The 102350-nt window shown below is 38.0% G+C and overlaps 6 protein-coding genes, 5 long non-coding RNA genes and 1 pseudogene across 14 annotated transcripts; 6 read left to right on the top strand and 6 right to left on the bottom strand.

The window, feature by feature from the left end:
* Positions 1–642: 642 nt before the first annotated feature.
* Positions 643–14761, bottom strand: LOC136238668 (heat shock cognate 71 kDa protein-like). The gene is made up of 2 exons (XM_066029241.1): positions 14600–14761; positions 643–2804 (listed from the first exon to the last, which is right to left on the bottom strand). Exon 2 carries the CDS (start codon positions 2801–2803, stop codon positions 881–883), a length of 1923 nt encoding a protein of 640 aa, XP_065885313.1. The 5' UTR covers position 2804; positions 14600–14761; the 3' UTR covers positions 643–880.
* LOC136238675 (uncharacterized) lies at positions 9124–10924 on the top strand. 2 transcript variants are annotated; one of them, XR_010693147.1, is made up of 5 exons: positions 9124–10063; positions 10278–10364; positions 10415–10581; positions 10635–10693; positions 10753–10924. It is a non-coding gene; the product is annotated as an uncharacterized lncRNA (long non-coding RNA). The 2 variants fall into 2 exon arrangements; XR_010693146.1 differs by lacking the exons at positions 9124–10063; positions 10278–10364 and having other exon boundaries at positions 10387–10581.
* A 706-nt stretch (positions 14762–15467) lies between the features above and the next one.
* Positions 15468–15835, bottom strand: LOC136238682 (uncharacterized). The gene is made up of 3 exons (XR_010693156.1): positions 15774–15835; positions 15610–15708; positions 15468–15561 (listed from the first exon to the last, which is right to left on the bottom strand). It is a non-coding gene; the product is annotated as an uncharacterized lncRNA (long non-coding RNA).
* A 12311-nt stretch (positions 15836–28146) lies between these two features.
* LOC136238683 (uncharacterized) lies at positions 28147–29224 on the top strand. The gene is made up of 2 exons (XR_010693157.1): positions 28147–28273; positions 28474–29224. It is a non-coding gene; the product is annotated as an uncharacterized lncRNA (long non-coding RNA).
* A 3703-nt stretch (positions 29225–32927) lies between these two features.
* LOC136238680 (uncharacterized) lies at positions 32928–33628 on the top strand. Its single transcript, XR_010693155.1, has 2 exons — positions 32928–33095; positions 33264–33628. It is a non-coding gene; the product is annotated as an uncharacterized lncRNA (long non-coding RNA).
* Positions 33629–36489: 2861 nt separating this feature from the next.
* On the bottom strand, positions 36490–51741 carry LOC136237749 (general vesicular transport factor p115-like). The gene is made up of 6 exons (XM_066027960.1): positions 50763–51741; positions 38682–38804; positions 38574–38617; positions 37625–37909; positions 37165–37496; positions 36490–36562 (listed from the first exon to the last, which is right to left on the bottom strand). Exons 1-6 carry the CDS (start codon positions 50770–50772, stop codon positions 36490–36492), a joined length of 867 nt encoding a protein of 288 aa, XP_065884032.1. The 5' UTR covers positions 50773–51741.
* An 844-nt stretch (positions 51742–52585) lies between these two features.
* Positions 52586–60054, top strand: LOC136238670 (SWI/SNF-related matrix-associated actin-dependent regulator of chromatin subfamily D member 1-like). 2 transcript variants are annotated; one of them, XM_066029244.1, is made up of 15 exons: positions 52586–52694; positions 52751–52899; positions 52995–53034; positions 53084–53206; positions 53262–53384; positions 53439–53549; positions 53602–53802; positions 54644–54706; positions 54758–54855; positions 55210–55264; positions 55320–55400; positions 58976–59053; positions 59104–59148; positions 59211–59312; positions 59938–60054. In XM_066029244.1, exons 1-15 carry the CDS (start codon positions 52644–52646, stop codon positions 59989–59991), a joined length of 1374 nt encoding a protein of 457 aa, XP_065885316.1. In that variant the 5' UTR covers positions 52586–52643; the 3' UTR covers positions 59992–60054. The 2 variants fall into 2 exon arrangements, with proteins under 2 accessions (XP_065885316.1, XP_065885315.1); XM_066029243.1 differs by having other exon boundaries at positions 53262–53549.
* A 2487-nt stretch (positions 60055–62541) lies between these two features.
* On the bottom strand, positions 62542–65171 carry LOC136238666 (tripartite motif-containing protein 2-like). The gene is made up of 2 exons (XM_066029239.1): positions 65024–65171; positions 62542–64921 (listed from the first exon to the last, which is right to left on the bottom strand). Exon 2 carries the CDS (start codon positions 64892–64894, stop codon positions 62681–62683), a length of 2214 nt encoding a protein of 737 aa, XP_065885311.1. The 5' UTR covers positions 64895–64921; positions 65024–65171; the 3' UTR covers positions 62542–62680.
* A 20-nt stretch (positions 65172–65191) lies between these two features.
* On the top strand, positions 65192–75720 carry LOC136237748 (SWI/SNF-related matrix-associated actin-dependent regulator of chromatin subfamily D member 3-like; annotated as a pseudogene).
* A 947-nt stretch (positions 75721–76667) lies between these two features.
* LOC136238669 (tripartite motif-containing protein 2-like) lies at positions 76668–79221 on the bottom strand. Its single transcript, XM_066029242.1, has 2 exons — positions 79089–79221; positions 76668–78968 (listed from the first exon to the last, which is right to left on the bottom strand). Exon 2 carries the CDS (start codon positions 78570–78572, stop codon positions 76770–76772), a length of 1803 nt encoding a protein of 600 aa, XP_065885314.1. The 5' UTR covers positions 78573–78968; positions 79089–79221; the 3' UTR covers positions 76668–76769.
* Positions 79222–79404: 183 nt separating this feature from the next.
* LOC136238677 (uncharacterized) lies at positions 79405–92061 on the top strand. 2 transcript variants are annotated; one of them, XR_010693152.1, is made up of 5 exons: positions 79405–79863; positions 91435–91512; positions 91567–91608; positions 91662–91763; positions 91920–92061. It is a non-coding gene; the product is annotated as an uncharacterized lncRNA (long non-coding RNA). The 2 variants fall into 2 exon arrangements; XR_010693151.1 differs by having other exon boundaries at positions 91435–91608.
* Positions 92062–93055: 994 nt separating this feature from the next.
* LOC136238667 (tripartite motif-containing protein 2-like) lies at positions 93056–95522 on the bottom strand. Its single transcript, XM_066029240.1, has 2 exons — positions 95428–95522; positions 93056–95356 (listed from the first exon to the last, which is right to left on the bottom strand). The coding sequence occupies exon 2, from the start codon at positions 95331–95333 to the stop codon at positions 93147–93149; it is 2187 nt and encodes a 728-aa protein (XP_065885312.1). The 5' UTR covers positions 95334–95356; positions 95428–95522; the 3' UTR covers positions 93056–93146.
* Between the last annotated feature and the right edge of the window lie 6828 nt (positions 95523–102350).

The following is a 102350-nucleotide window of genomic DNA, read 5'->3' as shown; positions in this document are numbered from 1 at the left end:
GGGTTTTTGCGTGGGCGCTGGCTACCCCTTGTGTATTAGAGTATCTCGATCTTTTTATACAAATTCGAGTAGATGAAAAGTGGTCCAACCAATGCCAGACCTGTGGGCTCCGGCCCTGCTTAGTACTACAGCCATAGATTCTATTAAGTGTGGTACAGTTATGTTGTTTTGTAATGTTTGAGTAGAAAATTCAGGGTGCCAAAACTCGGGCCTGCTCAGCCTGAACTGTTGAGCATTTTTAGCTACCTCGGTTGCCTCAATGGTAGCTACGCCACTGACATTATGTTCAGCTTTTAAATTATCAGATTTTAAAAAGGTGTGACCACAAAATACATTTTACAACAGTGGTACAAGCATTGGTCCCAAAGTCATACTTACAGATGACAGTGCAGCAAAACAAGCTGCTTTGCAGTCAGTATCATCCCTACTTCATTTTAAAATTAATAATAAACTGTCGCTGACTATTGTACATAATCAATTTTTTGAGTTTTGATTTATGACTTTATAATTATGTAGACTGTGTTGCTACATCCACAATACATAGCTGAAGCTGCATGGGTAAAGTTGACAGATCCACCTGCATTTTTTCACGTTCAGTGCACGGTGTCTGTTACTGTAGCAACAGCTATACAACCAGTTTCCACAATGCATGTTTGCTAAACAAGGAAAACATGTGTATACTTTATCCGTGTAACTAAAGTGACAATGCATACATAACTAGTGCTCAACTACACTAATGACTACATAAAATAAAATATTAACATATGGTTGTATCAGTGACAGAACAGTACAGACACAAAAAACAACAGCAATGAACAGAATGAAGAGTAGTTGTAATAGACACTCTACATATGTATAGTGGTAATTACAGTGTAAAACATTACAGAACTTCATCCTGCAATTGTTGGACAACAGATTTGCACAGATTTTCTAAACTTCTTTTTTGACCATCAATCTCATTCTGATCAGCTGTTTGGTTTTCATCAAGCCAGTCAATGACTACTTTGCATTTACTACAGGCTTCTTCTAGAATATTCTTCATCTTACAGGCATAACTCTCGCAAGTGTTCCTGGAAGCAATACGCTGCCTCTGTTTGTCATCTTCATCCTCATACTTCCTTGCTTCACTTATCATTCGCCACATCTCTGCTGCTGAAAAGCGACCCATGTCATTTGTGATTTCTATCGACTTCTTATCTGCTGTTGATACATTAATGGTCTTATTTGCATTGGTTTCCCCACTATACCAAGTCCTCTCAACTGGAGCAATTGAAACTACATGCACATCTCTACTCTCTTTAGTTTTGATGTTTTTATCATTATCCTTGCTTTGAGCACGTACATGAATGACTCCCATGGCATCAATGTCTAGTGTGATGTCAATTTTAGGAACACCTTTAGAGGCTAGTGCAATTCCAGTAACATCAAATTTTCCAAGAAGTGTGTTGTCTTTGGTCATTGCACGCTCTCCCTCATACACCTGAATCAACATATCTGTCTGATTATCAGAGTAAGTGGTGAAGACTTGAGAGTGCTTTGTGGGGATAGTGGTGTTACATTTGATGAGTGATGTCATGACACCTCCGGTGGTTTCTATACCGAGGGAGAATGGAGTAACATCAAGCAACAGCAGATCTTGTACTTCTTCACTCTTATCTCCACTGAGGATAGCTGCAAGTACAGCTGCTCCATAAGCCATTGCTTCATTAGGGTTGATGGATTTGTATAGTTCCTTACCACCAAAGAAGTCTTGAAGGAGCTCCTGAATTTTAGGGATATGAGTAGAGCCACCTACAAGGACTACATCATGAATCTGACTCTTGGCAACTTTGGCATCATGTAAACATTTTTCAACAACTTCCATGGTGGACCTAAAAAGATCCATGTTCATTTCCTCAAATTGAGCTCTAGTAACGGTAGTGTAAAAGTCAATGCCCTCAAACAGGGAATCAATTTCAAGGCTAGCATGTGCTTGTAATGAAAGTGTGCGTTTTGCTCTTTCGCAAGCTGTTTTCAACCGACATAGTGACTTTCTGTTCTGGGAGATATCACTCAGGTACCGTCGCTTAAATTCTTTCACAAAGTAGATGACCATTCGGTTATCGAAATCTTCTCCCCCAATATGCATATCACCACTTGTTGCTTTCACCTCAAGTATACCATCTTCAATGGTTGTTACTGACACACTAAGGGATCCCCCACCCAAATCAAATACTAGCACATTCCTCTCCTCTTCTCTCAAACAACGAAGACCATAAGCAACAGTAGCAGCAACAGGTTCACTTAAAGTACGGAGGACATTGAGACCTGCAATGGTGGCAGCATCTTTGGTAGCCTGACGTTGAGAATCGTTAAAATAAGCAGGAACACAGACTACAGCATTGGTAACAGTTTTTCCCAAATAAGCTTCAGCAGTTTCTTTCATCTTAGCAAGTACTATGGAGGAAATCTCTTCAGCAAAGAATACCTTTGTGTCACCTTTATATTGCACCTTGATTTTAGGCTTTCCTCGTTCATTCATTACATCAAAGGGCCAGTGTCTTTTGTTAATTTGGACTATACTGTCATCCCATTTTCTACCAATCATTCTCTTCACATTGCAGACTGTGTTAGTTGGATTCATGGCAATGCGGCTTTTGGCAGCATCTCCAATGAGCCTTCCTGTGTCACTGAAACCAACGCAACTTGCAGTAGTTCTTTTACCTTGGTCATTAGCAATTATCTCTACTTTGCCATGTTGGAAAACACTGACACAAGAGTAGTTTGTACCAAGATCAATGCCAATAGCAGGAACACTAGTCATTCTGTAATCAAACATATACAGGTAATTATCTTACATTACACAGAGTCATTTTTTATACATGTCACCATGTAGTAAGCAGAAGCTTTGTACACTAGCTACTTGTACTAGGCTTGAGCCAATTATGTTTTTAAAACTTCCCATTAAATTTATACTCAGAAGATCAATAAAATGTCAAATTTTATGTATGTATTTTAATGTATTCTCATCATGCAAGTACAACAATGCCAGTGAGACCATGCACTTCATGTTACAATGTTAAACTTTATTAATACTGGCATTGTGCATGATGCTTTTGCATGCTCAAAATTATGATAATATATAAGCCTATACTAACTACATACAAAACCGCCATTGACCTCAAAACATAGCCACCTGTGGTTTTTTTTGTCTAACTTTCCCAGCAATGAGAAAGCTACATTGCTGAGTGTGGTTATAGAGTATCTTGAATGATTTCAAATGCAAATTGTGCAAAGTTGCTGCTCCTGAGTGTCCAATTTACCAAAAACTGTACCTATCATTCTGATATTATGCTCAATAGTTTTACTAGCCTACCATGTCTTAAGTTAGAAGAACTATAGACAATGGGAATATTAACTATAAAACAGCAAGGCACTTGACCTTACAACAGTACATGGTGGATAGCTACTGTGGAAGCATGTTCCCATGAGACACTTAACTATAGGAGTGTCTAACCATTATTGGACTAGAATACTGAACCAACATTTTTTCGTTTTATGGGTGGCACTTTGTGACAACATTTTAGCACTAAGTGGAGAATATGGCCTAAAGATACAAAGAAAAGTGAGGGCATAGTGTACTACTGATACACTCTAAGCTATGTATATACCCTGTATCAAAGCATTCCTTCATACATATATGGATGCAGCTTGTTAAGATAACCAGGTATTATAAACATCTTCACTGTGATTTTGCCCTAATTGCATTTACAATTACTTATGCAATAAATCAAATGAGTTTCCATGCATTCATAGTGTGACAGTATCTATAGTCTGCTTTATAGCATATAGCATTGGTACCTGCCATACGTGCAGTACCATCTCTGCAATAACTAATTTTTAAAAAAATGGGAACCAAGTTGGCAATATGCAGTGCTAATTTCATGTACAGTGTATGTATAGCATATGCATGTGTTACTTTGCTACATTTAAAGTAGATGTATTCTAGTGTACTGAAATGACGCACGTGAGTGTACATATACCTTGAACAAATGTAATCTAAGGCAATTGTACATGTGTGTAATAATTTATTGTACATACAGGTTCAAACTAAGTGGTGCCCTGTCCCGGCTATCAATAACTTATAGTGACAAAAACATGCATTAAGTTGTATGTATGACTAATATATTAAAAATTAGAAATTTAAAAATGAAGTGGGGATCCAAGCGATAAAAAGTAGTGAAACAAGAATGGTAGTTATTACAGCATAGCTCAGTGGGAAATCCCTACTTTGACATGGTATATTTTTTGTTATACCATGCCTAAGTAGGGATTTCCCACTGAGCTATGCTGTAATAACTACCATTGTTCATCTCTTGTTTCACTACTTTTTATTGCTTGGATCCGTACTTCATTTTTAAATTCATAATTTCTAATATACTAGTTTGTTTAGTTTTTTGTTAAAGCATACAGCTAGCTATAAACGTGTGACTGTTCTATTAGGATGACTGCTGTATTAGAGTATCTTGAGTCAGCCTGCAAAAGATGTGTGCTTGCCCAAAATGGGTGTGTTCATCGTGGTTTCGATCGATTATTAGACTAGAGTATCTCGAATCAGCCTACCAACTTGAAGGTGTGTGGTCACAAATACAGCTAGCGTAAAAGGGGCGTGGTCTCGATCGATAGACGTAGAATAAAGAATGGGCGTGATTTTGTGACATATCGGTACCTCCGTACAGTAGTGCACTCTAAGCACCTTATATAATTTTGTGGCGTCTATTATGCTGCTTAAAGAAAGTGTTGATATGGAAAATTAACGCCTTGATATGGTTTCGTTGGATGAAGAAGAAGACAAGCAACCTGATTGAAGATAAAAGAAAAGATAAGGCACATCCCACCGGTGAGTTTGTTGTTGTAGCGTAAAATGGTGACCATGCGCTGCTTCGTTTGGGCTCTAGGTTTGCGACTGTGGTCAGTGAGTGAGGCAGTGATACTAAAATTGGAGTTTTTGACGATTTTTAAAAATTTTATATCCGGCCACCCGTAAGTGTTTTGTTGTATTTAATGCTGTTTTATGTATTACATGGACTAGTACTATTCCGTAAAGGTGGTTTTCGCCACATACAATGTCTGTAGGATGATTTTTAAAAGCAGAATTTTGGGTGGCGCGTGAAACATTCACCACGATCCCTACTTAAACGGTACGATTGGACCGTTTGATAAGGATTTAACGTTTATTCAAAATGGGGCTATATTGACATATCTTATACATGTATGACTTTATTGCTCTAGACAGTAGCTATACTTTTTAACATGAGACTTTGTAATGAAAAGTTTGGTAGCTATTTGTACCATCCAAATGAATCAATATTGCAATGGACACAGCTATACTGACAGTAACATTAAGCTTACAGACACTGAAAACTGAAAAAAGGTACAGTCATGCAAAATAAGATGGAAAGGTGACATGAAATCTACACAGTGAAAGAAGACAAAACCGGTTGTACTAAGCTGAAAATTATTGCAAGTACATACCAAAACACTAAAATGTAGTGGTGTTTATGGTGTTTGCCCTAGTCAGTGAGCATGTTACACATTCAAGTAGGATGATAGAATGTCACCTGTGCATGTCCAGCTTTATTGCCCATATAGTTACACTATTTTAGTATACTAAGCACTAGACATACTAAAAAGCATGTATACAGCACTGAACCATGTAATGCACTAAAGGAATACTTACAATTCCCTATGCCCTACAACTGTGTAATATTTTCCAACATTCACCTGTATGTTACCACTTATAAAAGCACTTGGTGGAAATGTTGATAGTCACATGTAATATGAAAAAGTACACATAACAATGTTGCTTCAAAGGAAAAGAAGACATCAAAAGTAAAAAGTTGTAGCCAAAAAAGCAAAAAAAAAAGTTGTAGCTAAAAAAGTTGCCCAAGCAAAAAAAAAGTTGCTCCATCTGGGACTTGAACCCACTACCTGACGGTTATGAAGCATACACCCTATACCCATTTAACCAAACAACACCTGCGGTAGGGTGATGAGTAAAACCTGGTTCTAAAGGCATGCATAAGTTGATTGGCTTAGTTGTTTACTTGCGGTTCACCATGTGGTTTGTACAAAAATTCCAGTGAGTTTTGCTCTACAGCCCTGCATTCAATGCTCTGTAGACGGCAAACGGAAGCAGTTAGAAACATCTTTTAACAAACTTGGTGAAGCTAGATGAGCACTTCATGAAGCAAACAAACTGCTTCGATATGTGCAGTGGTTAGCGAGATAGCTGACTGACCCGAATGGAATGTAGACAGATGGACGGACAGCTTTTCAGCTTTATATATAGATACTGAAGTGTATAGGTATATCACTGTGTAATAACTTTCTATAATGTAAAAACTATATAATTATTATTTACTGTGGGACTGCAAAACAGGGAATATGAGCACATGAAATTTGCCTACTTTTTCAAAGTCGTATGATCCACATTTTTATACTATATCACTGTACAGTTTTCTCCTCAGTATTATTAAACAGTTAAATGGCTTTGTAATACAAGTTACAGAATGCAGATATTCCATTCTAGCAATGAGTGAGGTATAACATGTTATGTGATGGGTTGTAGTTTGTGCCCTCACCTGGTTTTCACAGGCACATATTACAGCAACCCTAAGAGCTCTATCATGCTATCAGAATCAGTCCCAACATTTTAGATAGAGCAACAAAAATAGACTTGTCTAAAGAAAAAAATGCATGTGTTACTTGCAAAATCAGTTTTACAAGAAGTATAATTCAGTCCAGTAGTCCCGTTCAGTGTTCCAATCCAGTGATAAGACACTACCCTTAATCACTAGTAACAAAGAAGCTGAAGTGACAGTATACATCATGCACACTAACTGTAAGGAAACTCCTTCATTAAGGAACTTAAATCGGTGGTCTAATCTACAAACAATCGGTCACAAGTTTCTTACTTGAACAATGGGTGAAACATCTGATTTACGCTTGGCCTTACGTGTAATTTCCTAGAGCCTAACTGGAAGGATTGATTGAGTGTGTGGATTACAACCTTATGTTGAAGCAAGCCCGTCATTGACAATGGCCAAAATCTGTACTATCAACTTTTAAGTTATCAGTCTGGTTAAGCACAAATCCCCCCCCAAAACACCTTTGCTGTAAAAAAAGGCGCGTCCAAGAAACTACAAGTATCTATAACCCCATGTAAAAACAGATAAGTTGTAGAAAATACTCCATGAAATTAATGGGTAACTGAAAGAGCTGATATCTAGAGCGGCCAAGAATCAATAATGTTACTACAACTGACTATGACCACCAAAGAACACCTTGGCTGTAAAACAGGCAAATAAAAGTAACTGGCAACCAAAACAGCTGATATCTGAAGCGGCCAAGAATAAAAGTTAAGTTGATACAACTAACTACAATTATTAACTTGCAACATTGAATCTTAATCATTCAATTGTGTTCTATACATTCACCCTTGCTACATCCTAAATTAATTCTTTGTAACTCTAATTGGCTGGTAATTTGGCCACCTTTTTTAATAGTCAGAGTAAAGGGAAAAAAAAGGTGGCCAAATTACCAGCCAATTAGAGTTACAAAGAATTAATTTAGGATGTAGCAAGGGTGAATGTATAGAACACAATTGAATGATTAAGATTCAATGTTGCAAGTTAATAATTGTAGTTAGTTGTATCAACTTAACTTTTATTCTTGGCCGCTTCAGATATCAGCTGTTTTGGTTGCCAGTTACTTTTATTTACCTGTTCTACAGCCAAGGTATTCTTTGGTAATCATAGTAAGTTGTAGTAACATCATTGATTCTTGGCCACTCTAGATATCAGCTCTTTCAGTTACCCATTAATTTCATGGAGTGTTTTCTACAGCTTATCTGTTTTTACATGGGGTTATAGATACTTGTAGTTTCTTGGACGTGCCTTTTTTTACAGCAAAGGTGTTTTGGGGGGGGATATCACTAATTTTTGTCCGTTATATAATTTACAGACCCAATGTTCAATCTATGGGGGGTGTATGATGAATTCTGCCTTGTAGAGATGTTACAACCAAACACAAATCTGCTGATAGGTGGTGAGCATATAACATACAATCCTATAGTAGTGATTAATTTTTATTAAGACAAGGGCCAGTGGAATTTACTGCAATTTACTGGTCAGGCCAGTAATGGCTACAGTCAGGGTTACCAAAGATGTGTGTAAAGCACTTATTTGCAAAGCATGCTCTTCTAGGTGATCTTAGGGAATGCCACCATCTTGAAATAGCAACTCTGAGATTACATCTGGGATTTTTGGGAGTGTTTTCAGACAGAAATGTAAATATTCAGCTATATTGTTCAATGACTGTTCTATTAAAGTATTTTATTGCCTGACTTCTATTGGAGTATATCAATCATTCTGTACTTATCAATGAATGAAACCTGCTATGGCCACACTGCCATAGTGGCCGTAGTGTCCTGAGGGCAACTTATCAACTTGGTTTGCCACTCGTAGAGCAAGATGCTTTGCTGAGGGTTATGAAGGAGATCACAAACATCATGCTATTATTTTTATTTCACTACATACAAACACACGCTTACAAGCACAAGACACACACAAAATGTGCAAACACTATACATGCATGTTCACACACACACACCACATATTGGTTGTTCTTGATGTAAACAAGTTAATATCACATCTCTTGTGAAATGCTCTTGTAGGTGAGCTGGTAGTGCCCTTACTTGGTGTTTGCGGGAAAGAAAATTGTGTTGTACATCCCATTAATTACACATGTCACTCCATAGTTAAGCCATGAGGATATCCAAGCAAGTGTCTTTGGTGTTGCGACAGGTTAATTGCATGTGTGTTTAATTTAAGGTTGAGTTCAGTGCCTGCTTGTTCTTTTACAGGTCTCACTTAATCTTGTGTCATCATGCAGACATCCCGGCATGAAATTTGAATACTGTGCAAGCTGTGTGGAACAACCCCAACTCATATACACAGTCACCAGCAAACCACAAACCACATTCAAGCAATCTGTTACAAAAGTTGAAAGCCACAACACAAGCTCATACAGTCACCAGCAAACAACAAACCACATTCCAGCAATCTGTTACGCAAACTTTGTTGCACCATGGTACGTATGTGCATAATGATTGATTAATGAAAGCCACAACACAAGCTCCATGGTGCATTAATGGAAATAAATAAGTTCCGCCTGACTGACAATTATCATGTGACCTACTTAGGGGATATCTCTTGGAAAGTCCCTGAACAGTAACACCTCAAGTGAAAAGTGAACACACGTGATATGCGATTTATATTATTATTGAAGGCAGTCCATGTCTTGAGAGGGAAGTATGAATAATAATTAAACACTAAAATACATAAAGTACGCGTACCGCATTGTAGAGCCATAACTAAACAAGTTCCACCCGACTGACAATGCTCACATCACCTATTTAGGGGAAATTTCTTGGAAAGTCCCTGTAACACCTCAAGTGAACACACGTGATACACGGTTTATATTAATTGTTGATGGCAGTCCATGTCTTGAGAGGGAAATACGAATGATAAACATTTGTCATATTGTAACTGGAGTGGTGAAACGTACTTTAACTGATTTGAAACTAAAATACGTACACCGCTTGAAGAAGTCGAATGGATATTGAAGAGTCGAGAATACCACGATCTATGCCAGAATACTGATGTACTCAGCTCTTCGTGGAGGTTCAGTAATGAAACGAGGAGTGGAGATTCAGTGACGAAAGGAGGAGTGAAGAAAGATGAGGCTTGTGTATAAAGTGCTACATCGGCTCACACTGATGAACCGTGTGCTGGTATGCGATTGGTTTTGACTGTCAGACGTCTGCACTGACTAGTGCACATTCACTGAGACCAAGCTGAAAGCTTCTGTGATGGTACCAACTTGAGTAGCAGCAAATACCAGTATTATCCGGCTCATGGATGGATTGTCAACAAGGTGTACTCGTACAGACTAAACAGCTTTCAGTATTGTCACTCTAGTCAGTGCCAATTTAGAAGTCCTGGAACTGTAGGTGGAAGAAGTAAGGTAATGTACATGATGCTTGCGTGTACAAAAAAATACTCATTCACATTGCATACTAGTCTAAATAACTAAATTTATGTACAGTGAAACCTGTGCACTGTATAGTAAGGTCACTGCCGGGCCAACTTGTGAATCCTCAAACGTGTTATTTGTGTAAAAAGTGACATATTTTGGGTGTGTTGTATTTAATGCCTATCTGTTGGTTTTTACAGGTAATCTGGTCATAGTATGCAGTAGCAGTTGGATGCCGTCATGGCACATGCATAACTTGGGGCCAGGTAGGAAGTCATGAATTTCAAGTAAGTTTACATACAGAGGAATTGTATTATCTTGTGTGTTCCTTTTATAGCTCTCAATTGTCAACTGTACATGGATTGACTATAGTGACATCAAGGGTGTAGTGAATTTCCAGGTCCGTCTATGTACGTACTAAGGAACATAGTTGTTTATTATTTCTGGATCAGGGGTACTGTTATGGTGGCACCCCCCATGTCGTGCTTATAAAGATATTTTCCAGTATGCAGATTTTAGGCATATTGTATTTAATGTCCACTTGTTGATTTTTGTAGGTTGATTGTGTTGTCAGATATCCAAGCAAGTGTCTTTGGTGTTGCGACCGATGTTCCAGGTTAGTTACATGTGTGTTTAATTTAAGGTTAAGTTCAGTGCCTGCTTGTTCTTTTACAGGTGTCACTTAATCTTGTGTCATCATGCAGACATCCAAGAAATTGTCACTTGTGTTAAACTATTTTTTAGTAATGCCTTGATGTTGATTAAAGTTGTGTTACATGTTGTAATAGCATTGTTGTATGTTTACCATAAGGCAAGAAATTTTCATGGATTTTGTGGCTATCTTATCCATGAAATTTGAATTGTGCAGGTTATGTGGAACAACCCCAACTCATATACACAGTCACCAGCAAACAACAAACCACATTCTAGTAATCCGTTACACAACTTGAAAGCCACAACAGAAGCTCATGCACATGCAGTCACTGGCAAACCACATTCCGTCACAGTGCCATGGTATGTGTATGAAATCTACATCACAAGCTTGATGGTGCACACTACATAGAGGTGGTAACCCTATAGGCTTGTTGCCTTTTGTATTTACCTTACCCTTGTAGATAATCTATTAAAAATTAAATAGAAGATTCTTAAAACACCTTTCCTAGTGACTTTGTTCTTCATACCTTGTTTATGAGACATCTGGCAAATATAAAAGCTCTCATTGGGCATGGCACTAAATGGAATCTAAAAGATTTCTGTTTAAAATGCCATCCCTAGGGAACTTATGCTTCTGCATGCTTTCACTACTTGTCTATCAGACATTGGGGCTTGTGTCCACATCGTGTCTTTAAAAGTTATTGTAGGAATTAGAGGTTTGATTGAAGAAAATACGCGTATGGGCAAACCAGAATTAGATAGTGTAAGTAGTAGATAGACTGCACAAACACGGGTATGTTGACAGGTATAACGTGATGGTAGGTGTAACATAAGGTAGAGAAGTAGAGTGAAATATGTGTAAATACTTGTATTCATATTTTAGCGAGGTCGCAAGACGATGATGATGACGACTCCTAAAGATTTTTTTATCACGTAACGCCATACAAATCTATTGAGAGATGTTGCATAATCCAGGACTAATATTGTGAAACCAACCCTACACGTAAATAACTTACAGTAGTGGCCACGCGTCTTTTATATGAGCGTGCGCTTTGTAGTTTCTTGGCCGCACGACTCACTACCGTGAGTTTTGATATAGTAACATATATTGTTGACACATAGGTAATTGATGTTCTGCAATTTTGTGGTCAACAGCCAAGTTTCAAAATTAGGGCAAAAGCCACAACTAAACTTGTTGTGAAGTCACATATTAGACACTTCGAAAGACTGAAATTTCATGTTAAGGTGAGCTTGTCTGGTCAGGACTTACAGATCCATGTGCAGTGCATGCCTACATGACACACCTTTAGGAACTGAAGAGATGTCCCAAAAAGAAAACTGATACCGTATGATACAAAATTTTGGGGAGATAAAATTTTGGCGATTTAACTTGAGATAGTATTTGGCAGATAATCTTTTGGTGAATGTTTGTGTCATACTGCATTCTGTCTATTTAGTTGGCTAAAAATTGGACAAGAATATTTTAGTGCATTGAAGTCATTTCGCCAATTCGCCAAAATTTTCTCCCGCCAAAATTTTGTATCGTACGGTATATAAAATGGTATGCACAAACCTTGCAAAGCACTAATGGCACAGCAAACTATGCTGTAGAGTCAACTACATATGTGTACAGTATAGTTACTGATCTAATTCCATAGTTAATGCCAGTCAGTGATCTCATCTGCATAGCCACCATGTGTCTCGATCAGTTCTGAAGGGTGTTGATTGCTTCTACCGGAAGCCTGATAGTAATATCAGTCACACTATACTGAGAATGATATACCATCAACCTCCTCACAGCTAATGCTCTACCTAGAAACTTCCCTCAAGTCCTATAGTACTTCTACTTGGCTGCATGCATCATAGATTATTAATCCCACACATGTATGGGGTTAATGTTACCACCTTGGCTATTTATATTGAGTGCAGACTTAAGAATGAATTCGGATATGTCGCACATCACTGACATGTAAAAGTTACTAGCTAGTAGATCAGTCAGATGAGTCATAGACGAGCCCCAGGTACCTGGGTTAGTATATCTAGGGCTACATATTTGGGGAGAGTATTCCACAGTCTGATCAGTGTAGCTAGCTAGATATCATGGAGGGACAGTCTGATGATAGAGGGAAAGAAGTCTGGTAAATAGGAGTACATTTGACCTTTCTGATACATGAGTTTCAAGTTTTAGTATGAAATGTAGAAGACTAAGTCACGACGCAAAATTAACAAAGAGTTTGATATCTAGCCAGCTAGCTACACTGATCATAGGCACAAATATTTGTTGCAGTCACAGGTCAAATGCACATGTAAAGGTGCCCTGGCAGAGTTCATTTTTTCATCCCAGTTTGCGACTTTCAGTGTGGTCCACAAATATCCTATGTTACACCCCACTGAGGTACAGCACAAGGTATTAATGACAAGGGTTACACAGAAAGCTGGGCCTGCAAAAGTGCTCTCCACAAGTACATTATTATTATTATTATTATTTATTACAGGTAATTTATAAGGCTAAACAGCCTGTTACACCTGATCAACAGGTAAAAAAAGTACAAGTAGACTAATTACATACATTTATACATAGTGTTAGATGAATATTGGTCAATCAATTTCTTAAAATCATCAACTGATGCTGCACATGCTACTTCTTGGGGTAAATTATTCCATGGTTCAACAACTCTTCTTGTAAAAAAATATTTCCTGGCATCTGTTCTTGAAAAATATTTAAATAGCTTAAATGTATGACCTCTGGTATGGGTAATGGGTGAAAAAGTAAAAAAATCAGAATGGTCTATATCATACTTATCATGTAGCATATTGTAGAGAGCAATCATGTCACCTCTATAACGTCTATAATGTAATGATGGCAAGTTAAGTACTTTCAATCGTTCCTCGTAGTCAAGATTTCTTATAGATTTGATCATTCTAGTTGCTTTCCGTTGGATTTTTTCTAATTTTTGGATGTCTGTTTTATAGTAAGGTCCCCAAACCAAGTTACCATATTCTAAAATAGGACGTACTATTGATTTGTATAAACATGCAAATGAATCTACAGAAATATCCGAAAAGGTCTGTTTAATAAGGCCAAGAAGTCTATTAGCCTTATTAACCACTGCCGAACACTGACTATGAAACTTGAGATTGCCATCAATCAACACCCCCAAATCCTTTTCCTCATTTACCTTAACAATGTCCATCCCATCCATCTTATAACAATATCTTGGATTAAACTGACCTATATGTAGTATTTTACATTTAGAAATGTTGAAAGGCAACTGCCACATTACTGACCATTCAATGCAAGCTTTAATATCATCTTGCAGGGAGGATATTGGGTTAGCACGACTAATGCTGGAATATACATACAAACAACAGAACAAAAGATACAAGGACAACACACTAATACTAAAGCAATACAAGTAAACAGAAAAAGATATTAATACACTAACACAAAACACCACAAAAGAAATACAAAACATCAGTTAAAAAGAAATTATTCGAGGGCAGCATGGAATGGATTGATATTGGTTATCTGTAAGATAGGTGCTGGTAGGTATGTTGTTCCACTGTGAATTAATGAAAAAAGAGTAACGATAAGGATTGATGGTCAATGTTGAGATGTTTAGGGCTGCTGGATTTGATGGATGTCTGTTTATTGTAGAGAAATATTGTGAAAACGAAATTGCTGATTGATGGTTCAAGTTGACAGATAGTAAGGTGCCCCAAAGAAATGGTATATGAAGTCAATGCACTTTAAGAATGCACGTAATACGAGTAAGCAAAACATCATTCATAATTATATACAACAAACCAACCTACTGGATTCTGGATTCATGCAATATACGAGACGTCACCAATTCAGTTAGCTGACCTGTTTGCCTTGCAGTCGCCAGTGGAGTGAGACGTTGCTTGCTTCACTGAAAATCTGATTGAAACCTTACACTGAGCGAGCCTTACAGTAGAATAGCCACGACAAACTATCACCCACTGACTGCTTCGAGGCTCGTACTGGTTACACGGCAACTTCCTAAAGAAAATTTAAACTTGAAGCGCTTGATCAATAAGCGCCACACGAACCTCCAACTGTGCTATGGTAGTTTACTATGCACCTATCAATGTATTCCCAGTCACAAGCTATCCCAACCTAGTGCATAAGTGGGGTAAGTTCACAGTGGGGGATTCAACTGCCAGCTGCTAGCTATACTGAGCTCTTCAAGCACTATAATACAGCCCCCAGCAACATAGCTACATGTAAGAAGTTAATTCCCAATCACCGCCAGGTGAGCTAGGCCGGATTTGAGTCATTTGACAGAAATGATAAAATATAATTATGTGTACTGTGCAGCAGCGGCGGAGGAAGTAGTTGATATGAGGGGGGGCTCCGCTGAGCTGACCCAGACTTGTTTCTATAGTTTGGTAACTAAGGTGAGACCCAAAAAAAAAAAAAAAGGTCACAACCAACTGACAAGAGCTTTCCACCTCACCAGCTACCATTTCTAGCTGATAAACTACATAAAAATCCTTACATAGCTCGCTACACACTGACTACTTTATTAGAGTGACTGCTCTATTAGAGTATCTCGATCTTTATCATGGTTTTCAGCCCCACTCCAAGAAAGATAATTTCGGTGTGATATCATTCTGAGGGGGGGCTAAGCCCCTCCTCAGCAGACCGAGGGGGGGCTTTAGCCCCCTAATACTAGATCCGGCACCAGCAACAAATTGATCATCCCTCATCATTTAAATAACGTATCTAGACATTCTTATTTCCATAGATTACCAACTCTCTGGAATGCTATGCCTATCCTTAACTTGGATCTAACGTTTCCTCTGCTAAAATCAAAACTAAAAACTTTTCTCTGGGATCATTTTATAACTAACTTTGAAGATAACAACAATTGCTCATTGCACTATCTCTGTCCTTGCTCAAGATGCCACCAGTCACGTCCACCCACCTCAAACCTGAACTACTTGTAGAATCTGTATGTATGTGTGTACATAAGTAAGTAAGTAAGTAGGTAAATAAGTAATGTAATGTAATGTACTTTCGCGGCTGTTGGTACATGTTACCAACAGACCTTTGGTGTGTTTACACCATAAAGCAATAAATAATAATAATAATAATAGCCCCCCCCTTTCCGCCGCCTATGCTGTGCAGGCTCAGGTGTTGGTAGCTAAGAAGTCATGATGTTGGTAGCTATGTGGGTAAAGGTTTGCTTGAGGCATAAAATTGCACCTAAGTTATAGAAATCATAGTGGTTGCTGAATGGTGCGCACATCATCATTGTAGCTATTGTGGTGTTAAAAAAGAAACACGTGCACATCCAACATTAGCGTGCACAAGGATATAGCATGTAGCAGTAAAATTACGTACTATAGTTTCGCCATTGTAATAAACCCCATGCACCAACTCTGATTACAATGCTGTTGCTGATAGGTACATGATTTACTAACAAGATTAATCAAGACTCTATGGAAGTCAAAGTAACCCACGTCCACAAGAAAGCTGGATCAACGACTGTGCACGTGGTTAATCCAGTTGCTTATATTATAACATGCTTCTTGTACCATCAAGCTGTCATGTGAGCATATACTTTAGTAGTATGCATGTAGTTACTCAGCTTGAAGTATTGAACAATGGAGTGATGTCCTGTAAACAGAAAGCCTGTGTCAAATTATACTGTATGCTATGACAGAATGGCTGAGTCAGTTTTGTAACTACAGATGCATCATCATTTTTCATCATCATCATTGTCAGTTTTGTAAATGTATTACATGAAAATGTATTACAAGTATCTACATCAACACTTCACACTTCATTTTTCAGCTGACAATCCTTGTACGTATCATTTTTGTTGCAGATGTAGTAATTGTTATAACGTAGGTTTATCTAGCAATTTCTCGGTACTTTAGTTTTGTAATTAAGTAAATTAAGTTTTAACTTTTTCGGGCTGCCAACACGGGTTGTTGGTTGACCCTCAATACGTTTACTGTATTGTAAAGTATTAATAATAATAATAATAATATTACATTTTACATTACAAAATAATGTACTCCATTGTTATAGCTATAATACTCCCAAGTTACAAAAAACACATGCATGGCTTTAAGCAATACAATTTTGTTGACATTAATGGAGTTTTTACATTCTTTTCCTAAACACAAGACTTTATTAAGGTTTCCATTAACCAGCTAGTCAGAGGTCTGAGACAATCTCATGGATATGCTGAAATACATGTATATAGAAACTCCCATATATACATGCATTAGATGTTACATGTGACAATATTATTGATGCATATAATTATGTGTCATCCGTTGATCAAAGAAGCTAGCTTTAATCACAACTTTAATTCTTCATGTATATTTTGTTTTGTGGCTTGCATGTGAAGTAGTGCATGATACATACAACAGTTAACTGGCATCACTCACTCACTTACGTAACTTTATTTTTGTTTCTCTATTCTCAAATTGTGCAGATGCTATATACATATATATCTAACTTTGAAGTCTTCATTAGAGAGAACATGTATTCAATATGTCAAGTTTCTTTCATGACTCATATGGTAGCTGTTCATGGGATTTTGCCAAATACGTCACTATATAGATGAGAGTCATGAGACTTTCATTATAATTATGCTGTACTATACATAGCAAAATTCAAAATTAACTGTGCTAATATGCAGCAAACTTGAAAATTCGACTATCTCTAATTCTTATTTGCCCTCTGCAGTGGCCATTACCATCTCTTAACCTAGTCCCTGTGCTGACAGCAGACAGCCTACACTGATAACATTGCTCTAGTCTGACTCTTTACCACACACATTTACGTATAACCATCAAAAACACTAGCTGTGTTTTCTACTGAAACAAAGTTATAGTTCGGTACTATCCTTAGTATCACTGTACACAGCAGAAATGCTTAAGATCAATGTCAAATGCGATTTCAACGGTTTTGGGTACTCCTTTAGTACCTGGAGAAATTCCATACAGCCCAATTTCAGCAAGAAACTTGTTATCTTTACCCATTACATGTTCTCCTTCATATAATATGCTAGATTGATTGTTAGCAAATCTGTAGTAAAGATTGGGACTAGTATTGTAGCAGTATTTCTATATGCCTGAGTCAAATATGCTCAAAATTTTGCCCAAAATGCTTTCAGGAATTTTCCAAAATTTTCACCTATTATGCTCTTTATAGTGTTCCCATTATGCTTGCATTAAGTTCCTAATTTAGCAACTTTTCTTACGGAATATTTTAATCTGTGAATGTTCTATTAGAGTATTTCACTACAAAGTGACTGTTCTATTAGTATCAATCTAAGGAGCTATGTAAATGCATTTGAGTACTCTATTGAGTTTGCAGTTTCCACTGACTGCTCTGTTAGGGAGTCATAGGAAGTATTGATCTATTTTTCATGGAATTAAGCTCCATAGTTTGAAACATCCACCTAATATGCTAGCATTATACTGGCATAGCACAGTACTCCAGCCTATTACGCTTTTTTATGCTGACTCAGGTCTAGGTATTACATTTGATACGTGAAGTTATTACACCTCCAGTAGTCTCAATCCCTAAGGACGATGAAGTAACATCCAGCCAACATACTTTAAGATTTTCACCTTTGTCTCCATTAAGAATATGCATTTGCTAGCTACTCCATATATATTGGTTTAGGTTGTCATTTACCCAGAAATTCTTTAGATCAAAGTAGATGTATTTGTGGAGTAATTTGCCATTCAAGTACATATGAAGCAAGCAAAACAGTTTAAAAACAGCAATTAAGCACAGTAGCACTTGTTTATTATTTTAGTAGCAATAATGTATGTATACAGTTTGTATTGTATTGTATTTTATGTCCCTTATGTCACATGTTTTTGACTTTTTGTTCCTTTGTACATGTATATATCACTGTGACACATTTGTGTTTATGTTATGTGCTTACTGGCAGGGAAGAGTGGCTTTGGGGTGTAACTAATCACTGGACTGGACTACTCGACTGACATATTTTTTGGTTTTTACACATTCTGAGGTTGGTTTTATGAGTCTTGCTAATCAAGGGCCTTCAGAAAACTCGCAGCCTGCTACTAAAATGATGAGTGTGAAGCAAAAACTGACTTCTCACTACTTGTTATGCTCTACAGCATTTATACACTTCTTAGTATTGTGTTTTGGAGATTGTAATATCCAATAGCTAACCAAAAATCATTTTGCTATATTTGCGCTACCTATGATACACTGTATCCTTGAACTAAATAGCTCAGACCCCTGAGACACAACCTATTCTTCCTAAGATAATCTATTGTAGCTAAATTTGTTCCTACATGCAATATACAAACTCATTGTACAACTGTAGAGTTTTTCTGTTATCATGAGTAGTTCTTACATGTGCTGGTTGGCATACTATAATATGTGACCATATTTATTAGCATCGTACAAGCTTGCTACTATCTCCAAGACGTTATCGTTGGTTAACCATAACTAGCACACTCCCTGCAGCATACTAATAAGGAGTATATATATGTACTGTAGAAGAACATAATAAATAGAGGTGAAATCACTAGAAGGGTCATTCCATGCCAAATCAACAAAAAAAATCCCGACCCCTTTGGATATTCATGAAATTTGGCATAGACATGGACTCTACTAAGAAACTTTCTCACACCAAAATTTGGCCCATTCTATTGATCTCCCTTTAAGATATGACCACTCCAAGTTTATTACAAAATACTACACTGATTTAATAAAATGGCCATAACTTTGTCAGTGATTATCACAAAACCTTTCTGTTTAGATTTTTGGAGTGCTTATTAAATTCTCTTTCAAGTAATATATAATTCAATATAATTACTCAAAGGAAAAAGTCAAACTACAAAAATGTGACTTTTTCTTTTGATCTAACTTTTTTCAAAAAAGGATATTTCAATTACTTCCATTTTTTGTCCAAATATTCTTCTAATACCCTTCTTTTGTGATAGTAAGTTTGAAGTTGGGATGGCAAGTAGATCATGAGTTGTGGCTACATACGTAATTTTACATGCTACCAAGAATATAAGTATGAACACTACTATAACAATACAAACTTTTAAATTAAATTATAGTATGGAATCTCATCAGAACGTGGCCAAGTTGCAATACATAATATACAGTTGGAGGCATAGTATATAAGTATCATAAGGTGATTAAACAGAAGTATCAATACTCACCATTTCTGAAGCCATACCAATATCCCCTATTGTTATGCATATCCATGCAGTTATGATAACAACATGATTTTGGTGCAAACACCATCAGGAGTCCATAATAGAGATTTTATGAACTCCTGATGCCATAGAGTGGGAGGGTTTACTAGCAAATTATCTTATGAAAGGTTTGACGAACTTCACATTAACATTATGAAGTTGGAGGGTAAATCATTCCTTATTCACCAAATTTGCAAATTCTTCAGCTAAACTTTTCTGTTATTCTGTAGGACATCTGTACGCATGTCAGCAGACGCTACATAATAACAGAAAAGTTTGGTGGAGGAAATATTTGGTGGAGAATTTGGTGAATAAGGAATGATTTACATTGGAACCTATCTAAGCCGGTCAAAACTTTGGGCCGGTCACCTTCAGGCAAGTGGCTGCTTTTGACAGGTGGAATTAGTGTATAGGTATCTCATTTGGAGAATTTATAGTTGGCCCTTATATAGTGGCCTTTCTATACAGTCACTGTACCAAATCAAAACCCTCTAATTTCATAATTTTAATAGAAGCCTATTGTGAAGTTTCCACAATTCTGTCTAACCTTTCTCATACAAAACTTACAGTACCATAAGATAATTTGCTACTAAACCCTCCCACTATATGGCATCAGGAGTTCATAAAATCTCTATTATGGACTCCTGATGGTGTTTGTACCAAAGTCATGTTGTTATCATAACTGCATCGATATAGAGAGTAATAGGGGATAATGGTGTCGCTTCAGAAATGGCGAGTATTGATACTTCTGTTTAATCACCTTATGATACTTATATACTATGCCTCCAACTGCATGTGTATTGCAACTTGGCCACGTTCTGATGAGATTCCATACTATAATTTAATTTAAAAGTTTGTATTGTTATAGTAGTGTTCATATTTATACTGCTGGTAGCATGTAAAATTACATACATAGCCACAACTCATGATCTACTTGCCATCCCAACTTCAAACTTACTGTCACGAAAGAAGGGGTATTAGAAGAATATTGAACAAAAAATGAAAGTAATTGAAATATCCTTTTTGAAAAAAGTTAGATCAAAAGAAAAAGTCACATTTCTGTGGTTTGACCCTTTACTTTGAGTAATTATAATCTAATCCAAAACAGCCAGCTGTAAAAAAAGTGTGCGGCCCTCAAAAAGGCTATGGTGAAAAAAGATGTGAAATCCAAGGTGGCGGCCAAGAAATGGCTGTGATGGTAGGTTAATGGTAAAAATTTTAATAACAACAATTCAGGTGAATTTTTGTGCCGCTTGGTCTTGGCAAAAAATTTATCTAAATTGCCGTTATTAAAATTTTTACCATTAACCTACCATCACAGCCATTTCTTGGCCGCCACCTTGGATTTCACATCTTTTTTCACCATAGCCTTTTTGAGGGCCGCACACTTTTTTTACAGCTGGCTGTTTTGGATTAGATTTCACTTCTTTTTGTATTTGTATACCCCAAAGCCGGCCTATCCGGCCATAGGCCGGCTTTGGGACTTTTTTAACCTGTCTTTTTTTCTTTTCCACAGGGAGAAGAAAAGATGAAGCAGATGTACTTTAAATATTTCTGATTTTATCAGTAAATGTACAAATTATATATATATAATACATATATTTATTACAGAACTCTCCATGGCGGTTTCTTTGTAACTGAACACTCTACAAAGTGACTTCTTCTTGCTGCTCTCTCTATAGGGTGAATTGTTTGTAGCTGAACAATATACAAGTAACTTCTTCTAGCTGATCTCTCTACAGGGTGGTTTGTTTGTAGCTGAATTCTGTGCAGGTGATTTGTTTGCAGCTGAGCTCTTTACAGAATGGTTTCTTTGTAGCTGAACTCTCTACAAGGTAACTTCTTCTAACTGATCTTTCTACAGGGCAATTTGTTTGTGGCTGAATTTTCTACAGGGTGATTTCTTTGCAGCTGAACTCTCTACATGGTGGTTTCTTTGTAACTGAACTCTCTACAAGGTAATTTATTCTAGCTGATCTCTCTACAGGGAGATTTGTTTGTAGCTGAACTATCTACAAGGAAACTTCTTCTAGCTGATCTCTCTACAGGGAGATTTGTTTGTAGCTGAACTCTCTACAGATGATTTGTTTGCAGCTGAACTCTCTACATGATGGTTTCTTTGTAGCTGAACTCTCCACAAGGTAACTTCTTCTAGCTGATCTTTCTACAGGGTGATTTGTTGTAGCTGAACTCTCTACAAGGAAACTTCTTCTAGCTGATCTCTCTACAGGGAGATTTGTTTGTAGCTGAATTCTATACAGGTGATTTGTTTGAAGCTGAATTCTCTACATGATGGTTCTTTGTAGCTGAACTCTCTACAAGGTGACTTCTTCTAGCTGACCTTTCTACAGGGAGATTTGTTTGTAGCTGAACTCTCTACAGGTGATTTGTTTGCAGCTGAACTCTTTACATGATGGTTTCTTTGTAGCTGAATTCTCTACAAGGTAACTTCTTAATTCTAGCTGATCTCTCTACAGAGAGATTTGTTTGTAGCTGAACTCTCTACAGGTAATTTGTTTGCACCTTAACTCTCTACATGATGGTTTCTTTGTAGCTGAACTTTCCACAAGGTAACTTCTTCTAGCTGATCTCTCTACAGGGAGATTTGTTTGTAGCTGAACTCTATACAGGTGATTTGTTTGCAGCTGAACTCTTTACATGATGGTTTCTTTGTAGCTGAACTCTCTACAAGGTAACTTCTTCTAGCTGATCTCTCTACAGAGAGATTTGTTTGTAGCTGAACTCTCTACAGGTGATTTGTTTGCAGCTGAACTCTCTACATGATGGTTTCTTTGTAGCTGAACTCTCCACAAGGTAACTTCTTCTAGCTGATCTTTCTACAGGGTGATTTGTTTGTAGCTGAACTCTCTACAAGGAAACTTCTTCTAGCTGATCTCTCTACAGGGAGATTTGTTTGTAGCTGAACTCTATGCAGGTGATTTTTTTGCAGTTGAACTCTCTACATGATGGTTCTTTGTAGCTGAACTCTCTACAAGGTGACTTCTTCTAGCTGACCTTTCTACAGGGAGATTTGTTTGTAGCTGAACTCTCTACAGGTGATTTGTTTGCAGCTGAACTCTCTACAAGGTAACTTCTTCTAGCTGATCTCTATACAGAGAGATTTGTTTGTAGCTGAACTCTCTACAGGTGATTTGTTTGCACCTTAACTCTCTACATGATGGTTTCTTTGTAGCTGAACTCTCTACAAGGTAACTTCTTCTAGCTGATCTCTCTACAGGGAGATTTGTTTGTAGCTGAACTCTCTACAGGTGATTTGTTTGCAGCTGAACTCTTTACATGATGGTTTCTTTGTAGCTGAACTCTCTACAAGGTACCTTCTTCTAGCTGATCTCTCTACAGGGAGATTTGTTTGTAGCTGAACTCTATACAGGTGATTTGTTTGAAGCTGAACTCTCTACATGATGGTTCTTTGTAGCTGAACTCTCTACAAGGTGACTTCTTCTAGCTGACCTTTCTACAGGGAGATTTGTTTGTAGCTGAACTCTATACAGGTGATTTGTTTGCAGCTGAACTCTCTACATGATGGTTCTTTGTAGCTGAACTCTCTACAAGGTGACTTCTTCTAGCTGACCTTTCTACAGGGTGATTTGTTTGTAGCTGAACTCTCTACAGGTGATTTGTTTGCAGCTGAACTCTCTACATGATGGTTTCTTTGTAGCTGAACTCTCTACAAGGTAATTTCTCCTAGTTGATCTCTCTACAGAGAGATTTGTTTGTAGCTGAACTCTCTACAGGTGATTTGTTTGAAGCTGAACTCTCTACATGATGGTTTCTTTGTAGCTGAACTCTCCACAAGGTAACATCTTCTAGCTGATCTTTCTACAGGGAGATTTGTTTGTAGCTGAACTCTATACAGGTGATTTGTTTGCAGCTGAACTCTCTACATGATGGTTCTTTGTAGCTGAACTCTCTACAAGGTGACTTCTTCTAGCTGACCTTTCTACAGGGTGATTTGTTTGTAGCTGAACTCTCTACAGGTGATTTGTTTGCAGCTGAACTCTCTACATGATGGTTTCTTTGTAGCTGAACTCTCTACAAGGTAATTTCTCCTAGTTGATCTCTCTACAGAGAGATTTGTTTGTAGCTGAACTCTCTACAGGTAATTTGTTTGCACCTTAACTCTCTACATGATGGTTTCTTTGTAGGTGAACTCTCCACAAGGTAACATCTTCTAGCTGATCTCTCTACAGGGAGATTTGTTTGTAGCTGAACTCTCTACAGGTGATTTGTTTGCAGCTGAACTCTCTACATGATGGTTCTTTGTAGCTGAATTCTCTACAAGGTGACTTCTAGCTGACCTTTCTACAGGGAGATTTGTTTGTAGCTGAACTCTATACAGGTGATTTGTTTGTAGCTGAACTCTCTGCATGATGGTTTCTTTGTAGCTGAACTCTCTACAAGGTAACTTCTTCTAGCTGATCTCTATACAGGGAGATTTGTTTGTACGTAGCTGACCTCTCTACAGGGTGATTTTTTTTTGTAGCTGAACTTTCTACATACAAAGTGACTTGTTCTAGCTGGTCTCTCTACAGGATGACTTGTTTCTAGCTGATCTCTCTGCAGGGTGACTTGTTTCTAGCTGAACTCTACCGGGTGATCTGTTCGTAGCTAAAATCTCTACAATTCGATTTGTTTGCAGCTGAACTCTCTACATGGTGGTTTCTTTGTAGCTGAACTCTCTACAAGGTAGCTTCTTCTAGCTGATCTCTCTACAGGATGACTTGTTTCTAGCTGAACTCTCTACAGGGCGATCCTTTCGTAGCTGAACTCTTTACAGGGTGATTTGTTTGCAGCTGAAGTCTCTACATGATGGTTTGTTTGCAGTTGAACTCTCTACAAGGTAACTTCTTCTAGTTGATTTCTCTACAGGGTGACTTGTTTCTAGCTGATCTCTCTACAGGATGACTTGTTTCTAGCTGAACTCTCGACAGGATGATCTGTTCATAGCTGAATTCTCTACATGGTAGTTTTTTTGTAGCTAAACTCTTTACAAGGTGACTTCTTCTAGCTGATCTCTCTATAGGGTGATTTGTTTGTAGCTGAACTATCTGCAGGGTGATTTGAACTCTCTACAAGGTGATGTTTTCTAGTTGATCTCTCTACTCAGTCTGGATGACTTGTTTCTAGCTGAACTCTCTACAGTGTGATCTGTTAAGTTTCTACCTGATCTCTCTATAGAGTTATATCTTGTTTGTATAGCTGAACTCTTTTACATGGTGGTTTATTGATTGGTTGCTGAACTCTCACTCCACGGTGACTTGTTTGTACTACAGAGTGACTTGTTTGTAGCTGAACTCTCTACAGAGTGACTTACTTGTAGCTGAACATTGCATAAAGTAACTTGTTTGTAGCTGATATAGATGAACTCTCTACTAGGTAGCTTTTTTTGTAGCTGAACCCTTTATGCAGTGACTTGTTTGTAGCTGAATTCTCTACAGAGTGACTTGTTGTAGCTGAACTCTCTACAAGGTGACTTGTTTATAGTTGAATTCTCTTCAGTGTGACTTATAATGTTCTGAATCTCTACAGCAACATATTGTAGCTGAACTCTCTACAGGATGACTTGCTTGTAGCTGAATTGTCTATAAGATTAACTGTTTGTAGCTGAACTCCCTACAGAATAACTTGCAATGCCAAAGAAATTCTATAATGGAGTAAGTTATAAACGTAGCTGAATGCTTTATTAGGGTGACTGTTCTATTAGAGTATCTCGATCTCGCATATGCTACACGTAGTTGGCTTTGGAATCATAACTCAGTGGTTTGTAATCCGATTCTTCTGTACTACTGCAAGGACTTTCTATGATAATTATTCCAGCTACACACCGATTTTCAGCTCACTACTCTAAGCGGTTTGCCTGGTAGGCGTGAAAACTATTAGTTTTTTTATTCATAAAAGTCGATCGCGTAATTGTGACATAGGTTGGGTTTTGTGTCATATCTCGATGGCCTTTAACTGGATTCCTTTCAAACCACAAAAAGGCACTCCTACGATAGTTACTCCATCTACATAGCAATTTTCAGCTCATTCCTTCAAGCGGTTTACCCTGTGGGCGTGACAGACCTTCGACCTTATTTTACGCAGATAATCTGTCATAACTCCGTGAATGTTCATCGGATTCCTACCAAACTTGGTACTGAGATTCGCCTTAATGAGCCCTTTAAGTGTGCCAAATTTCAGCCCGATTGGAGCACGCATTCGTGTTTTATTGCGGATTTTGCAAAGTGTGCGAAAAGAAGAAGAAAAAAACGAAGAAAAAAAAACCAAACTTTGGCCGCTCGTATCTCGGAAATGGCTGGAGCGATTTTCTTCAAATTTGGTAAGTGGACTCCCTTACCTCGCCGGCATTTCTGTAGCAACTTTGGTTTTAATAGGATAAGGAATCACGGAGCTACAAAGGTGTGAAAATCGCGTTTACTTTCTTCCTGTAAATATACTCACGGTGTGGCGCGCCGGCTACTTGGGCCGCACGACACACTACCGTGTGTCTTGATGAATTATATATCACTTGAAAGAAACTTTAGTAAGCATTCCAAAAATCTAAACAGAAAGGAACCTTTTGTGATAATCACTGACAAAGTTATGGCCATTTTATTAAACCAGTGTAGTATTTTGTAATAAACTTGGAGTGGTCATATCTTAAAGGGAGATCAATAGCATGGGTCAAATTTTGGTGTGAGAAAGTTTCTTAGTAGAGTCCATGTCTATGCCAAATTTCATGAATATCCAAAGGGGTCAGGATTTTTTTTTGTTGATTTGGTATGGAATGACCCAGAAGTCAGTTTTTGCTTATTCCACTCCTCACACTCATCATTTTAGTAGCAGACTGCAAATTTTCTGAAGGTCCTTGGCTAGTAGGACTCAATAAAACCAACGTCAGAATGTGAAAAACCAAAAATATGTCAGTCCAGTAGTCCAGCTCAGTGATTAGTTACACCTGTGGCTTTGTCTGAATGTCCAGAGGTTTTAAGAAATCAATCGATCAATCGCAATCAACTATAATCACCAACTCAGCTACTATCTGTATTCTGTTTTGCAGAAATTCCAAGGGCATAACCTAGGATTTCCAAAGCGTCTTTATAACTTGACAGCTCTCATGCAGACACTGACAAACTTTAAGCATGAAAAATTTAGTAGATTCAATCCTCCATAATTCTATGATGACAATCTAAGTGATAGTGAGACTAAAGGAACATCACATTTGTACATCTATGATATAGATAAAATGCAGCTAGCTTAAACGATTACTAGCACAGTGTATAATTATGCTGTATGCATGCATGCATACAGTTTCACTATAGGCACAATAAGTACTTCACTCCCTTAATCTTGAGCTGTGCACATGGTTTGAGTGGTCACAAGGTTTATGTGTAGTCATCACTATTGCATTAATTATAGTATATACGTATGCATCAACATGTGTTGAGCTGGATCCTCGAAAACATTGAATAACTCATGAATACAAATCCACACAATCTTGAGATTTGACTCATTTGTAGTACTACTTGACCCGCTATAAAAAAATTTCAAAATCTTTTCATTCAAATGTCTGACATAATATTTATGGCCGATCAAAATTTTCGCCATACATTTTCTATGGGGAAACCATGTTTATTGCTGAACTTTTAATGGAGCTAAACTGTGCATGTCTGTTGTCAATACCTTTGCTGTTACCATTAATCATCTGGTTGCTTTTAATTTAAAGCTGTTTTTCAGGATCTCCAGCTCAACTTGTACATATAAATGTGCAAATAATGAGTAGTGACTTCTGTTCCAAGCAAGGTACATATTTATCTTCACATAAACATTCAGTGTACGTAACAGTAAGTTTGTTGAGCCACAGAAAGCACTACATACTTAAAGTATTACACAATTACAAGTGTGCATGAGTAAACAACAAGATATTTTTAAATAGCTTTGCTAGTTACTTCCAACAAACAAGTGTCTGGTCTACACCCTTAAAGTGAGGTAATAAGAGTTGATCATATACTGTACACCAACATCACTATTAAAGTTCACTAACTCCATTACATACCAGGGTATTGCTGTTTGCATTAAAGGCCACAACAAAGAACTGGTAAAATTCAAAGTGATGATCACAGCAACAACACTTTTATACATGTTTTCTTGTAAAATCTCACAGTACACAGTAAACAAGTACATATCACAGTTCTATTCTACTGTGTTTTATAAATACATATCAGTGTATGAGATGTTGGAGAAAGTTTTACTTGTGTTTGTGGGAACTTGTTATCTGTTGCCTGTAGAAGCTGATAAGAAGGTAAGTAGTAATATGTATAAGATGCATGACTGCATGAAAATGTGTAGTGCAGTAGATATATTTGCCAGCTTGATATTATGACATGCCATCATGTGTACATCCATACATTTATATTAACATAGCATAGGTGATATTTCAAACTATATACATGCATACACATTGTGGCAAGCATATTTAGCTGTATATTGTTTTCTGCCCAGCTTCAAGAGGTATACACTATCCTACCATACCATCAACTGATGACCCCAAAATGGATACATGAACATGCTACTATCAATGGACCACATGCCCTCTACCCTCAATATTTTGAGATCCTTCCTACTACTGGACAAGGATATCAACTTGCCCTACGAGTAAAACTAATGTCCTAAAATCAAATGACTGTGTAACTATATCATTAACCATTGCCATGGACACCATACTGGCTGATAATGGTGATCATGATCTTACAGTTGGAGTGAGTGATGGATTGACTTTTGTTGGCTTCCTTGCACACGATCAAGCCAATTATCCAAAATACTCACCATGTATGCATATTGAAGGTAATGATGGTGACAACCAACTGTTAAGTGTACATCGTGTTAACCCTACTCCATTTGTAACTTCACGACATTATTCAAGTGAGATTAAGATACAGATCAGAACATGTGAGAAATGGGGAGCCTGTCACACAGAACATGATGAAGGATATACTAACATTGCTAACTATCAACGTGACCTCAGCCTCTCCAAAGGAGTGTACCTTGAGTTATACCGTGGTGATAGTGGTGAAAAATATCATATCAAGTATGCAAAAGTTGACATTGAGTACTGATACTACAGTAGTGTAGAGGACAGTGTGTGGTGTGAAAACTTTTAGCAGTATCATAATTATAATAGTAGAGTAGCACTTAGTTGCTTTATTGTATTAGCTGTACAAATTTATGTGCACACATTTTATACAACAAAAGTTCAGGCATGCCAGAAAATTATCAGAATTAATCTTAGGACAATTACATACGTAGGGTTGATACTCAGGCTTGTATAAAACAGCACATTTCACAGTAAATAAGTGTTATAGTCTATATCCTACTAAGTAGTGTTAGAACCAGTATGACCAGCATAAAATGATGTTGATGACAATTCTCCTTGGGTGCAACTTGTTTGCTTCTGTGTCTATGCCAGGGAGCAGATAATAGAGTCCATCATATGTATGTGCTAGTAGGGATTGCAATGAAAAAATTCATTATTGCAATGGAAAAATTCATTACAACAAGGAATTCGCTTGCACCTGAATTCACAACAGCTCAAATTTATATGCATCATTATTATTTATCATTATACCATGTGTAACGGAAGCATATACTATCACTTCCCAAATTTTCCTGTAATTTGCACAGAATTTCAAGTGCAGATTAAAGTGACAAGTCTGGTGGTAGTGTATAAAGGCACCTGCTATCTCCAATCAGTAACTTGCTGGTTGTAAATAAATTGAAATTGTAGATTTAGCTTATTAAAACTTTTATATTATACTTCCTGAGGGCATCAGCTTGTTAAGTGACTTTGTAAGAAACTAACTAAACAGACACTTGTTAGCATAAATCAGTGAATATCAACTTGCTCCACGAATATTACGAGTTGAGGCTGATATTCTGAGACCTTCTAAACCATGACAATTAGTGTGGATACCATACAGACTGACAAAGGTGATTATGATTTTACAGTGGATATCTTCTATTGGCTTTCTGGCACATGATCAACATAATTTTGTCGATTGGTCGCCATGTATCCACGCTGAAGGCAATACTACTAACCAACACCTTCAAAATACACATTACATCAACCCTCTTCCATTTGTAAGTTTACAGCCCTTCCCCAGTGAGTGTAAGGTACAAATCAGGAGCGAGGAATGAGGAACCTGGCACCAATTTAACATCAACCTCTCTTAAGGATTGTACCTTGAGATGTATACCATAAAAGTAGTAATGAGAAGTACCATATGAAGCAAAGGTTGACATTGAGTACTGACACTGTTATATTATGCATAGTATAGATCATTTAGTATATAGTAGCAATAGGTAGTTAGCAGTAGTAACATTGACAACACTGATTGAGATGTATCCTGCATGCTATAAAAGTTTCCATGCCAACCGTACAACTGCATTTAGACACAAATCATTGTTGTGATAACTTTCCTCTTGCAGTAAAGGAAGCATTAATACTGGAAGATGCAGGTTTGATAAGGCTTCTGCCAATGGCATGACTCTTAAGTACACCACACCCACTTTCACATCACATACAAAGCATTAATTTGTCAACATTGTGCAAAGCATATAGCTAATATTCTTTACATAGTTTCAATTCAACCAAATAGTGCAAATCATTTTAGATGGATTTTTAAGTGACTCACATGTAGGCTATTCCATCAGGTGTACCCCGGCCAGGGGACAATTCTTGGACCCTCTATTGTTTTTAAAAAGTTTTGCAAATGAGATTCCTGAAATTGTCTTCAGTACAGTATACCCATATGCTGATGAGGTCTTGTTGCATAGTCATTAATGCTGCAGAAGATTGTGATAGACGCCAACATGCATAACTTGAATGTATTATGCAGTAGGCTGCAACTTGGAAAATGACATTCAATGCCACAAAATGTTACTATGTAAGGTTTACAACACATCATTAATCACACCTACCACACCCATAACTATGATTTTGAAGAATGCAAAACAATGTTATGAAATATCCAAGCTCTCTTGGTCTGCTCACACTGACTACACAGTAAAAGAAGCTTTTTGTTTGTAATTTTAAACTCTGTTCACCTGACGTAAAACTTAAGTGTTATTTATATCACTAGTCCACCCAACCTTGAATATGCATTTATCATGGTCACCTTACCAGACAACCCTTATCAACAAAACTGAATCAGTTCAGCAGCACTCATGAAAGATACAGTAGTGTAACTAATATGCTAAGACAACTTTACCTGTTACCTTTCACTGTAAGAAGAACCTGTAATCTTACTATTATTTATGATGTTTAAAATCCAATAAAGAAGATAATGCAGTACAATTCCCAGTTCAGACGTTTATTTTCACTTTTAACATAGCTAGTATTACTATAAACTTGCGGACATAGTTTCAAGTTCTACCAACTACCTACAAGCATTTTCTTCATAATAAAACTTTGGAATAACCTCACTACACCAATTGTTAACAATGATAATTTCAAGCAATTTCAATCCACAATTTTACACTTAATCACTACCAGTGCCTTTATACTATATAGGTTCTGCACTGTAATTAATAATAACAATGAAAATACTAGGGTTCCTATGGATACAAATACAAGAAAATAGTAAGAAGAAAATATCCTGACCGCCTGGCAGACTCCTGTAAGCATTCGAGTGTTAATCGGATGGCTGCAGGTTCGAGGCCGCCCAGGTCCAGACTCCAGTCATGGATTTTTTCTTCTTTCTCCTACTTTTTCAAACATACTTAGTGAAGTTAATATAAACATCTTAGGCCTTTATAAGGCCTTCTGGTATACAGGCTCTGCCTTTACCAAGTACTTTAATCATAATGATATTTATAGGGATTTTGATGTCAGATATTGTTGTACACAATAGTTTAGAATGCATATTGATGTTGTTAACCCAGCAGATGTCAACATTGTTGAAAAAGAGTCTTGAAGTAGGTTGACTTATGCTTGGAACTACAAAAAAAATATGAAACGTTATATATATCAAATTTATTCCTATAGCCATTGATTGGTGCATTGGGATCATTTACCCCAATTTACCAAAGAACTTATAAGTGTTACCTGGTGTGCACAAGATTGGCCAAAACTGCTTTGTTGGGATCAGCCCACTTGACTAGATGAAGTATAAGTAGCTATCCCAGAGTTCGGGTAGAACTTCAAGCTGAGAACGTATTGATTTACTATTGTAATTGTACTTGTGTAAATGTAATTTCCAGCTTTACTGTGTGCTTATTTCATTTTTCATAACAACACTCACATCGGTAAAGACAGACCCACATACATACACAAATAACAAACCATGTACTATATACAATCTCATTAGTGGATTCACTGGATTGCCATGATTCAAGCTACTGTAGGTATACAATACAAACATACACAATATTCATAAGGTGAACTGCATCTTCAAGTACATACCTCGTCCAAATTAGTAGAGTGATATATACGTCATTTGTGATACAATTACGAATTATAAAACCTTCCACATAAATCGTTCTTTTATATAATAATTATTTTTATGATATAGTGCAATCTCAGATTTTGGTTCAAATTAATGATCTTGCTGAACTTGTAGTAGGTGATTTTATTCCAAAATTTATATCAGCAATGAAATTTTTTGAATTTCCTGCCCCATTGGTACCCCATGGCCAAGGGCAGATAAATTCTTTTATGATTAATAAAAATGATCATAACTTTGTAGTGGAGTAAAATTAAATCAACACCTTTAGCGTGAAATCACTTACCAGTGTAAATAATGGCTCATCACAGGCAGCAGGGAATTTTCAATGCAGTATAGGTTACCAAAAGTGGTAACACTTATATTACATTTAATTTAAGTAAGATTATTTTATTTATACACTTGATATAATTACTATGTGGTTAGCATTTATAGCCTACACAACAAGGCAGTTATATGGTTCTGTTACTTTAGTATAAAGGATCAAACTTCACAGTAAACAAGTGCCATAGCCTATTCTACTGAGTATTACTAGTATCAGTGTATACAGTAATGTTGGTAACAGTCCTCCTTGTATTGTTGGGTACTCCTTGTCTGCTAATGCCTGTGGAAGCTGAAATGAAGGTGAGTAGTGCATACAAGATGACTGCACAAAAAGCACTACTAGATACATTAAGATGACCATTGATTTTAGTATTATGATGACTTGAATTTTCATTGTAACAATTAAACAGGTGGCAAGTATAGCTAGTTGATGTATATTTATATTCATTCTCTGCCCATCATGTGTAGCTTCAGGAGGTATACACTATCCTACCATACCATCAACTGATGACCCCAAAATGGATACATGAGCATGCTACCATCAATGGACCCCATGCCCTCTACCCTCAATATTTTGAGATCCTTCCTACTACTGGAGGACTATATCAACTTGGTATACGGATAAACTGGTTGAGCCTGATATTCTAAAATTTTCTGACTGTGTAACCATAACTATCACAGTCGCCGTGAATACCACACTGGCTGACAGCAATGACCATGATCCTGTAATAGGAGTAAGTGATGGTATGTCATTTGTTGGCTTTCAAGCACATGATAAAGATAATTATGGCTCTTGGTCTCCATGTGTACATGCTGAAGGTCTTGCTGAAGGTGATGATACAAAACTACAAAATATACATCGTGTCAACCCTACTCCATTTGTAGCTTCACAACATTACTCCAGTGAGATTAAGATACAGATCAGAACATGTGAGAAATGGGGAGCCTGTCACACAGAACATGACGAAGGATATACTAACATTGCTAACTATCAACGTGACCTTGACCTCTCCAATGGATTGTACCTTGAGATGTACCGCCAGGGCAAGCAAGAGAAGTATCATATCAAGTACATAAAAGTTGGCATTGAATACTGACATGTTGTAGTAGTGGACAGTATCAAGTGTGGAACAGTAGCATTGAGAACACTGAAATAATTATACTTTTGTCCGTTCCTATAACTCTATAAAGTTGTATAAATAAAAGTCATTTTATAAAAAGCGCCAATCAAGCAAGTACATATATACACATAATTACATGTATCACTTATGCAGTTAAAATTCCTCAGGTACAGGTTATATGGGACACCTATTCCAAAAGTTTGACTACAACTACAGTTGACCAAAGAGTGAAGCCCATTTTTAAAATTCTGGATTCACCACTGATTTATTTTCCTCTCTGCAGTTATAGAACTGTATGCATGCTGTAAACACTATGAATTGTATGCTACACTTTAGTTGAGTTCTGCAATAGAAGCCACGCATCCTAGTATAGATTATAGCGCCACCAATATGCAGAGTACGGTAATAGGTCCTCTAGTATTTTGTACTGAAATCCTGGACTGATTTTATTACTAATGATAACAATGCAAACTTTTAGTCAGTGAGATTGATTGATCCTAACTACACTCAGTCAATAGTTAATACATGTGGGATATTGGCATAGCTAAGAAAGCATACACTGCCACATCAAGTAAGGGGTCAAAGTAGCTCAAATGGACCGTGTGGATCCCTCAGTAGCACTAGCAGGAGTTAATCACCTAATAGAGTCTTGTGACAATGTGGAAGTAGACCATGAGGATAAGGAGATGCTGTGTGTTTGGTCCAGGAAGAAGAAGCTAGACTAGTTGAGTGTCAACAGCAGAAACTGCATCACCTGTTATTAGAATTCGGTGATACTTTTGCATTTAACAGTGAACAACTTGGTTATACAAACTTCAGCACACTAACAAGGCAGAGGACACCCAACCATTATGCCAACAAGCCAGAAGATTGCCTCCTCCTCCTCCTCCTCATCAGCACAAAGCAGTAAGCAAACTAATTCAATACATGCTGGACAGAAACATCATCCAGCCCTCTTCCAGTCCATGGGCTTCATCCATGGTTCTGGTCAAGAAGAAGGATGGATCATATAGATTTTGTGTTGATTACTGCAAACTTTCAGAGAGATGCCTACCCCCTGCCAAGAACTGATGACACCTAGACACTCTGTCAGGGTACCCTACTCTTGACTTAATTTGCGGATATTGGCAGCTAGAGATATCAGAGCAGTATAGACAGAAAACAGCACTTACAACATACCAGGACCTCTTTGAGTTCACGGTAATGACCTTTGGACTATGCAACGCCCTGCCACTTGCCATGGTCAAAGGTTAATGGACTTGTTGTGGATTGGGGTGCAGTGGTCTAAATATCTTTCCTGTTTGGATAACATTACTGTCCTCAGGAAGAGTTTTGTCAACCACCTACATAACCTAGACATTGTACTTGGGAAACTAAGAGAAGCTGGCTTAAGATTGAAGCCATCTAAATGTGCACTTTTGTGAGAATAAATTATGTGTCATATCTTGGCCACATAGTCTCACAAGAAGGAGTACAGTCACAGACTCAGATAAAACTGAAAAGGTATCCTGTTGGCCAACCTCAATGAAAACAATTTCTTGGACTGGCAACTTATCATAGGTTTGTCAAAGACTTTGCAAAATTGCCAAACCACTGTACAGACTGACCAAACGAGGAAGACAATTCAGATGGAGAACAGAATGTGAGTTGGCCTTTGCCACATTGAAGAACGCTCCAGTCTCATGTTTTCTGACTATTCAAAGGAATTGACACTAGATGCTGATGCTATAAGTTGAGCTGGATTCTGAAAAACAGCTTAAAAATGGAAAGCGGATTTTTTTCTCAAGAGAATTAACATTTCAGCCAACCAGTTATTAAATATTTTTGAAAAAATCCAGCTCAATGCACACATACTAATGTCATGAGGGTTTTAGAGTCATACTGTCACAGGGACAACATGGTCAGGAGCAGGTGATTGCATATGCAAGTAGAACTCTGGTGACAGTAGCAGCAGGTCCAAAGTTGGACTTTAGTGCTGCTCCTCCTCCTCCTAATTGTCCTCCTTGATAAAACTCCCTTGCAGTTGATTAAACAATTCCAGTTGCCTTGTTTCACCAAGCTGCTTTTGGTTAAATAAACCATCTCCCCTCATCAATCCTCCAGTGGATTGCGGGTCAAGTCCAGTAACATAGCATTGATTGCAGTGTTTTCCTGTAATCCACCAATGATACTAATGGCAGGACAATAAAACATTATGCTCCACATAGTTGATTTAATAAACCACTTTCTGTCACTACAGTTGCTGTTATTTGATAACAAGACCACTTTCCAGTTTGCATACCAAGAAAGCTATTGGCTGTTGCTCCACTAATTACGCCACTGGTACTCACAGACATCCATACCGCTAGATTGAATAGGCTACCATCAGCTTGTGTCACATCTATCTTAACACCACCACCAACAGTAAGCAAATGACCAGTGTTATTAGTAGTAGCAGCAATGTTGAACAGACTAAACATTCTTCTTACCATGGTTGTAGACATGACATTCTTTGATTTATTTGGTTAACAGAAAGCCACTAGCTATTCAATGCTCTGGCAGTTACACTTCGACTGATACTCCCAACTGTCTGACTAAATAATAGACGCAGTTTCTGGTCCCAATTGTGCCTGTACTATGTAGCTGGCAATGGATACAATTAAATACCTAAGAACATTGTACACATTTTTAGATGACCATATTACAAGAAATGAGCACTACCAAAAAAATATTTCAATTTCTGTACCTTTACAGTACAAACAGTATCAGTACCTCTAATACATCAAACTGTGCCAGTAGAACACTTTACCATTGCATATATAACACGCTGCAACAGAAGAGACAAGCTGAATTACTTCATTTCTGTAATTACTGCAGGGGTTAATTACTGTAAGTGCAGGTAAAGAAACCAGAAAAACCAGAAGCACCAAGACCCACAGTATAGCCGTACTGTCACCAGTAAGTGATTAACAAAAGAACAAATATTAAACTAATTTCATGTATGCATAATTTTATGATACTTTCTACAAACAAGATGAAGTTACAGTAGCTATACATAAGTAGTAGTCCATACACCAAACTTGCACTCAATGAAACCACCTTCTTGCCAAAGGGTTGCATCTGTATCAGTAATAAAACAGCAATTAAAGCATCATGGCTAAACAAAATAGGACAGTGGCTTTGGCAATGAGTTAGCCTTACTCAGACATGCTTACATCCAGTTTAAATGGCTGGTGAGGTTTTATTAAACCATGCATTTATAGGTTAACATTTCATAAGCAATGATTTCACATTTCAGCATGAATACTTCATACAGACACACAATACATTTCATATCATCTGACTCTTCTTCACTTTCAGATTCTAAAAACTCTATTTTATTTTCTTGCAACAAGGTCTTAAATTTTTTGATTCGGTGATCCTCTTCTGCAAGTAGCATAAGTACATCATCCTGCTCTTGCTCTAGTGTTTGTTTAACCTTCTTCAACTTTTCATAAGCCTTCATCAACTCTTCACAAGACTTCACCTGCTGCAAATTATATTCTAACTCCAATACCTGTTGACTGTCATCAGTACTACTTGCTATGTCTTGCTTTTCTTTCTATATAAAACAAACACGATATAGTTAAACCAGAAACATATATAGCTGCTACTAAAATATTCATGTCAATAGTACCGGCTGAAGTAGAGATTAAATATCTACTATCCATTATAAACAAAGAACAGTACAAAAAGCAAATCATCATCTGACTCTTCTTCTGAATCACTTTCAGATTCTGAAATCTCTACGTTATTTTCTTGCAACAAGGTCATAAATTTTTTGGTTCGTTGATTCTTTTGTACAAGTAGCAGAAATAGATCATCCTGTTCTTCTTTTTGTACTTGTGTAGTCTTCTTCAACTGCTCATAAGCTTTCATCAACCCTTCAAAAGACTTCAACTGCTGTACATTATATTCTAATTCCAATACCCGTTGACTGTCATCAGTACTGACTGCTGTGTCTTGTTTTTCTTTCTATATAAAACAAACACGATATAGTTAAACCAGAGACATATAATTATTATACATAGCTACTATAAGACATTTGTGTCAATAATACTGAAGTAGGGATTAAATGTCTACTATCCGTTTAGGTTACAAACGAAGAACAATACGGGAAACACCTTTGCAATCAAGTCACTACAAGAGTGATTCTTGTAATAGCCAGCTGCACTGAAGCCATCTTGCATTAATTACCGTGAATCAACACCTTGGAGAATGGGACGCAAAGGAGGACAAAGGCAAGTCCATGATACACACACTGTATAGTTGCTGCAGTTGGCGAAAGGCATGTCTTGGACCAAAGCAACATCAAATAGTGAAGAAAATCAAACCCATAGCCTTAAGCATGGAATGCTTGGCTGGGGGCACCAGTTAGTCAGTTAGCAGAAAATTCAGTCAAATACTTTTTAAAATCCTAACTGGATGTGTTTAAATCACTCTGCATGCAGGAATTTTGGGCTTGACTATATACCTAACCAATACTGCCAAGCTATGAAGAAAGAAATATGAGGCAGATTTTAAGTCTGGGTGATATCATTGACCAGAAAATCCCAAACCTTCATTATCCATACTTTACAGTACTACCAAACTGCATGATATATTAATCACTACAATCTGCAGAACTTTTAAAACTCACTTCAAATTTGATTGTTGTTGCAGTTGTGTCAAAAACACCCAGCCCTGGCAAAGACACATTGAAAAGTTAAATTTAAACTTTAACTGAAAAGTCTTATACATTACTTACCAGAAAATGTGTCTTGAGATAATCCACCACCCAACTGTTGCTGCTGTTGGCCTGTGTTTAATAAACCACTTGTACTTCCACCTCCCAGTGATGGAGTGCTAAAAGTTGGACTTCTCCCAGAGTCTTAAAAGGATGATGTTATGAATCAAAACGGTTTATTTAAAATGCCACATAGCTACATTACTACTTAGGGCACCTCATTGTCCATATTGAACAGTCATTTAGGGCAGAAATAGCAGTCACTGTGTTGTAAACATTAGATCGAAATACAATTTCATCATCTTATTACTATCAAGGTGTCATGATAAAATATAACCAAGATACCAATCACCTCTATCACTACTGAGACCCTCAACAAAAGAAAGATGTACAGCATGTTGTGTATCATGTACAAGGGCCATATCTAGGATTTCTAACACAGGGTTTCCAGTAGTAGTAGGAGTCAGATGCAGGGGGGTCTGGGGGTCGCCCCCAGATACTGACAAGGTTTTAATTTTATTATGCTAAACTTGGTCTACCAATCCTCACTACTGTCATCTCATGCCATCACTTTCTGGATGTTTCTTGGAACTTCTGCAATGCAGAAATACAATTGTGTCTTGCATACTTTATCAGAATCTTAGAAAGAATAAAATGCTTGCAGTATTTACACTCTATCTAGCTACTTGTGGTAAGTATGTAATTCATTCACAATCATTAAACCATGTTCAGTTAAAAGATCAATGTATTATATATAGCTAATCTTGTAGGAAACTTAAAACCACTAGGTAAAATACAATTTAGGGGCTCAAATGAATAGTGGTTTACTGTATTCGAATATTCGCTCAGCCCTTATAAAATATAAAATTAGTCAAATAATCGGTGTAAGGTTTCATTGTTATGAACGCAATTAAGGCAGCCACTACCAAGAAGCCTACAAATAACCACAAACAGGTTTGAGGCTTCATAAGATTAAAGAGATACCATAGTGCCCTTTCTGAAAGGATTATCACAGCGATACTGTGATAGAAAATGTCTTTGATATATCCGCCAAGGTTTTTCTTGTGTTATTCTAACACCGACTCTGAGAACGTTTATACTTCAAAAGTGTTAGTTTGGAGTGTCTTACTGTTTTAGAAAACGGACTCCCAGCAGTGAAAAGGACATTGTAGCTATGCCTCGCCTTTGCTAGTGACGGTGTCACGCTGCATGGGAAGTCTAATTTACTTTCCTCTCAAGAATTAGTCACTGAAATGGCACTTTTATTGGTGATACACTCTGCTATCAACAAGAATTGCATCAGTTCGAGTAAGAGAAATCTGTGAAAAATTAGTGACAGTAGCTACTGTAAAGTTCTATCGTGATTGGTGTAGCTAATAGATGCCGAGTATCCTCACAGCTATTCAAGGCAAGTCTATACCACAGTGGAGAATCAATGGATTGGCATTACCGTACCTCGAGTGAAAGTAGAGAAAGACAGCTAGCAAAATTACTGTATAATGGTGCTGGCTTGTCGTGTCACACGGCAACACAGCCCATTATCTAGGAAAGTAAGACACCAATATCTGCCTTGGTACTCCAGTTAACCCTTTGGCACTGGAATAGGGTGGTGAAAAACATGTTTGGTTGTGCTATTGTTTTGTTGACAATATTTCAGTGGTTAACAATAAATTCTTGGTGTGGATAACTAATTAACTAACGTGGTTAGCCGTGAGTCACTTAGTAACTAAGAGACTTGTGGTGGAGTCTCTTCGTGAATAAGTAACTTCTATTTTAATCAAACTTCAAAGTATTACAAACATACCATTTTCTAAAGCAAAGTAGCAGTACCTGGAGTAAGCCGCCACAAATCCATACGAAGTTTCACGCTTACAGCAATTCACCAAGGAATTAGTACATCTTTACCAATTAGTGGCTGCCTAATGCTATTGCTTTATTATTGTAGTGTTTACTTTCCTTAGCATCATCTTCTGCTTCGTTAATTGCTAACAGCTAATCACGTGTCACCATATAAATGATCACATGAGAATAATTGTTTGTTAATTTTATTATTCGACTACAATGCAAACGAATATTAATCCAAATATTTGGTTAATCGTTTGAGCCCTAATACAATGGAGCTTAATTTAGTGCTTAAAACTTCATTTTCATCTGAGTTAAAGCCTTTTTCCAATAAAGTTACCGGTGGAAGTCATTTGTTGCCCTTGTATCTACTCACTGTACCTGCAAAATAAAGTGCAGCCAGGTTACTATAACTAGTGCTAGCTGACCAATAGTCATGGAGTTGGATATCAATGTCTAGCATAGATGAGCTATAGATAGGTTTATCTTTATCTATCCAAAAAATACTTACTATATGATTAGCTTAGTTTGCTAACTTTACACTAGCTATAGCAACATTTTTTTTACCATTATCATACAGCACGATAGTACTATATATTGGGATCATGAAGGTTTGAGTTTTTCCAGCCAAAAATATTATGCACCCAAAAGCCAGCTTCACTATACCATCCTGGCGTCTTGGCAGTATTGGTTAGGTCATAACCAAGTCCAAAATTGCCTTCAGCACAACTCTAAATGATTCCAATAGATTGCTACAAAATTTGTAAAAAAAGTTATTCAATGGAATATTTCTGACTGCCTGCCTGCCCAACTCGATAACAGCTAAGGCTACGGGCTTGTTTTTCACAGTTCAATGTCGCTTCATTCCGAGATGTACCTATTGGCATACTGTAGTACATACAATGTACGCATCATGGACTTACTTTTGTCCTCCTTTGTGTCCCATTTCTTTTTGCTGACAGCCAAAGGTGTCGATTCGCAGTAGCAAGATGGCTTCCCTACAGGAATCGTCCGTATTTTTCGTGGTGACTAAATTGATTGCAGAAGTACTTCTTCTACTGTTCTTCTTCGTTTGTAGTGCTGTGAAATGGGCTGAACATAGTTGAAAAAGCAAGCGCAATGGCCACTTTCCAGCCTTCAGTAATTGGGGCATATGAATCATCCATATTTTCATGGTAACTGGATTGATTACAGAAGCGCTTGTTCTTCACATGTAGTGCTGTGTAACAGGCTGAACATAGCTGAAAGCAAAGTGTAATGGACACTTTATTTTCAAGTCAGTGACTGATATTTGGGGCACTTGTTCAGTCTTGTTTTAATCAGTGAATGCTATATTAGAGTATTTCAATACAAATTGACTGCTCTATTAGAGAGTATTGATCTAAGGAGCTAATCAACTCATTGCTTCTTCATCTTGGAAATTGTCCTTTGTTATCACTACTCTACCATCACCTCTTCTGTTTGTCCAAATTCTGCATTTAGTTTTGGAAGGTTTACTACTGAACTATAATGATTATGTTGTGGGCATTAATTAGAAACTTAAAACTTATATGATCCTAAAGTTTTGCTGTAGGGAAAAGTGATAGTATCAGTTAGCTGATCAACATTGGTGAGTATGATTCGTGTGTTATGCCCTAAGGGATGATTTTGTTGTAGCTAAGGAAGACCCAGGCTAATAGCTAGCTGACTGCTCTATTAGAACGTTTTAGCAGAAGAATCCAACAATGCTGCAAAGGCATTTCACAAAAGATACAAAACAGAAATATCCTCAGTGTTATGCTCCTGTGCCTTGCAGTGCTTATAAGTCACACTGCAGCTATCTGACTTTGTTGTGAAGATTATTGATTAGCTACTCTACAGACTAGCTGTATATGATGTTGTGTGTGAAATAATTTATTTGTGAGTGTCACATATTGCTTGTGCGAAGCCATATGCACTTATACATTTGTCCACAGCACATAGATTTCTTCGCTGGTCTACCCAATGGATACAATAAACAAATTCAGCACAAACTATATTGTGCATTTCTTTTCTGTCACTTATACCAGTGAGTCAATCATGACACATTATATGGTTCGTTTATAGTCCATGCACCTTGGGTAAAATTACATGTTTTCCTAGTGTATAGTCTTAAATACATGGGTGACTACTGACTGTCTAACTACTTATCAGAGTTTCATATCTGGTGACAGGTAGCTAGCTCAGAATACATAGCATCTTGTTTTTATGAACACTGAATAAGGATGCTAATGTGACAACAATGACTAAGAGTCCTAAGACTATAACTACACTTGCAACACTTCGTGGGCGAAGATCATACAAATAAGAGGGCTATCATTTCCACAAGTATAAGAAAAATTAGGAATTTTGAACTAGAGTAGGGACAACACAGTACCATGATAAAAAGTACTGAAACAAGCTGGATTGGAGTAGTGTGTAATGTCCATTTGCTGTAAAACAATAAGAAGCAAATATCCCTACCGTGTGTTTCGATCTCCACAGCACAGTAAGGATAATTTCTTCTTATTGTTTTACAGCAATTGGGAAATGCACAGTAGGGATATTTGCTTCTTATTGGTTTACAGCAATTGGACATTACACATTACTCCAATCCAGCTTGTTTCAGTACTTTTTATCATGGTACTAAGTAGGGCTGGGCAGTATTTAAATTTTACTATCACGATATATCATGGGAAATATATCATGATATTACTAATTATCACGATATTTCTTTCATATTTTGACAGGTGCTCTATACTACAACTGCCTACACAAGTGACAATACACTGAATACAGTAGCATGAATGGATGTACAAAATAACATACTACACCATTCATTGAACTATGCATTGAGATACAGACATCAGGAAGACTTCAATTTTGCTACAAACAATTAAGTGTAGTGAGGATGTGTCTTGTATACCCAAGTACATGACATAAATTCAGGAGTTCTACAGATTCCCATGCGTTACTTAAAAACTGTTGACTGTAGCAATAGAAGCTCATACTCAGTTTTGCATCACCACATTTTATATAATGCTACAATGTGTAGAAATATTAATAAGGCCCTTATCACAATGACAAATCTGTTAGTAACTACTTCATATTTGTATGAATACTCTATTACAGTGCACTTGACTGTTCTATTAGAGTATTGGTGACTGCTCTATTAGAGTATCTCGATCTATAATATTTCAATATCCCTTCTGTATGTATCTAGATCCTTACCTGGATCCAGGGCCGCCCACAGGGGGGGGGGGGGGGGGCAACTGGGGCATTTTGCCCCGGGCCCCAGCCTGAAAGGGGCCCCAGGAGGCCCCCTGAATACCTGTTTAAAAGATCGATATACTCTAATAGAGCAGTCAGATCTAAATACTCTAATAGAGCAGTCACAGTATTCTTCAGAGGAGCAGTGTAGCAAGCTTATAGATAAAGAGATATGGTTGGCGATGGGTAGTTATTGTCATTTCCAGCAGGTTGTGACCTTTTTTTTTTTTCTTTTTTTTTTTTTTTTTTTTTTTTTTTTTTTTTTTTTTTTGGTCTTCACCTTACAACTTGGGTCAAGGGCCCCACTTTAACTCTTTGCCCTGGGCCCCTTAATTTCTCTGGGCGGCCCTGCCTGGATCCCTGGATCATGTTTACAGTAGGTAATTCGAATCAACACTGCAGTATTCTTGATATCGTGACAATATCGTTTCCAAGAATTTTTGACGATACTGGTATCGTTTCATCAGAATATCGCGGTTTGACGATATAACCGAGATACCGCCCACCCCTAGTACTATGTTGTCCCTTCTCTAGTTCAAAATCCCTAATTTTTCTTATACTTGTTTGTGCACTTTTTCTGCAAGTTCATGACCACTAAACACACTGTATAGTAGTGCAAATTAATTTAACTGGATTTTGTAAACAGGTCTTTAACACTTATCCATATAATATAGGAGCTGCATATAGAACTAAATTTTTTCTATCCATTTAGCAATGTTGGTGCTAACTATTGACCAGATTTGATGTCATTAATTTCCTTCAATCTATGAATCATTAAAGTTGGTAAATTGCATGTGTACGTAGGAAGACCCCTTTTTACAAAACCAGTCACAATATTACACAATTATAGTTAATGACAGCACTATATAAGGGTATATGCAAGTAGTCAACAAAATAATCTTTGCTGATTAGCTAAATGTATAACACACCACATAATTATTATTGCTAAACTGTATTCACTTAGAAGTTCATCAATTAATTATCTTACTAACTTTGTTTAAATGGTAATGGTAGCACCAGTCTGGATAATGATAGAGAAGCAGCTAGTGCAGGGGTGGATCTGCAGGGCTCAAAGGGTTGGAACCCCATTTGGCTGAACAGCTATGCTTGACTGAACAGTAGGCAGTAGAAAATTCTTATAAATAAAATAAAATTCTGTAGCAACTTAATGAAAATGTTTTGGGTCAATCTGAAGGCACTTTTGGGCTTAATTTTACTCAACCAATACTGTCATGTCGTTGTGAAAAAATCAAGGCAGATTTTTGGGTGATATTTTATCACGGGCCATGCCCACAACATACAGCACTGCATACAAAAAATACAGCACTGTTGATCACATGTGTAACATTTTACATGTAAATTGCCATACATAGCCAAAACAATGCTAAGTGTTTGTTTTATGACCAAACTTGTACTACATAGACACTTACCGATTGGCTGATGACTGAAAATCGACATGGTTCAAGTCTACAAAATGAATGCCCCAAACAAAGTTGACCAGAAAGCACTTTAAACCACTGCCACGTGGGAAAATAGCACTCTGAGCTAAATACAGCACTCGGCTTTGCCTCGCACTGTATAGGTCTATCGGCCACACCCTTGTGCTATTTCCCATATTGCACTCGTGGCGGTGCTTTAACTAACAAATGGACAACACCTGCTCAACATTAGGAGTGTGTAATGTATTGTCTCGTGCACAGCCAAGAGCAGTCACATAAATATTCTAAAAATGCAGTGAAGTGTAATAACAATAAAGCTTGCACTGAAATTGACAACTACTTAAGACACTAATGCAAATTTAAAGCAAATAGCTCTATCTACAATTGCCATCTATAGCTGAAAAGCCATCTGTCCGTCTGTTATATCGCTTACTCACCAAACTTGGCACAAATCTACAAAATCTGTGCAGATAATAATCCACACATCATCCGCCTACTCTAAGGATTTTTATCAAGAGTTCATGCGTACTTCCATTCGTTCTCTACAGCGCGTAGAAGACCAAGGTATAGAGAAAGCTTGTGTAGCATTTCAAAACCACTGTTCAAGTGGTAGAACATCTGACTAGCATGTAGGAGGTAGTGGGTTTGAATCCACGTGCTTGCAGATTCTTTTGTCTTTCTACTCCATACATTTTATGCACACCTTTTTACAACTCGACTTTTTGCTCATTGTATCTTGGCATGCAAAGCACGTATCGACACAGAATTTTAGCAAAATTAAATGCCAACTCGAGTGTTGTTGTAGCAAATCAAACTGTACTTATGTTTGTTCTTTATAGGGCGATGAAGGCACTGGTGTAGGAAAGGATTACTGAAAAGTTGAGCTACATTCCTGTCAAAACCACAAATAAACAACTAGCGATTTGCACACCTCCCTTAACCCCAAGTCAACCCTGGTTCAATCCCCACCTAGGTCATAACTTTTTTTTTCACTTTTGGAACCTTTTTGATGTACCTTTTTGTTCTATCTTGTTCCATGCAAGTCTTCATCTACAAACTCTCATGCTCAGTTTTTCAGCACTGACACATAACTGCCTTACATCATTGGGACACTAATAGCACATTTGGGGTAGGGCAGGTGAACTGCCAACATAGTTTGTGTTGGTCCAGTGTGTTGTATTAGAGTATAGTAATAGCTTCTTTCACACAGCTGCAGTATCTAGAATCCATGTTTTAAGCACATACGTAGGTGTGCACTGAAATGCAAAACTGTTTGTTCAGATTTACCTCATTACTGCTGTAGCAAATAAGCAATTGCATGATTGGACAGATACCACTGTGTGATCTGAAGAATAATATTACTGGAACCATGCAGATACCGTAGTTTACACTGAGGAACTATGTGTGACCTGGCACAACTGCATTAGCAGAAATTCGGTCAAACTTGAACGCTCTATTAGAGAGTTTTATTATAGTAATTTTGTGGATTTCAGTTAATTGAAGGTAAACGATCATGCTACAGTAGCTTACTATACCACGATCCATTAGAAGACTACAAAATGCATCATAAGTGGTAATAAATTCATTGGTGGTGTGAATCACGTTAAGAAAATCTTCGGCGATAGGTATTTACCACACATGACCACGAATGTCGCCGAAAGCCATATGAACACGCTTAGCATTTCTAAGGATTTAATTAAGCAGACATACCATAATGAACCACCACTCAAGGATCCACTGTATACTGAAGTTAGATCTACAACTATACTGGAGATGCAAGTTGAATTACGACAAAACTCCCTAATAGAGTAGTCACCGCATTTCTGCTAATGGTTTCACTAATCCTACTTATATCCTTGCACTCAAAAGTATCATACATTACCTTAATGGGCAATTACAGTGTAGGTGTTTTAAAACTGGTTTTTGTATGGCAAGAGGCAATGTATGTGTCACTACAACATCAGAACTGAAAGTGCATAGCATAGGACAAGTTCTGAACCTTTGCTTGCCATGCAGTAATTATATATTGCAAATTGTGTTGGCTTTAAATTATGCCCAAGTTCATTTCTCTCTTTGTTGACAGTCAGGTAAACATCATGTAGAAACTGAAACTGTACCATGTGTATACCACCTGTAATGTAAGTATACTGTATATACAATTTCCTTAGCTCGCATGCAGTTTAACTAATTATCCCTGCATGTTCATTATTTCACTATATGTACTTTAAATACTAGTTAAAGCACTGCTGCATGCACAATATGGAAATAAAAGCACGAGGGCATGGGCGAGAGACTAATATAGGACAAGGCAAAGCCGAGTGCTATATTAGGCTCGAGACCATGTCCAAGTGCTTATTGTACAAGCGTAGCAGTGCTTTAACTGGTTTAGAGTGCTGTCTTGTCGTCTTGCTTGGAGTGTTCATTTCATGAATTCAAACCATGTCGGTTTTCAGCCATCAGACAATCAGTAAGTGTCTAATTAGTACAGTTGTGGTAGTAATACAAACAAATAGTATCATTTTGGCTACTTTTGGCGATTAGAAATGTTACACACATGATCTTGTTTTTGTATTTATTTTCCAATCAATGCATAACTGTTCTTTATTTTCCATAACTGTACTTTATTGTGATGCAAGTGGAAAATATAGCACACTTGAACACGTTATGGAAAATAGAGCACTCTTTTTGCTTTGATCTTGTCAACGCAAAGTACTTTAAAAATTATTTAAAGCACTATCAATGTGCATGTTACACAGCAAATATAAGACACCGATATTTATTATTGTCACATTAGTTGCCATACATGTAAAGCAGGTACCAATGCCTTTGTCTGTTCTTCACAGCACGTTGAAGTCACTGGTAGGGAAAACTCACTGAATAGTTGAACTACATTCCTGTCAAAACCACTAACAATAAACTTTGGTGTTTTGCATCATTAATTTCAGCAGGATGGCATAAGGAAACGTCATACTCTTTAAAAAAGTGACATCACCATTGGTCCCTGTTCCTGGCATTAAAATGTTTAATGTGGAGATGGTCCTGCACGTAGGGCAGGTACCAATGCTAGTTGTCAATAAAACAAATTCATTACTGGATTTTAAAAAAGTACTGTATGGGAAAAATTTTGCAGGAGAGGGCAAGCAAACTTATTCGTGGTTAAACCTTTGTGCTGGACAAAAGTATGGAAGCATCTGCTCAAAGTGGTTAGCCGCGTGCACGTAAACAATGCACATTTGTTGATAAATGGGCATGGCTCATGCACATGGTTTTGTGCATGCCTTCAGACTGTAGCAACACACCTTACTAAACGAGTGTGGCTCCACGTATGACTAGCTAGACAGTGATGCACAATCCCAATAAGCGGGTGTGACTCATGAAAGAAGCTGGGTTGCTGCAGAACGTTCCACGTGCATTCGCAGGGAAACTCTTGTGGTTTTCAACAAAACTGCAAAATCTGCAAAAGTTTCGGCCATCGAAACTTTCCCCCTATAATGTAAATAAAAAATGGGGAATAGGGATTGCTGAACAAAGCCATGAAACAAGAAGGGATCGCTGGGGTATTAACGTAAACCACAAATCCCTATTTTGACTCATCTCAAAATGATGGAGCATGTAACAGAGAGTCAAAATAGGGTTTTCTGGTTTACATTACCACCCAGCAATCCCCTCGTTTCATGGCTTTTTAAAAAATTTTTATTCATCTAATATAGTATGTACAAATATATCCTTTATGTGTATCATACAGTACAATAGTAGTGTATAGCAGGGATCACAAAGGAGTAGGCGTGGCCCACGAAATAACATCACCCAATAACCAGCCTCAATTTTCCCTGACGACGATGAGGCAGTATTGGTTAGGTAAAACTAAGTCCAAACAAGCTTTCAGATCAACCCGAAACGCTGTCAACAAGTTGTTACGGAATTTTAAAAAAAATTATTTAATGGAATTTTCTACTGACTGAGTAACTGACTGACTGATGCCTTCAGACAAGCATAACTCAATAACGGTTAAGGCTACAGGTTTGATTTTTTCACTGTTCGACGTCGCTTCGGCTTGAGAGGTGTCTTTGGCATACCGCAGTATGTACAATGCATTCTTCATGGACATACCAGTGTCCTCCTTTGTGTCCCATTCATCTTTGCTGACAGCAAAAAGTGGATTTGGCAGTAGCACGTGATGGCTTCCCACCGTAATGGAAATCGTCCGTATTTTTCATAGTGGCTATTTTGATTGCAGAGGTGCTTTTTGAACAGTTCTTGATCCGTGCTGCTGTGTAACGGGTTGAACATAGCTGACAACGAAGCATGATGGACATTTCACTTTTCAGACGATAATTGATATAACTGGGGCACTTTTTGAACAGTTCTTGATCCAAAATGCTGTGCAACGGGTTGAGCATAGCTGACAACGAAGCGTAATGGACACTTCACTTTTCAGACGATAGCTGGGGTAAGCGGTGCCATTTCAGATGTGTGGGTTCACTAGTCATAATAATTATTTGCGAAAGAAGTTAACGAACAAGTACAGAGAAAAATTTGGAATTTTCAACTAGAGTACTGAAACAAGCTGGAGTAGCGCACCATATTAAATCACAGTAAAACAATAAGAAATGTTATATCCCTACTGTGCTCAAGATACCATAATGAAAATGCACAGTAGGGATATAACACTTCTTGTTCTTTTACTGTGATTTAATATGGTGCGCTAATCCAGCTTGTTTCAGTACTTTTTATCGATGTGCTATGTCCCTACTCTAGTTGAAAATTCCTATGTACTTGTACATACTTTACATACAGTTTTCATGCTTACATGAAACAGACATATATGTCTAGACTAGCGATGTTCCGACAAGAGATTTTCCAATTATCTGATATTGAAATTTGCATAATAGTTGATACTGATAATCAATCTGATGTTGAGATTTACCACATGTATTTTGTAAAATTTCCATTGTAACTAATAAGCTAAATATAATTTTATTACTGATATTATAATATTGCTGAAATTTGGCCAATAAACCAATTTCCAAATATTTACCACTTAATTAGTGTATTACTAACATAGATACACAAACGTATAATTAGACTGTCCCAAAATCACTTCAAGAAATTATGCAAGTGCCTGCCTGGAAATTGATAGATTCTGTAAAGGCCACTATTTTCTCTAAACACACAAAATATCTTTCAGTTTCAGATTAAAATTCTATTCTTTGTGTGACAACCCTATAGTCCAAATAATTTAGTTACAAACAATACTATCACACTGCATATGCATGCCCTACATGCATAAACATGAAATCAACAATTGTGACCAAATTTTGCCGGAAAAATCTGCCATATGGGTGTATTTGACACCTAAAACTAAATAAAAGGCTTTGTGGAGTAAATCCACAATTGCAATCAATCCTCAGTACCCTATATTACAAGAAAGACCTTTACACTAAACAAAAACACGTACCCTAAACAATTCAATTCTAATAGTTTCGTGCACAACCATATGAACAATTTTCCTAAATTCAGTCACAATTAAAGATAACTTTAGCTATATAGTTACCTTCTTCCATTCTTTCGCAGCCCCTGTAGCTCTGAACTTTCCCATTCCAGTTGCTGATCTTGTTGACTAATTATAAGTTGTTCACGCAACTGATGTAGCTGTTCATCTTTTCTAGCAATTTCTTGATCTTTCTGCTTTAATAGAGTTTCTCACATTTTGGTTCATTGTAGCCTGCTGTCTGTCCTTCTGTCTTAACTGCTGATCCTTTCTTTTACTTGCTCGTCTTTCCGTAATAATTAACTGATCCTTTGTCACCAACTGCTGGTTGATCTGCATTAGTTGCTAATCTAGAGTAACAACATGCTTCAATAGCTCAATGATGTCATCATCTTGATGTGGTGTATGATCATAATTGATATCTTTCGAACTTCTAATTACCTCCCCAATATCTGGCCTGTTTTCTGGTTTGTCCTGCAAGCAGTGTTTTGCCAATTCCTTTATTGCAAGATGTCTGGCCATTTCTGCCAAATAAGGCTCTCTCCTTTCAATCTCTGACAAGATGGTTCTAGCTGTAGTGACCTGGTTCTTTGGCATAGGCCACTTCATACCCACTACATGTACACACACACATCCTATTGAGAACACATCAATTGGCAAACCATACACTGGCTCATCTATTAAAGATTCCGGGGGCATAAATGCCATGGTGCCTGGAACCATTGTATGTCCGGTCTGTGGAGACCAGGTGGTATTGCTATAGCTACTCCAAGATCTGACATTTTTGCTATGAGATGTTTTATGAGGAATATATTATTAGAGGAGAGATCTCGATAGATGATATTTTGACTGTGAAGGAACTGAATACCCTGACAGGTGCCCATGAGAATGGACAACTTGAAATGAAATGGAAAATCCAGGCTCTCTTTCATATTTCTCAATCAAGCCAGTTAAACTCATATACATCAACTCCATCACTAACCATGGTAACTGGGAATCAGGACTAGGGTAGTGTACTCCTAGGAACTGTACCACATTGGGGTGGAGTATTCTGCTAAAAAAAAAAAAAAAAAATTCTACTACACTGGACACACTCAGCAAGAAATTCACGCTTTCTTTTTCGCTCATCAATATTTGATGCATTTCCTTAGTAGCACAACAAAACGTGTCCCATGTGCCATCACTTCATAAACGTTAGCATAAGAGCGAGCATGGGGGCCAGTCGCTCGGAATCAGTTCCAATCGGTTCCGCGGCCGCCCCTTCGCAAACGGATGCGGGGGGGCGGCCGCGCCAGACCGAGGCTGGCATGGGCGGGTATCACTCTTTTCACCCTATTTCATAACCCTACAGAACTTAGAAAAATAACGGTGAACCAAAAAGGCGAAAAAAAAAGTGCAGTATTGAAGAGGGATCGAGCCCAGGATCCCAGTGTGATGGTCCAGTGTGCTACCGATTATGCTACCGCTGCTAGCTCCCTTGATTCCCTTCTTTTTGTATCTTATAAATGTGACTAACGAAATAAGCTGTATATAGTAAGAAGAACCTAACACTAAAGGTGAAGAAGAAACCAAAGCTGAACTCTAACCCTAACCCTAACGCTAACACTACTAGACGCTTCCCCTAAAGTCTACTACTCGTGGCAACTACTGGACGCTTCCCGTAAAGTCGACTACTCGCGGCAACTACTGGACGCATCCCCTAAAGTCGACTATTCGCGGCAACTACTAGATGCGTGCCCTAAAGTCGAAGAGAGAGAGCAACAACTACAGTAGGAAGTCTGGATGCTTTTGAGCTTAATATTACGTAAGGGTTATGAAAGGTGGTGAAAAGAGTAAAACCCAACATGGGCGTGGCGTGGCGCCTACAAAATCTATTTCAATCATTTGGTGGGCATTATAAGAAAAAGCACCGAATTTCGTTCGAAGGGAAAAATCTGGATAAATATGGATTCTAGACGGCACATGAGTCTGCCTTATCAACGGCATATGAGTGGAGTAAGTCTTGTTTCGTAACACGTTCTACAGCTGCATTGTTACAATATCGTGAACAGCTCCCATCATCCTCGGCTAAACCATCCTCTATATCACGTTCACCATATTCCACTTATCAACAACGGCGACCCACTCCTCAAGAATCATCCAGTATGGCCCAAAAGAAAGCCGCAGCAGAGGCAGCAGCTGCTAAAGCAAAGAGTAAAATGTGTGTATGATTTAACGCTTAAGACAATTGTAATGTGTTTAATCAGTGCTGCTTACTAGTTACTACACACACATGGTTTAGATGTTTTATTGTAGGAAAAGGAGCACTCTTGGTGAAAAGATTCTATCACAAAGGGTATGAGAATAGTGTACTGCTGTGTTGTTCAGTGTTTTGGTGTATGAAGGTACGTGATATGGTACCTGAATCACAAGCATACATGGACCTGTTGTCATTTGAGAAACGACTGGATAGTACCATCATGAGGAAGAAGCTTGAGATACAAGAAGCAATGAAGAGACCATTAAAAGTATGTGTGTAGTGTACAGTTTGTGTGTGTTGAAAACTTGATTTCATTTTCACAGCAACGACGCAAGTTACGAATTTTCATCTCACATCAATTCCTTGATGCTGACAGTGAGAGCGAAGAGACAACCAGACTTATACCTCACTGGGAGCTACGCATTGAAGGGAGACTTTTAAACGAGGTATTCCTTCAATCCTACAAATATGCCGTATCACTACTGTACCTCTGTGTACAGGCTGGTGAACGACCAGACACAAAAGCCAAGCTAAAATTTACCTCATTCTTCAAGAGCGTGATTATTGAGTTAGACAAAGACATGTATGGGCCTGACAATCACTTGATTGAGGTAACTATGAATTATTTTTGGTCATTGATAACTTTAGCTGGTTTATTTTTAGTGGCAGAGAACACGCAGTACAGTGGAGAATGATGGCTTCCAGATTGTCCGTCCTGGCGAGGATTCTGTGAAGAGTACTATCTTGTTATCACTGTTCTATCAACCATCACAGTACAAATTGAGCAGCCGACTGGCCAGACTTCTCGGAGTACACACCGCAACACGGCCCACCATCCTACAAGCTATGTGGCAGTACATTAAAGTAAGACGTCTTTTTGTTTAACACTAAACATGAAATATGCTAGATAGCAGAGCCTGAAGTTATGGTCAGACATCTGCCATTTTCAGACCATTTCTGGTTGATGTCTGAACACTTTTAGAAATTTTTTGTACAGTACTATTGAGTATGTCTGACCACATAACAGGATAAATTTGTTGGATCATTTCCAAAACATAATTTCAGGCCCTTGATAAAATATGAGGAGAGACCACTGTTTATGGGATTTTCACTGCAAGCTCTAATGCTTTGAAGTACTGAATCCTTTGCAAGTTTTTCATGAACCTTAATAACAATTTAAACCCCAAACCACTAAGTTTGGAGGTGAATCCTTTGCAATTATGACCTAAAGTTTGGAGGTTGAAAATTGCTTACAGTTTGGAAAACCAGCATGAGTATAATGTCTGAATAAGCATGGCCACTTCAACTTAATCAGATGTTTCATGGGCAAAAATCTTGAGTATAGGGTCAGTAGGCCGTCCTATAAATAAAAATATTAACAGAAGTCAGGACAAATGGGTGCAAAACTAATTAGTAAGGGGCATAGTCTTGACAAAATGATGACTTGTTACAGTTATAGAAAAAGTGGTTGTTTGTGCCCATGAAACAACTAATCAACTTTACATGGCCTCAGTATACTAAAACAATCATGAATTACTTTGCAAGTGCTCTACCTCTATTTTGTACTAACCAGTAACAGGTAGTCTTATGCCATCTTGTCTAAATTGAACAACATTCTTAAATTCAAGTATTCAGGAATTCAGTACCATATTCATTTCAGTATATCAAATACACTATAAATTATGAATTACTTGTTTCCCTATAGACTAACCAACTACAAGATGCCAATGAAAGAGAATACATCAATTGTGACAAGTACTTTGAGCAGGTCAGTCCTTTTAGTATATTAACTGTTTTACCCATATACTTGTTTACACAGCTGTTTGAGGTTCCACGGATGAAATTCACAGAGATTCCACGTCGTTTGCAGCCACTGCTTCTACCCCCAGATCCTATTGTAATCCAACACAACATAAAGTGCGTTCTTTGTGTTGTAGAACTCTGTATATGCTGTGAAGTTTGTTGTAAGATGAATCAAGAGTTTGGTTTTCATTTGCTGAATCTACTGGGTGGTGTATAATATACATATGTTTGAGCATACTTTGAAAAACCAGGTCAATCCATTTTTAAGGTTGTCAAGGAGCTTGAGGGTTTGGTGATTTTTTGTTGTTGTCTTGACTGGTTACTACTCCCCCTATAACTGCAGCATACACAGACTCTTAATAAATTTCTTTTATAGTCACCTTACTGCATAAATTGTGTGTCTGTCATACTGTGTGCGTTTATGTGATTTATGGTTTGTGTCTATTATGAGTGTTTCACGTTCTTCAGCAAAGATGCTCCAGATCGCAGCAGGACAGCATGTTATGATGTAGAGGTGGACATTGTAAGTAGTTGGTGAAGCTTAATGGTGTATGATATGAAGCACCCATATATTACAGGATGACCCAGTCAAACCACAGATGCTCTCCTTCATGATGTCCAGCAGCAATCAACAAGACATTGCGTCACTGGATACCAAGGTGCTTTTTATAATCTACAGCGAAACCTGTCAATTCCATCTAGTCACTATACAGTACAATAAGACCACCAGGAAATACCTAAATGTGTCATAAGTGTACAAAAGTGACCTGCATAATGCTTTTAAACTGGAATAAACAGGTTTCATTTTACAGTGCATAATTTGAGAGTAGTAAAAGTGATGACTTTTGACAAAAAAATCTGGATAATACAATTCAAAGTTGACGGAGGTTGTATATTTTGCATTACCAATATATTTGCCTACAATAAGTAATACAAAGTGAATTGTCATATGTGACCGGGCCTGCGATAATAGGGTATGTGGGCACGTGATTTTGCCTACTTTTTCACACTTTCATCACTCATAACATTTTGTACCATTATGCTATGGCATTGAAATTTTCATCTCGTAGTAAGCATTTAATTGGCATCATGATGCAAGTTACAGAATGGAAATATACTTTTCCAATACTGAGATATGACCTGTACAGTGATGGGATGTAGTTTGTGCCCACATGCCCTGTTTTTGCAGGCCCGGTCGCATATTTCTTTGCTTAAATGGCGAACCATCAATAGTAGCTGCACTTATGTGATGTTACTATCGATTTTGAAAATAAGGGCCTAAACATCGTTTTAAGCGTGGTCGGGTTTAAATAGTTGCCACATAAATTTTTTGAGCTAAGGCGCGGTGTTTAACCAAGTAAATAGTATTCACTACTTTTTTGTAATAGAGTAGACGGGCTTTAGGATTTATAAATATCTGGACATATTTATTGATTTTTAAATGATCCATGTCCCACCTAGTTAGGAAGTTGAGCCTTGAATTATTAAATAAATTTGATTGTGGCAGGTACTGTTATGCTGTTAAATTATACCTATTGTGCTAGCACTATACCTCATTGCTCAACTCAATACTTATGCTTCTGTTCACATGTTGTCTGAAGACTTAGTAATGACCTTGGGGCTTGTAAACAACTGAAGCCTTGTCTTCATGTGGAAAATTTATAAATTTTAAGTTCGATTTGTAGGTGCAGGCAACCTTCCTTGTTTCCTTTTTCTATGTTCCCTAAACGAACTTAAAATTCTTACCTATTATGCCCCAAATTATGCCGTCATAATCGGTGCAGGCCTAATGTGAATCATAATAATGTTACAAAAAAAAGTAAACAAACAAGTATAGGCAAAAGCATTGAGCATAATGCCAGCATATATAGGCAGACTTTTTGTACATTGGGTATCACAGAAGCTGAAATTCTGCATATTTTTCATTATGCAGAATGGAATAGTGTAACAAAATGGGCAAATATGTAATTACTGCCCCCTTGTGAAGAATGGTTGAAGATCAATATACTCTAATAGAACAGTCACCGCACATTGAAATGTCTTAATAGAACGTTCAGATACTCCAATAGGACAGTCAAGACACAATTTTCTAGGAGCATATTTAGGGCATAATGGGTATAGGTGGAGCATAATAGGGGAAATTTTGGAGCATTGTTCAAAAGCATAATAGGCAATTTCAAAAACATAATAGGCTCAGGCCTACCACACATACCACATCAAAAGAAAAAGTGGCACCAGAGTTAATGTTTTTGTCTGAACGCACACCCTAGCTATCAATTATTGACTTGAAAGTGAAGTGGCTATTACGCTTCACTTTCAGCTATATTCAGCCCGTTACACAGCACTACAATTGAAGAACAGCAGGAGAAGCATCTCTGTAATCAATCCAGCCACCATGAAAAATACAGATGATTTGCGTGTCCCAATTATCAATTACCGACCCGAAAGTGAAGTGGCTATTACGCTTCAGTGCATTACACAGCATTACAAGATATCTCTGCAATCAATCCAGTCGCCATGAAAAATATGGATGATTCTCATTTACGAACAGGAAGCCATGCATCATGCTACCGTGAATTGACACCTTGGACTGTCAGCAAAAAGAAATGGGACTGGAATAGGTAAGTCCACGATGCATGTATTTTATGTACTGCAGTACACCAAAAGGTACATCTAGGGATGAAACGACGTTGAACAGTGAAAAATCAAGCCCGTAGCCTTATCCGTTATCAAGTTACGCTTGTCTGAAGGCATCAGGCAGGCAGGCAGGTGTCAGTAGAAAATTATGGTACTACTGTTATATTAGGAGGTTTGGGTTTTCTGGCCAAAAATATCACCCAAAAACCAGCTTCACAATGCCATCCTGGTGCCTTGGCAATATGGTTAGGTATAACTAAGCCCAAAAGTGCCCTCAGTGCAACCCTAAATGCTTCCAATAGGTAGCTACAATTCTTTTTTAAAACTTTATTTAATGGACTGTATGATTAGGTGCATTGTAAATAGGGTTGAAACAAGCACTGCAAACACTCAAGTAATCAGTAAGGATTTTGGTACTCTGGTAGTAAAATTGGTACAGCAGTTCTAATAGATCTTGCACGACAATAAATTGTTACATGCAAAAATTATAGTTTAAAGTCCAAAAATATATCGATTTGATTGGCGAAATCTTGTGCACATGATTTCTCTTGTTTTTGTTGTCGCACAAGATCTTTTAGAGCCATATAATGCTACCATAAAAGAGTTTGACTGGTGTAATTGTTTGTCAGGAACACTAACATCAGTACTTTTGTACAGTGCATGTATCATTACTATTACTTGAAAGAGGTGTAAACCATAAGCATAGCTAGCACCTCGGGGCTAGGCAATGGTAAAGATAAAATGGTGGGTGATTACACAAAGCATGTGAGAAACTAGTGGGTCTGGGGGCATGCCCCCCAGAAAGAAAGATTACAACTAATGCTCTGAAATTCAATTTCAGTGTATTTTTACTGCTCCAGTAGAGTATACTTACTTGTGTAAATTACTTTTATGCCCAATACAAACAACACTGCTGAACATGAAAATTAATTTTAGAGGCGCTCATCACGATCGTCACTCTAAAGTGTTGCTGAGGATTTAGGTATGCAGGTAGATGGTTTCATAACTACTTTATGGATTGCTGATTGGTTAGAAAGGTGATTATATAGTAATTTGAATTGTTGGTGGTAGGTAGATTGTTGAGTACTTAAGAGATAACTTGAAATGGCTAGCCAAATTATTGGAGAGGGCTATAGCCCCCACAGCCCCGCTTCCTACGCCTATATAAACTGCTTAAGGTCCAGTACATAACAGATCACAGAAGTGTGACAACTTAAGTAGCTAGTAGTAGTAGTTCATGAGTGCTCAATTGTTAATACTAGAGAGTACAAATGTGTGATGGTTTCAGCCCTAGTTGTAATCAATATACATTAGCTAATAAAACAGTTGCTAGCTGACTGCTCTATTAGAGTTACTGACTGTTCTGTGAAAATATATCAATGGTATGCATTTTCGATTATGGTGTGGTACAATTGTGCTGGCATTATGTTAAATGCTTCAGATAACTATGTCACTGCCAACAAAATTGGCAGACTATTATTAACCAACTTTTTAAGCAGTTGAGTTTCAGTGAAGTACAGTAGTTACTTAGGGCTTTCCTACACTACAACTCTATGTGATTTTGTTACTCTGTTGAATTGTGTATCATTTTCTACAGATTCATGAAACTGTGGAACAAATCAACAGCATTAGAATTCAGCGAGAGTTTTTCCTCGGCTTTTCTGACAACCCACAGGTACACGCAGTTCAGTATACTGTACTAGTTATCAATACTTGAACTATTAGAAGTTCATTAATGATTGGATGGCCTCACAAAACAGGGACCTAAAGGTGAGAGTTCATTATGACATGAGAAAGGTCACTTTTAAGACATGTGTCTTTTGTTGCTGTAGGTGATGACTAACAAGATGGGAAACCCAGAGGCTGAGAAAAGAGCCGAGTACTACGACCAACATTGGACTAAAGAAGCTGTCACAAGATACTTCTACACAAAGGTATATCTTAAAGGCCTCCTGAATGAATGTGTTCAGTTAAACCTCTCTATAATGGATGGTTTTTGAAGTTCCTATGACATCTAGCAATATAATTTTGCCTTTGAAAAAGAACAGACTCTCTATAAGCAGGCCAGAAGAGGGCGGAAGCATTTTAAATGCTGCTTAAAAAGTATTGTATAAATTGCATAGTTTTGTGTGAAATATCACATGAACCCCAATAGTCACAATACATAACCAGTGAATGGTGAGGATCACTGGAGATCATTGGCTCTTTTGATTTCGCTTCATGTGAGGATTCAGATTGTGTACTTTGTTTTATATAAGCGCTTAGTTTTCTAGGTGAAAACTGATGAAACATTTCGCATGTATAGTAGCGATTCTAGCACTAGACAAGTATGTATCTTAGCATAACATTTATGCCAAACTTTGTTACGTAATTCACACATTTTAGTTCATTCCAAATTGAGGGTTTTGCATAATTCTTTTAAATGGTGCTTAAACTTCTTCCACCCTCTTCTGTAAACAGGCTGTAACAGTAAAGGCTCATCAAGATAATCAACTGGTTCCAAAGTGTCCATTATAAAGAGATTACACCATACCTTAAACTTATGTACTGCTTTTACAGGTACAACAACGACGTTCTGAACTGGAACAAGCTCTAGGAATCAAACATACATGAGACTTTGTCAGTGATGTACACTATGTTCTTCAGCATTTCATCAAGTGGTACTGTATAATTCAACATGGTTGCATGAACAGACTTCCAGATTTTGTCAAATGTATTTTGGCTGATAACTAAGAAACTGAGGTGACTACCTGGTCTAAAGTATTACAGTACTGGCCCCTGTTTATCCAAACTCATTGGGCCATGAATGCGTAATCAAAAAGTTCAGAGGCCCTATATAAGAACCCTGTAGACGAAATACTCTAATAGACACAGTCAGTTATCTACTGTTCAGATAACGGAATGGTTGGGTAATCGAGGGTAGTCGGTATGGTGGTAATTGTTTTGTTTAACTTTTTAAAGTAGCTGTGAAAATATAACTGTAAATGGGACTAAACAACCTGTGAGTGAGCACTCCAGGAAGTGTAATAATCGCTTGGGTGATGAGGGGTAGATATACTGTATACTAATGCCTAACAAAAATGTTAGCAATAGAGGCATAGACAGTGTTGTGCTTTAAAGATGGTGATTTGCATCATATCTCACAACTGTAATCCATTCCATTACGGTACTTTCTCTTGTGGTACTGATGAAAATAAATAGGCAATGGAAAAATGGTGACAGCCTTGTATAATGTAGTTTATGAAGTTTTATGCCAGGCGGTCAAAAAACATTCTGTTACTTTTATTTTACATCTCACTCTGTTGTCCCCAGCCATGCCTTAATCCAGTGCTCTGATCCAGCACCATTTCCTCCAAATTCCTTGTTTAAATACCAAGAATCACGTGAGAATGATCATGTGACACAAAGTTGTTTAAATATCCACACTTCAAAGCCAAGAATTTGCAGTCATCATACTGAGTTTTATTGTATGTACAGTATCCTATGGGAGTTTATAATAATCAGTGTTGTAGCACATTTTGTCATCTGCACACATGTAATTAAAGTAAGAAACTTTTCATTTCAGCCCTTTTGTACGTACGTAATAACACTTTAGCCGTGTACATGTAACCATTTCTTTTGCTGGATTAGTTGCATTAACTAGTATGGTCAGTTTTTTTGTGTGTGTGTGTGTACATGTGTTTTGTGCCTCATTTAAAAAAAGGTCAGTGCCAGGCACATTTTCCATGATGAAAGTGTCATGTATGATGGAAAAAAGGCTAGATACAATTGAAGGGGTCAGTGGAAAAGGGGCCATTTTAGATTTTTCATTTCTTAAAACTTTGAATGGCTTGTTTTAGCCACATGAATAATGTTGTCATTAAGTAAACAATAGAATTTACAAGTTCATGGCAGTCTCAAAATAATTTTTAGCAACTATTACAATAATTCAATTATGTCCCAAAATTCTGTTTAATGCCCATCAAATGGTTGCCTAAATTTTCAAATGGCACTTGTCCCCTTTTGCCGCTGACCCCTTCAATTGTAATTCAATGGGTAGACACCAGTAAAGCATGACAAAATGTAATACCTTGCAATTAATCATTCTTTTTCAAGTATAATATTCCAGTGTAGACAAGTTGCTAGATGGTCCTCCCGACCTACAAATAGCTTCAATTCACCATTGTACTCCTTCCATTCCGCCAGTGAGCCGTTCCATAGTGTAAAAGATGGTATTGTGGTCTTTGAGCTCATATCACGTGCGCGCCGATGCTGTAGATGATTTATGTTTCCCGAGCTCAAGCTAACAAATGATAGGTATCTGTGAATGTTTGATTTTGATGCATTAACTTTTCAGAGGATAGCTAGCTCAGTTGACCACCATTTTAGTTTAAAATAAAAAATAAGAAGAAAGAAAGAAAGAGATAGAACATTGCCTATTACCAGCCCACGTATTATCAGTACAGCGGTACGTAGCAACACATGGGAAAAGCCTCAAAACAATATGTACAAAAAAGTTTGCACAGATCACGTGATCCAAATTAAATAATTCATATGGGTTGAGGCATTATTATTTTCACAACTGTACAGTGGCCAGCACTGCATTAGGCATTGCAACATCAATTATTAGCATTTCCATTTTGCCCAGCGACACCTCTCAACATCAGCATATCACTATTTTCAATGCTTGTGACCCGAGATATCTGCCCCACAACATGCATGACATTCAGCCCAAATTTTATACAAAACATCTTGCTTGTGTAAAACAACAACAAATGAGTCACTCTGGGTCACGGACACAACAAAACACTATTGTCCTCTGGTACTGACCTTACTCCAGAACAACCTGGATAACAAATAAACCATATTCTTACTACAGTACAATGCAAGTATGCATGCATGCACACACACATACCACATGCTTGAAGCCAATGAAAAGAGGAAACAGAACTAACATTAGAGACAGTGCATTGTTAATGTCAACAGTATGTAGCCAGGTTTAGGAACTATGAGGTTGGTTGTTATATTAGAGAGATTACCACATATGCATGCAGTTTCTTGGATATGTTTGGATTGATTGTAGGCATGAAATTCAATAACTTTGGCATGAGATTGCACCTCAAATCGTGAGAATTATGCCAGAGGCGTGACAGTTGGGAGGTATGAGAACACGGATGCGCTTAAACAACTTTAGTTTCTTTATTCTAATTAAAGTACAATATAGCTACTCTCCATACTTCTGTGATTTTAAATATACACAGAACAAAACATGCTAATATGATAGTATAACCACAAATCAAATATATATAAGCACAACATGAGTTTAAAACATTTGAACTCTCTTGTTGTTATAATCAGCAACATACGCTCCACTCTTTGAACTAACAGCTATTCCGTACAAGTTAGAAAATTGACCTTGGGCAGAACCACTGGACCCAAACATATGTATGAACACTCCATCTTTGTCAAAAACTGATACACGATTGTTAGTATCTTCACCCACAAGGATAAAGCCGCTCAAATCAATGGTAACTGCAGCAGGGTTGTTCAAGTGACCATTACCAAACTTGTCCACATATGTGCCATCAAGTGTAAACCTGAAGATGCAATGGTTGTTATAGTCAGCAACAAGTAACCGGTCATTAGCAGTGACAGCTACATCATAAGGGCTACTCAAATGTCCTGATCCAATAATGTGATTGAACTGACCATTGAGATGAAATACTGACACACGACAATTGTTCCTATCAGCAACAAACACGTTATCATCGTGGACTACAACACCTGAGGGACCACTCAGTTGACCATCTCTAGATCCACGGTGTCCAAACTGCAGCAAATATTTACCATCAACACGAAACTTCTGCACCCTGTTGTTACTGTAATCCGCCACATACAAGTCATTGTTGGCATCAAATGATAATCCCCATGGGTATTGAAAGTGACCATTTTCAGCACCACTTTGTCCAAATTTTCTGATTAACCTACCTTGACTGTCAAATATGTACACACAGTGATAGCTGCAGTCTGCCACTGCCCACACTCCATCCTTACCAAATGCAATGCCAACTGGACTACCCATATTGCCACTATTATTCACAATCTTCCTGGGCTTGTTCACACTTTTGTAATCTCGCTCCACCATGATAGTGTAGGGGCTTCCTTTAATATGACCCCCTTCAATGATGATTGACAGTTTCACTTCTCCAATTTTTTTGGTTACAAAAGATGCCAAGTAGCTCCCATCATTGCTATCCTTCACTTCTACTGGTACAACATCTCCTTCCCTGTTTGACTGTGCCTGTACAATGATGTGGCTACCTCCCTTGAAACAAAGTTCATTGTTGCAGCTCTTGGTGATGATGGTAAAGTCAACTTTACTACCCACAAGCGATTGTGTAGGAATATCAGTGACTACACAATTGCCTGGTATGACAACCTCATCAAACAACCGGACAACCTCATCAAACAACCGGCCAAACAGTGGAAATGTCTCTTTGTACTTCTTTGTAGGAATAAACTCCATCGTAGGCAATTCAACTGGTTCAGTCTCCACCTTGCTGTATGAAATAGTTAGTCTCTTCACATCATCTCCAACTTGTTTCTTCATGAACAATGCTTCCTGGTCTGATCCATTCTTCACCGCATCACTCAGTTCTTTCACACTCAACAGTTGTGCTTCTGTGAAATCTATCTGTTCCAACTGCAATGAGAGTGCCTTTTTCTTCTTTGTTAATAACTCGCGCAACTTGTTTTTTAGCTCTTCTCTTTGTTGTTGTAGTTTTCGGTGTATTTCATCATAATACAAGTCAATCTGTTGATCAACTTCAGTGGCCTGTGATGTGATCTTCTCCCCAGCAGTTACCACTTTCTGACGTGACTTAGGCAGTTTGTTAATCATTTCTTTGACTACTTCATTCATCTTCTCCATTTCTTTTCTGTGCTTGTTGGCCATCTTCTTCACAGAATTGTGCACATGTCCATTGTGCTCATTGGTTGTGCAGTAATGACACACAAGCTGGTCACATGTCTCACAAAAGAAATTCATCTCCAGGTCATGGTCGGCACATAACATGGACTTTACTTTGGGATGAATATCAACTTGTATCTTCTTTGACTGCAATTCGACAAGCTGGGTTATGTTGTGGTTTCGGCATTCCTTCATATTCTTGTGAAATTCATAGCAGTACTCACACAGGAAGGTGACGCAATCAAGACACAATGCCACTGCTTTTCCTTCCTTAACGCATACGTCACATTTTGCTTCATCTTCTCCCTCAACTTTACGCTTCAAATCAACTTCATCTAGTAGACGATTAATGAAGAAATTGTTTGGTAATTCCTTCACCCCTCCTGCAGGCACTGCACTGGTTTCTCTACACTCAGGGCAAATGATGCTAGGACCTGTTTGTAGTTTCTCCATACATCCTTCACAGTAGGAGTGATGACAAGGGAGATATTTTGGCTTCTTGTATGTTTCATAACACACTGGGCAGTTTAAGAGACCCGCTACTTTCTTCATTCGCTCTGCAGCCATTTTGTTTCACGAATTCAGTCAGTAGACCTGAAGAAGCAAACAATGGAAGTTACAAGGAAGTCGGAAAGTGAAGTAGACTAATCCGTTAACAAGCATGCATGGCACATAGGACAGTACTCCATCGCTAACCTTTATGGCGAAGGTGGCTGTAGATGTCAAGGGGTAGTCACTCCCAATAGTCCTGTAGAACCATCTGCAATCGGGATCAAAAGTTTTGATTGGCCAATATTCGTCTTGATTGCTTGATTCACATGAAATTACTTCTTGATCGCACTATAAATCGTGAGCTTTGACGATATGCGCGGGTTTCGTGAAAATTGGTCTTGTGTGTTTCGGGTGTGTTTTCACTGAACAGCTGAAGTGGCCATGAATAACATAACAGAGCACCGAACATAGTCTCGCGTGACTATACCTATGGTGGCCGAGAAGGACACTCCGTTGCGGCCTTGTGAAAGCCGCTGCGGCAACCTATTATCTTAAGCTAGGTATATGGACGTATAGTCCAAAGGTACATGTTGCGTTAGTATGGACTAACGGTCCATACGAGCGCTAGATTAGTGTACGGTAAGGGGATACGGAATAGTTGGGTACCGGTATACTAAGCTTTTTACAGCGCGCCGTAGCCTATAGCACCTAGTAGTCTGCCTAGATCGCGAGAGGTATGGGGGCCCGGCTGATTTCTTCTTGTGTGAGTAGCTACGTGTTGTGTACTTGGTTTTGTAAGTGATAGGGTTACTGTAAGCACACCAAGGCCTGAAGGTAACACGTTCCTGTATCAGGCCTTGTCCTTTTGTGTGTGCCCGCCCTCGGCTCCCACTGAAAGAGCGAGACGAGGAGCGATTTGACAAGCTATAGGACCAAATTGTGTACTTATTTATCCCACTAAGTAGGGACCTGCAGAAATTCTACTGAAGCCTGACTAAAATATACAGAAGAACCCCTCAAAAAGCACACCCTAAAATGTGGACACTTTGATAATCCAAGGGGGTGGCACTCCAGTATATCCTGTACTCTGATCTTTGTCCTCGGTCAAAACGAAAGTCAAGCAAGACATATGCAGTAGGTCAAAAGACAAGCTTTGTTTATAAAGTGTATACCACGATTGATACTTTAAGAGTTATAATTTTTTGCAAGAATTTGGTCAAGTGTGGATTTTAGTGTAATATTTTTCTATTTTGACTGAGGACGAAGATCGGAGTACGGGTATATTGGAGTGCCACCCCCTTGTAACCTTTAAGTTACAGTAATTTTTCATAATCCCAAGTCCATCAGTATACGCATATCAAGACTACATGCCAATTAGAACACCAAGCATGATTTTGAGGTGACTGGAATAGGCAGGTAGTGGAAATCATCAAAATTTCCCCATTAAACTTTTGCACTATATAAAGTACGTGAGGTAGTTACAGTAGTTGCACCGTCTAAGTGGTGTCAGCAGCTAGGAGTACCGAAGGGACCAAATTTGGTCCAACTTTCTGTTCCGCAGCAATAGCATAGGCCCCATCAAGTAATCCAGTCAGTTTGGTCCTTCTTTCCCCTTCACAATAACCGCTTGGAAAATAGAATTCACTTAGATTTTTTTTGTATCAGCTACTTTTTAGGCCTGCCTCATGGGCTATGAAGTCTGAGTGTTTTCTAACAAACATGAATACTAAACAGTCATGATTATACAAGGAGGAGTGACTTAGCTGTTTTGTGATCAAGCTAAGCAGCCTTATATGCGATTTAAGCACGTAGCACTAAATCCTTGTGTATTCACCCAAAGTAATTTTGTAACATGAAAAATTTGTCCATATAAGTTTCCAACTGTACCCTGTACATCAAACACCCACCATTGCAACTCTATCTTTTATTTTGCACAGTATATACAAACCTGGTAATAAGCGAAGGTGTTCACTGTTCTGATTGGTCAGCATCCGTACACACTATTGTGTTTTTACACATTCGGCCACAGATAGATCACAATGACTGAAAGACTATATTTTAGTGTCAAGGTGTTAATGACTTGATTAAAGCAACCTAGCTCGTTTGAGTAGGGGTGCATGCCCAAAGCTGGCTGCAGAGTTTGCTTGTCTGTAGAGTTTTTGTTAGAATAGCGTGTCTAATGCTGCGTAGTGGGCTTACAGGGTTCTGAGTCATGTTGATAACTAAAATGCAAGTGCAATTGTATGCACATATGTACTTGAGTACAATAGTTAACTGCAATTTTGCAGATCATTGTTTAGGGATGTGTGCTGTACTTATATCCAAAGTGGTATTCGGTAGCAGCTATTTAATCAATCGATTCACAATGTCATTGATGTGTAGAGCGTCCTGAGTAGACTTCTGTCAAGGCTGTGTTAGAGTTTCAATTTTTGTAATTATTTGAAGTCAGATACTACACTGTATGGTTGGTAAAACCTGATGCATGAATGGTGTAATGATGACATACCAATGTAATAAAGTGTCCCTTCAAGCCCCACCCCCTCCCCCACTTGCGGTCTATATACAATGTAAACCATATGTGTGCACGTAAATTATGATTGCTTGCTTTCATTGCATATGAGTGTACAAGTTATATTCTGTGTGTCTTTTAATTACAGCCTGTTGGAATACCCTACACACATACCGTAGATGCAGAGTGACTGTCAAGGTAAAAAATATATGCTGGACACTAAGTGTATTATGTGTGATTAGCAAAAAAGTATGTAGAATTTAAATAGTGTGGGTTTGTGCATGCATACAAGAAGAAGGCTTTGCATCATGCATACACCATGTTTTGTACGAGGTAGACCAAGTCTCTGTCCCGGGTCGCTATTGTCTATGGCCTATCCACATCCTCTCACCTGTTGTAAATTTCAAAATAGGTTAATTAACATCCCCTGACTAGGTGAGTCCTCTCTCCTGACCTGGCTTGTAAATGAGTTATTTAGCATCCCCCGGCTGAGTGTATGTACCTTCCATGAAGGGTTGGGGCAGACATGATGATATCAAGATGTGAAAGTGTGTGTGTGTGCGTGTGTGTGTGCGTGTGTGTGTCCTTGTCTTACTAGTGGTGTTGAAGTTGTGGAACTTGAATTCTGTGACCTGGGTCCAAGTACATTTAAAAGTTATCCAAGTAAAGTATTTTTCAATTACAGGTATGCTCTAGTTGAAATCAAGGGTAAAGCACTCTCAGCACTTACATCAAGTGCAAGTACTTTTTACTGTACCAACATATTAGTATCTAAGTGTTATTTGTTAGTAAAAAGCAGACAAAAATCTATGTTTTAGTTCATAGGACCATATAGTAAATAAGAGGTTAGCTACGTGTTCAAATATTCTACACTATTCTTATTTATCTATCTATAATCTTTTTTGACAATATCAAGTTTAAATACTTGACTAGAACCTTCAAGTGATGCTTGAACACATTCGAAACCTACGAAATAAAATCATATTGTTGACCAGCAGGCACTTATTTTCTTAAACAAATATGCTACTATAGCATTTTCATTATTACAGTGTGATCCTGATGGGAGAACCCAAAATCTAACCTTTCTTGTGTGTAGTGTAGAACTTCACTAGAAATTACTAATCTCATTTTGTTAAAGTACAGTCTGTATTTACATCAAGAATACATGATACTTAAAAGTACTTAAAATACTTTAATTACTCAAGTATGTAACATAGGGTGTATGTTAGGAAAGTTGATCAAGTGTTTAAATAAAATTCAAGTACTTTCAAATATGTACTAAAGTGGACTTCAGTATAAGTACTCATACACTTGGACCCATGTCTGATATTTGTGTGCGTGCGCGTGTGTGTGTTATGTGAGGCAGCATAGCCAAGTGGTTAGGGTGTTGGCCTAGTAATCGAATGGTTGCAGCTTTGATTCTAGGTTATGCCAAATTGGTGTTGCTGAGCAATAAACTTTACTCACATTGCTTCAGTATACCCAGCTGTTTAAGTAGGAACCTGGTGACCTGATGTAAACTGGGGAAGCAAATGTCCATGTCTCACGCAATGGGTTTGGGACTTCAGGCGTCCACACCTTCATCTGTGAGACTCGGTACAGTCTCCTACAGGTTACTAGTCCTGCCCACGAAGCTCACAGTGTGTGTGTGTGTGTGTGTGTGTGTGTGTGTGTGTGTGTGTGTGTGTGTGTGTGTGTGTGTGTGTGTGTGTGAGAGAGAGAGAGAGAGAGAGAGAGAGAGAGAGAGACAGCAGAGCATTGGGTTTGTAATCAAACGGTTCGAGGTTCAATTCCACTTTGGTGTTGTCGTTTCCTTGAGCAAGAAACTTTATTCACGTTGTTCCAGTCTACCCAGCTGTATAATGGAGACCTAGCAGCCCACCCAGCTGTGTGCCCACACCTTTATCTGTGAGACATGGTACATACAGCCTCTTGCGGGCTACTATTCCTACGCCAGGAGGATTTGCCTGCACAAACTCCAAGTGAAGCACCTGGGTAGAGTACAGACCTGTGTCCCAGTACTAGTTGACTGGGTGGGTGTGACTGTGCTGCACGGTAGCCGAAGGTTTTGCTTTGTGTATGTGTGTCTAGTATGTGTGTCTACTCTGTGTGTGTCCAGTGTGCTTAGTGTTGTGTGTGTACAGTATGTGCAGTGTAAACAAGTGAGTTATGAGGCTTTAAAAATATCCCATACATTTAGTATGGATGATTCAGGCGCGCAAACATGTTTACAACATGAAAACATGCTTGTTCCTGTACAAAACCATTGAGAGTGAATACATGTTCACTTCTTTGATATTACTATAATTTATTATTTGGAGTATGTTCCCGTTGAGCTGAATCCTGAAAAACAGCTAAAAATTAAAAGTGGGTTTTTTCTCAACAGAGTTAACATTTCAGCCAACTAGATGATTATTGGTAACAGCAAAGGTAACAGCAAAGGTGTCAACAACAGACACGTATGGTTTGGCTCCATTACAAGTTCTGGAATGGGCTGTAATGGACACTGTACTTATATGGCTTTCCCATAGGAAATGTATTGTGAAAATTTTGATTGGCCGTAAATATTATGTCAAACATTTTAAACAAAAAGATTTTGAAATATTTTTAGCGGGTCAAGCAGTACTACAAATGAGCCAAATTTCAAGATTGTGTGTAATTGCATCCATGAGTTATTAAATGTTTTTGAAGATTCAGCTCAACGTGAACATACTATAATTAAAATATGAGGAGAGACCACTGTTTATGGGATTTTCACTACTCAAATCTGCAAGCTCTAATGCTTTGAAGTACTGAATCCTTTGCAAGTTTTTCATGAACCTTAATTTAAATGCCAAACCACTAAAGTTTGGAGGTGAATCCTTTGCAATTATAACCTAAAGTTTGGAGGTTGAAAATTGCTTGCAGTTTGGAAAATCAGCATGAGTATAATGTCTGGATAAGCATGGTCACTTCAATTTAATCGGTTGTTTCATGGGCAAAAATCTTGAGTATAGGGTCAGTAGGCCATCATATAAATAAAAATATTAACAGAAGTCAGGACAAAATGAGTACAACTATTTAGTAAGGGGTGACAAAATGGCAACTTGTTTGCAGTCATAGAAAAGGTGGTCGTTTGTGTCCATGAAACAACTAATCAACTTTACATGGCCTTAGTATACTACAACAATCATGAATTACTTTACAAGTGCTCTACCTCTATTGAGTAGTACTAACCAGTAACAGGTAGTCTTATGCCATCTTGCCTAAACTGAACAACATTCTTGAATTCAAGTATTCCAGAATTTAGTACCATATTCGTTTCAGTATATCAAATACACTATAAACTATGAATTACTCTAGACTAACCAACTACAAGATGCCAATGAAAGAGAATACATCAATTGTGACAAGTACTTTGAGCAGGTCAGTCCTTTTAGTAACAACTGTTTTACCCATATACCTGTTTACACAGCTGTTTGAGGTTCCACGGATGAAATTCACAGAGATTCCACGTCGTTTGCAGCCATTGCTTCTACCCCCAGATCCTATTGTAATCCAGCACAACATAAAGTGTGTTCTTTGTGTTGTAGAGCTCTGTATATGCTAAGAAGTTTGTTGTAAGATGAATGGAGGATTTGGTTTTCATGTGCTGAATCTACTGGGAGGTGTATAATATACATACGTTTGGGCATACTTTGAAAAACCAGGTCAATCCATTTTAAGGTTGTCAAGGAGGGTTTGGTGATTTTTTGTTGTTGTCTTGACTGGTTACTACTCCCCTTGTAACTGCAGCATACACAGACTCTTAATAAAAAAATTTTTATACTCGTCTTACTGCGTAAATTGTGTGCCTGTCATACCGTGTGTGTGCTTATGTGACTTTATGGTTTGTGTCTGTTATGAGTGTTTCACGTTCTTCAGCAAAGATGCTCCAGATCGCAGCAGGACAGCATGTTATGATGTAGAGGTGGACATTGTAAGTATAGTTGGTGAAGCTTAATGGTGTATGATATGAAGTACCCATATTTCAGGATGACCCAGTCAAACCACAGATGCTCTCCTTCATGATGTCCAGCAAGATATTGCATCACTGGATACCAAGGTGCTTTTTATAATCTACAGTGAAAACTGTCAATTCCATCTAGTCACTGTACAGTACAATAAGGCTACCTGCAAATACCTAAATGTGTCATAAGTGTACAAAAGTGACCTGCATAATGCTTTTAAACTAGAATAAACAGGTTTCATTTTTAATTACAGTGTGTTATTTGAGAGTAGTGAAAGTGACAACAACAAAAACTCTGGTTAATACAATCCAAAGTTGATGGAGGTTGTATATTTTGCATTACTAATGTATTTGCCTACAATAAGTACTGCAAAGTGAATTGTCATATTTCTTTGCTTAAATGGTGAACCATCAATAGTAGCTGCACTTGAGTGATGTTACTATCGAGTTTGAGAATAAGGGCTTAAATATTGCTTCAAGCATTAAGCAGTGGTTGGGTTTACATAGTTGTCACATCAATTTTTAGATCTAATGTAGCGTTTAACCATACAAATAGTATCCAGTGCTTTTTTGTAATAGAGTAGACAGGGTTTAGGATTTACAAATTCCAGACATATTAATTTTATTGAATTTTAAATGATCCATGTGACATACCTTATGGAGGGAAACTTTGGCGCCGTTAAAATTTAGTGAATGACCATGATTTCGCCAAATTTTCCCCATCCAAATATTTTCGCTGGTGAAGAAAATAACAAACCAAGCCTCGGATTAATCAATTCACTACTCGACCAAGGGCTACTGGGCCAGGCATCACGCTAGAGCAAGGCTTGCCTCAACGATACCTCACTAGGTAGCTAGCTATACTCAACTGGCTACTGTACACGTATCCTCAAACCTCACCTCGAAACGGGCGTGACAAGTAGCACTATTCCAGAGGGTGTAGATCTACTGTTAGTTAATAGCTGACTCCAGGCACCAAAGAGGCGTGGCACTCCCAGTTCTTGCTTCAGACACAGCCGCCTGGACACAGCAATTAGTAATTTAATTAATTAAATAGGACGTGCGGTTTGCTAATAATTAGCCAAATTTTATTTTGCCAACAACGATATTTTGCTTGATTCGCCAAATTTTTCCTCCTCCAAAGTTTCCCTCCGTACGGTACCACCTAGTTAGGAAGTTGAGCCTTGAATTAAATTTGATTGTGGCAGTTACTGACTAGGCACTATTATGCTGTTAAATTACACCTATTGTGTTAGCACTTTGCTGCAGTGCTCGAAAACTCAACTCAATAATTATGCTTCTGTTCCCATGTTGTGCTAATAATTTGCAATTTCTGAAGACATAGTAATGACCTTGAGGCTTGTAAGCAACTGAATAAAATAAAGCCTTGTCTTCATGTAGAAAATTTATAAACAAGTATAAGGAAAAATTTAAGTTTAATTTGCAGGTGTAGGCAACCTCCCTTGCTTCCTTTTCCTATGATCCCTAATCAAACTTAATAATTCCTTATACTTGTTCGTTTACTGTTTTGTAACATTACTGAGACTGGTGAACCCACACATACCACATTAAAAGAAAGGGTGGTGCCAGAGTTAATGTTTTCGTCTGAACGCACACTCCAGCTATCAATTATTGACTTGAAAGTGAAGTGACTATTATGCTTCGCTAACAGCTATATTCAGCCCGTATACAGCGCTATAAATGAAGAACAGTAGGAAAAGCACTTCTGCAATCAATCCAGCCACCATGAAAAAATACGGATGATTCATGTGCCCCGACTATCAGTTTACCGACTCAAAAGCGAAGTGGCTATTGCGCTGTACTTTCACCTATATTCAGCCCGTTACACAGTGTTACAGCCTCTGCAATCAATCATGAAAATATGGATGATTCCCGTTTACAGAAAGCCATGCATTGTGCTACCGCAAATCAACACCTTGGACTGTCAGCAAAAAGAAATGGGGCACAAAGGAGGACAAAGGTAAGTGCACAATACGTGTATTTTACATACTGCGGTATTCCAAAAGGCACATCTAGGGACGAAGCGACGTCGAACAGTGAAAAAATCAAGCCCATAGCCTTAGCCATTACCTTGTCTGAAGGAATCAGTAAGGCAGGTGGGCAGGTAGTTAGTCAAAATTCTATTGAATGGATTTTTTTTTGTACCTACCTATTGGAAGCGTTTAGGGTCATACTTGAAGGCACTATTGGACTTAGTTATACCTAGCAATACTGCCAAGGCACCAGGATGGTATTGTGAAGCTGGTTTTAGGATGATATTTTTTGGCCAGAAAAACCCTAACCTTCATGATCCCTAGTATACAGTAGTACCATACTGTATGATTAGGTGTGTTGCACATTGGGTTGAAACAAACACTGCAAATGCTCATTAAGGATTTTGATACTCAGACAGTAAAATTGGTACAGCAGTTCTAATAGATCTTGTGCGACAATGGATTGTCACGTGCAGAAATTATAGTTTAAAGTTCAACAATAAATCGATTCAATTAGTCAAAATCTTGTGCACAATTTTACTTCTTTTTTTTTGTCACACAAGATCTTTTAGAACCGCTGTACCCAGCTCACATGATGTATTTGTCATGAAATGCTACCATAAAGACTGTAGAGTTTGACTGGTGTAATTGTGTCAGGAGCACTAACATCAGTACTTTTGTACAGTGCACATATCATTACTGTTACTTGAAAGAGGTGTAAACTGCTTAAAGGTTGGTATATAACATGTCACAGAGGTGTGACTACACAAGTAGCTAGTAGTAGTAGTTCATGAGTACTCAATTGTTAATACTAGAGGGTACAAACTTTTTTTCTCATAATTGTTTCAGCCCTAGTTGTAATCTCAGAGCTTTCCCCGCAAAATAAAGTAGAGCGGTAAAACTGTCAGTTTGCTACTAACATCAAAGTCAATTTGTTAATTATATACATTCTTTTTACCACATCAAAAGAATTTTGAGCAAAGTAGAGCAGTGTTTCACCACTCTACCGCTCTTTAGGGAAGTCCCTGAATCTAATAAAACAGTTACATCAAATAGCTACCTGACTGCTCTATTAGAGTTACTGACTGTTCTGTGAGAATATATCAATGCCAGGAGCTTACAAGTGCCGGCGCTGATCCTGATCAATGGTCTATATTTTTCACTAGTAAGGATTATAGTATGGTACAATTGTGCTGGCATTATGTTTAATGCTTCGGACAACTATTATCACTGCCAACAAAATTGATGGATGACTATTATTGACCAACTTTTTGAGTAGCTGAGTTTCAGTGAACTACAGTAGTTACTTAGGGCTTTCCTACACTACAACTCTACGTGATTTTGTTACTCTGTTGAATTATGTGTCATTTTCTATAGATTCATGAAACTGTGGAACAAATCAACAGCATTAGAATTCAACGAGAGTTTTTCCTCGGCTTTTCTGACAACCCACAGGTACATGCAATTCAGTATACTGTACTAGCTATGAATGCTTTAACTATTAGAAGTTCATCAATGATTGGATGGCCTCACAAAACAGGGACCTAAAGGTAAAAGGTCATTGTGACATGAAAAATGTTATTATTAAGATGTGTCTTTTGTTGCTGCAGGTGATGACTAACAAGATGGGAAACCCAGAGGCCGAGAAGAGAGCTGAATACTATGATCAACACTGGACTAAAGAAGCTGTCACAAGATACTTCTATACCAAGGTATATTTTGTCCGTCTTATAGACCTCCTGAATGCGTTCAATTAGACCTCTCTATAATGGATGGTGTTTGAAGTTCTTTAGACCATAGATATTAGAGTCTACGAAAACTAAGACATCTGGCAATATAAGTTTGCCTTTAAAAAAGAGCAGACTCTCTGTATGCAGACCAGAGGAGGGCAGAAACGTTTTAGTCGGTGCTTAAAATATTACATAAATTGCATAGTTTTGTGTGAAATATCACATGAACCCCAAATAGTTACAATACATAACCAGTGAATGACTGGGGATCGTCAGTTCTTTTGATTACAATTTGTTTACAATTCGTAACATTAATACCAAAACTTTGTTACATAATCCACACGCTTTAGTTCATCCCAAACCAAGGGTTTTGAATAATTCATTTTAATTGCACTTAAACCATTTCCACCCTCTTCTGTAAGCAGGATGTAACGGTAAAGGTAATCAGCTTGTTCCAAAGTGTCCATTATATTATAAAGAGATCACACTGTACCTATGAGTTTTAATGTTATGTACTGCTTTGACAGGTACAACAACGACGTTCTGAACTGGAGCAAGCACTAGGAATCAAACATACATGAGACTTTGTCAGTGATGTACACTATGTTCTTCAGTATTTCATCATGTAATGTACACTTCATAATTCAGTATGGTTGCACAGCTCCTAGATTTTGTCAAATGACAACTGAGAAGCCGAGGTGACTGCCTGGTGTGTAATTAATAGACTTAACATCCAAACATTGTTAGTCAAGTCAAATCAGTATAGCTTTTTTGGTAATAATCGTCATGTTCAACTGTTCAAAATAGAAAATAATATTCGATCAACAGGATGAATCATCTAATACAGTAATACTGTAAAATTAAAGCGCACGCTCCATGAGGAGTAATGATTGCTTGGGAGATGAGGGGTAGACACACTGTGTATACTAATGCCTAACAAGAATATCAGCAATAGGGCATTGTGTTACACTTTAAGGATGTTGTACAGTATCAATAGTGCACCAGGGACATGACAGCTTATGATACTGACAAATGGCGTATCGATCAACATTAAACTAGGCGATGGCAAAATGGTGTCAGCCTGGATGTACACAATTATTACCATTATCGTGATGGTTGTATCTACCGCTAACACTTTTAGTTAGAGATAATCATGCAGTATGTCATCACATAATGTAGTTAACAGTGAAGTTTTAGTTAGACACACACATGCACTCTTCACAGGTGCATTATCTCCTACTCTCCATATGTGATTTTCTAGCCAAAAATATCCAAAAACTAGCTTCACAATACCTTCTTGATGCCTTGGCAGTATTGGGTCAAACCTTCAGTATTACTCCGATAGATTACTACAAAATTTTATTCAAATGAATTTTCTACTGCATGCCTGCCTGCAGGGGATTAAATATCCACTAGTGTATCTTCACAGGTGTACCCTACAATCCTTAATCAATAATCATAGCTACTTGTGTCCTGCCAATATCCCTGATACATTCACTGTGTCAACACATGTACAGTACTTCAGTGAACCGTGTACCGAATTACACCATTACATGTGTTGATGAAACAACTTAATATAATGTGGTAGTGGCATGCTGAAACAACCCTTAGTTTAATTAAAGCACAATATAATTATCTCTCTCCATACTTGTGTGGTTTTAAATATGCATATAACAAAACATGCTAACAGTAACAGCAAATCATGATCAAATAAACACACAACATGGCTTTAAAATATTTGAACTCTCTTGTTATAGTCAGCAACGTACACATCGTTGTTGCGACTAACAGCTATTCCAAATATGTAAGCAGAATCACTGGACCCAAACATGTGTATGAATGCTCCATCTTTGTCAAAAAATGGAACACGACAGTTACCAAATCCACCCACAAGGATAAAGCCACTCAAATCAGTAGTAACTGCAACAGGGTTGTTCAAGTGACCATCACCGAACTTGTCCACATATGTGCCATCAAGTGTAAACCTGGAGATGCAATGGTTTGCATAGTCAGCAACAAGTAATCGGTCATTAGCAGTGACAGCTACATCATAAGGGTTACTCAAATGTCCTGATCCAATAATGTTATTGAACTGACCATTGAGATGAAACACTGAGACACGATGATTGTTCCTATCAGCAACAAACACTTTATCATTGTGGACTGCAACACCTGAGGGACCACTCAGTTGACCATTGCTAGATCCACTGCTTCCAAACTGCAGTAAATATGTACCATCAACATGAAACTTCTGCACCCTGTTGTTACTGTACTCAGTCACATACAAGTCATTGTTGGCATCAAATGATACTCCCCATGGGTGTTGAAATTGACTATTTCCAGTACCATGTTGTCCAAACATTTTGATTACCTCGTCTTGACTGTCAAATATGTACACAGAGTGGTTGATATGGCCTGCCACTACCCACACTCCATTCTTACCAAATGCAATGCAAGCTGGACAACCCATATTGCCACTATTATTCACAATCTTCCTGGGCTTGTTCACAGTTTTGTAATCTCGGTGCACCACAATAGTGTAGGGGCTTCCTTTAATATGATCCCCTTCAATGGTAATGGACAGTTTCACTTCTCCAACTTGTTTGGTTATAAAAGATGCAGAGTAGCTCCCATCATTGTTATCCTTCACTTCTACTGGAACAACATCTCCTCCACTGCTTGATTGTGCCTGTACAACAATGTGGTTACCTCCCTTCGAACAATGTCCATTGTTGCAATTCTTGGTAATGATGGTAAAATTAGATTTACTACCTACAAATGATTGTGTAGGAATATCAGTGACTACACAATTGCCTGGTATGACAACATCATCAAGAAATTGGCCAAATAGTGGAAATGACTCTTGGTACTTCTTTGTAGGAATAAACTCCACTATGGACAATTCAACTGGCTCAGTCTCCATCTTGCCATATGAAGCAGTCAGTCTCTTCACATCATCTCCAACTTGTTTCTTCATGAACAATGCTTCCTGGTCTGATCCATTCTTCACTGCATCATTCAGCTCCTTCACACTCAACAGTCGTGCTTCTATGAAATCCATTTGTTCCAACTGTAGTGAGATTGCCTTTTTCTTCTTTGTTGATAATTCTCGTAACTTGTTCTTTAGCGCTTCTCTTTGTTGTAGTAGTTGTCGGTGTAGTTCATCATAATACAGATGAATCTGTTGATCAACTTCAGTAGCCTGTGATGTGATCTTCTTCCCAGCATCTACCACCTTCTGACGTGACGTACACAATTTATTGATCATTTCTTCGACTGGTTCAGCCATTTTCTCCATTTCCTTTCTGTGCTTGTTGGCCATCTTCTTCACAGAATTGTGCACATGTCCATTGTGCTCATTGGTTGTGCAGTAATGACACACGAGCTGGTCACATGTCTCACAAAAGAAATTCATCTCCAGATCATGGTCGGCACATAACATCGACTTCACTTTGGGATGAATGTCAACTTGTTTCTTCTTTGACTGCAATTCGACAAGCTGGGTCATGTTGTGGTTTCGGCTTTCCTTCATATTCTTGTGAAATTCGTAACAGTACTCACACAGGAAGGTGACACAATCAAGACACAATGCTACTGCTTTTCCTTCCTTAATGCATACATCATATCACATTTTGCTTCATCTTCTCCCTCAACCTTACGCTTTAAATCAACTTCATCTAGTAGACGATTAATGAAGAAATTGTTTGGTAAATCCTTCACTCCTCCTGCAGGCACTGCACTGGTTTCTCTACACTCAGGGCAAATGATGTTAGGACCTGTTTGTAGTTTCTCCATACATCCTTCACAGTAGGAGTGATGACAAGGGAGATATTTGGGCTTCTTGTATGTTTCATAACACACTGGGCAGTTTAAGAGACCCGCTACTTTCTTCATTCGTTCTGCAGCCATTTTGTTTCACGAATCAGACCTACAGAATCATCCGTGGATATAAATTAAAATTAATATTGGCTACAAGGAAGAAATCTAACGCCGGCGCATGGCGGGGTATATTATCTATGAAGGCACACAGCAATACTCCATTACTAACCTTTTAAAAAGAAGGCTGTAAGTGCCAGTGAGGGAAGAGCCTTCCGTTATACCATACGATACCATAGTCGATCCCCGCATAGATCCAGATCCTTTTAATACCGTCCATAATAATTTGACGGGGGGAAATTTTGACGAAGGTTAGCATTTCGTCAAACCATAGATTGTATATTCGTTGCCCGGGATATGAAACGTAACCGCGCACTCCAATAGCAACAATACATTCCAAATTCCGCATCCGTGTTGTTAATTATTTGGCAGTGGTTTAATACTGAACCAAAAGTCGGTTCAATCAATAACGCCGGGGCTATTGAACCGACAGTCACGTGAAACCCACCGACTTATACGGGATATGAGAAGGGCCAGATAATTCCAAACAGCAAATCAAACAGTATAGAATGGATGATTAGTACTGAATATAGTCTACTTTAATAATCATGTGATACGTGCATTTTATCACTCCGTGAATTTGATTGTGGGACTCGACATGAGGCTCCTCCACTTGTGCATCAGGAAATCCGTTTTAGAACGGTGGAACCATGGATAGTCACGTCAAGAATTACAAAGTAGACAAGTTAGAACGTTGCTAGTCAAGAAGGCTGGCCACTGATAGGGCTGTTTGTAACTACTCAGTTTTCAGTAATACATCAGAGACTCCAGGACATGCTAAGTAGAAGGGTAGTGGAAAGCCTTGTGAAATATTCCTGTATTCATGGAGCAGGACTGGAAGACAGTTGTTAAAGAGCCAGTCAACAGCTGGCCTAGCACAACAGAATGTAAGTATTTTGTGTACTGAGACATGTATGGTGAGGTCACTTATGTTGCAGTATTTTAGTGGGTGAAAATTGTACTGTGTATGGTACTAGTTTGGATTGGTGCACGCGTGGTGTTAGTTGAGGTGCTTGACAATGAATTTCTGTCTGATACAGTAGCTAGCTAATTATGCATGTTGTGATTGTAGTTGCTTCAGTAAACAGTGAAGCAAGACACAAATTAATAAGTGATACGCCATTGTGTTTGCCTGTTCATGGAAAGTAAGAATATCCTTGTTCCATATTTGTATCATCAAGCAAACTTGATCGAGGTATGTGTGTACGTAACCTTTTTGTCCTCATTTCTAAGCTTGAATAGCCTTCTTGCAAGATTTAGGTTGAAACTATTCCTTGGTGGATTTGCTAGTTCATGGTAAATGCAGAGCCAAGTCCTAACTCCACAGACAGTTGTACTAGCGACTTATTAATTAAATATAATCACTGTACTAATTGACAGTTTGCTGTTCTTGCTCTCCATATAATAGATCAACTGTATTCAACAGGTGAGGCTGAAAATTTAATAGCCCACTGCAGCTGGCTTTTCCCCTACGCAATAAAGAAATTATACTCAAGAAAACTGTAAACTAGTCGGGTTTTTTTTCAGCCGGTTACACGTGGCAGATGCCATAAAAGGCAATTAGCACTGAAACAAAAGTTGGTTCAGCAATGCCCAAACACATAATACTTACCAGGTTGACTTTTATGGGGACTAAGAGCCAAATCAAAAATTAGTAAACATTATGGGAATGGAGTATTAATTAATCTAGATAAGAGTTTCTAGTCAGCTATTCAATAATCACATCAATCATGAATTTAATTGCAGGATACAAGATGATTGAACCTTGAAGCTGATGTAGTAATACTCCTCAGGAAATCATCTGCCGTCACATTCATGGTATCATGGTAGACAAGTTGTGAGTTCATCCACATCAGGCTCTAAGATCTTGGGTTCTCTACTGAAAGTTATTGTGTTTGAATGATTTAAATAGGCCAGGTGGGCTGAGGTAGCTCTTAACTGACTTGGCTATGCTACACTGTAGTATACCTTGTACAACACACAACCCATCAGCCTCATGAGCAGTCACTGAAGTGCGAAGACCTGTTAGTCCGGAATGTGTGCCAACTGGCATAGACAGTGCCATATGCTTTTATACTACAGCAACTACAGTAGCAGTTCATGCTCCTCTCATGCCGGTTATACATCTACTCGGGAAGGTGCTTATTAGCCCGGTGACTGAGTCGCCAGAATATGTACACAGTTCTTCTGGTTTCCTGTATGGTCTGGCGGCAACGTTTGACCGCTGGAAGCTGTGCTGTAAATTGGATAAAGAATGAGGATAAAGAATGTAGCTTGGTAATAACTACCTTATTTTTACATTAGCTCACCTTCAAATGGTTCTTTTAGCGAGTCATTTAGGAGTTTGCCATCACCTGTGCATTGCTATAGTGCATTCTAGTTAAGCGCCTCAACATCACGGAGTGTCAAAAGCGAAATATTCCGTTTCATTTCCCAGGTAACGAATATATATCTATGGTCAAACTCATCAAAATTTCCCCTGTCAAATTATTATGCTGTAAAGGGGCAGGCGGCTCCAGTTCCCACACAAGCATCTCCGCTCATACAATACTTTTGTCATTGTCAGTGATGTACTCTATGTTCTTCAGCATTTCATCATGTAATGCACATTTTATAATTCAACATGGTACCACAGTCTCCTAGATTTTGTCAATGTATTTGATTGACAACTGAGATACTGAGGTGACCCCGGACGGCTGACCCCGGAGGTGACTGCCTGGTCTGGAATAATACAGTGGTCCTCAAACTCATTGGGGCCCGAGTTCATTCAGATAGTCAAAATTTTGGATAAATGAAGCCAATTTATTGACACACAGATACCTGTTCAGAGTCCTACTCCTAATGACATTCATTGTTTGACCTTTGTAGCCATTTTTGTACTGAAATTTATCCTGAGTATTTTATGCTGTTAAACCATGGCTCCAAATTGAAGGTGTTAATCTAAGAAACAACTTGAAGCCAATAGCTCATTCCAGTGTAAAGTTATACAGTGAAACCTGTGTATTAAGGACACCTTGGGACCAACCAGTGTCCTGATTATCAAGGTGTCCTTATTTTCCAGGTCAGTTTACATGCTAAGAGATACTTCGGGGCCATTACCAAGTGTCCAAATTACACAGGTGTCCTGATTAATAGGTTCCACTGTAATCATTCTTAAACTTCTCCGCCAAACTGTAAATTACAGCATCAATGGGCAGGTAACTTTACAAATGATCATATCTTTGAAATGAAATTATCTATCGGCTTCAAATAAAAACGAAGCTGTTAAATATGTCTCATTGAGATAAAGACAAATAATGATGAATTTTTAATGTAAAAATGGCTATATGCGATGGCATTATGCATTATATCCAAAAATTAAATGTCATTTTAAAACTGAATGGTGAATCGGGGTGTGTGTGTGTGTGTGTGTGTGTGTGTGTGTGTGTGTGTGTGTGTGTGTGTGTGTGTGTGTGTGTGTGTGTGTGTGTGTGTGTGTGTGTGTGTGTGTGTGTGTGTGTGTGTGTGTGTGTGTGTGTGTGTGTGTGTGTGTGTGTGTGTGTGTGTGTGTGTGTGTGTGTGTGTGTGTGTGTGTGTGTGTGTGTGTGTGTGTGTGTGTGTGTGTGTAGGGGAGGAGTGGATTTAATGCACAACTAGGGTGAAGTTTGGATGAAGACCACTGCTGTCAACTTAACTTGAATGAAGGGCAGTATGTTAGTGCAGAATAGTGTTGTTTTAGTTCTAAAGAACTAAAACTAAATCTAGTTTTAGTACAGCAATTTAATTCTAGTTCTAGTACACTAGAACTAAACTAAAACTGTGGTCTATTTTAGTTCTAACACTAAAACTAAACTAAAACTCTTTCAATTTTTGATTCAAAAACTAGAACTAAACCAAAACCTTTAAAACTTTTAGCTCAAGAACTAGAACTAACTGAAAGGTTTCTCAAGCAATCCTACATAAAAAGGTATTGTTCACTATATAAACCACTTAACACTTTTCTTTGAAGATGGTGATGCCTGCAAATGCTACTATAAAACATTGCTATTCAGCATTAATTCTGCTGATTAAGGTTATTTAAGCACAGTTCTATTAGAGCTTTTGTTCATTTGTGCACAATGGCAAGTGGAAGTTGTGCTGAACCAGGTGGAAGGCCTAAGTCAAGTGGAGTGTGGAACCACTTCAGACATGATAAGATCAAGGACAAAAGTGTGTGTACTGTGAAAAGTACTGATGGTTTGATTTGTGGTATATAAAGAATTTAAAGGACAATATTCTATAAACTTGAAGAAGCATTTGAAGACATGCCATACTGACACTTATAAATATTTTGAAGCAGCTGAAATTGAAAAGACAAAAGGAAAGATTCTTCTAGTCAGTTGAAACAGTCCTCCTTGCCAATACGTAGTTTAGGATCTAAATTGTACAACCCTAATAACAATAAACATAAGGCTATTATACATTTCATCTTGCAATCTTTATAGGTGCTAACAATGTACCACTGAATTTAGTAGATAACAGCAAAATTCGTGTATTAATTGAAGAATTGGATTCTCGGTACAGTTTGCCTCATTGATATAAAATGGGAAATAAAATTGAAAAATCTATCAAAACACCAAATCTAAAGTTTCTGGAAGTCTAAGGGGTGCTACCAAGGTTAGTATATGTGAAGATATCTAACACTAAAACTAACACTAACTAAAATGAAACTAAATACTAACTAAATTATAGAAATGTGGGGTACCATGCAGAACTGATACTAACTAAAACTATGGTGGAATTTGGGTACTAGAACTAAACTAAAATGAATTTGCTGTACTAAAACAACACTAGTGCAGAAAATACAGCTTTGATGAAATAACAAAGATATACTACTTTGTTTGGACATGTGCAGCGGCATGCTGAAACGTGTACAGTTTCAAGTTTCCCTAAAGCACAATGTAGTTACTCTAGATCTCCATGCTAGTTATTCTCCAATATTATTTAATTATACAAATAATAAAACATGGTTTAGCTACAGCAAACAAACAAACACAATGAGTTTAAACTCGAGTTTAAAATATCGGAACTCTACCATTGCCGTAGTCACCAACATACATATCATTCTTGGGACTAACAGCTATTCCATGTGGGTTAGAAAATTGTCCTTCAGCAGAACCACTGGACCCAAACATGTGCATGACTCCTCCGTCTTTGTCAAAATCTGATACACAATTATTACCATTTTCCAACACAATGATAAAGCCATGCACTCAAATCAGTGGTAACTGCAGCAGGGTTGTTCAAGTGACCATTGCCAAACTTGCCCACATATGTGCTATCAAGTGTAAACTTGATGATGCAATCGTTAAATTCAGCAACAAGTAATTGGTCATTAGCAGTGACAGACACATCACGAGGGTTAGTTAAATGTCCTGATCCAATAACGTGACTGAACTGACCACCAAGATGAAATACTGACACATGATGATTGCCCCTATCAGCCACAAACACTTTATCATTGTGGACTACAATACCTGATGCACCACTCAGTTGACCATCGCTAGATCCACTGCGTCCAAATTGCAGCAAATATGTACCATCAACATGAAACTTCTGCACCCTGTTGTTACTGTACTCAGTCACATACAAGTCATTGTTGGCATCAAACGATACTCCCCATGGGTGTTGAAATAGACCATTGCCAGTACCACTTTGCCCAAGTTTTCTGATTAACCTGTCTTGACTGTCAAATTTGCATACATAGTGGTGGCTGTAGTTTGCCACTGCCCACATTCCATCCTTATCAAATGCAATGCCAATTGGACTACTCACATTGCCACTATTATTCACAATGTTGCTTGTTCACAGTTTTATAATCTCAATGCACCACAACAGTGTAGGGGCTTCCTTCAATGGTAATGGACAACTTCACTTCTCCAACTAGTTTGGTTACAAAAGATGCAAGTAGCTCCCATCATTGTTATCCTTCACTTCTACTGGAACAACATTTCCTCCCTGCTTGATTGTGCCTGTACAGCAATGTCGCTACCTCCCTTGAAACAATACTCATTGTTGTGATGCTTAGTGATGACGGTAAAGTCACATTTAGTACCCACAAGCGATTGTGCAGGAAAACCAGTGACTTCACAATTGCCTGGTATTACAACATTATCAAATACCTGGCTAAACTGTGGAATATAGGCTCTATGTACTTCTTTGTAGGAACAAATTCCATTGTGGGCAATTCAATTGGCTCAGTTTCCACCTTGCTGTATGAAATAGTTAGTCTTTTCACATCACCTCCAACTTGTTTCTTCATGAACAATGCTTCCTGGTCTGATGCATTCTTCACCGCATTATTCAGCTTCTTCACACTCAATAGTTGTGCTTCTGTGAAATCAATTTGTTCCAACTGTAGTGAGATTGCCTTTTTCTTTGTTGACAACTCTCGTAACTTGTCCTTTAGCTCTTCTCTTTGTTGTTGTAGTTGTCGGTGTAGTTCATCATAATACAAGTCAATCTGTTGATCAACTTCAGTGGCCTGTGATGTGATCTTCTCCCAACAGCTACCACCTTCTGACGTGACGTAGACAATTTGTTGATTATTTCTTTGACTGGTTCAATCATCTTCTCCATTTCCTTCCTGTCATCTTCTTTGCAGAATTGCGCACATTTCCATTATGCTCATTGGTTGTGCAGTAATGGCACAAAAGTTGGTCACATGTCTCACAAAAGAAATTCATCTCCAGGTCATGGTTGGCACATAGTATGGACTGCACTTTGGGATGAATGTCAACTTGTTTCTTCTTTGACTGCAATTCAACAAGCTGAGTTGTTGTGATTTCGGCATTCCTTCATATTCTTGTGAAATTTGTAGCAGTACTCACACACGAAGGTGATGCAATCAAGACACAATGCTAGTATGCTACTGCTTTTCCTTCCTTAATGCATATGTCACATTTTGCTTCATCTTCTCCCTCAACTTTACACTTCAAATCAACTTCATCTAGTAGACGATTAATGAAGAAATTTTTTGGTAATTCCTTCACCTCTCCTGCACTGGTTTCTCTACACTTGGGGCAAATGATGTTAGGACCTGTTTGTAGTTTCTCCATACATCCTTCACAGTAGGAGTGATGACAAGGGAGATATTTTGGCTTCTTGTATGCTTCATAATGCACTGGGAAGTTTAAGAGACCGGTTACCTTCTTCATTCGTTCTGCAGCCATTTTGTTTCACGAATTCAGTCAGTAGACCTGAAGAAGCAAACAATGGAAATTACAAGGAAGTCGGGAAGGGAAGTAGACTTGTCCATTAACAAGCATGCATGGCACGCAGGATAGTAAGGTAAGTGCGAGTAATTCCGGACGGCAGCTAATTCCGGACACTTCGATCGTTTTCAACAATGGTAGAATCCCTGGGCCTATAATTTAGTGAGCTAATGCAGTGTCCTATGGCCTATCTACAAACCAAAATTGAAGTTAATCCGTTATTCCACTTTTAAGTTTGACACATACCGCTAAAGTTACAACCAAAGCTAATTGAATACTTGGCATGATCAAGAAATCTTTTGAATATCTTGACTCGGGTATGTTGTCTAAATTGTTTACCACACTAGTTCGACCCATCTTGGAATATGGTAATGCCATTTGGGGACCACTATTTACCCTTGATCAGAGAAAGGTTGAAAAGGTACAACGTCGAGCTACCCGTCTCCTCCCATCATTACATGACAAATCTTATACTGAGAGGCTGTCAATACTATCCTTACCATCACTGTTGTATAGACGTCAGAGGGGTGATTTATTTTTTCTATACAAAATTCTTAATGACTGCTTCAGCTCTGACTTTACTAATCTATACACCTACTCCACTACTACTACCAGGGGGGCACCAGTTTAAATTGTTCAAGCAACATTCAAGATTGTTATGCAGATCTAATTACTTTATGAACAGAGTGATTAATGATTGGAACAGTTTACCTACCTCTGTTGTAGAAAGTACTTCAATTAACACTTTTAAATCGCTGTTAGATAATTATTTATTAGATTTTAGATTTACTTTTGTATAATGCATTGATCGGGTATACAGGCTTTGCCTTTACCCGTATTTAATCATAATCATAATCAAACATATTTGTAGCACAATCACGGGTAGTTTGGTTCAAAAACTTTGAAACTGTTAGGCAGCCCAAGCTCATATTTTCGATTTTCGAAGATTTATATGAAGATCATACTTTTGGCTAGTTGCATCCTGAAAATCATAAGAATCCATGCAGCACAGGCGGAGTGGCAGTTGATTTTTCAGCAGCAGCTTGGTTGAAATACAAAGAAAATATTCGCAAATTACATAAACTTTTAAAAGCATGCACTGCTGCTTTCTCCCAAAGGGTATGAACTTTCTACTTGATTTATAAGCTGCAAATGAGTGGTACTTTAGTCTCCATACTTCAAAGAAGATTGGTATAACCTGTGGAAGTCGCTACTTGCTTGTTATTCGAAGTGTCCGGAATTGCATTTTTTACACGCTGTTAAATTTCGGCTCATGGCTCTTCAGCAGTTGATTGTATCGAAACAAAATTTGTACTGCAGATGCACCTTGAGATAGGCTTTAAAACAATCCCTAGAGTTTGTCTTAACTCGTTGTGAGTGTAGTGTTATAGTGATTGTACTAAAGAGTGTCCGGAATTATCCTCATTTACCTTACGCATTGCTAATCTTTATGGCGAAGGTGGCTGCAGATGTGTAATGATGGAAAAGCCGTTAGGTACAGTATATTACCATTATAACTTGGAAAAAATATGACACCAAAAGGTACAAAAAAAATGAAAGAAAAATAAACTTGTCACAACAGGCACTCAAACCACAGACCTCCACCCTGAAGAACAGTGTTCCTAATCACTGTACCACCGGTGCTAGTTACAAGCTCTTCTTATTTTTGCCATATTTAAATGTCACAAATGTAAAACACTATATATCTAACCAATACCGTAACCCTAACCTAATGTTTTAAAACGTTCTCCTAATCCTAAGGGTGCTGTTCCTAATTCCAAGAGCACTGTTCCTAATCCCAAGGGAGCTGTCCTAATCCTAAGGACGCTGTTCCTAATCCTAGGTGCGTTTTCTAACCCTAGGGGTGCTGTTACTAACCCTAGGAACACAGTAACAGTGCAGTAAGAGCGAGTGTAAGAACAAAATTATGCAAAATTACGATAAAAACCGAAACGGTAACATACTGCACGTAATGGCTAGTGTAATGATGGCACATTGAACAAAGGGCATGGTCTTGGGCGTAGCATATAACCAGTGTTGGGAGTAATGCGTTACTTATACGTAATATTATTACTTTTGTGGTAACTAAGTAATATAGCGAAATACACTATAAAAACAGGTAATATAACTCAAGTTACTTTACTTACAAATGTAACGCGTTACCTAAGCAATACAGTTACTGTAACAAATCTAATATTACATAATATTATTACTACAAGTAACGAAGTTACTAATTTCGTTAGTAATCCACTGAGTAACAACTAGCCACAACAAAGTAATGAAACCTACTGAATGAAGCTTATTCATCAGCTTCTAGTTATAACCAAGATTTACACATTGTCCAACAACATAATCGTGTCACGTGATAAGGTGGTAGTTTCACACGTGAAAGCTTAAGGCTGTGGACACAAAGTAATATCAAGAGTTTATAATATACAATACTCTTACTACTTTATATTATGAACTTTTGGTAATATAATATGTAATATTATTATCAAGAGTACATAATAAAAATAGGGAGAGAGAGTGTCTAACTGCCAATACAGCCTGTACAAAATCACTGCGTATTATTGAAAAGACAATGATCTTTGAACAAATAAACACTTTTACTGACTATAGAGATCTGTTGATAGGTGTTGAGTGCTGTTGATAGGTGTTGAATAAAGTAAAGCCTTTGCTCTACCAATGTGTGGATGCTCTATAATACGCAGTGATTTTGGCTGAAGGTGTCCTAGTTAGACACTCTCCCTCCCTATTTTTATTATGTACTCTTGTTATTATAGTTACTTTATTTTATGGGTAATATGTAACTATAACTAAATAGTTCAGTTGCAAGTACTGTGTAACTAGTTACTTGTAAAAAGTAACTTGCCCAACACTGCATATAACATACGTCACTTCCATTCGAGCTATTTGGGATATTCCACATCATCATCATTCGTTTGTGGAAACCCAGTGGATATTCTCTCTCTGAGGAACACAAGGCATTGTGTTGTGACAAAAGTGATAAGCGGATCCATCCATTCAAATGTGATGGCTAGTAAAGTGTTTTGCGATCCCGAGTCATGCTGGAGCAGTCTGGAGATGATAGACCACCCTTTTTTTTCATTCAGTAGGTTGCTATTGATGTTCAACATGGTGATGCTTGGTAATGGCAACAATTTCATCATCACAGGATTGGGCAGAGTTTGCTTCTCTCAGTGCCCACAGTTTGAGCATAGGTATTAGACACACCAGCTATATGGTTTGTGCAAGGCAAAGACTTCAGCTAATTGAAATGCTAAAAAATGGATCATGTTATTTGAAGAGGAGTAAGATTAGGCCACTATTTAAATTTGGTGATATCATGTTTTTCATCAGAAAATTCCAAATGTATAGTGCGGGCGGGCGGGTCATTATCTTTACCCATTATTCCCAGTACTTGCCACAATATAGCTAGCTATAGATTTATTTTCATACCTCTACTCTCCAGGGCCTGATACTCTCTGCATAACAGACAATTTGCTAACCTAGCTTAACTCAACACAGCCAGTTTGGCAACCATATCCCGTCGTCCTTCGTCACATGATCACAGTTCCACTCAAGGATCAGTAAGCCATCACTCCAATCTAATCTTTTACATTTTCTTGGATACAATGCAAGGTAGCTACTGTGCAGTAATCTTGAAAACTGAATTAATCAGATGAAATAATGGGGAAATACGTGCGGCAGTAAAAATACATGCAGGCGCTGATGAAAAACATATCACCAAATAGTGGCCTTATTATTTAATCCAAAACAGCCAAGCTGTATAAAAAAAAGTGTCAAATCACTATAGGCACTACACTGTACAGTACAATAAGGCCACCTGGAAATACCTAAATGTGTCATCTGTGCACACAAAGTGACCTGCATAATGCTTTTGGCACAAAGGTGACAGGAATAGACAGGTTTCACTTTGCAGTGCATTATTTAAGAGGAGTGAAAGTGATGATTTTGACAAAAAATTTTACTGGATAATGCAATTCAAAGAATTTTATTGTTGACAAAGATTGTATTTTTGCAGCACCAATGCATTTACCTAGCTACAATAAGTAATGCAAAGTGAATTTAAAATTGTCTAGTTACCGTTTTTCTTTAATTGGTTAAATGCTGCACCTTCAATAGTATAGTTGCACTTGAGTGATGCCACAATCGATTTTAAAAATAGGGGCTTCAACAAACATTGAGTATAGTGTTGCACTACTGGACATTTTGTCCATGATAATCCAATGAAAAAATGTTCAACCTGTGAAAAGTAAAGTTTTCATTGGGTGGCCCTAATGAAATTTTATTTTCATAGCATTTTCATAGGAAAATTTAGTGAAAACCCAATGATAAAATTATCACTGAAAATTCTGGGAAACTGCTTTTCATGTAATTTTTATTGGTAAATTTTCATTGGTTTTTCATTATTTACCCAATTAAAATGCTATGAAAATTAAATTTCATTTGGGGCCATCCAATGAAAACTTTACTTTTCACAGGTTGTGACATTTTTTCATTGTATTTTCATGGAAAAAAACATCCAGTAGTGTTTAGTTTGAATAGTCACCAGATTAAAATAATTAAATTTATAAATTAGGGTGCGTTGTAGTTGGGCAAATACTCGAGTACTTAATAAGGATTTTGGGACATAGATAGTAAAATTGGTACTCAAGTGCTGATTAAGATCACATGACCCAGCTCACATGATATATATTTGTCATGAAATGCTACCATAAAGGCTACAGAGTTTGACTGGTGTAATTGCTTGTTAGGAAAACACTAATATCAGTACTTTTGTACAGTGTGTGTATCATTACTGTTACTTGAAAGAGATACGTACGTATAAACTGCATAAGAGCTGATATATTTCACACTACACAAGTAGCTAGTAGTAGTAGTTCATGATTGTTAATACTATAGCGAGTACAAAATTCATGATTGTCTCAGCCCTGGTTGTAATTGATATACTCTAATAAAACAATCACATCAAAATTAGCTACCTGACTGCTCTATTAGAGTTACAGACTGTTCTGTGCATTTTCACTAGCAAGTGCAATGTTGCTGGCATTATGTTTATTGCTTCAGACAATTACTATTATGCCAAAAAAATTGGCAAATGACTATTTTGACCAACATTTTGAGTAACTAATTTTGTAACAGTAGTAGCTACACGACACTCTACGTGATTTAATTACTTGAATTATGTGTCATATTCTACAGGTTCATGAAACTGTGGAACAAATCAACAGCATCAGAATTCAGCGAGAATTTTTCCTCAGCTTTTCTGACAACCCACAGGTATATACAATTCAGTGCACTGTACTAGTTATCGGTATTTAAAACTATTGGAAGTTCATCAATGACTGAATGGCCTCACAAAACAGGGACCTAAAGGTAAGAGGTTATCATGACATGAGAAAGGTCACATGTGTCTTTTGTTGCTGTAGGTGATGACTAACAAGATGGGAAACCCAGAGGCGGAGAAGAGAGCTGAGTACTGTGATCAACACTGGACTAAAGAAACTGTCACAAGATACTTCTACACAAAAGTACATTTATACATCCGTCTTACAATACCTCCTAAATGTGTTCCTATAATGGACAGTTTCTGAATCAATTTCATCATAATCTGCGGATTCCAAAGTGTCCATTATAAAGAGATCTCACTGTACCTATGGGTTTTAAATTTACAAACTGTTTTGCAGGTACAACAACGACGTTCTGAACTGGACCAAGCACTAGGAATCAAACATACATGACACTATGTCATTGTCAGTGATGTACTTTTATGTTCTTCAGAATCTCATCAAGTATTGTACATGTAGAGTATCATTCAATATGTTTGCATGAAACGTATTTTATTGACAACTGTGAAACTGAGGTGACTGCCTGGTGTGGAATAATGGAGGGTTTAATTCAGTATGTCCAAACACATTTTTTAGTCAAATCAAAGAGTTATTGTTTGTGATAGCATAATCAGGATTATTATACCTCCTTGAGTGCTTACAGGCATTTATTTTATCCTGTTGATCAAACACTTCTTTACCTACTTCACATATCAGCTGTACTCCTAATGAGAATCATTGCCATTATAAATTTGACCTTTGCAGCCATTTTTGCACTGCGTTTTTTGTCTTTATTTCCCTGAGGCATTATTGTACGCTGTTATTAGTCATAAAATTCCATTGGAGTGTAAATTACAGCACCAGTGAGCAGGTAACTTTCATGACAAATCATAACTTTGGAATGAAATTACCTATTGACTTCAGCAAGACCTTAAAATAATGCCTCAGATAAAGACAAAAATGATGAATCTTCCCTGGAAAAATGGCTATAAAGGTCACCACCAAAGGTCAAATATGCGATGGCACTATATCCTAAATCAATGTCATTGGTAGCTAGCACATGCAGTCTGCATACCAAGTTTGATGCTTTTCTCACAAAGTGCACCAATTCACCATATGATGCTGTAGACCACTCTACTACTACATAACCACTACTATAGTGAATCCATTATAATTATGCATTTTACTATGGAAGTGACTCATAAGTTGACGTGTATGTCTTCTGAAGGGATTGTTCTAAGTCTTGTAGTTGTGTATGCATGCACACACACAGAGTGTATGTGTGGGAAGAGTGGATTGAATGTGAAACTATAGCTATAGGGTGAAGGTGTACAGGGCATGGGATTTAATTCGTGCAATATACCAATCCTGCACAAAGACTATTGCTGTTGATTTGAACGAAGGGCAGTATATATTTGGATTATGCATGCACAGCAGCATGCTGAAACAATTTCAAATTTTCCATTCAAATTAAAGCACTATGTATATAGGTACTCTTCCACACTTCTTTTTTTAGTTATAATTATGAAAAGAACAAAACATGGTTTACTAATTACTAGCATGTCAAATATAACACAATGCATGAGTTTAAAATATTGGAACTCTCTTATTGCCATAATCACCAACGTACACATCATTCTTGGGACTAACGGCTATTCCATGTGGGTTAGAAAATTGTCCTTCAGCAGAACCACGGGACCCAAACATGTGTATGACTCCTCCATCTTTGTCAAAAACTGATACACGATTATTACCATTTTCCAACACAAGAATAAAGCCACTCCAGTCAATGGTAATTCCATCAGGATTGCTCAAGTGACCATTACCAAACTTGTCTACGTATGTGCCATCAAGTGTAAACCTGAAGATGCAATGGTTGTTAAAGTCAGCAACAAGTAACTGGTCATTAGCATTGACAGCTACATCACGAGGGTTACTCAAATGTCCTGATCCAACAAAGTGACTGAACTGACCACCAAGATGAAACAATGATACACGACGATTGTTAATTTCAGCAACAAACACTTTATCATTGTGGACAACAACACCTGTGGGACCACTCAGTTGACCATCACCAGATCCACGGTGTCCAAACTGCAGCAAATATGTACCATCAACATGAAACTTCTGCACCCTGTTGTTACGGTTCTCAGCCACATACAAGTCATTGTTGGCATCAAATGATACTCCCCATGGATTTTGAAATTGACCATTGCCAGCACCAGGTTGTCCAAATTTTCTGATTAACCTGTCTTGACTGTCAAATATGTACACACAGCAGTTGTTATGATCTGCTACTGCCCACACTCCGTCCTTACCAAATGCAATGCCAATTGGACCATTGAAATTACCACTATTATTCGCAGTCTTCCTGGGCTTCTTCACAATTTTGTAATCTCGCTGCACCATAATAGTGTAGGGGCTTCCTTTAATATGATCCCCTTCAATGGTAATGGACAACTTCATTTCTCCAACTAGTTGTTTGGTTACAAAAGATGCAGAGTAGCTCCCATCATTATTATCCTTTACTTCTACGGGCACAACATCTCCTCCACTGCTTGATTGTGCCTGTGCAATAATGTGGCTACCTCCCTTAGAACAACGTTCATTGTTGTGGTCCTTGGTGATGATGGTGAAACCAACTTTACTACTCACAAGCGATTGTGCAGGAAAACCAGTGACTTCACAATTGCCTGGTAAGGCAACATCATCAAACAGCTGGCCATATTGAGGAAATATCTCTTTGTACTTTTTAAACTTCATTGTGGACAATTCAACTGGCTCAGTCTCCAACATGCCATATGAAACAGTTAGTCTCTTCACATCATCTCCAACTTGTTTCTTCATGAACAATGCTTCCTGGTCTGATCCATTCTTCACTGCATCATTCAACTCTTTCACACTCAACAGCTGTGCTTCTGTGAAATCAATTTGTTCCAACTGCAGTGAGATTGCCTTTTTCTTCTTTGTTAACAACTCTCGTAACTTTTTCTTTAGCTCTTCTCTTTGTTGTTGTAGTTGTCGGTGTAGTTCATCATAATACAAGTCAATCTGTTGATCAACTTCAGTGGCCTGTGATGTAATCTTCTCCCCAGCAGCTACCACCCTCTGACGTGACTTAGGCAGTTTATTGATCATTTCTTCGACTGATTCAATCATCTTCTCCATTTCCTTCCTGTGCTTGTTGGCCATCTTCTTCACAGAATTGTGCACATGTCCATTGTGCTCATTGGTTGTGCAGTAATGACACACGAGTTGGTCACATGTTTCACAAAAGAAATTCATCTCCAGATCATGGTCGGCACATAACATGGACTTTGCTTTGGGATGAATATCAACTCGTTTCTTCTTTGACTGCAATTCAACAAGCTGGGTAACATTGTGGTTTTGATATTCTTTCATATTCTTGTGAAATTCATGACAGTACTCACACAGGAAGGTGACGCAATCAAGACACAATACTACTGCTTTTCCTTCCCTAACACACAAGTCACATTTTGCTTCATCTTCTCCTTCAACTTTACGCTTCAAATCAACTTCGTCTAGTAGACGATTGATAAAGAAATTGTTTGGTAATTCCTTCACCCCTCCAGCCGGCACTGCACTGGTTTCTCTACACTCTGGGCAAACAATGTTAGGACCTGTTTGTAGTTTCTCCATACATCCTTCACAGTAGGAGTGGTGACAAGGGAGATATTTGGGTTTCTTGTATGTTTCATAACACACTGGGCAGTTTAAGAGACCCGCTACCTTCTTCATTCGTTCTGCAGCCATTTTGTTTCACGAATCTTATAGACCTACAAAAATCATGCATGCACCGTTGAAAAACAATGAATCAATCTGTCACGCGTGGCATACAATTGCTAACCTTTAAAAAGCGAAGGCTGTAAGAGGTTCTTTAATTGGAAGAAGTTGCGTCAAGCCTTCACTTCCAGAAATGTCGTCGATGACCATAGAAATTTGGCAATTTTTATTAGAAATGTAGAAATTTTTGTTGGGAATTCAGAAATATTAACTGAAATTTTAAATACATAAATCCATACGATTAAAAGTTTTATAATGTTTGGCATTGAAATTTGATTATACGCACTAACATTTGTCCGTAATCTGCTTCGTAAATTTGTTGTATACTTTCGAGCTGATTCGATTCCCACGGTGCAAAGGCCACAGTGCAAGTCGTTTTGGTGTGTCCGTGGATTACTGGTGAGTGTTTTATTCAAATTCCTACCTCACTTTAAACTAGTACCTTACCAACCAAGAATTGATGTATATAAATATTCCTTCCTCCCAAGAACTGTACCAGAATGGAATAGATTAGATGCTGAGATTATTGAGACTGACTGTGTTGAAGAATTTAAGCAAAAATTAGCCCCTTTTTATGTATATGGTTAAGTAACTTATCGTAATTGTATATATTTTTATAGTTTATTATTGTAATTGTACATATGTATATAATTAAGTAACTCAGTTGTCGTAATTGTACATACTTATATAGTTTAGTAACTAATTGAAATTGTACACACGTAATTGCACATCAGCATTATACCCCTGGAGGGTCCTGCTGATTAACAATAAATAAATAAATAACCCAACCATGATAGAGTCACGACGGCTTACCAGACCGCTAGTGAACCGTTCGGCTCGGCTTGAACCCATACTGAAACCATAATACAGTAGCCTAAGGCACGGAATATACTACAACTCAAGCTACAACTTCGTAGCACCCAAGAATTTCCAAGCCAGAAATTCGGAAATTTGGTAGAAATTTATCCAGAAATTAGAAATTTGGTTGGCAAATTTCCATATTTCGAAATTTCGTAGATGGATTTTGTATGTGAAGGACCCCCCGAGTAGCGTTGTGGTGGAGCTATTTGCGTGGGGGTGGCGCCGCCCGCCCTTTGCAATGGGGCGGGCTGCTCCAGACTAATTAATGTGAACAATGAAGACAAGCATTGTGTTGCAAACAATTGTGATAAGTGAGGATCCATAAATTGAAGGAGTAGCTATGATTACACTCCTGTTTGGTAATTTTCTGTTTCAGTCTCATCAAAAGTTAAGGCAGATTATCCGTTATCACACCACATGTACATATACATGTAGATGTCCAGCATTTTTTAAGAAGACTATTATACTTCAAATATTACGCACATTGTTTAAGAAGGTGCATGAGCCATGTTGCAGTATGTGTGTGGTAAGTGAGAAGTTTGGTGGCCAGTTGACTGCTCCTGTGACAACAAGATAGTGCAAGCTCTTGACAGAATCTTTGTTTGGATGCACAATCTGGAAGCCATCGTTCTCCACTGCACTGCGTGGTTTGCCACTATAAATAACACATCAAAAATCATATTAACAAAGACAAATTAGACAATCTACAGTTACATGAGTCCTTTGTCCAGTTTCAATAATGAACATGCTGTCAGCAATTGGCCTTTGTATCTGGTCCTTCACCAGTTTGTAATGGTAGAGGCATAGGCGACTCCAAGATTTTTGGTGACTGGTTTCTGATCAACAAATAAAGTGCATAGCTAGATTTTGGTGAAGACCAAAAAAGAAAAAAAAGATAACTGCCTGCTGAGAATAACTGCCCTCCACTAACTATATTGTATTAATATCACTGATACAGTACATTAAAATCCTTATTTATAGCTACATAGCTTGCTACACTGCTGCTCTGAATACTGTGACTGCTCTATTAGAGTACTAGTATCTCGATCTGAACGTAACTGGTTTTCGGAAACCTCAGAAACTCCCCTGGAGTTTCCTCTCTTATTTGGAGGGTATACAGTCTTCCTTTGATGCATATAGCACCCAATAAGGTTTCAGCCTAGTTAACTCTTTACTCTTACTGTCAGTATCAAGGAATTGATGTCATGAAGATTTGTCATTTGCTGTGAGAATGAGACCTACGTAGAACATACAATAGTGGAGACTTCACTGCTTCCAGTCATCATTTAACAACAATATAACCAGTGTGCTCCCTGCATGGCTGGGCAGGTACCATACCATGTACTGAGTGTACTTGTGACAAAATTAATATAAACAGTGCATGATTAATGCCTATATAGGCCTTTCAGGGGCTAGTCTGGGATTTTTCAAAGGGCCGGGGTTTCCATTGGAAAGTAGATGCAGGAGTCTGGGGGCACAGCTCCAGCCATGCAGATACTGATGACAATTTTATTTCAGAATGCAGGTTGTCAAAAACCAGTATAATTTATTCTGACTGCTACATAATGAATAAAATGTATATGGTTAATTTTAGCCACTGAACTGATACGCAGAGTTGGGGTAGTCACTTCAGAAAGTAACTGGTTATGCACTTGTCAATTTCATGCCCCATCCCCCCCACCCCCGGGCATCCCCACACCCCAGGTGGGCATTTGACATTGCTTCTTGTCCCCACCCCTGGGGCAATTGACAGTTGTCCAATTCACTGACCAATTTTTAGTAGTTGCATTTCTAAACAATAAAATCGCACTTGCTATAATTTTACTAGCTACAGGGGAGGCTTATTACTAGTCACATGCATGAAATATGCGCTTAGTCATCCTTAATTGAGGTGTTGTCAAATCCCCTACTTTGGGGGTGGGGACATAGTGGGGATTTGACAGCCGATTTTGCCCCAGTAGTGGGGAATTTGACACCACGATTTGTCAAATCTCCTGTATTACCCCACCCTCCCCGGGGGTGGGGGGGTGGGGCATGAAATTGACAAGTGCATTACTAGTTACGCGGCTTTACTTTTATCCCATGTAACTTAGTTACAGTTACTTTTCAAAAGGTAACTAAGTACTCTAGTTACTAGTTACTTCATAGTATAAATTATGACTTGTTTTTAGCTTTCATAACATGAATTTTGCTCAGATATGCATTATTAAGGGATGCAATACATATGTGCACTTAAAATAACAATTCTGTTGCTATTTTAGGTCAGTTTTAATTATTGCTACATCTGTTACTCAAGCTGAATCACAGAGAACAGTACACAGAATCTGTCTACTTAATATGGCTGTAGCATATGTGGGGGGGAAAGTTTGGTTTGGAAAGAGGGGATGGGATGCACATTGCTGAAAAGTTGAAGAGAAAAGAAAAGAAAAAAGGTCACAGCAAAAATGGCTATCCTTTATCAAATATATAAATACATCACGTATGTAAAACAAAATCCTTTTTAATATCAGATAGCTTCATAGGTAAGCTACACTGCCTCATGAACACTATGACTGCTTTATTAGAGTGATCAACTGCTCTTTTAGAGTATCTCGATCTTGCATGCAATATTTTGAAGGAGAGGATGGGATGGTTGGGGAGAGGAGGGCACGCGCCCCCAGTGCCCTTCCCCACCTCCCCATCCGCCATTGAATAGTGTGCATTGATGTAGCATTATACTCGTGCTATTTCTTTGTTTGCAAACAAATCAACAGCACTATATAGTCTGTTGCTTGATACTAACAATTTTAGTAGGCAGGGGTGGATCCAGGGGAGGGGGGGTTCAAAGGGTTCCATGGTACCCCATTTTGAGAGAGCCTATCTTACTCGAGATACTCTAATAGTTAAATAGAGCAGTCAAGTCGAGATACTCTAATAGAGCAGTCACAGTAGTCTTTTGAGGAGCGGTGTAGCAAGCTATGTATCTAGATATAAATAAGGAAATATAGTTGGTGAGGGTATCTATGGTGAGGGGCAGCTGTTGTCAGCAGGTGATGGCCTTTTTTTTTTTTTTTTTTTTGGGTCTTCAACCTACAGCTAAGCTGACTTACCATTAGGGGAGAGGAAGTTTCCATAACAAGGAGTTAGGATATTACTGTATACTACTGTACTCTAAACGATGCACATTTTCAGTAGCATCACATAATTAGGCGGTTAACTCATTGGAGTGATTCAAGTGATTGGAGTGATTGCAGTGATCTGAGTGATACGAGTGATCTGAGTGATACGAGTGATCTGAGTGATACGAGTGATTTGAGTGATCTGAGTGATTCGAGTGATCTGAGTGATTGATCTGGGTGATTGGAGTGATTGAAGTGATCTGAGTGTGATTGGAGTGATCTGAGTGATCTGAGTGATTGGAGTGATCTGAGTGATTCGAGTTATCTGAGTGATTGAAGTGATCTGAGTGATTCCAGTGATTCCAGTGATCTGAGTGATTCCAGTGATTCCAGTGATCTGAGTGATATGAGTGATCTGAGTGTTTGGAGCGATCTGAGTGATTCGAGTGATCTGAGTGATCTGAGTGATTCCAGTGATTAGAGTGATCTGAGTGATCTGAGTGATTGGAGTAATCTGAGTGATTGGAGTGATCAGAGTGATTCGAATGATTCAAGTGATCCGAGTGATTTGAGTGATCTGAGCGATTTGAGTGATATGGGTGATTGAAGTGATCTGAGTGATTCGAGTGATTTGAGTGATTCCAGTGATTTGAGTGATTCCAGTGATCTGAGTGATTGGAGTGATCTGAGTGATTCGAGTGATTCGAGTGATTCAAGTGATCTGAGTGATGCAAGTGATCTGAGTGATCACAGTGATTGAAATAGTCTGAGTGATTCAAGGGATTGGAGTGATCTGAGTGGTTGGAGTGATTCAAGTGATTCGAGTGATCCGAGTGTTTGGAGTGATCTGAGTGATTCGAATGATCGAGTGATTCGAGTGTTGCGAGTGATTGGAGTGATCTGAGTGATTCGAGTGATCTGAGTGATTGGAGTGATCGGAGTGATTGGAGTGATCTGAGTGATTCGAGTGATTGGAGTGATCTGAGTGATTGGAGTGATCTGAGTGATTCGAGTGATCTGAGTGATTCGAGTGATCGGAGTGATTGGAGTGATCTGAGTGATTGGAGTGTTTGGAGTGATCTGAGTGATTCGAATGATCGAGTGATTCGAGTGTTGCGAGTGATTGGAGTGATCTGAGTGATTCGAGTGATCTGAGTGATCGGAGTGATTCGAGTGATCTGAGTGATTCGAGTGATTCGAGTGATCTGAGTGATTCGAGTGATCTGAGTGATTCGAGTGATCGGAGTGATTGGAGTGATCTGAGTGATTGGAGTGATTGGAGTGATCTGAGTGATTGGAGTGATCTGAATGATTCGAGTGATCTGAGTGATTGTGTGATCTGAGTGATCAGAGTGATTGAAGTGATCTGAGTGATTCGAGTGATCTGAGTGATCTGAGTGATTGGAGTGATCTGGGTGATTTGAGTGATTCGAGTGATCTGAGTGATTCGAGTGATCTGAGCGATTCGAGTGATCTGAGTGATTCAAGTGATTGGAGTGCACTCGAATCACTCAGATCACTTGAATCACTCGGATCACTCCAACCACTCAGATCACTCAGATCACTGCAATCACTCAGATCACTCAGATCACTTGAATCACTCAGATCACTCAAATCACTCGGATCACTCGAATCACTCGAATCACTCGGATCACTCGAATCACTCGAATCACTCGAATCACTCAGACCACTCTAGTCACTCGAATCACTCAGATCACTCAAATCACTCAGATCACTCAAATCACTTAGATCACTCCAATCACTCGGATCACTCGAATCACTCAGATCACTCGAATCACTCAGATCACTCCAATCACTCGAATCACTCAGATTACTCCAATCACTCAGATCACTCCAATCACTCAGATCACTCGAATCACTCAGGTCACTTCAATCACTCCAATCACCCAGATCACTCCAATCACTCAGATCACTCGAATCACTCAGATTACTCCAATCACTCAGATCACTCGAATCGCTCAGATCACTGCAATCACTACAATCACTTGAATCACTCCAATGAGTTAACCGCCTAATTGTGTGATGCTACTGAAAATGTGCATCATTTAGAGTACAGTAGTATACGGCAATATCCTAACTCCGTGTTATGGAAACTTCCTCTCCCTAATGGTAAGTCTAAGCTGAAGTTACAATTCCAAAGTGGAACCCCCCTTTTAAAAAGTCTGGATCCGCCCCTGGTAGGGGTTTCCTGAAACCCCTGGAAACCCCCTTCATCATGCCCCTGGCGGTTTGTGATATGATCTTTTCACCAAGAGAAAACATCAAACTACGTGTGTTACAATTGTGTTGTGTTGTGTGTGTGTGTGTGTGTGTGTGTGTTGCACTATATAAAATATAACTAGAGGCTCTCTATACTGTAATACAGAGAAACCTTTCTATTATGGACACCTCACGACTCCACTAAGGTTATTGGAAAATTGTCCTGATCTCAGAATCCTATATTACATGTGCGTTTAAGGACCAAGGACAAATACCCTGATTATCAAAGTGTCCTAATTTCAGGGTTATTCAACTATTTAACTTACGTAGGTGGTTCAAGAGGCAGCTATATGATATCAGAACAGATGTCAAGAACCTGAGCAACAAGCAGTTAATAGGCATTTATAATAACACATAATAATAAGTGTTTTGTGATATCTTACTCCTACTTGTGGCTAGTAGCAAGTGTGTGCTTTCCTTTGGCAATCTACGTAAATGTCAACTTTTTAAAGTCTAAAAATCAAATTCTATCTCTAGCATCAATGTCAGATTTTGAGCATTTTGTTGCATATTAATACTCTACCCGATAATTTTTTTTCACTTCATGGACTAATTAGCTAGAGAATGTGTATATTAGTTTTTCCAAAGTGGCAAAGTCAAAATGAGACAAACCATTATCTCCAGAGAGTAAAGAGACACTTGATTTTATCATAATAATTTAGCACAGTGAGAAGCATTCAACAGGAAAAGATCAGAATTGAAGTAATTTATGAAACCCCTATCAGAAAACTGTAGTGCTTCTGTAATT

This window comes from Dysidea avara, chromosome 11 (assembly GCF_963678975.1).
Source record: "Dysidea avara chromosome 11, odDysAvar1.4, whole genome shotgun sequence".
Classification (NCBI taxonomy): Eukaryota; Metazoa; Porifera; class Demospongiae; order Dictyoceratida; family Dysideidae; genus Dysidea; species Dysidea avara.
The sequence above is the reverse complement of the archived record's forward strand: the minus strand, read 5'-3'. Positions and strand labels throughout refer to the sequence as shown.

What these genes read in the sequence shown, in the direction of transcription:
- LOC136238666 (XM_066029239.1), bottom strand. Translation starts at nt 64,894, where the DNA reads ATGGCTGCAGAGCGAATGAAGAAAGTAGCGGGTCTCTTAAACTGCCCA.
- LOC136238669 (XM_066029242.1), bottom strand. Translation starts at nt 78,572, where the DNA reads ATGAAGGAAAGCCGAAACCACAACATGACCCAGCTTGTCGAATTGCAG.
- LOC136238667 (XM_066029240.1), bottom strand. Translation starts at nt 95,333, where the DNA reads ATGGCTGCAGAACGAATGAAGAAGGTAGCGGGTCTCTTAAACTGCCCA.
- LOC136238670 (XM_066029243.1), top strand. Translation starts at nt 52,644, where the DNA reads ATGGATTCTAGACGGCACATGAGTCTGCCTTATCAACGGCATATGAGT. An exon ending in ATCAACGGCATATGAGTGGA is followed by an intron (nt 52,695 to 52,750) that starts GTAAGTCTTGTT and finishes TATCGTGAACAG; the next exon opens with CTCCCATCATCCTCGGCTAA. An exon ending in ATGATGTAGAGGTGGACATT is followed by an intron (nt 55,265 to 55,319) that starts GTAAGTAGTTGG and finishes CATATATTACAG; the next exon opens with GATGACCCAGTCAAACCACA.
- LOC136237749 (XM_066027960.1), bottom strand. An exon ending in ATCTCAAGACACATTTTCTG is followed by an intron (nt 38,618 to 38,681) that starts GTAAGTAATGTA and finishes TGTCTTTGCCAG; the next exon opens with GGCTGGGTGTTTTTGACACA. An exon ending in CAGATGATGATTTGCTTTTT is followed by an intron (nt 37,497 to 37,624) that starts GTACTGTTCTTT and finishes TGTTTTATATAG; the next exon opens with AAAGAAAAGCAAGACATAGC.
- LOC136238668 (XM_066029241.1), bottom strand. Translation starts at nt 2,803, where the DNA reads ATGACTAGTGTTCCTGCTATTGGCATTGATCTTGGTACAAACTACTCT.